General features: G+C 49.5%; 1 protein-coding gene across 1 annotated transcript; it reads left to right on the forward strand.

The window, feature by feature from the left end:
* Positions 1-10,025: 10,025 nt before the first annotated feature.
* DYNLRB1 (dynein light chain roadblock-type 1) lies at positions 10,026-117,369 on the forward strand. The gene is made up of 4 exons (XM_069652268.1): positions 10,026-10,181; positions 24,479-24,554; positions 61,281-61,448; positions 117,198-117,369. Exons 1-4 carry the CDS (start codon positions 10,179-10,181, stop codon positions 117,239-117,241), a joined length of 291 nt encoding a protein of 96 aa, XP_069508369.1. The 5' UTR covers positions 10,026-10,178; the 3' UTR covers positions 117,242-117,369.
* The last annotated feature ends 26,810 nt before the right edge of the window (positions 117,370-144,179 follow it).

A 144,179-nucleotide genomic window follows, 5' to 3' on the forward strand; every position in this document is an offset into this window, starting at 1 on the left:
CATACTTAGTGCTTCCGCACCTCTCTTCGTTCTCCACCCCTAACAATCACTCTCAACAAGTACTTAACTGAGGCCTGGGGGGGCAGATGGCACCTCCCCAGGCGATAAAACACCAGCATTGAGCGGTCGAGCTATGGTCTCACGAAGCCTGCTGAGCCACAGGAAAAGTGAAGAACGGGCAGCATCTCCTCCTCACTCCCGCTGAGCTGTCTCTCCACCGTCTTCACCACCTCAGCCTGGGTCCATACATACACTGTCCTGCTCTCCTCCGGCCCATGCCTGCATGGCCAAAATCACCAGCAAGTGGCCCGGGAGGATCTTAAATACCTCAGTCCAGCGTGCGCATGCGTGCACTCCCAAACCCCATGTAGTCATGGGTATCGTAGTTTTCTGGGTCCCATGGCCCGCCAACAGCCCTGCTGAGCTCTGACAAGCCCCTTTTTCCTCACATCCGGGTTGGGGTGGAGTACTGACCTTTCGACTGAGATAGGAGATCCGGTGGCCGAGGCAACCAGAGAGGTGGGCAGATAGCAAAGTCCAGAATTTCTGAGTACCACGTTCTCCTTGCCCAATCTGGGGCGATCAAGATCAGGGTTGCTCAGAACCTCCTAAAATCCTGAGAACCCACAGAATGAAGGTAATAGGAGGGAAGGCATAGTGGAGATCAAAGGTCCACTCCACCAAAAATGCATCCCCCAGTGCGCCTCTCGCTGAGAATTCCCTCGAACAAAACTGTCTGCACTTCCTGTTGGACTCTGTGGCAAACAGATCCACTACTGGTGTACCCCACTGAGAGAAGACCTCCTCTAGGACTTACTGGCACACTTCCCACTTGTGTTAGACCATGCTCTGTCTGCTCAGAGCATCCCTGGCGAAGATAAAGTTGCCTCAGAAAGACCAGATGACGGGATCCAAATACAGCCCACTGATAGAAGTGATGTACAAGGGCACCAACCACATATGTACCGAGGACGGGAAGAAATGGAACTTAGAACGAGTTGCCTTGTTCAAGAGACGGACACCCGATACCAGAGGATTCTCCGATGAGGAACCCCATTGAGCTGGCTCAGAGTCAGTCCCTGTGCAAGAGACGGGTGCAATTTGAACCCAGGATGAGATCAGGCTGCTGCTGGTGACAGAGACAAGAGGAGAGAAAAGCGCAATGTCACAACCTCAGCAAGGTGTGGAAGCAAGTGAGGCAAAGCCTCGCGACGCACCTCCAAGTAGGTTACGCCCACGACAAGAGAAGAAGTCCGGCAAGATACAGAGACTTTGAAATGGAGTAGCACCATGCTGCTCAGCAATGGGAGGTATGTGAAGAAGTGGCTTGCGGATTATCGGATAGCGAGATCTTGTAATAAGCTGACGGAAAGCCTGCGCATGTGCAGGGTACTGGCGCGAAGCCGTGAGCAGTGTTGCCAGGTCCACTGATTATAAGCGACTTTGGACTTCTTTTTGCCCAAAGTCACTTATAATTTTTGCTGGTCGCGGTTTTTGTCTGCTTATTACCCCTATTAACCTCTTAATGTTGCGCTTGTTCAGTTCACTAAATCAGTGAACTGAATAACCACCTAATACAGGTAATAAGCAGGCACAAACTGCAAGAAGCAGAATCACTTCACCGCCAGGGCCCTGGGTCATTAACTTGAATGAACTTCCCCGGTATCAGCACTTTTAATTCCAAACCCCTGCTGCTAAATTTCATTAGAAGCAGGGGCCCACTGTCAGTGCTGCAGCGGAGAAGTGAAGAAGCACTACAATAAGCCACGGGGAAGTTAACTCTTATTTAAATTATGTTCTAGGAGTTAACATCCCTATGGCTTACTATTGGCGTGTTCACTTTGGTTACTATGGAAATCCTGCTTTTTTGCCATCTACCCATGACTTGCACTGCATGGTACAGGTGAAGGACACACTCCTCTATCGATGCTGAACCTCATGCCCTGCCCCCCTTTTGTGCCACTTAGTCTTACAGCTCCCGACACACCGATATCACTCTTTGTGCTGCTGAATTCGATGTTGCAGATATCACTCTTTGTGCTGCTGAATTCGATGTTGCAGCTGTTCCACTCTAGATTTTGCAACAAGGCACATAATTATTCGACACTTCAATAACATCTTATAATAAGGGGAAGAAAACAAAAGCAAACTGGATGTAGTGTGGTCTTAAACTTTGAGAGTATTGTGGAGACGCTAAAGTGGGCAATTCATTGAGTCTTTGCTCATAGATCACATTCCAGCCGCCTATCAAATCCTAAACCTGAGGGCCGAACAGCTTATGAAATGTGAAAAAGGGCCTCCTGGAGAGACTGGGTTATGGTGTGAACAGCATTAGCAGAAGCTCCAGGAGAGTCAGCTCTAATAATGTGCCAATTTCATAACAAATATTATTGACAGTAAAGCACTGTGACTGCATCGACAGTATTCACTGATACGTTTGCGGAGGGCAGGCGTTTATCCCACATTAAGTCACATCTCCAGACCCTTTACCCAAAATATTTATTTTCCCTTTCGCTCCTGGCTTTTAAGTAGGGTCATAAGTCATAACACAAATACTAGACATTTTTTAAACAATGTTGGATTAATTTAGCAGCATAAGCAAATAGAAAGTAGTTTCTATTGTTCAAAGTTATCTTTTATTCTTGCCTGACAAAAAAGAACTGAGCTACACACTTCCTTTGTAGAGCCAAAGGAGCATTCGTGCATCTGCGTGGGCCATCTTGGTTCTATGCTGCTAACGTTTGATTTTTTTTTAAGTATACACATTAGGAGTGGACGAGAGTGGTACTGTATTTTTTATGTTCAAATATTTGTATTGATTTTTTTTAAACGGGTACAAATAAACATTTAACAGAAGGATGAACCAAATTGCCATTTTGGCGTTGGAGAAAAAGCCGGGTTGATACTGTATTGTTCAAGTTTGAACTAAACCAAAAAATACTGCTTCTAGAAATGTTCGCTTGCTCTTGTTATATAGGTTCACATTTTAGTTTATGAACATAAACTTTGTCTTATTGAAATAAACTCCACAAAACTTGATACAGAATCAGGAATTTGTCTTGGAATGCCAACATACCCCATTTCATTCAGGAATGAACTGTCTCTCAAAAGTTAATAAAATATATTTGAATACAAAATCAAATGCAGGATTAAATGGATCATGTGGACATGCTTGTGTTTTGACAAGTGCTAGCCAGCCTTCTTTCACATTCGATGGAGGAGGTTGATGTTTGTTTGTTTATTTATTTATATAGCGCTCCACACCCGGAGGTATCTGGGTGCATTACAGGTTATTTGCAGCTTACAAATTGCATATAGGGTCAAGTACATAGTAGAATAGTTGCAAGACATTTTACATTATTTACAGAGTGAAATTAACAATATTATACAACAGATATATACAGAACTAATTTACATATATACAAGCAGTATAGTATTCTAGCTAGTAATAATAATGGCCTGATGGTGACGGTCGTGGATCCTTTGCAAGGAGCTAACTTTTGGTATTTTTCCTAAAGCTAAAGGACTGGTCCGGTCTTAAATTTGTAGGTAAGGCATTCCATAGCTGGGCTGCCATGACAGGAAAGCTGCTACCCCCTGCTTTCTTCAGTTTATATCTAGGGACCTCAGGCAATATGAGTGCAAGGTCCTCGTAGGGCGTGTCAAAGTATTTCTGACAATTTTTTCCATTAGATATTTTGGGGCTGAATTAGTTATGCATTTATGAGTAAAGGAAACAACTTTAAACTGTATCCTAGCCTGGACTGAGAGCCAGTTATTCTTACGTCTAGCCTCTGATATGTGTTGTCTTCTTGGAATACTTGGCGCAGTTCTAGGTGCATTGTTCTGTTGTATTTGGAGTTTGTTGACAATGTATTTACTAGCACCAAGGTAGAGTGCGTTGCAATAGTCTAGTTTCGAGAGAATTAATGCTCTTGCTAAGGTAATGCAACTGGCTGTAGATAAAAATGGCTTGTAGGCATGGATCAGCTTGCAAGTGTATGCTGTCGCTGAGGCCGTTGCGTTGACTTGCTTGCGCATGTTCAGAGCTGAGTCTAAGTAGAAACCCAATGTTTTTACCTCCTTCGCCACATTGATATCAATGCTGTCGATAAATGATAGTTAATGATTGCTACATTTATTAAGACTGGCGGTGGGCCTGCAGAGACCTTCCCTGTCTTTATTGACATTAAGACTCAAGAGACTTCCATTCACTATAACATTAGGGCAACTTGTGAGAGTGTGCTACCTCACTGCAGCTTGTAACAAGCCCAGCAGGGCCTCTGTGTAATGGGAGCAGCAATTTACTTTGGTTAAATAAAGTCTCGTAAATCTCCTTATGTGCATGTAGTGTAGGAGGATGGAGAGAAGTCATCAGGATTCAGGTAAGGCACAGGAGACTTGTATATATAAAAGGAGTACGTTTATTTCTTAGTTACAGGGCTAGTTAGTTAGAAAGGCAGGGAGCTAAACAGGTGACATCCTTTCAGTAAGGTTCTCCCATCCTGTGTCCCCAACTGTAGCTCTTGGAACCCGCAGGTCCCATAACATTCTATATCACATAGTTGTATTCTACTAGCAGCACTGTGTGCACCCAGTGCAGATAGATAACTAGAATACTACAGTGCACAGCCACAACAATATTCTTTGCTGCTGGCAGGACAGTAAAGAGGTTAAGGGCACATGTGGGGACATCACGTGATCGCGGGAGCGCGGTCTCGCGAGATCTCGGCCAAACGGGATCTCGCGAGCCCGCGCTCCGCGAGAAGCGTTTGGTGCAGTAGAGAGGCTGGCACTGACAAGACCAGTCGCACTGGCGAGCGCTGCTCCTTATGAGGGGCCTGATAATAGGAAGCCAGTTAACCTGTTGAGTACCACTTCCAGGGCATAAGTCCAATGTCACAGGAGGCCTCATGGGGGCCCTGGAAGTTACAGCGTGCAGTCCATGTACACCTTGCCTCCAGTGAAGTAACTGGTGAAGCCCAGCCTGAGACTGTGAGTACATGCCCTGCCCCTTTGCATGGTCAGTTGCAGTTATTTGTTGTATCAGGCAATAAAGCCAGTTAGAACCTCTCCAAGCGTCCTGTCATCCTTTGAGGCCACAACATAACTGGCGACGAGGATATGTCAAGACCCACGGACCCACCATGCAAGGCGCCACACCGCCCCCTGCGTTCCTCCCCTCACCCGGGACCCCGGCAATTCCGTGGATGCAATGGGAGCCCCTTTTCTCCACGTATCTGGAGGCCGTAGGCGGCACAGGATATGCCCCTGCAAGGAAGAAGGCGATGCTGCTGAATGCAATGGGGGTTGAGGGACAGCGCATTTTTGCCAGTTTGACAGCCATACCAGTGGAGGATGACGACGACAACGTCTACAAAGAGGCAATCCGTCGCATTGTAAAGCGGTTCACCAATAAGGAGAACGTGGTGCTACAGAGGCTAAGGTTCTACACTCACAAACAAGAAGGGAGTGAACCCGTGGACGACTACATCACCAGGATGAGGGAGCTGGCATCCTTATGCGCTTACGGCGTCAATGCGGAACAGGTCATCTGCGACATGCTGGTCGTGCACACCAACTCTAGGAAGGTGCAGGACAAGTTCATACAAGAAAAGGAAATTACCCTCGACAAAGTCATCCAAATTGCCAGGGCGGAAGAAGAAACCTCCAGCAGGCGCAAAGAGGCGGGAAGTGATCCACCCGTACCCGAGCTTGCAGCGCTACAATGGAGAGGGCGCAGAGAGAACCAGCCCCGCAACACTCCCAGGGAATAAGGTCCCAGGCAAAGGGAGGTGCCGAAATGCTACAGATGTGCCAGCACCAAGCACATGGCGAATGATCGTGACTGCCCCGCCAGGAATAAGGAGTGCTCCAAGTGCGTCCACATCGGCCACGTGGCCCCGGCATGCACATGGCGGGAAAGAACTATCTCCCGCGTTTATGGCGACCACGCCTCAAGCGACGATGACGAGCTACAGGACAGACCCATGGTCATCATGGTAAATACCCTTCACGCCAGGAGAGAAAAGCCCCACTGCACCATCTAAGTGGACGGCATGGAAGCACATGTCATGGCAGACTCAGGATCGGACCTCACAATCCTCCCCATCGACATGTACAAGGAGATGATGGGACAAGCAAAAGTGGAAATCATGTCGACCAGGCAGAAACCGACGGTTTTCGGCGGAGCAACCGTCGACCTACTGGGGTACATCAGAGCCCAAATTGAATTCAAAGGGAGAACCACCACCACCAAGGTGTACTTCTCACCCAAAGGTCCAGCTGTGCTTGGATGGGACGATCAACACAGACTTAGCATCAAACTAGATCCCAGCACTCCGGAACAGGTACTTATGGTCTCCTCAGGAGCAGCGCAAGATTACAAGGAGATGTTCCCAGACCTGTTTTCCGAGAGACCGGGGAAAGTGAGAAACTTTGTTCACAAGATTCATTTGAAACCCAAAGCGGTACCTGTGAAACACAAAGTTAGACCAGTGCCTGCCATGGCGAGACCTGCGTTGGATGCCCATCTCCGTAAGATGGTCGAAGAAGGGACCATTGAGACAGTGGAATCCTCAGAGTGGCTGAGCCCGGTGGTTTTAGTCAAGAAGAAATCCAGCAACGACCTCAGAATATGCATCGACCTGAGAAGTCTGAATCTAGAGGTCGTTTTAGAGGTAGTCACCGACAGCTTCCCGCTCCCCAATGATGAAAGAAGCAGCAATCTTCTCGAAGTTAGACATGCGAGACGCCTATCACCAAATTCCATTACACAAGTCTTCACGCCCCCTTACGGCGTTCATCACTCCTTTCGGCACTTTTCAATACACCCGCATGCCGTTTGGGTTGTCCTCGGCAGCGTCCGCATTTCAGAGAATGATGAATTCCCTACTTAAAAGACTCACAAACGTGTCATTCTTTCAGGACGACATCCTTGTGTATGCCAAGGACAATGAGACCCATGACAGAGCACTCGGGGCTGTCCTGAGCAAGCTTCAAGAGGCAGGCGTTCATCTTCGCCACGAGAAATGTGTCTTCCGGGCGAGCATGGTAGAATACCTTGGGTACTGTATCCCAAGCGAAGGGGTGAGCCCCAAGAAGAACCTTATGGAAGCCATAGCAGACGCCCCGGCCCCGGCCCCTATGTCCAGAGATGAACTCTGCTCATTCCTGGGCCTGGCGGAGTACTACGCAAAATTTGTCCCAAGGTTCTCCGAAACCACGTCTCCCATGAGGGAACTTCTAAAGAAAGGTGCAACATACTCCTGGGGCCCAGAGCAAGACAGAGCCTTTTCAAAAATCAAAAGTAGGATTATGCACGCACCATGCCTAAAACCCTTCATCCCTGAATGGGACACCTGCATCACCACGGACGCCAGCGCGTATGGACTGGGGGCTACCCTAACCCAGAAGAGGGGCGACACTGAAAACATTGTGGTATTTGCATCTAAAGCACTATCCTCAGCGGAGAAGAATTACTCCACCGTAGAGAAAGAAATGCTGGCCTGTGCCTGGGCCGTCGACTACTTCAGATCTTACGTTTGGAGCACAAAATTTAAATTGGTCACCGACCACAAACCCCTCATCCAGATGTTAAGCCCAGGCGGCACCAAGACTACTACCCCGAGACTGGCCAGGATCCCCGCAAAACTTCAAGAGTATACATACGAGATAGCCCACATTGCCGGCTGGAAAAATGCACAAGCGGACTGCATGTCCAGGCTCCTGAACCAAAACACCCCTGGGACCACATTCCTAGAAGACGAATGTGTCGTAGCCTCCATGGTCGACTTGAGGAATGGCGAGTACATGGACCTGAGTGAGTGCCATTGGCAGGAGGAATTCGAGCAGGATGATGCCCAATGGCGCGTGGCAGCCTGGGCCCGCGAAGGTTGGCCTGATGAAAAAGCGATTCCCGAAGGCCTACGTCCCTACTGGAAGGTGAATGACGAAATCACTGCCATGAACGGTCTCGTTCTGAGAGGCGACCAAGTGATCCCGCCCAGTGGAATTTGCAAAGTAATACTGTGCAGAGCGCATTCAGGCCATCTGGGGTGCAACATGACCAGGCGCAGGATTTGCGACGCCTACTGGTGGCCAGGCATGGATCAGGACATACGACAAATGGTTGAAAGATGCCATGAATGCACAAACAGCGACAAGCGCCTGTCTGTGAGACAAGCCCCCATGTTGCCCACCGAGATCCCCAAGGGAGTTTGGCGCAAACTAGGCTTGGACTTCATCGGCCCGCTCGACAGCATGCCTCCAGAACATAAATACGGGATAGTCACAGTCAACTATTTCTCAAAATGGGTCGAAGTCGATTTCACTTCGGACATCACCACAAACACAGTCATTGAAGCACTCACCGCCATATTCCAGCGTGAAGGCCTCCCGGAGGAAATTGTGACAGACAATGGTGTCCAGTTAGTCTCTCGAGAAATGGAGAAATTCCTCAGACTCAACAATATTCAACAGCGAAGAGCAAGTCTCTACCACCCACAGGCCAACGGCCTGGTCGAGCGGGCGAACCACTTCATCAAAGGAGCGCTGAAACTAGCGCATGCCTCGGGCCTCAACCCATACAAGACTGTCAAGGAGGCCGTCGCGGCCCACCGCATCACCCCTAAAGCAGTCACTGGCGTGTCACCATTCCATCTGCTGAGGGGGAGAAGGGCAGCATCCACACTGGTACCCTCATGGCTCCATCAAGTGAGGGCTGACGAAGACGTGGACATGGGAGACGTAGTCTTTCGCATGCAGCGGAACAAGAAAGCCATGAAGGCTCAAGGAGACACGCGGCGGGCTGCTCGACACACAGCAGTCAACAGAGGCGACTTGGTCAAGATTCGTCTTCCCCACAAAGACATGGTGACCGGTTCCAGGTACAGCAGTCCCATAGAGGTCGTTGCCAAAGGGTCAAACCACATCTGCACTAGTGACAGAAGAAAATAGAATCTAGAAAGAGTGGCAATGTACCGCAGGAAGGAATCCATGGAACAGCCACACTGGGAGACCGGAGAAGATCAAAACCAACAAGAAAATTCCGAAAGCCATCGCCAGTCGGAAAGAGGTCCCTCGGAGTCAACCTGCGGCAGCAAAGTCTCCAGGAGCAACTCCCCAGCCCCACTAAGGGAGTTACAGAGCAGGGCAAAGCAAGGAGAACTTGAATCACCCGCACCTCCCCAAGAGTACTCTCGCACCCCTGCCCTGCATCCAGATCAAGGCAGACCACAAAGAGAGAAAAGGAAACCCAGCAAGTTTGTAGACTTTGTCATGGAGTGACCGTCCATCCTTTTCCCAGCAAAGGAGGTGTGTGGGGACATCACGTGATCGCGGGAGAGCGGTCTCGCGAGATCTCGGCCAAACGGGATCTTGCGAGCCCGCGCTCCGTGAGAAGCGTTTGGCGCCAGTAGAGAGGCTGGCAGTGACAAGACCAGTCACACTGGCGAGCGCTGCTCCTTATGAGGAGCCTGATAACAGGAAGCCAGTTAACCTGTTGAGTACCACTTCCAGGGCATAAGTCCAATGCCACAGGAGGCCTCATGGGTGCCCTGGAAGTTACAGTGTGCAGTCCATGCACACCATGCCTCCAGTGAAGTAACTGAGGAAGCCCAGCCTGAGACTGTGAGTACATGCCCTGCCCCTTTGCATGGTCAGTAGCAGTTAATTGTTGTATCAGGCAATAAAGCCAGTTAGAACCTCTCCAAGCGTCCTGTCATCCTTTGAGGCCACAACAGCACACTCTTATCTTCTGTTTTTTCAAAAAACACACGTTTACGTGCGGCTCTTTTATTAACTTATATGATTGTAAATGTACAAATTCAAATATCTGCAGTCCGGTTTTTCTTGGCGTTCAACCGAAATAAAACGTGTTTGTCTATTACGGTTGAAAGGGACCATATATATTTTACTCCTTCACTTCTATTGCAATTTCGACATCGTTTGTCATTCACATATGGCCGCTTTGCTTACATAGATTGCTTTCGCTCAATGTCTGTGTCCTTGCATTGCTTCCTTTCACTGTTGGGCTTCATTCCGCCCACAGTAAAAGAAAGGTCCTCATTGGCTTGCTTGGAGCTGCTGTCCGCATGCGCATAGCAGAGCTGTCCAGGTTCCCTGTCACTGTCCTCGTCGATTGAAGATATCTAGTTGTGGGAGCGATCGTCAACACAATGGTGAGTGCTGGCTTCTTCTTATGTTGTCAGATTGGTTTAGACCTGCCGTGCACCTGGTTTGTGGAAAACATCGGGTGAGATATGTCAATAATAGAGGGGCTAGGGCGTGGTTGCGATACTACTGGGTAACATTGTCCGGGATAAGGAATAACTGAAAGGAGTTCTGACAGTCCAGTACCGGGGAGGGAACACGAACAGCTAGCTCTTTCATGCTAGTAAGGATGGGGGCTGACTTCACTTATGTGCACTTTAGACTTTATTCACAAAACCAGTGATGACCGCGTCACCATTTTGATAATTGGCGCACAAAGTGCAGTGACACCGAGTGTTTTCTAGCACAAATGCACCGCTGCTCCCTGTAGGCGAGGCAACGGTTTCGAGGAGTCTTCATCATAGAAGCCCCTCGCCGAACTGATCTGTGCCTCCTATCACCGCATGTTCCGAGGTGTTTCTCTCCCTGACCCTCTCGCATAACTCCCCGCCCTGTCCTCCACTAGCACACCTAGTAGTTAAAGCCATAAAACGTTGGTGACCACTTTATATTGAAATAACGCGCTAATACCCAGAGGGTTCTAAGCGCGGACCCGGGGATCGAACCTATGTTGCTGCTTGTCGTCTTGCTTCGAAGGCGAGCACGTTGCCCCCGAGTTATCCTTTCGAGATATTGGACTGCTTCATGAAGTTGAGTATCACAGTCCTACAGCCAGAGTGTAATTTGGTTCGTGAATTAACCTTTATGAGAAACTCTTGACCCTTGATTTAAACGGCTGTGCCCACGGGTTGCTTTAGCACACGAGGTAAACTTTATTCAGATCAATGATAACATTTCGACCTAAGCGCCCGCGGGTGATCCAGCTCCCCGTGTACGCTTTACTCCATCTGTTGTTTGCTTAGCGTTTCAAACAGATGCCAGTGCTTGTAACAAAAAATCGTGCCCATTGTGCGAGGCACTAGTGTTTAACCTATGCGTCATTTGATCAACATTATCTTTTAGCAACTTAATGGTTTTTTTTTGTTAAATAAAAGGAGCTCTTAATTTTAGTGCCCACGGTAAACCATACTTTAAAACAGCTATACAACACGGTCTGGGGGCCTATCTACCATTTAAAATATCACTGGTACGTTTAATTACAATAATGGGAGCCCGTGCTATGTTGAGTGGTTGCTGTAGGAACCAGAATGTTGGCATTACTGTTTGCGTACCGTTTGCCACTCCCTTGCTACTCTGGGAAACGTTTCAGAGCTTTGTTTGCAAACTTTCCTTCCAGCGTTGTTGGAATGTAGAGACGAGAGGCGGATTAAAGCAAATTCTTTCGTAGGTTGGTATACCGCACTTTACCGGTCAAACCACACTTATGTATTTAACTCCTTGCTTTCGCTTTTCTCCTTTTTTTTTTCTTCTAATAGAATTTATCTTCGTGAATAGCCACATTCTTTATTTTTTTTTTTATCATACGGTTTATTCTTTTAGTGCGACTCTTTACTCAGGATATGTCATATCTTATTCAATTTACTTGATTTGTTTTAAAGGTAAGGTATATGGCGCAAAATACAGTAAGGCTAACTTTAAAAACGTACTACATTTTTACATTCCGATTAGTGCTGTACTGCCGTTTAATTATTGTCATTCCGAAAGCTAGGTCTCCAGTATTTTTTCTTACAGCAAGCAACCACCCAACCAGAGTTTTGTGACGACTACAAAGTAGTTATCAGGTCTAAGTTGCACCATCCCCCAACTTTCCAAATGTATAATCGGGCATGGACTGGTCTATAGGGCAATACCCGAAGTGCCAGCCCATAATTCTTGGATGGACCCTTTTTTTTGTTGTTGACAGAATGGACCACCTTTTGTTCCCCTAGAATGGGCCAGTTTCAACTACAATATGTGTAACCAATGTTACTAAGCAAATATGTTTTCAAATGCAATATTTGCTATATATTTTACCCAAAACACCCCTTGTATAGTATTCAGACTCTTTTGGGTAGTAATTCATTGTAGTGAGTTGTAATGTGTGGTTGTGGATCCATTTTTCATTGCTGCCTGGAAACATTTTATAAACCAGTAGGACTATGTGGATAATTGGGCCATGTTATAAATAATAAAACCAATTTCTGCAGCAAACAATTCTTGGAGGTTGTTCGTAATTTATATCAGAGGGCAAATAAGTGGCTACATCATGATGTTCCTTAGAACACTTTTCTCTCACTTCATGTGGGGTCCAAATTAGTGGCCTAACTTCTGCTGTCGTGTGCAGGGTAGCTCATAGGTTTTTTTCTGCAGGCATAATTTCCCTTACTCTGGGACTGCAGCAGTATGATTTGCTGGTGTCAGTGGGCCACTGTCATTGCATCATATTCAGGGTATCCCGTCTACAAACCCACAGCAGTTGTCCCTTGTTGCTGGATCTCTCTGGAAACTCTAACGTGAAAGGTAGCACATTCTCCACCCATATAAGCTGCAACACTCAAAAAGAATTGGTTCGCTCTGCTGTTCTTTGTACAGACCCAGGCTAATACTTAAACCCATATGTTGTCTCAAACCCTGATCAACCTAAGCTAAAGACACAAATTCTGTTCTTAGCAACCAGAGCATTGGTTCTGTGATTCTTTGGTTTAATCTACTAACTGGACAGTTACTTGATTTCTGGCTCAATGTAATCATTAGAATGCCTTGTGCCAAAGAATGGCATCCTTTCATCATGTACTGGAATTTCAGTCATCTGGCAAATATCAACCCTTTCCTTGCTGGTGTTATATACCTACATTCACCTTGCAAGCAATCTAATCTTGACTGGGCCACTCTTAACTATGCTTGGCAGAATGTTTTTTTTTTTTTTTCCCTGCGTGGGAATATTTAAGGTAAAGCTTGGTAAAAGTCATACTTCAAGGACTCTCCTGAGCATATCTCAAGTCCATTGCACAGCCAAACACTATTTGCTATCAATTTTATATATTGCTATTTGAAAAAAAAGTATGTACACATTCTCATTAATTACATTCACATTCAAATATTTTTATTTTCTTATCTCACAACCAATTGTCCAGGGAAGCTGGACCCTACAATCAAGCCACCCCAACATTCTCATTTCATCTTTCCCCTTATTTTTTTGGGACGTAACTGCACCTACTATCTCCAACCTCTTATTCCCTCCCTCCCAGGTGGGTGCACAATGCACTGCACGTTGGACAAGCCTCTGCGCTATAAACCATTACAGTAGTGATTGGTACAACGGGGCTAGAAATTAAGGTTCGATGAAGCAGGAGATAAACCGCCTCCTGGGTGTCAGGCCTCAGCCAGTAAGCAGGAGCTACCGCTGGGGAACCAGGAGCGAGTACACACCGCGGTTTGTTTTTAGCTATTATGTATGATCCATTATGTTTAAATTTGGCCTAGATGTGTCCTAATTCTTAACACTCAAAGTTAATGTCACATCTGCATGTTTGTAAGGCAGCAGTTGTCCTGGAGAGCCAACAGCAGCTCATGGTAGCTATTGGTTTCAAGCTAACCAGGCTCTTCTAGGGTAGAAGCAGGAGGAGAGAATGGTTACTTGTCAATTAAAGTAAGAATATTATGTTCTTTCACATTTAATATTTTAAGTTCCAGCGTTGTTCCCTACTTTTCCATTATTCTAGATTTATCAATTCTATTGGTGTCGATTGAGGTAAAATTCAGCAACCTTCTCTACAACTTGGCTTCCAGCTTGCTTAATCTTCTCAGGTTATGAAGAACTCAACCCTTGCCCCCTCATAGAATTACTGGCATTATTTTAGCCTTCACCCTTTTCAACATTGGTAATAAAGAACACCCCCTTTCCCTTCTCATTCATCATATATGATCTCATCATTTAACTGAGTGAGTTTAGTTGTTGCTTCTTCCGCGATCCCTAGGTTCTGAAACACTATTTTTGTATCTATTGATTTATTGTTCAGGTAACATTTAAATGTGGATTTTTTTGTTTTGGAAATGTCTATTATTATGGACAACAAAGGATGGAAAGGAGCTTGAGATTCTTTTTTTAAGGACCTATTTCGATTGTGTTAATCATCCTTTGTTGTACGGGTATGCCAACTAATTAATGTGAACACCCTCTTATTGTGCCATGAAGCATCCAACCTTAGCCATGACCTTTTGGTAGGACCTGCAAATACAGATTGAACAATGTTGAAACCAACACAGATCTCTGGTTAAGTGCCTGCAATGTTGAGATCTCTACAGAATAGATCCCATACTCTGCCGTCTGATTTGAACACTTGTATCCGTATCAACCTGTATGCCCCCGCTCTTTAGATTTCCCCACAACGTAATGAAGTTGACATGATCCAAAGCTGCGCAGAAGTAATTGAAAGCGACTTAAAGTGGGATGTAATTTTAGAAGTATTACCCTCTTTGCTAGAATCATCATGGCCATTGCACTAACGTTAATTGACACGCCAGCTCGAAAGCCCATGTATTTGCCCTACAGATAAAATGTGTGAACTCTCTATTTGGGTGTTAAGCAAGAGCAGTAAGGCTTTTGCAAAGAGAAGAACTGCACATTTTTGTTAAGCGGTCAATACTCTGATCTGGGCCTCACACCCAAGAAGCCCTCCTCTTCCTTATGATTTCGTTTTTATTTTTCCCATCGGTTGATATGTTATAATGCTTTTATACTTTGCCAAATCACCCCTGTAGTGCTATTGGAGTGCCTAGGCTTGTCCATGGAGTGGTGTACTGTGTCCCCACCATGGGTATCCAGACCTTTGGTCTGCTGGAAGAAAGAAAATGAACAAAGGGAAGATACAAGGATGTTTAAGTGTGCAATGGGTAATATGAACACAGGGAGGGAAGTATGCTTCAGAGGGGGAACGTTTTGTGATAGCAAAGGTGGGTATCGGTTTGTTGAGGGTGGACCTTGGTTCTGCAAAAGGGAGGAGGCAGCTATGTCCCACATCTTGTGGTAATTGGGTGGTGTTTCCAGGACGTTTTGGAGAATTTTAACTTGGTAAACAGTGTGATGTAGAATGCATAAGGGGATCAAGTGTATGCCCGTTAATCCTGGAGGTTTGGTGGCTTATTCACCTTGGTGTCTCTATACTTTGCACACCAGTTCCAACTTCAGAATGTCAATTCTCTGACGGACAAGCCTGAGCCAAGAGTGGCATAGTCAAGGACTGACTGTGAATAAAGGTGAATGTTGTTGGTAAAAGGGAGTAGTCAAACTGGTACAGTAAAACTAAAAAGGCAGGGCACCTTTTTTAAGTCAAAAAGGTTATTTTTAAGAGTTCCTAGGGGAAAGAATGGCTGAACTTTTTCTACACGTGTCTTTTTAATCACAAGAACCTCCTCTCGCCTTCAAACCAACATTTTCCTGGATGTACTATACCCAAACCACCGCTTTCATTGGGTTCATTAAATAGGCAATTGCCAAAGCTATGTTTTGAAATTTTTGGCAATTATAGAAAACATATTTCGCCAATTCACTGTTTCTTCTTTTTATGAACCACCCAGTTATGGCAATTCTGCTTTATTTATTTTAAAGGGTTTTTATTAGCATTTAATTAGTTACAGCAATGCATTTCAACGTGTCATTTTTACAATTCAGGTCATACATTTATGCCAAGTTTTAATAACCTTCAAACAAAGAAAAAAAAGAAAACAGTTTCCTACACAGTTCTTGTGGTGAATTGCATAGTTCAGTGGGATAGGCATCCTGGTGCATGGGATGTAGTTCTTACCCCTCCTTTCCTGATGTCCCTATCGGCCATTGTCAGTTGGATGTGGATGGGCGGTTGTGCAGGCATGAGATAAGCGTGTTCCACAAGGCCAGGCCCACTCAGGGTGGTTTATCGTCTGACGGGTGGAACATGTCCCACACCAGTGCCTTTCATGCGGCCCATTTGTTATTGCCGTCCTGCTCCAATCTATTGACCCCTTCCAGCCACACTTTGGTTTCCACCTCTGGAATTCCCTGTGCCATATACCATATTGTGGTCCCCCAGCCTTTTTCCAAGACATGGCAATGGTTCTTTTGGCTAAAACGCACGCTAGGTCCATGAATCTGAGCATGTGTTTGTATTTGCTTATTCTGGGGTAGGCACCGAGCAGGCACTCCTTCGGCGACTATTCAAACCTTACGACACCAGCTGCTCTGCAAGCTTGTTCTATGCGCGCCCAGACATCTCGCACCTGCCCGCACCCCAAGAACATGTGTATCATGTCGGCACCCTCTCCTCCACACCATGAACATTGTGAGTTAGCGTTCTTATTGAATGTGGCTACCCTGTGCGGAGTCATGTAGGTGGGGTATCGCATGTTCAGTTGTATCAGTTTAAAGCAATGGTTCCTTGACTCTGTTTTGGGGTAACCCAGTATCCTTTGCCATTCTTTTTCGGTTATCACAGTGCCCAGGTCTGCCTCACAATTCTCTTTTAGTGACGTGCTTTTGGGGTTGGGTGCGTCTATTAGCATGTCGTACAATCTTGAAACCGGCCACCAACTGTTGCACAGATTATACATCAGCATGAGCAATGGTTCCGCTTGCGGCTCCTCCGGCCAGCCTTCCCGTCTGCCTTTAGCCAACTTGCGGATATGTTGGTACCAGAGGAACTGCCCCCTCAAGATCCCCTCTCTCTTGCATTGAGTTGAACTCCCTGAAGGCCCCCCCTTCATATACATTGCCCCACGCGTATATCCCTTTCCCTTCCCATCTTCTCAACGCCGCCATGTCTGTGCTGTCTCGGCATATGTCTGCTGCTATTGGCACTTCTGGGGAGTAAGGGCGCTCAAGTTCCAGAAGGGCTTGTGTGCTCCTCCATATTTTCCTTCCTAGCGTTACCACCATTGGGGTGTGTTCTGTGTCTCTGTGCGTTACCCACAGTATTTCTTTCAGTTTAATGGGGGCCACTAGGTGTTGTATCAGGCCTGTTTCTGAGGTGGTCGTCTGCCAGCCATTTGACCACATGGCTGAGTTGAGCTGCTAGATAATACCTCTCCAGGTTTGGCAGTTTCCCGCCCCTCTTGTCGTACGGTAGGTGTAGTGTTGTCAGTGAAAGTTTGTGGCGGGCGCTGCCCCACAGGAATTCCCGGATCAGTGTCTCCAGGGTGCAGAAGAAAGGTGCTTTGATGTAGTGATGCACATTGTTAAAGAAATACAGAAATCTCGGCAGGATGATCATTTTAGTGGTGGCCCCCCTGCCTAGAAGAGAAAGTGGCAGCTTAGACCAGAACTTTATGGACTTCCCCAGGCCCTGCGCCCCCTTGCCATTGTTAAGACGGATTTCTGAACTTTGTCCTGGTGGCGCAGAAGTTCAGAAGGCCAACCTAATTACTTGGAACAGGGTAACTTCTGGACGAGCCAGACCAATCAAGGTAGCGATCGCGGCGGTCAAGACTAGGTCTCAAGAGGGGTGAGGGGTGACTGAAAGCCCGCAATGAGCACACAAAGCAAGTACACTTACAAACTACTCCAAACAGGTGTTATATTAAAAATATATACACATTTATTCCAAGGCCTTTAAAACAATGACCGTAGCGAGAAAATCACAATACAACTCTAGTAAACCAACACATACCATACCAATACAATATATATACAAATACAACAAGTCTCAAGCGTTAGATGCACGAAATGTGTAGTCCACCTAAAAGGGAAGGAAAACCGGCAGTGCGAAATAATGCTTAGACCCAGTCCGCCTTCAGAGGCACCAACTAAAAGGAAGTCCGAGCCCTGCGAAGAGTGGAGCTTTGTGCTCAAAAGTACCTGCACACGCTGGTGCCAACGGGCAAAAGGGGAGTCTCTTCGAGGGAAATCAGGCAGTTCAGTTTAGTGCACAAATGAAGAAGAACAAGTTCCGCGACTCAAGCGCAGCCTCCACTGTGGGCAGAAGCAGAGCGCGAGTACGGAAAAGGGTGCTGTTTTGACACGGTGGGGAAAAGCTATGGGCTCCTGCAGGAGGGCGACTAGTTCCTAGCTATGCTACTCACCGGTCCCCGATGCAAGCAGACCCAGGCTTCTCCGCTTCAGTTTCAGCAGCTGGCAGGTTCAGAAGAGCAGGGAGCGTCTCGTCGTCGTGTTGAGTCTGCAGCAGCAGAGTGGAGTAAAAGACGTCCCAATCGAAGAAACCCGCACAGTTTGTTACCACAGCAGGGCAACGGAGCGGCCGTGTGTATCTGAGCCAAATGTACACTACTCACTTCAGACCTGGGAACGCCCAGTGTACGAAGCGTGTGAGAGTGACAAGGACTCGAAATACTACACAACCTGGCGGCGGTTACAGAGCAAGACTCCGGTGTAAGCTGGTCAGTCTGCTGGATGGCCCAGAGACGCTTCCGAAGGCTTACTAGCAGGAGATGGTGAAGATGCCGAGAATAGCTGTCCCCGCTATTCCAAGGGTCGAAGTACCAGTACAGGCCTTCTGGTTCGATCAAAGGTGAAAAGGGTTTCACAAGGCGACAGCAGTGCAGAGGCGCAGTCCTTCAGCGGGTCACCAGCGATTCCTTGGTTCAGCCTCTTGGTTGCAGGATACTTGGCTCCTGTATTCCTTTGTTCGTGAGAACTCAAGAGATCGACATGGTAGTGGTGTTTCCAGCCCCCTCTTATCCACGGTTCCCTTCGCGCCAAAACGGAGGGGACCCAATGGGAGATCCACTCATCAACACTCACACCATTCGTGGACCAATCAGGGACCACGGTGGTCCCAGGAATTCACACCACCCTAGACTCTCTGGCACCCAGGATGTGTATTGGGACCAGACATCCCAGCCCACATCCTGAAGGCACACATACGACGTGTAGAAGCCCGCGAAAGCATCCGTGTTTCGCGGGAAAGTACATGCCCAAATAAGGAAGGCCCCGGGTCGGCTCGACCTGGGGAAGGTGAAGGGAGCAAGACGGTCAGCGGACAGGACAAAGGAGCCTCGTGGTCTGGCCAGTTTGGGAGCCAGGCCACCATTTTGGGTTAAGCGTGAGAAATGCTCTTAGAACGCCAAAAGGAGCTCAAAACACAAGAAACGATCGCTGCCACCATTCCCGTCCGTGAATCACTTGCACCGATCAGTTACAATCCTAAACGAGTATATAGGGCCTGTAGAAGGCTAGAGACCCAAGAGAGCTGTAACTTAGCTTACAGTGCCCTCTTGTGTCATGTTGCACGAAAGCCGCAACATGATAAAAGAAACTACTGAAAACAGCGTTTCCCGGTACTGACTGTCTTAAGGGCATGTCAGTTTCCCCGTAAGAAAGGAGCGAAAGCCCAGAGGAGTGCGGCAGAAGGCTGCACTTCTCTGGCAAAGTCGAGAACAAGGTGAAAAACAACAGCAAAAAGTTTAGGGGTTGCCACATGAAAGGAAAATTACCTACAATTACGAAATCTTTCCTAACAGCCATGTTGTGTTTATGCATCTGTTCTGGCGTGTGCTTTATGTTAATTCCCAGGTATTTGAACAAGTCTGTCTCCCAGTTGAGTCCCACTGCCGGTAATGTGCTGATGTCCCTCCCGCTTAGCCCCGCTATTGGGAATATGCATGATTTAGATCTGCTAAAGCTGATACCTGACACCTTGGCGTAGTTATCTAATATATCTAGGATGACTGGGACATTTAGATGTGGATCCCTTATGTATAGCAGCACGTAGTCTGCGTAGAGTGACAGTAGGTATCCTTCTCCCCCCCAACCCAAATGCCGGCATCTAAGTATTGTTTCCTAAGGTATATCGCTATTGGCTCGAGGCCCAGGACATCTAGCATTGGGGATAGTGGGCAGCCCTGTCTGGTCCCCCTCTTTATGTCCCAGATCGCCGAAACCGTCCTCCCAGTTTTGACCCTAGCTTTGGGGTTCGTGTATAGGATCCGAACCCAGCGAATGAAGGTGTCCCCAAATCCGAACTCCCGTAGGGTTGCCAGTAGCCACTCCCAGTAAATTGAATCGAACACTTTTATAGCGTCCAAAGAGAGTATAGCATAATCTCTTTGGGATCCCTCTGTCTGCTCCAGGATGTGTTGCAGTCTGCGTAGGTTTAATGCAGTGCTGCGCCCCGGTATGAAGCCTGTCTGATCGCTATGTATTAAGCCCCCTATTCTGTTCAGGCGCTTGGCTAGTATAGTAGTGAGGATCTTAACATCATAGTTCAGCATTGCTAGTGGGCGATATGAGTCGCATTCTTACGTTGGTTTGCCAGGCTTGGGTATCAGGACAATTAGCATTTCTCTCATGGACCCTGGCAGTTCCCCATTGGTGAATGCTTCTCAGTAAACCTCCAGAAATACCGGCGTGATGGTTGTCTCGTACGTTTTGTAGAACTCAGGTGGGAGTCCCTCACTGCCAGGTGTCTTGCTGGAGGCAAGGGATCTTATTGCCTCAGTGATATCGCCCCCCTGTTATTTCCTCATCCAGGGCTTCACGTTGTGCCGGTTCTATCTTGGGGTGACCTATTTCCTCCAGCGTATCCAGTATGTCTAACTGCGCAACTTGAGTGTTCGTGGCTGTACAGTCGGAAGTAGAAGTCCCTGAATGTGTCGTTTATTTCTTGTTGTGTGTTGTGTACTATGCCTGCTGCGTCCTTGATCTGTGACTTGGTGCCTAGGGTGTTCTCGTTTGCACAGCCATGCCAATAGCCTGCAAGGTCCGTCTCCCTCAACGTGTACCCTGGCGGGTTTCAACGCGTAATCAAACTTCGTCTTACCCATGCTTCCTGGCAATCCCCTCGCAGCTTCGCCAGTGCACCCTCCTCCTCCCGTGTCCCCTGCAGGTTAGATTCCTTGTGTTTTATCTCGTCCTCCATTTCCTCTAGGTCAGCTCTTTGTGTTTTCATTATACCTCCCGCTCCTGTGATGGCCTCGCCCCTCACCACCACCACCACCACCATTGCTTCCCAGACTTTACCCCATCGCTCAACGCTGCCCACATTCACCTCTATGTACTCCTCCAGTTTGTCTCGTAGCCCTTCTGTGAAGGCCTGGTCAGTCAAGGCATCTGATGACATGCGCCAAATCGGTATGGGTGGCCTGGCGCCCCTTGTTTTCCACAGCGAGTGATCCGAGATTGATCTGCCCAGGTACTGTGCTGAGTCTATTTGTGGCAGGTGGTGCTTGGGCACGAATAGGTAGTCTATTCTAGTGTGAAGGGTGTGTGGGGAGAAGTAAGAGTATCCCCTGTCCACTGGCTGGAGCTCTCGCCACACGTCTGCCAGGTCTAAGGCTTCGACCAACACATTTAGTGCCCCTGACACAGCATCGTTTCTGGTTGCTGCCGGTTTGGATCTGTCCAGCGACCAGTCTCTGACACAGTTAAGGTCCTCTCCCCAGGTACAGAAGCTATCTTGATGGTGGGCTAGTTTGGCCCCCAGCGCATCTGGATCCCGTGGTTGGGGAAATACTAGTTTATTATGCAGACTTCAACTTGTTCGATCCATCCCCTCACCCCCAGGTATCGGCCCTCAGGGTCCGCCTCCCAAGTTAGTGCTTTGAATGGGACCACTGGACTTATCCAAATGAGTACGCCCCTGGGCATACTTGGAGTAGGGGGCCCCGTAACACTGCCCATGGTTTGTTGCGTCAGGTGGGTCTCCTGGAGCAGTGCAATGGACACCCATTTACTATTGAGATAGGGCTTCACTCAGTTCCTGCGCATATATGTTCCCAGGCCCCGGAGATTCCATGTTAGAATTTTGATCTCATTAGCCATTCCAGTGTGTGGGTCCCCTTCCCCCCACCCTTTGATCCCCTTGATCTCAGATCCCATTCCAGTGGCCCTTTCGGACCCCCGCCCCAGGTGGCCTTGTCCCCCTTCCAAACACATGCATCAACGTACCAGCACTCCATATTGCACACCATATTTTGTGTAGGAATCGAACCGTTTACAGTTCCAGGACAAACTAAAACCAAACAAACTCTCAACAAAACCAAAACTAGGTAACTGCGCTCAGCAGCCAACTTACGTCCTTGGCGCTCGAGCGCCCCCGCAGCGGCCGGAGCTTCCTGGGTCATGGCGTGCGGGCTGTGGTGCGTCAGCAATTGACTGACGCCAACAAATCGTAGGGTGTGTTCATTCGCTCCGTCATAGATACTTGCCTCCCATCTGCCTTAAAACAGGATATGTTGCTCTTTTTAAACCTTATCTTGCACCAGCGGGACCTTCCATTACTGTGTTCTGGCCCCCGCCATTCATCCTTTGGGACCATTGCTTTTCATCTGACCGCCTCTTTGCCGTCGTCTTTGTTGTTCTGCAGCCACATGTTGGCCGCTGCCGGTGTTTCCAGAAAGACCGCTCGTCCTTTGTAGAGTATCTTAAGCCGAGATGGGTACATCAGCATGTACTTGAGGTTCAACTTCCTGAGTTTCAGCTTAATCGGGACGAAAGAGTTCTGCGCCCTCTGTACCGCCGGGGTGTAATCTGGGTATATGGCTATGTTGGCATTGTCTCGCGAATTAAGTCACCTTCTCTGGAGAGTATTTCCCAGTCGCGGAAGTTCAGTATTTTCGCTATCAAGGGGTGGGAGTGCGAGCCCGGTGATGGTCTGTTTTTGCAAGGATCTGTGGGCCCTTTCCACTGCAAATCCCTGTGACTTGCTCCCTGCTCAGACTTCCTGCAGTACCATGTTTTCGACGAAATCTGTTAGATTGGATACTTCCAATCCTTGCCGGGACTCCCAGGACCTGTATGTTGTTGCGTCAGGCCCGCCCCTCTGCGTCCTCCGCCCAGGCTTCCAGCACTGCGTTCCTCCTTTTCTAGCTCCATCAGCCTTTTTCCGAGGTCAGTGGTAATTTCTGTTGTCTCTTTCAGCGCCGTCTCGGCCGTAGTGACTCTTTCCGTGAGATTTCTCATGTCTTGTCTCATCAGTTGTACATCCGATTTGACCTCTTCAATCTTTGTGTCTATGAAGGATCGCAAGGCTGCAATGGCTTGGAGTACTAGATCCTCTTTAGCAACAGTGACCTTCTCAGGCTGCTCCGCATGTGTTTCTAGGGTTGTTTGCGGTTGCCCTTCTTTTTTTTTTTTTTTGGCAGCGTTAAAGGAATCCATGATTGTTGGGTCCTTCTTATGTTTCGTAGAGGGCATGTCTTCAGCGCTATTAAGTCACGTGTTGTGTGTGTGGTCTCTTTCTTCCCGGGTTCTCCCCGTTTTGGTGATGTATGCTTTTTCTGCTTGTGCGCTGCTCCCCCTTCCCGTGAGGGGGTCCCCAGGTCTGTCCAGCTGGGCACCACTCCTTATTGTAGTTTGAGCTCGTGGGGTTGCTGCTTCTTGAGTCACCCGCATCCTGTTGGGTTTTAGCGTTAGTGTGTGTTGCTCCAGCGGTGCATTGGCAGCGCCCCGGCACCAGGCTCGGGTTGTGTAGTGTTCGCTGCTGCGCAACGAGCCATGGGTCCCCTTGTGTTGGCCGATGCGGCATTCAGGCCAGCTTGGCGTTATTGTGTGCTGCTGTCCCTCCCGTGCAGGGGTCCCTCAGATCGGACCGGCCTGGCTGCCCACTAGATCGTGGTACGTGTCTGTAGGCGTGTGGTCTCTTATGCCTCATCGCTCTCACAATTTACCCCTCTGTGTCGTTGTCTTGTACTCTGTATTCCGTGCTCATTATCTGGGTGTGACTGAGGTTATTGGGTGCAGCCAGCTCCATAACTGCTACTTTTAACATCACACCTGGAGTCGTGAGCACCAACAATGCAGTGTGGATCTAATGCAGAGCCAAAGTACACCTCAAAACATTTTCAAACCTGTCTAACCTTGGAAGATTCATTTCTAAGATGAAGAAATTGTGGGAGAAAGGACTAAATACCACAAAGACATTCATGAAGGTAAGTAATTTGTTCATATGAATGGGTTATCTGAGAACTAGGTCCTGTTTCTGTTCTCTGAAGGCAATGGTGACCACAAGTTTGCTTTCCCTGCTAGACTCTGGATGATCTATTTATATATATTTTTAAGAACCTGCCCTTTATCAATTGGGAGCGAGCTTGGGTGAAACCTTTGCATATAAATGCTGGTCCAGCTATTGTACTGGTTGGGTCTTTTTGATTTATTTTTAAAACTTGTGCAGGCAGAGTTTGAACGGTGGCAGGAAGAATTGTTTGGGGAGGGATGTAACCTATTATCTGGAAACGAGTCCTCTGGCCGAGAAGCTGTACTGCACTACTGTGGGTATCATGTCCTTTAAGCAGGAGTCTGCGTTCACAGATTATCCTTTTAAAGATTTTACATTTTGATGCATTCTCTGGGTTCTCATCAGCCCCGCGAGGTTCTGTAAATGGCAGATTTGTGTAGCACAAATATAACTTAACCCACTGCAGCGACATAAGAGCATTGACATTTTTATTTGTTTCCTAGGCTGAAGTTGAAGAAACCCTAAAAAGAATTCAGAACCAAAAGGGAGTCCAAGGCATCATCGTTGTTAATTCAGAAGGTAACGGAATTTATCTGAATCGCATTGTTTAAATAGTCGCTTCAGGAACGTAACAAGCATGAAAGAAGAAACCCCCATCAGTCAGTGTGCAATTGGTCACAACAAAGTGGACAACAAGACACACGTTATTTTTCCCACCAAAAAATCCCAACTGTTTAGAACGTTGACTCATGTTGTAGGGCAGGAACATACATTCTTAAAAATATCAGGGAGCAACATCATTGTTTTGAACACAATGAAATGACATCAACCATGCAAATACAATAAGGCACTAAAGCAGTAGAGATGCATTCAAAAGAAAAGGTCAACAACTACATCAAAAATATACAAAGTTCAAGCCCAACCTGTTTCAATCCCTGGATGCAGGCTCTTCCTGTGAGTCTGGGGGAGGTCCAGGAAGGGGTCAAGAGACGGGGTCAAGAGACGGATTGAGGAGGGACCAGGTGGCCGTTGTTGGTAGTGAATCTATCTTGTTATACCCCACTGAGTCTAATGGATGTAGACGTGTTTTTTTTTGTGTGTATTTATTCCCAGCAACATGACCCCTTCTCATTTATATTGATGAGAAAGATACACTTGAAGGAATATTCCTTTGAAACTCCACATTTTGAAAATCATAGCCACACATGTTTATGCTCCCTAGAGAAATCTGTCTCATTTTCCAATTTGTTCCCTCAAAATGAATTGGTTTGAAAACTAGTCTATAAAGAGGTGGCATTGTGCTTCTCAACAAAGTTGACCATATTGCGGAATGTATGCGACAACTCTGTGATGCTTCAAGTTATTTATCATTAGACTCAGATCCCACCGAAGTTATTGAATATAAGAACTAACGTACAACAGTAAATTTGTCTTGGTTGACTCTCGAATCGTGAAGCTGCCCTCCTCACGCAATTGTCATCAAGAACAGCCATTTTCTACACACGTTCAAAAATCCACCAAATCCTTACACACCCCTACCTGGAGGCCCAAGGTCTCAGGAATAGGTTCCATTATCAAAAGTTAAATTTTAAACCACTATTCCAGGATGGCTTTCTTTGTCGAGGACACTACACATATTAACATGATCGGAAGAATTTCTTTTTATTTAATCCAAAAACCTACTTCTCGCGTGATATTGAATCCTTGTATACCTTTCACAACGGACCTTTGACAACATATGCAAAGTGATTATTTTTTTTTTAAATAATTTTTTTTAAAATGTGAGTTTCTTTCAACCCCATGAAAAAAATCAGGCATGAAGACAGTAGGTTGTCCTCATAAGTATGCTCGGTCCAGAAAAGGAAATAAACCGCTGGTTGTATCTTGCCAACCATGCCATTTCCCTACTGATCTTCTGAAAAAGCTTTAAATGAATACATTAAATGTGACTTCTTTTGGGTAGACTGGCACAAGAATATGCATTGTCCTTGATGGACAATTAAGCGCCCGGGACACCTTCCTGGTATGGGAACACCATACAGGTGTTAGTAATCAAGCAAACGATTATAGCTCACCCTGGTGTCTCAATTGTGTATCATTGCAGCCATTCAGTCCGTTCAGTCTGTTAATTGTATTGCAAATCTTGACGCAATGAATGTTGTGTTTCCTTGAAGTGTTGGGGATAAGGTGGTATGGTGAGCATTTTAATCTGCACATCGAAATCCTGACTCCCAACATGAAACAGAGCATCTGTACATAAGTTGGTCCCATTGAAGTCAAAACTGGGTGCTCCTAGAATAGAGAGGAGAGGACCTCGCCATGCGCACCAGTGCTCCATGCTCACATGCCAGTACCACACGCCACACACGCATGCCAGTGCCACATGCTCTTATGGTGTTCTTTCTCTGATCTTGGCTGCCTCCCGCCTTCGCCTTTATCTGGCTCTCTAACACCCCCTCCCCATGGCTCCCTCTCCAAAGTCTCTGCCTTTGATGTACCTGCCTCCAACCTCACCCAAACACCTTCCCATACCAATTGGTTCTGCTAACCTTTTTATATCCTGCCCCTTACCGCCTAGAAAGTTCTCTCCACTCCTGTTGTCTACGTAGGTCAGCTGCATCCCATGGCCGATGTCTAGCTGATCTAATACCATCCCCTCCCAACCCTCCCTCCAACCCCTTCTGGGTGGGACAGCTCCAGGTACTCTCCAAAAGAGTCCTTTGCCCCACCCCCTTTCCATTTTCCTCCTGCCTGCCATGTGGTCTTCCATTTGCTCTCTGTTGCCAGGCCCATGACCCTGTCACATTTTATATAGAATTTTTTTTGTGTGCGCTAGTTCTGGTGCCTTTCGAATATCCCAAAATCTCCCTCCTGGAATCTGCATGAGCAAAAAGCCTCCACTTCATTGTTGGTTCTTTACGGTCCGTATGAGATCCGGGTTACGAGGTGAGGCTGGATCCAGAGTACTGTCCGGGGGTGTAATAACCTGCAAAACTCCCACAACGCCCTGGCTGCTGGGCAATTCTAAAGTATTGTCGAAAACAGCATGTCCTGTTAGTCCCTCCAACATATTTGTGTAGTCTGTTTTCAATTTACACAAGTGGGAAGATACCATAAGCCCTGTGCACTATCGTATGAGATATCAGGCCAGTGTTGGCATCTGCAAGGCCCATTGACCTAAAGTTTCTAGCTATTCTTTACCTGTAAATTGTATGTCAAAAAGGTGTTTTTCCCGTGCTGCACAAGCGTGGGTTGTCTGGAGTTATCTGAAGTAAGGACTACGCAAGGAAGGTAGCTTTTCTAGTTGTCTGTGGCAAATGTGTTAACATAATTATCAAACAGTGAGGGTTCAGGCTACCTTGCAGTTCCCTTCGCAAGAGTGGATGTAAGCATTGTCGAAGTTGGACATATTTTCAAGTCATGTTTGGATAAGGTTATTTTTTTTGAGAGAGTGGTAAAGGATTCAATAACTCCATTAGCAAAACATTGGTTTGAAATCCTGATGCCCTTGAAGACCAATGCACACCAAAGGAAGCATGTCAACCAGCAGGTGTCCATTATGTCATATTAAACTTGGTAGAAGAGGCCCACCCAGGAGCCCTCACTTTTGTGATTAGTTAATCAAGATTGTTTTAGCATGGGGCAAAATGTCATGCTACTAGCCAACCATAAAAAAGCCACTTGCCACCTCAATTATCCACAGACCGCACTCCATTATCACTAGCCAGTTCCTAGAGGCGAGTGCACGTTTTGCACCCTTGCTTTAGAGTGAGATTATGGTGTTTGGCATGGGTAAGAAGTGGTGTTGATTTAAGGAATTCCATAGTCCAGGGTTTGAATAGAAGCTAATCCTGGGAGTATCAAATAGGTTTTTCCCTGCCAGTCATGCAGGTTCTGGCCAGTTTTGCTATTCTTGAGGCTCAATATAATAGCATAATATTCAGGGTTTGTAGCCCCCTCCCTGTCTTATTCTTCTCTGTAGCTGGTTTCTAACCCAATTTGTGCTTTACCAACCGGCCGCAAATGGGCCAGAAGTAAATTTGATATCAATATTCATTTAAAGTATTTCATAGGGACTGCTAAAGGAAGCATGTTGTACAGATACAGCATTTGAGAGAGGGTGGTCATTTTAAAGACCAAGATCTGACCCATCAGGAAGAGAGTAAGAGTGCCCCATTACCTCAAGTCTCTTTTCAATACCGTCCCATAATGTACCAAATATAGTCTTGACCCTGGGTGCTGGAGCAGTTTAACCCCCAAATATGTCAGGACATGGGTTAACTGTATTGAAGTAATTACCAGGAGGTCTAGGGAGAACCTCCAACCCCCCAAGTTTCTTGTACCCCGGGATCGTTTAATATCTGGTTGTACATGCTTGCATAATCCAACAAGCATATAGAAAAGTAGGATTTATAAGTCTCTCAGACGTTCGTTGGATCAGTAGCTAAGTGGCTATCCACTGACCTAACTGCTGAGAGTTTATTAGGCAGTTTAGTAGGTTTCCTGCTTTATTTCCTTGCTCATAAGGATCAACCTGGGTGTGTGTTTTTATTTTTGTGCAGGCATCTGGTCTTGGCTGAATATATCTTCAACAACAGTTTCATTCTGCTTGAACCATTAATGATACAAATAATGCAATGTAACCTATTGACAGACAACTTGCAGATGATTGGCTCTGCTTAATAGACTTATCGTCCGCTTTCGATTTGGTGGATCACCCCCAACTTCTGAAAAGATTGCAAGAAGTGGCTAATTTTAGTGACCAAGCGGTGTCCTGGTTTCAATTGTTTTTGGAAAACAGAACTAGGAGGGTGTGCGGGGGGCGCTGTTGTGCACGACGGGAATGGCCGCCTGATCAGTGCGCTCCGACCCGCGAAATATCCAACATGAAATTATTCAACCGGGGCCTGCTGTGGGGTGCTGAACACACCGAGACGTGCAATGGGTGTTGGTGCACCTATGTGAAAAATCCCAGATCGATTGATGCCCTGGATGTGGAGCAGCGTCGAGATGCGTTTTCTGCAGGGAGGAGCAGTGACGCGAGCCGATCCCCACAACCGGAAGATTGCTGCCTCGGGTCGCTGACGCTCTGGCCACCTGGAGCATAGAGTTGGCGGGCCTTGAAAAACGCATAGCGAAGCTCGGAGGGGGCAGCGGTGTGACCCGATCCGGAAGGTCTGGTTCCCCCCATCCTCATCCGTTCCCAACCAAACGAGGAGTGACCGGATTGCTGCTGTGACCGCCCGGGGAGACGGCCATCCTGTCGCGGCCTTGAGGCGAGCCGCGGGCTCAGGTGGGGCGGAGACTGCAGCGCGGACCGAGGGGGCTTCGCTCGTCCTCTGCCACCCCTCGGGTGCGTCTGCCTCCGGGCGCAGACGACTGCTGTGGGCCCCCCACCCTCATCCGTCCCCAACCAAACGAGGAGTGGCCGGATCGATGCTATGACCGCCTGGGGAGGTGGCCATCCTGATGCGGCCTTGTGGTGCGCCGCGGGCTGAGGGCTCCGGTGAGGCGGAGACTGCAGCTCGGACCAGGCGGGCTCCACTCGCCCTTTGCCGGCCCTCAGCTGCGTCTGCCTCTGGGCGTTGACGATTGCTGTGAGCCCTGTCCCAACAGGCTGGGCGGTTGCTCGTGAGTGGGAACCCCAGCGAGAACACGGCGAGAGGCACAGGTATGCTGGGGGTGGAGGGACACTGGGCTACCCACCGCCCTGTTCAATAAACACCCTGGTGAGGCAGCGGGAAGTCTCCCTGATGTATCCTGTTGTGACGGCTAACCCTAGGGCCGTGGGATACTGAGGTCTCCCTGAGTGATACGGGAGGGCCTTGCTGAGTGGCCCTGCAGCATAGTGAATGGCAAAATCTGGACGTAGCCACAACTGCACTGAACGCTGCTTGAGTGTTGGAGTCTACAGGTGAGGATATTCCAGGCTGCAGTGCCGGACTGAATAATTGTGGACACTACACTTCTCCATTAATTGTTGGGCACACGGTTGGCACATTACTGTAAGGCCTACATACTCTGAACCCAGTAACGTGGGAGAACACAACCCATTGGCAAAGGCGGGCGGACGGAACGCCCCGGCGTTGAGACATTACTTGCACTGGGCTTGTCCTGGTGGTGCTTTGTGATACGGAATAATCTCATCCCTGAGCAGCCCAAACTGACCTACGGCGGCAAATATTATCGGCTGGAGCGCCCAGCGAATCTAGGGTCATGGGGAACACAAGGAAACGGGACAAGATGGTGGAAGGAGCAAGCACCAAGAAGAAGGGGCCGATGGACTCGTACACAAGCAGTCAGGCGGGAAGTAGTGCGTCTGACCCATCAACAGCAACTAGCAACGTGCCCGACACAGAGTGGAGATAAAGTCGAGTACCTGACCAACTTAGTACAGAACGGTTTCCTAGCACTTAACATGAAGCTGGATGATATTGTAACAACGATTGGAACATTGAAGACCAAAGTCGACAAACATGATCAACGGCTGACTGAGGCGGAGAATAGAATAGGGAATACCGAAGACACGGTGACCCGTCACGACCAGGACATTGCCCAGCTCAAAGAGAGCCTGAATAAATTACAGAACAAGTGCGAGGATTTGGAATCGCACTCGAGAAGAAACAATGTGTGCATTGTAGGTGTTCCAGAGTCATTTGGCAAGGATAAAATGGAAATACAAGTAGAAACACTCCTCAAAACCCTGTTCGGAGCGAACTAATTTTCAGAACACTTCCTTATTGAACGAGCACACCGCACACTGGCTCCGGTTCCGAGACCTGGGGCACCACCCCGCACAAGAATTGCGAGAATGCTCAATTATAGGGATAGAGACATGATCCTTCGGATGGCAAGGGAACTTGGGACCTTGCACTATGAAGAGTCGCATACACATTTACCCGGATTTTGCTACTGGGGTTCAGGCAAGTCGAAGATCCTACGAACCAGTCAAAAAACTACTAAGAGCTCGACAGGTTCCATATGCTCTCATATTCCCAGCCAAGTTACGTATCCAATATGGAGGAAGGTGTAACGCTCACCTGACTCCCACGGAGGCGCTGGTCTAGTCTGGGTTGCTGTGGCCTCTTCGAGCGTGATGCGCAGAACTCGGAACACCGACTGAACAGGACCCTCAAATCTTGCTTGTCTGGCCCGTAAGAATATCCTGCAGATGAGAAAGGGGATTAACAGTCTGCAGAATAGTGTGCTTGCTCCCCACTTCCCCCCTTCGTTCTTCTCTAACTTCCTCCGAAATCCCCGGTTGAAGCTCACCTTGTGGTTTGAAAGGATGAACTCTCCATCCTGCTTCTGGTGCAGGGGCGCGTGTTTGTCCAGTTACTTCACTGGTTTTCAGAATGGCGCTGGCAAAATCCACTTGACTTTTCCGAGCGGAACGCCGTAAGTATGAAGATTACAAAAGTTCAAGTGTAGAGCCTCCTTTTCTGTTGCCTTCCTAACCTGTGATCTGTCCTTTATTTCAGGTGCAGAATGAAGGCGATGCGTTGAGGGATTGAATTGCCGATGATAAACTCAGGTGAGTTAGCGTTGGGGGTGATCCCTCTTAATGTCTTTGTATTCCTCCAGTAATGTCTTTTGTCCTTTCCCCATAGGGGCCGGGGTGCGGTACCTGCCAACGAAGCAGCGCCGACCCGAAATGAGGAATGGTCCACCAACAGAAGACCGGTAAGTGTTATGGCGGAAAATTTGGCTTTCCTCATATGTTCCTTCTGCTCACCTTTTGTCTCTTCTTCTCTCCCCTAGGCGCAGAGATGTGGCGACCGGTGCAGGCAGTCGCGGTGGAGCCAGAAGAACTCCCGAGGACAGGTGAGTGAAGCGCGGCGCTGCAGCGAGCAACGCAGTGCTTTTAAATGAGTCTTTTCTCAGGAACGCTGGCGTGAAGGTTCCGGATGCAGGTAAGAAGTTTGATAAAATTCTTGGTTTTCACCTTTCTCTTCTCTTCTTTTCTTACAGGTGTTCCAGGATCGAGGCGGGCGTGGCTGGAGACCAGATGCAGGAGCAGACACGGTGAGCGTTCAGCTGCTTGGATGCAGAACAACGTGAAGCGTGAGCTACTGTCTGGGCGTGGTTTAAATAGCCCTGAAAGTAGTTCCAGGTAAGTATCCTTCCCTGGCCACGCCCGAGTGGCAAAATAGTCCCAATGAAAAAATAGTCCCTTTCAGGTCTCAGGGAGGCCTGAATCTTGCAGCATGGTCTGCATCAGGTAAGTGCACAAAACGCCTTCCTTTATGAGCCTGGCGCCTATGGCGCCAGGACAGAGTCCAAAGAGCCCCTATAAGGGGCCGCTGGGCTTTTACCCAGGGGCATGATGCCTGCTCCCGGGGTGCTGGGCCTGGCCTGGTGCTCCGGGGGTAGGCATCATGACAGAAGGGCACACTTCTTTGAAACTCCTGCTGCGGCCCTTGCCTACGTGGAGTCCACCATTCCGCTGCCCCCCAGGGGCCGCGGGCCTGATCAGAACGGAAGAAATTTGCCTGTAGTAGAGGACTAAAATTTGACAGGGCAAATTCGTCCTAAATATGTAACCTTGAGGTCTCTGAGTGTTTTGGCCCCCATGGGGGCTCTGAGTAATGTTCAGCGGGCTGTGAGCCTGATCTGGTAGCCTTGTGACGTCAACATAGCACCCTCAGGAATGTTCCTAACAGTTATTAGGGTCCATCGTCAAGTTGGGGCAGATGATGTGGGTGGTGGGGGGGATAAGGGAAAGGGGAATGTTTTGCACCATTGCAACCACCTAGATGAGTTTGAGTCCTGGGGGGGAAAATATGCAATGTGAGAAGTTGGGAGTTAATCGAAATATGGTCTCACAGATACTGCTGTCACTCAATTGTTGGTTACTTTTACATCTATGGTCGCTTCGGCGCAGCACACTGTAAGTTTAAAGAATGTGTGACAGGTTGAAGATAAAACTAATGTCGTGGAATGTCCGGGGCCTAAACAACCCTATGAAGGTTAGGAAGGTTGGTAATTATGTAACCAGGCACGGGCCTCACATTTTAATGTTGTAAGAAACACATGCACAGGGCTCTATCAACGAGAAACTACTGGTGAAATGGGGCAAACTGCACTATTATACGGACTATTCGTCACAGTCCAGAGGGGTCTGTACTCTTATACATGACTCGCTGGGCTTTGTAGCCAAGGGCCATTTAGGGGACCCAATGGGTAGGTACGTACTGGTTTGGGGGGGAAATAGCAGGGAAACAACCCTAATGAACACTTATGGCCCCAACCTAGACGACCCTGATTTCTACTTGCAGATGTTCGAGATCCTCACTAAACATGATGCAACTACTGTATTATGGGGAGGGGATTTTAACGTGGTGGTAGACCAGACCCTGGACAGATCCCCCAAGGTAACTAGGGTGCCCTCTAAGGCGGCAACAACCTTAAAGCAAATCATCCCACAACTGTCCCTGCTGGACGCATGGAGAGTGCTCCACCCAACTGGCAAGCGGTATACATTTTACTCTTCGGTGCATGATAGTGAGTCACGTATAGACTATTGGTTTATATCTTCAGACATGGCACATGCCCTACAGAGTTGCGAAATCCTCCCTCGCACACTATCTGACCACTCCCCAGTGACATTGGAGATCAACCTGAGAGATGCCCCTAGACCGACACGGAGATGGAGAATGCCCAGAGATATTCTGAAAGATCTGAATGTCGTTGAAACCTTGCATGCTGAAATTGCTAATTTTTTCATGGATAACATTGGGTCTGTGGAACATATATCATCAGTGTGGGAAGCCTTTAAAGTCTGGGCGAGAGGGGCTCTGATATCCAAAACCACTGGGCTCCTGAGAACGGTGCGCAGTGAACTGGAGGGGGTGGAGAGGGAAATAAATGCACTGGAAGAAACCTACAGTCGCACGCACAGCGGGGATATCCTGGCTGAAATACACAAATCTCTTAGAGATTTTGATAGACTAGCTGTAAGGGAAATGCAATATATAGCAGCCCCTACCCGGGCTCGAAGATACCGAGAGGGGAATAAGGCAGGGAAAACGTTGGCTAATTTGGTTAAACAGGAAAAGCATGCGACCCCGATTACAGCGATACAAACGGATAATAACGAATGAACAGGGAATTAATGATTTGTTAACTTTTACAAAAATCTCTATGCGAACAGGGATAGGAAATCCCCTGATGAGATCAAAAGCTACCTCGCCACACTAAATCTCCCTAAACTCTCAGAGGAAAGCAAATTAATGTTGGAGCAACCTGTAACGGCAGAGGAGCTCACTGAGGCAATCAAAGGGCTCACGTCTGGTAAAGCACTGGGCTCGGATGGGCTGGGTGCCGAATTTTATAAAGAGTTTCGGGAGGAATTGGTCCCTGTGCTGCTGGAGGTGTGGGGGGAGGCCCTGGGAAAACGAATATTGCCCACAATGCGTGAGGCTATAATCGCTGTGTTACCCAAGCCTCGACGTCTGCCACAAGATATGTCATCCTATAGGCCCCTATCCCTGATAAATGTGGATGCTAAGATCTTTGCGAAGGTGCTGGCAAACCGCATGCTACCCATCACGCACACGCTGGTGCATGCGGACCAAAGCGGGTTCATTCCCCAAAGATCCACGTCCCTAAATTTGTGCAGATTGTTTGGCATAATGGTACAAATTGACCAGAAAAGGCAAGCAGTCGCGGTGTCCCTTGACGCTGAGAAAGCGACTCTGTCTCCTGGGAGTACCTCTTTCTAGTGCTTGAGGCGTTTGGGGTGGGCACCTACTTCATCAAATATGTCAAACTGCTATACACCAACCCAGGTGCAAGAGTATGCACGAACAGAACTATATTTGAGCTGTTTGTACTAGGCAGGGGCACCAGGCGGGGATGCCCCTTCTCCCCTATCCTTTTCGCCTTGAAAATAGAACCCATGTGGCAGCAGCGATCCGTTTGAGGCATAGCAACAGGGGCATAACACTGAAAGGAGCCACCCAAATAATATCACTATATGCGGACGATACATTGCTGTATGTCCGCGAACCAGATAAAAATATTGGCCCTATCATGTTGGACATCAACAAATTTGCAGAGTACTCTGGATACACGGTGAACAACGCCAAGTCAGAAATGTTCCCACTCACCCCCTCCACAAAATGCCCTGCTCTGATGTGCGGCCTCAAGTGGTCGGAACGCCATATCAGATACCTGGGAGTACTGGTCTCTAGTAACAGACAGACTCTGTATACTGATAATCACGAGCAGGCCCTGCAAACACTTAATACCAAACTACAGGTCTGGGGACACCTCCCGATTTCATTACATGGCAGAATTGCCATCCTTAAAATGATAGCACTCCCTAAACTACTATATTTATTTGTAAACATCCCTATATGGCCGGGAAGGGAATTTTTCTATAAGCTCCGATCCATGGCAATATCATTTGTGTGGAACGGAAAGGTGGCTAGGATCAGCTGGGAAAAAATGACAGAACCATATGAGACTGGGGGGATAGCAGCGCCAGACTTTGAGCTTTACTACATGGTGGCGCAAGCACAGTTCGCGAAATATTGGTATGACGAAACAGATAACTCGCCACACACGTGGATAGAAGAATATACCACTGTACCCACAGATGTTAGATCAGTCATCTTTGATACAAGACACAAGGATTCATGTGATTTTGACCCTGTGAGCTGCACCGTGAAAGCCTGGGGAGCTATATATAAAAAATTGAAAATAGAGATCCCATATAACCCCGAGATCCCTTTATGGAAATATTCAAACATTCCCCCCACATTTGATACCAGTATACAGGGGGCCTGGGACCCTGCTACAGAGATGAAGGTGGGAGACATGTATATAGACGGGAACTTTGTAACCCTTGCGGTATTTACGAAAGGAATGGGAGGAGGTCCACTCCGAACGTTACAATATTATCGAATGAGATCGGCATATCAAGCACATTGGCCATCCTTCCCTGACGAACCCCCCTCCCACCCATGCATACAACTGATTACAACACAGGGTGGGCTGGGAATATCCAAATTGTATAGGACAATACAGGCCCATACTGTCACGGGCAACCAAATGAAAGAGAAATGGGAGGCGGATATGGAAATGCCAATACCTGATGATAAGTGGGTAAGATACTGTGCGCTTACAAAAAGGGTGTCCCTCAATGCGGGTTTGCGCCTAATACAGTTTAAAATCCTTAATAGATTGCACTACACCCCAGCCAAAATTGCTAAATTCACACCTGATGATTCGGGTAACTGCCCCAAATGTGGGTCTCTGCAAGCGGGATCCTATCATATGTACTGGGCATGCCCAGTCGTTGTACGGTTCTGGGAGAGGGTCGCAGCTATGTTGATGGATGTTACACAGATTCCCCCGCACTTGACCCCCCAAAAATATCTGTTTGGGGATATTGGAAAATGCTCCGAAAAGATTAGAAGACTGTTTAATGTGTCATGTGTCATTGCCAAGAAATGTATATTACAAGAATGGAAAAGTCCGAACCCCCCCACCATGGACACTTTCTTGCGTGCACTGACGTATATTAATGAATGCGAGGAACAGTACGAGCTGGCGCAGCCAACCACAAGTCGACCAAAGGACATCTGGGGGCGCCTTCAGGGCGTATCTATGCGACATGCTCTCGGACACTGAAACAGCCGAATGAAATGTGCACTGTTCTATATTTTTTGTAGATATTGCTGTATTATAAGACCATACGTTGTGTTGTCTGGGTGTTGCTGTAACCGCTGAGACCATCAATAAAAAAAATGTTAAAAAAAAAAGAACTAGGAGGGTGTGCAGTAACACTGAAGGGGCCATGCCAGTCTCGTTGAGGTATGGGATGCCTCGGGGTACGTGCATATTGCTGGTCCTGTATACAATATTTACAACTCCACTGTTTCAGTTGTTAGAGGAGAATAAGATTTGTTTCGAGGGGATTGGGTCCTCCGACGTATTCCATATCTATGACAGTAATCACCACAGCTGTGCTGCTTCGGAAAATCTTTCTGCGTCCTGCGTCATTGACGTCGAAACGCCGCCCTCAAGGACCGCCTCCGATGGCCGGCGTCACTGGATGTTATAAGTAGGACGCGCGACGCCCCTAGCCTCAGTTCCATTTTTTCCCCGAACGTGTTCGCTTCGGGAATCTCGGCGCACCTCGACTCTTTGGAGTTTGTTGTTTCTCGGTTCTTCGAACCTGTTCTTTTTTTAAAGTTTCTTCTTCGTGAAGGATGTCTACCTCATCTTCCACCCCGCGTCCGGGATTTAAGAAGTGCGGGGACTGTGGGTCCAAGATGTCGGTTACAGACTCGCACAACGCCTGCCTCTGGTGCCTCGGGGAGGCCCATGACACGGATGACTGTCGACTGCCAGTCGCTCACGTCTAAAGCCTTGCGGGAGCGCAAGAAGTTATCGGTAGGTAAAGTGTCTAAGCCACGGAAGTCGAGGTCTGTGGGGCTTTCGACGGACGATTCGAGAGGCGACTCTCCTCGTCGTCGGAAGTCCAGTGGGTCTCGTTCCCGGAGTCTGTCCCGCCACTCCCCTGCCTCTTCGAGGCACTCCCGGAAGCGCCGTCATCGGTGGCCTTCCCCGTCCTCTTCCGAGGACTTTGCCCGTTGGCGGGTCACTTACCCTACCAAGCAGGCGACGCCAGAGGAAATGGGCTTCCTTCGGGAAGAAAATGTTAGCGATTCTCAAATCGCAGGGCACCGGTCCGTCCGTGCCTCCGAATGGGGTCGGTTGTGATCGGTCGAGAGACACTGCTCGCACGCCTTCGGGCTCGGGTGGTCGGCACGATTCGCGGGAGAGGTCCCGCTCGGACAAGGGGAATCTTCCTCATCATGCCTGGTCCAGGTCCCGGTCCTCGACGCGCTCAAGACCGCGTGAACCTGTGTTGTCTTCGAGGAAGACGTCGACGCCGGGGTCGTCGACGGACTCTTTCGAGGCCCTGCCTCCGAAGTGTCGTCAGCGCCATCAGCGCCCATGCTGTCGAAGGACACGCTCGGGGCTCCGGCCTCGAGGCCTGTGTCGACGCCATCGATGCTGTCGGCGCCGCGTTCGGCGACGCTGATTCACTCGATGCCTTTGAGGCTGTGTCGACGGGGGTACCCCGAGGCTCGGTGCAACCCCTTAGGCTCTGGCCAAGGTCAAGCATGGCTTTGGTTCACATTCTGTGACTTCTTACCGCCATCTTGAGTTTATTTCAGAGGTGGATGAGGGCTCTGATGATGGCATGGTTCCTAATACGGTGCCAGACGAGATTCTCTCGGGCCATAGCCAATTTGAGGACCTGAGGCAGTCCCTGCACAATGCTAGTAGGCTGGACACCTCTCCGGAGGTGGAGTTTTGTAGGCCAGAGCCTGGCACTCATGCTGACTCCTTGTACTGGCGCCTTATGTCGAGGGTCACAGAGTACTTAGGATGGTCTGCTCCCCCGGGGGAGTTACTTCAGGATGACCTTATGGATATCCTCGACCTTGGTCCACCAACTGACCTGGTACTGCTGTTTCATATGGCTCTACAGAGGAGGGTGGCGGCGGCGGCGGCTTGGACTGCTCCGGAGCGTCTCCCGGCAGTGGGCAAGTCTTTTCCGCGAAAATACCGCCCAGCCAGTAGCGACCCTTGCTACTTGTCCAAGCACCCCACTCCGGAGAGTTTGGTGGTGCAGGCGTCTACGGCCCCAGCAAAGCAGGCGTCATATACTACCATCCCTCCTGATAGGGACGACAAGCGTTTTGACGGCTGGGCGAAGAGTGTTTTCTTCAGTGGGTATGGCGCTTCAGGCGGCCAACTCGGAATGTGCCTTGTCACGTTTCACACACACTCTGTGGAACTGTGTTTCCTTAGCGGCTGAACATATTCCCGAAGGGACTGAACGGGATGGTTTCCTTGCCATGGTTCAGGATGGCAAGGGTGCCATGTGTGAGGCCGTTCAGTCGGGTTTGGACATGGTAGATTGCGTCAGCCGGTCCATGGCGGCGAGCACCGTGATACGCAGGTTTGCGTGGTTGTGGAAGTCGGGGTTTGCTCCTGATGTGCAGGCCTGGCTCCTCAACATGCCCTTTGACGGGGAACATCTTTTTGGCAGCAAGGCTGACGAGAGCCTTGAGAGGTTGCAGACCTCAAGCTAAAGCGAAGTCGTTGGGCGCTGCAGTTCGACAACCTCCAACTTTTCGTCCTAGGGGACAGCAATGGAGGGGAGGTTCCTTTCATTATTACTCATCCTTTGGTAAAGCGAGAGGAGCTGCCAGTCAAAGGGGTCACCGTAGGAGTGCCAGAGGTGTAAAACAAGGTACTCGAGGTGCCAAGGCCACTCGGGCAGTTGCCTCTTTGCCCTCAGGCAACGCCGCAGCCGCTTCAGCTCAGTCATGAGGCCATGTCCCATGGTTCGCCGGTTGGGGGAAGGCTGGCGCAGCATCTTGCAGAGTGGCGCGCCATTACTTCAGATGTGTGGGTTCTGGAGATCATAACCCACGGCTACTGTCTTCCTTTCCGGCAAAGGCCTCGAGACAATCCACCGGGGAATCTCTCTTTGAAGAGTCCGGATCCGCTCCTTGCTGTAACGCTCACCTGATTCCCGTAGAGGCGCCGGTCTTGACTGGGCGTATACCGTATCTTCAAAGGGGATGTGTAACACACGGCTGGCTCTTTGGGCTGGACCTCTGTGCACTGTATGTCTGACTCGAAGGGTAAGATGTCTTAGGTAAGTGAACGCCGTGCTCTCCATCTGCCTCGGGGCAGGGTGCTGTAACCAGTTTCTTCACTGGATAAGGGGAGCAGGCCTCTTGACTTCAGAGGACTGCTGTCCGTCGTTTACTGCACGAACGGTAAGTTTCGAGTAATTCTAATGTCTTTAAAGTCTTTAGTAATGATGTCTCTTGTTTTGCAGGGTTCCGGCGATGACGGGCTGAAGTGAGTTGAAGATGGAGCCCGTGTGATGAATAGAAGCGCCTGGAAGCACGTAAGTAAGCGCTTGTTGCCTGCTTCACGATGCGCTCTAACTGTCTTTTTATTTTGCAGGTACAAGTTCGGAGCGGCTGCAGGGTGCCGGAATACCCACTGGGTTAGATGTGGAAAGGAGTAATGGCACGTGAGTATTAAAGTTCCCCAATGTCTTTAAACGCACCTTGTTTTGTCTTTCAGATGCGGGATGCAGCGCCGAAGGCCTCCGGAGCGTGCGAAGAGTTGGTAAGCTTTTGTCTTTCAGATGCCGGAATGCAGTGTGAAGACCTCCGGAGCGCACGAAGAGTAGGTAAGCCTTTGTCTTTCAGATGCCGGAATGCAGCGCGAGGCGTTGGTGACAGCCGATGGACCAGGTAAGTGAAGAGCTGTCACTGAAGACCGTAATGCTAACCTGTTCTTTCTTGTCTTTATAGGTGTTGCTGAAGACTGGATTCAGGATGGTAAGCCTTTTTCCTTAGGCCTAGGATCAGATGCAGAAGACACGATGAGCGTTCTGCTGCTGAGGATGCAGAATAACGCAAAGCAAGATTCATCCATCGGGTGTGGTTTAAATAGCCTCCACAGCCACGCCTAGGTAAGAAAAGAGTTCCTGCTTTTCAGAAGAGTTCCAGTGTTCTGAATCTAGGGAGCGGCTCCTGCCCCACCCAACAGGAAAAGTAGTTCCAAACAGAAGAGGATCAGAGGCTCAACTGGCAGGCAAGTAAGCAGCATGGTCTGCTGCAGGTAAGTCCACCCAAGCATTATGAGCCCGGCGCTTCCAGCGCTGGGACTGGGCATATTTATGAGCCTGGTGCCACTGGCGCCAGGACTGGGTCCAAAAGGTCCCAATTGGGACTGGTTGGCACTCGGAACCTGGGTTATGGATCTGCTTCCAAGGGAGTTGGGAAAACCCTGACCTTTTGGAAGCAGAGATCATGACACTTGCGCAGGAAATTCAATCCCTGCTGGAGAAAGGCGCCATAGAACTGGTGCCTGCATCGGAGAGGAACAAGGGATGGTATTCCCCTTATTTTTTGATTTCCAAGAAAGACGGGGGTTTGAGACCCATCATGGACTTGCACGGTTTAAACAAACTCCTCAGGAAGGACAATTTCAAGATGGTTACTCTCTCTCTCAAGTTCTCCAGGCCCTTCAACTTCGGGACTGGTTGGTGTCTCTCGAACTCAAGGACGCTTATTTTCATGTGCCGATAAATCCAAAGCACAAGAAGTACCTGAGGTTCGCGGTTGGCGACTCGCACTTTCAGTTTCGGTTCCTGCCGTTCAGATTGACCTCCACCTCAAGGGTCTTCACCAAGGTCATGGTAGTGGTGGCAGCGCACCTCAGGAAAGGGGGGGATTCACATCTACCCTTACCTGGACGATTGGTTGATCAGGGCGCGCTCTCCTCAGCAAGTCCTGGATCATCTGTCAGTCACCTGCCACTCCCTCCACAAGCTGGGCTTCTCCCTCAACTTAAAGAAGTCCCATTTGACACCGAAGAGGCTCCAGTACATCGGAGCAGTGCTCGACACGTCCCTGGGTCAATGTTTTTCTCCCCAGGTGAGGGCTCATCACATTCAGCAGATGGTGCACAAGTTTCAGCTTGCCCAGAGTCTCCCAGCGTTCAAGTTCTTCAGATTGCTCGGCCTCATGTCATCCTGCATTCTTCTGGTGCCAGAGTCCAGGTTGCGGATGAGATCTTTGCAATGGGCACTCAAGCTCCAGTGGTCTCAGTCCTCCGGCAGGATGTCGGACCCTGTTCAGGTGCCGTCCTCAGTCGCCCAGGACCTTCTGTGGTGGGCTGTCGGAAGACAATCTGAGGAAGGGGGCTCCATTTTGGCTACCATGGCCCGAGGTGACGATCGTGATTGACGCATCCCTCACAGGATGGGGAGCTCATGCCAACAAGTTGACAGTCAGCGGTCGTTGGTCTCTGTGGGAGTCCAGACTCCATATCAATCTGTTGGAGCTGAGGGCCGACAGGCTAGCCCTGTAGGCTTTTCTGCCGACTGTGCGTGGGAAGAATGTCCTGATCCTGACGGACAACATGGTGGCCATGCACTACCTCAACAAACAGGGGGGCAGGGTCACTTCCTCTGTGAAGGGAGGCGATGCAGCTCTGGTTCTGGGCAATCCAGCAGGAAGTTTCGATCTCAGCAGTTCATCTGGCCGGAGACTAAAACGAGATGGCGGATGCTCTGAGCAGGCAGAGCGCGATCTCTCACGAGTGGGAATTGGCTCAGTAGATTCTCCTGGAGATCTTTGCCCTTTGGGGGACCCCTCAAGTGGATCTCTTCGCCTCCAGTGTCAACCGGAAGTGCGAGAGGTTCTGCTCACAGGAATTTCCTCCAAAAGGAGCCTTGGGAGATGCGTTCGTGGTGGAGTGGTCATTCCCCCTGCTGTAAGCGTTTCCTCCAGTCCCCGTCATCCCGCAAGTACTGCAGAGGTTACGGAGGTTCGGTTCCCGGATGATCCTCATTGCTCCGGCGTGGGCCCGGAAGACATGGTACCCGGACCTTCTTGACTTGTCCATCTGTCCTCCACGTCGTCTTCCCTACCGAGACGATCTGCTCTCACGTGAGGGGCGTCAGGTTCTCCATCCAGAGGTCAGATCCCTCAACCTTCACGCTTGGTTTCTGAAAGGTTGAGGTATAAGGATTGGGACCTCCCTGAAGATGTGATGGAGGTGTTGCTCTCGGCAAGACGGCCCGCAACAAAGTCCTTGTACCGTTGGCATAAGTTCTGCGACTGGTGCTGGGTTATGAATGTGGATCCTTTTGCATGTGACATTCACATGGTTCTGTCTTTTTTGCTTTCTTTGGCCCACAGGGGCCTTCAAATGGGTACCATTAATGGTTACCTGGCGCGCTGTCCATATTTAAGTGCTCGTCTGAAGAGTGTTCCTATTTTAAAATTACTTTCATTTCTCAGTTTCTGAACGGGCTCACTAATGTGTTCCCTCCGTCACCTTTCCAGGTGCCAGTTTGGGATTTGAACCTCAAGTTTCTGATGGGTCCTCCTTTTGAGCCTTTGCATTCATGCCCTTTGAGAATGTTAACTCTTAAAACTGTATTTTTGGTTGCGGTCACTTCCACTCGCAGAGTGAGTGAGTTACAGGCACTTTCAGTTAAGCCACCCTTCACTGTGTTTCATAAGGACAGGGTTGTCCTTCGAGTTCGTCCTTCCTTTCTTCCGAAGGTGGTGTCGGAATTTCATTTAGGCCAGAAGGTTGTTCTTCCGGCGTTTTATCCTCCTCCACATCCTGGTAAGGAAGAGGAGAGGCTCCATAGGCTTGATCCTAGGAGAGCGTTAAACTTTTATATTTCACGCATGTCCCGGGTCAGAGTGGACGATCAACTCTTCATTGGTTACGCTGGAAGGCGTTTGGGACAAGTTGTGACGAAACAGACTTTGTCTCGCTGGATTATTTTGGCTATCTCTGAGTGTTACCGCTTGGCGGGTAAGGATCCACCGGTCGGCTTACGGGCCCATTCTACCAGGGGTATGGCTGCCTCTACTGCCCTACAGAGGGGTGTTCCTATTCGTAACATCTGTGATGCAGCCACCTGGGCTTCGGTACATACTTTTGTACGTCACTACACCCTCGATTCCATCCGGGGGCAGGATCTGGCCTTTGGCAAGGCGGTCCTTTACTTCGCAATTTGATTGGGCATTCTAAATTTCTGTTGTCTAAATTCTTTTTGCACCTCCTTGCATTGGTACTGCTTTGGGAGTCTGTGATAGATATGGAATACGTCGGAGGACCCAATCCCCTCGAAGAACAAGTTACTCTCTTACCTGGTAACGTTCTTTCGATGGGATGGTCCGATGACGTATTCCATATCGCTCCCTCCCTGCCTTCCCCGCCGAATTTCTTATGCGATTGCAGCTTACGTGTCCGCAAGGCTTTGTGTGGTCAGACTGGCAGAAGACTGGTGCCACACGTTCTGGGAAACTACAACTGAGGCTACGGGCGTCGTGTGTCCTACTTGTAACATCCAGTGCCGTCAGCCGTCGGAGGAGGTCCTCGAGGGCGGCGAATCGATGTCATCGACGCAGGACGCAGATGCCGAAAGATTTTCCGAAGCAGCACAGCTGTCGTGATTACTGTCATAGATATGGAATACGTCGTCGGACCATCCCATCGAAAGAACGTTATCATGTAAGAGAGTAACTTGTTCTTCTCCAATCAAGCTGATGATACCCAATGTCTAATTACACTGACCAGGAATTATCAGGAAGATGCTGGAGTGGTTATTGTGTTCTACAGTCTCACTTAGGACTGAATGTGCTCGGGTGGGCTGGCGCTTAATAGGTTCTATGTGATATTACCACATTTTTAAACTTGAACACCAAAAAGGATTTTTTTTTATTTTGGTTGTTTTTGGTGTCTTTTTCAAAATGCTGTATTCTCCAGCATGGGGTCTGGCATGGATTCACATGCTCATGAATATTCCCCGTCGTCCTTGGTAAAGAGAAACTCGGTATCAGTTTCGTTTCTGATCTGTCTTTCTTAGTAGTAACCAATCACTGGTCTCTGGGTCATACTGTCCCCAGCCAATGACTGCCCTCTCCCTAAGCCCCGCCCCTGGTAGCCATCCTCAGATTTTTACCGCACGTTCAAGTGTTGGGAGTCCTCGTGTTATAGCTCTCGAGCTTTTACTGCGTTTTGTGTTTTTTCAAGAGATTTATCTCATTTTGTCGGTCAGTCGAGCCTCAAGCTCCACCGTTTATACTTCCGATCAAAGGGGACCCGTTTCGGAATTTTCTACGCCCCTCCGGGGAAAAGTTTTCATCGAGTTAACGCTTCTTGGGGGATTCCAGAAGTTTGAGGCCTACCTCGTGGACATGGCCCAGGAGAAAGGAAGCTAGACTCCCGGATCCAAGCTGTTTAGGAACTGCCCTGGATGCGAATTACAGAATGTGTTCAAGGAGGACGAACATATGAAATGCCTCTACTGCCTTCATGGAGACAAAACGCACGTGGAGAAGGACTGTGCGTTTTGCATGAACATGACGGTTCGGACCATGAGGGATCGTCTGACCCGTCTCGTCAACTGGCTGGAAGAAGAGCCTAGCAGGTGAGAAAAAGTAGTCTGAGCGGTCTTCTAAGTCCCGTGAAGGCGCTCAGGCGACGGGGGCCCAACAGCAGGCAATGCACCGCAAGTCCGCGGGCACTGGGAGCGCCGAACGGTCAGGCTCCTTGGCTGCCAGGAAGGGCGCACCTTCACCGGCGCCATAAACCATGAGCCAACGCTCTGGCTCGGGGAAGAGAAAGTCGGAGAACCCGGCTAAGCTTCTGGAGAGGCCCCGGTCGAACTAAGGAACCAGCCGAGGGGGAGCGAGGCGGCGACCCCCCCCCCCCCCCCCCCCAACATGAAGGCCTCAACCGCGAAGGGGGTGAAGGCCTTGATTCACTCGGCTAAGGCCTCTGTCAAGGTAGTTGCGACTGCCCTGGCGAAGCCTATGGAGGCTACCCCAGTGGAGGCGACCTCGGGGCCCAGAGTTTCCGTGCCACCGCGTAGGTAATCCTCTTTTCAGCCCATTGAGAAGACCCCCATGAAGACCCCTGTGGAAAAAGAGGGGTGGGGCCCTGTGGCCGTTACGGACATGGACACCGCCTCCAAGGAGGAACTAGTGGAAATCGTGGAGGGCCCCAACAGGAAGTTTGTGGGGGCCCCGTCCCACGGGAGGAATCCCGATGAGGAGGACGAAGAAAGTGACGGTGGCGCCGACGAGGCTCCCGTGGAGGAGGAGCAACCATTGCAGCTGTCGCAACCCGAGCCGCAGGACAACTCGGTGGCCATTTTGATGGCAATCCAAACCTTATGCACGGAGATAAGGACGAGATTGCCCCTACCCCCAACGGACGACCCAGCAGAACCGGGCCTGTCGGCAAGCCCTCCAAACAAGAGGAGAGTTCATCCACCCCCGCCCTTCCAGCCCTCACGGCCTTCTCAGCCTTTGTCTCCTTCCCCTATCCCTGGGGATGACACGAAAACAGATACAGCCACGACGGGGACGGATGACTACGATGGAGACGACGGGACAGACCTCCCATCACCACCACCTCGGGCCTCCCCGCCCGACGAAATTGGCTCCTTCCATGCCATGATTGCCAGGGCATCCGAGCTTCTCCAGCTCTGCCCCGAAGAACAGAAGAAGGAAGGTTTCCTCTACCAACAGCGCGAGGCCAAGAGGAAGACGGTCCTCGCGGTGCCGTTGCTGGATGACATCTCGGACGAGGGACTTGTTCTTCTGAAGAACCTGTCCACGCCACCTGCCAAGAGGGACCGGTACGGGGTCCCAGAGGCCGCCCCTTTGTGCCTTAGGGCACAGCCGACCCCGGATTCGGTCGTCTCAGCGGCAGCCAAGAAGAAAGCGAGGGGGGGGGGGCATCGGCCTCAACTTCGACCTCCCCAACGGACAGCGAGGGGAAAGAAACTGGACGCCATGGGACGACGAGTCATCTCATCGGCGGTGACGACTATTGAGGCGACTAACGCCCTAGCGATTGTGGCCCACTACGACAGGGAGTTGTGGTACAAGATCGCCCCCCTGTTGGACTTCTATCGGACGACAAGAGGGCAGAGGCCCTGGCGATTCTACAAGAAGGTGAGGTGGTGTCGTACCACGCCATAACGGTAGCCACGGACATTGCCGACTCCGGTTTCCACCAGTTGGGCAACTGCATTTGCCTTCGGCGGGGGTGGCTCAAGGCGACGGATTTCCGCCAAGACGTGCAGGCAAGGTTTTGGACATGCCCTTCGACGGGAACAATCTGTTTGGGAAGACAGTGGATGAGTCGCTGCAGGCCATCAAGACCGACACAGACACGGCTCTGGCCTTGGGAGTTCTGCAGCAACGACGGCTCCCCTTTCGGAACTCCGGAGGCAAGCAAGGTGCCTCCAAAGGATTCGGCGGTGGCTCCTCGAAATACCGTCAGGCGGCACGCTCCTCGTCGTAAGGAGCCTACAGGGGACGAGGCAAGCCAGTTGGATCTCGCCGTCGTCGCCAGGGAGGCCAAGGCGGCAAGGCCACTGCCAGGCAAGACTGAACTGGCCATTGCATCAGGCCCCCACTGGAGCACCCTGGTGGGAGGCTGGCTGACGAAGTTCGTCAGCATGTGGGATTCCATCTCCACCGACAGTTGGGTGCTGGATGCCCTGGCCCACGGGCACACTCTCGAACTTCTAATGAAGTGCCCCCGCATGCCTCCCGTGGCCAGGAAGGAAAACCACGTCCCTCAACTGCTGTTGGAGGTAATGGCGATGCTCAAAGGAGCCATCGAGCTAGTCCCAAAGAGGCTCCGGGGTATATTCAAGATACTTCCTCGTCGGAAAGAATACAGAAGGATGGCGTCCCATCCTGGACCTGCGTCGACTAAACACATACATCAAGGCACAGAAGTTCCGGATGGTCAACCTCCAGTACGTGCTGGAGGAAGGCGACTTCCTATCGGCGTCGGATTTGGAGGATGCATACGTTCACATCCCCGTTCTAATAGGTCACCAAAAGTTTCTCAGGTTCGTAGTCCAAGGACGGCACTATCAGTTCAAGGCCCTCCCATTCGGATTGAAGTCGGCGCCCAGTGTATTCATCAAGTGCCTCGCACCAGTGGTGGCGCGGCTGCGCCTGCAGGGGATCCACGTGTACCCCTACCTGGACGATTGTCTCATCTGAGCAAGGACAAGGGATCTCACCGTCGAACACACAGCGAAGACCGTCCGGCGGCTCACGGACCTGGGATACTCCATCAACTTCCCCAAATCCCACCTGGTTCCGTCGCAGGTCTCACTGTTTCTGGGAGCCAAGCTCGACACAGTAGCGCGATTGGCCTCGCCGTCGGAGGAAAGGACGAAGGCCATCCTGGGCAAGGCGCAGTCTGCTGGCCACGGACGTGGCCAGGGTGAGGTCCATCAAGTCCCTTCTCGGTATGATGTCCTCATGCATCTATCTGGTGCGCCTGTGCAGGCTTCGGATGCGTCCTCTACAGGAGTTCCTCGACACCTGTTGGATGCAAGCAGCAGGCAGTTTCGAGGACAAGATCTAGCTCAATGAGGTTTTCCGCCAAGCAATTCGGTGGTGGGGCACCCGCGCACATCTCGCGGCAGGCACAGACTTTCAGACCCCAGCACACCAAGTGACGGGGATGACGGATGCCTCCCTGGAGGGGTGGGGAGCGTGAACCAGAGATCTTCACGCGAGAGGCCTTTGGCTCCCGGAGGAGAGGCCGCTCCACATCAACATACTGGAGCTCCGAGCAGTGTTCCGGGTCCTCAGGTCGTTCCTCCCGTCCCTCAAGGGCAAGGTGGTGAAGATCTTCACCGACAACACCACAACGATGTTCTAAATTGGGAAGCAGGGAGGAACCAGATCCCCAGCCCCATCCAAGGAAGCCCAGGATCTGTGGCATTGGTCCGTTGCCCAGGGGATTTTTCTGGTACCCTTTCATCTAGTAGGGATAAAAACCATCGCCGACTCGCTCAGCAGGGAGCTGCGCTCGTGCCACGAGTGGGAACTACGTCAGGATCAAGTGGATTGACTCTTCCAGCGATGGGGCAAACCCCAGATCGACCTGTGCGCGACGGAGACGAACTCCAAGTGCCAGAGGTTCGCCAACAGGTTTCCACAGCCGAGGAGCATGGGTGATGCTTTCTCGTTCCCTTGGGACGGCCTGTTCCTGCATGCGTTCCCTCCGTTGCCGTTGCTGCTCCGACTCATCAACCAACTCAAGAGGTCCCGGTGCAGGATGATCCTCTTTGCACCGGCGTGGCCGAGGCAGATCTGGTTCCCAGACCTTCGGGACTTGTCAGTGTCCCCACCAGTCAAACTGTCTACGGACCCAGATCTTCTCTCCAGAGAGGGAGGCGCCATCCTTCATCACGACCCGGAGTCGCTGAACTTGCAGGCCTGGCTCCTGCAGCACTAGAGTTTGGAGGGTACGATATCCCGGCGGACTGCAAAGAGGTTCTTGCAAAGGCCAGGGCGTCCTCAACTCTCAAGTGCTACGGACACAAGTGGAAGAGGTGCTCTGTCTGGTGCCGTGCACAGAAGATTAACCCTCTACGGATTACGGCCCCTCAAGTGCTACCGTACCTACTGTCGCTGCCCAAGGTGGGACTAGCTCATGCTTCCATCAAGATACACCTGGCAGCGATTTCCCGATACACCAGAACTATAGGACGGCCATCCCTGTGGTCTCATCGCCTGGTGAAGGAATTTATGAAAGGACTGTTCTGTTCGTTCCCGCCGGTGAAGGCTCCAGCCCCGGCGTGGGAGCTCAACGTGGTGCTGACCAGGCTCATGGGGCCGCCATTCGAGCCTCTGCATTCGGCACCGTTGAAGTTCCTGTCGTGGAAGACAGCATTTCTTGTGGCCATCACCTCCGCACGATGAGTGGGAGAGATCCAGGCCCTATCCTGCAAGCCTCCATACTTGACTTTTCACGAGACGAGGGTGGTGCTGAGGACGCACCCTTCTTTTATGCCGAAGGTGCCATCGGACTTCCATCTCAACGAGCCCTTGGTGTTACCAGTTTTCTTCCCGTCACTTTGTCGCCGGCCGAGAGGACTTTGCACTCGCAGGATGTAGCTTGAGCGCTGAAGCTCTACGTGGACAGCACGAAGACTTTTCGGAAGACATCGCAGCTTTTTGTGAACTTTGGACCTGTGAACCAAGGGAAGGCCCTCTCGAAGGCTTCCATTTCCAGATGGCTCTCCGGCTGCATCATGCACTGTCACCGGTTTGCAAACCGACCGTTGCCCGGCGGTCCGAGAGCCCATTCGACCAGAGCGATTGCTGCTACCACGGCGTTCTTGTCTGGTGTGCCCCTGCTGGACATCTGCAGGGCTGCTACGTGGAGGTCGACGCACACCTTCACAAGATTCTACTGCGTCGACCTGGATTCCAGGGAGGAGTCCAGAGTCAGCCAAGCAGTGCTGCGCAACCTATTCGCCTGAAGGTGGGCCTGGTGAGGAGGTAAGAGTTGCTTAATGTTGAGTTTATGTGATGCTTAATATTGATCCTTTGCCACCTTCCGTGGTGGTGCATGTGTGTACTGCTATGTATTATATTCGTGAGCATGTGAATCCATGCCAGACCCCATGCTGGAGAAGGAACAAATTACTTACCTGTAACTGTTCTCCAGCATGGGTCTGGCATGGATTCACAATACAAACCCTCCCTCCTACCCCTCTGCGGCTCTTCACTTAGTCATACTGCCACTTTACGTGCTACCAAATCTGAGGATGGCTGCCAGGGGCGGGGTTTAGGGAGAGGGCAGTCATTGGCTGGGGGGCAGTATGACCCAGAGACCAGTGATTGGTTACTACTAAGAAAGACAGATCAGAAACAAAACTGATACTGATTTTTTTTTTTTCTTTACCGAGGATTCCCAGCCTGACGGGGAATATTCATGAGCATGTGAATCCATGCCAGACCCATGCTGGAGAACAGGTAAGTAACTTGTTCCGTATGTTGGCCCGACCCTTAAGGTATTTTCACCCCCTGATTTTCCCCTCCTTTCATTCCCCCTCATGTCCCACACCACACCTCCCATCAAACTTGCACCATTCATTACATTTATTTTTATTTATACTTTTTTTCAAACTCGTGCCTGCACCCCACTTACATTCCCACTACATACATTCACACACCTCTCCCTCACATACATGTACACATATGCACACACGCAAACACTTACCTTGCTTCCACAACATCCCTCGCACTTGTTTGTCTCTCATGCAGCTGCCGTCATTCCCAAAAGGCCTGTGCACCGAGAGGACAGCGTTGACGGAGCAAGTTAAGTGCCTGTGGGAGGTTGTAGGGGGTGAGCAGAGAGAGAGTTTTAGGTGGGTAAGAGGGGTTTTAGGATAGATTTAGAAAGACTGAATAATCTTTATTTTCTTTTTTTTTTGTTCTTTCTAAATTGATCTTTTTTTTGTTTCGGTCTTCACATAAAACCGCTTAATCATGATAAAACAGAACTCGCAGTGATGGGCTCCAGCCCGAGACTGAACAATCTCTGTACAGACTACCTGCAGCTTCCTGATTGCAGATTGTAAAATACTTATCAAAGATAAGATAAAGACACTGGGTGTCATATTGGACCAAAATCTGACCATGAAGGCTCAAGTGAGTAGTTTGGTTGCCTCATCTGCTTATCACATAAGACTTTTCGCCCATATCTGTCCCAAAAAAAGTTGCAAGATACTGGCTAGAGCGATTAATGGATCCAATATGGATTATTGTAGTAGCTTATTGGTGGGGATTGGGAAGGGAGAAGTGGCAAGATTGCAGGTGGTTCAAAATAGAACGATCAGAGGCCTAATGGGATTGAAGAAATGTGATCATGTGTCCAATGTTAGGAGAAGCCTTCATTGGTTACCTATGGAGGCAAGGATTGAGTTCTGCCTACTTACTATTACCCATAAATGCTTGATAGGGCGGTATCCATCGTATCTGGCGGATAGGCTTAATAAGAAAAAAGAAATCGAGAACCTGAGATCTAATAATTGTACGTTTTTAGAGGTGCTGACAACTAATTTGGCCTTCATTAAAAGAAGTGCATTCTAGGCGGCAGCACCTGTGAGCTGGAATGCAATGCTGCTTGACCTCGGAAGATGTGAGTCGGGAGTTAAAAAAAAAAAAAAAAAAATAATGTTTAGATTTTACGTTCAGTGGTTCAGATGGCTTGTGTTGGCCTTTCTTTTTGTACTGTTTAACCATCTCTGTTGGACTCTAGTCCTGGGTCGCTGTATGCCTCTGTGCCACTTTGATAGCGTGTGATTATATTAATAATAGAATTCTATAAAATCTCCAGCCAAATCTCAATAGCATTGCTTCATTAATAAAACATGCTGGATCCTAGTTCAGCTGTGTATCTTGAACATTCGGAATTACGTTTAAAACTTTCCTTCAAGATTTGATTCCAAGTCTCATAAAGGTTTTCCTTACATTAAGTTCAAGACAGCAAAAAGCGTGATAAGTTGTGAATTCCCCTGATTTCACAGCCTCCTAGGTAGCCAGAGGCGCCAAAGTTTGTCACCATTCAATCTGTATCTTGCTTTTTTTGAGGGGTGAAGGTACTTGGTGAGTATAGTTCTCTCTGTAATGTCTTTCTAGATTTTCTTTTTTAAGCGCTCCCTTTTTTTTATTAACCCATTGGAGAATCAACGCAGTTATTTGGGCGGTGGGATAGGGGAAGAAATGGAAGGGTACCCTGGATTTCAGACTCAACGCAGACACATGCTTTTATGAAAAGCCCAACAAGCACAGATAAGTCCTAGGAACTACATCTTTCAGCAACCTGTAGGGCTTCCTGGTTCTCAGTCTGCATGCTGAGACCCGTCCTGAAAGCTTAATACCAAATTACTTCTGGGTGTACCTCTTTGCGAGGGCTTCAGATGCACAACTCGCTGCAGCACCTCAGCATTAAAATCGACATAGAAAACAAAACTATCTTTGCTAGTTGCGGAGCAACCTTCAGCGCAATATATTAATCAATGGGGGAAAAGGATTGTGGTTGTTTAGGTAGTAAGGTGTGCAAGCATCTCAGTGGCCTAAGGCATGGGCCCACATGGCGTTTCTGTAGGGCATGGTTGTATTGATGCAGCTTTTTGAACTGTAACCTTATTTTGCCTGCAAAGAGTTTGAAGGCAAACCCAAGACTGCATGTAAGAAGTATATGAAAGGCCAAACTAAGAAAAACAGAATTCCTTATTGTGATGCTGGAAATGCATCGGAGAGACAGGGCCTCCGTATCTTTGTCCTTTACTGCTTTTTATCATGTGTTCTGTCGTGATTTCCACGCAGGAGTTCATGTGGGACTCCTGGCGGTGCATCTCTTTTGGTTTGGTGAACAGACCCAAGGGATACCCTTCTGGCACCCATGGGTGGGGGTACAACACTGTGCCCCTAGTGGATGTTTTTGGGCACCTGTGTGTGGCCCACAGAGCAAGGTGTGGGCTGGTGGCAGTTCCATGCTGAAGTTGACAGGTGCTCTGAGTAGTCTCCATTTTGGGGTACCCAGGCCCTGCCATTGGAATCAGTTGATTCCTGATAGGAAACTAGATGGCCCCTGTGGCCTCTTGCTTTCTATTGCCTGTTACCTTGTTTTCCCAAAAGTCCTGGGAAGCCCTGACTCTGTCCCTTCCCCCTGACCGGCTGTTGGGTGGATGTTCCATATATGGAGTTGTTGTGAAGTTCAGGCCAGACTGGCTGGAGCCTTCCCAGTGACTGTATGTTGTGGGTACGCCCTGTGGGTGGGACCTGGGTGAATGGAGTGTGTTACGAATACGCATTCTTGTTGTGGGTGTCTAGTTTCTGGTGTTTGACACAATGACTGAGACAGCCCTGCCCGAAACTGGTATGAATGCAGTGTGGAGTGTTGAATGGCTGGGTACTTGTCCCAATAAACATAACTTGTTGTGCGTGTCTGGAGAGAAGTGAATGGCCTGAATGCACTATGCACCTGATTGGCTGCCTGCCCGCATGAATGCCGTTCTGACCGATTGGTTGCCTGAGTGTGACCCAGCAGAATGAATGAGAGATCAACTAGTATATCTGAGGGTCTCTCACTGCTAGAATTCGTGTTCAGAAGCTGAAGTCCACTACGAAGAGTAACTGGAGTAAACCAGAATCTTAACCTTGAAGCCGTGCTGGAAGAGAAGTCTTGCTGCTGCTGCTCTACTTCGTCGATCTGAAAGCTGCTCTGTCTCCAAGGATTGACCCAGAGAGGACCTGGTAAGGCGCCCTCTTCCCGAGCTACGAAGGACCAACGTGCACCAGCTGATCTTTGTCAAAGCTCCCTGGTAGGCAGACCTACGACAGGCTGCAGACCGGAGACGGGGACTGCTGTGGAATCCCAAAGAGAAGTGCCCGGACTGTTGTCCGCCTCTGTCGATGACCGCCGTCGCCTGCTGGAGCCGCCGTGCTCCCGTTTGCCTACAAACTCGCCGCCCGCTTTATCCCACTGAAGAAGGCCCGACTGTCGACGCGCCGAGGAACATCCACCGGTGGGTTTCCCACCACCTAAAGACCACAGACGCCGACGACTCGATACCCTTGCTGGGCCACAGTTCTTCATCTCTTTTGTGGTCCAGAACTATCGTCACCGAGGTGCCCCGCACGCCTCTTCCTTGCAGGACGCCAATGCTCCGTCGTCGACGAGCACCGCTAGGAACAAAGCTGCCACTTCACCGCCGTAGTTCACCCTGTTTTCCGTCGGACGTTCGACCCGTGACTCCTGCCTTAAAGGGAGGGCACTCACGAAGGGCCGTCGATTTCCCGTCGACGAACGCTACAATTCCAGGTACATTGGGGCTGTAGAACTATTGTAGAAGGAAATAAGACTCATAGAACAATATATGGACTGGGCTTGTGTTATCTTTATCTTACAGGTTGCTCAGGTGCGGGGGAATCTCCACACGGAACTGTGCTTAAGGCTAGAGGCCAGTATTCTGCAGTTTCAACCATCTTGCTTTCCTTCCTATTTCTACTGCTGGTTTCCTCTTTATTGATCTGTGTGACATTTTGACAGTATAGTTGATGCACTTGAATGAGATCTGATATTTGTGGTACCACTGTAGAACTGTATATATTTACCATTGTTGATTTTCTGAGCACAAAGTGAGTTATTGTAATGGTGTACATAACCTTGAATATTAATTATATAAAGACTGTGTTTTAACCAATACAGTGTGTGGACATTCCTTTGTGGGGGCTTGGGGACTACACTGTACTTAAGAATCAGCCTGCATCATCACCTGAGAAGCTAGGCCTTGATTGCTTGACTACGTTACCAATAATAGAGAATCTTGGCTGGGGTCCTCTGTGCCTCTCCTCTGCCATAGACCCCCACCCCCTCCAGTCTTTACACTTATTCTGTAAGCTACACCTTTTTTTTCAAAGGAGCAGGCATGCCTCATGTGCTAGGTGCTGTTATCTCCGAGTAGAAATGGGCTTCCACACATTTTCCTCAAGGCAGTACATAGTAGTGCAAGAAGAAATGGGAAAATAATTTGCCCCGGGGAAGAGTAAAGGATGTGTACAGTTTGGTTTAGTCCCTTGTCCGCTAGGGTGCAGTTGTCACTTCAACAGGGAACCTGCAGAGTAGCAGGCCTCGCCAATTGGATTAGTGTCTCTTTATATCTGCGGTGGGTGTAAGAGGGAGTTTGCTGTTGGACACGGCAAGCGTGATTGGCACAGAAGGCTCCTCATTTCTTCCTCTTGGAACCTGCACAACTACCAACCAACCAGCATTTCCCCTTACCAACTCATAGCGCACATCCTTTACAATAAACCACTGATTGACCACCAACTGACCTCAACACTTCTGCAAATCAAGCCTCCCAACTGTCCAACAAAACCATCAGCACAGAATTGCTTCAAACCAAGACGAGCTCTGCATGCCACAAACACATGAACCACACTGACACTCTGTTGTTTCAGTATACTCACTTGAACATGGCTCCCAGGTACAACATAAGTCCTCAAAGCCTGGCCACTCACAAGCAAAATAAATACCTGCTTCACATTCTAAACTGTCGGATGTAGCACAGCTGCAACCCACCCCTGCTGAGAAATCTTCTTACCTTTGTGTCGGCGCCAAGAAGCCATGGTAATAGTGAAAGATGGGCCTTGCTAATGCATCATAGCATACCTGAGAGCAAGAGCTTCACTTTTGGCGAAGTTACAGGGCTGGCATGGTTGTTTGTGCCCAGGGCACGGCTTACTTCAGTTGGGTAAGGACAGTGACTGGGTAATCTATGTGGGGAACAGAAGAAACCTAAATGCTTGCTATCTGCAAAAGGTGGGTGGCATATTGATGAAGGTGCATGAATGAAGACCGAAGGTCAGAAATGCAGAGTGGTGGAGTATTGGAGGATGCATCTATTCAAATAGGTACAACAGAATCCCTATTCAAATATGCACATCTTACTCCACCAATAGGAATATCGATATATATCGTAAAATAAAGAGTAAGATGATAGAATTCCACTACTCAGACCCCTACCCCTCAAATAGGACCCTCTGGTAGATTTTCCGGCACTACAGGTCTTGACAACATAGACTGCAATCAACACTTTAACTTTCAAAAAACATTTTGTTTATTCAAAATTTTTCTAGTAAAACATAAAACACTACCCTCACCTAACACAGTGTAGTTACTAACACTAAAACCACAGTATCTAAAACTTAGGCCTCAAATTATACACATACCCAAGACACAAACGATAACACATAACAAAATACAAAAAAAACTCAATGTGTCATTAATAAACATATAATCCCAACATGTTTCTGTTCTTCAGAGCCCTTTTCGGGCGAACATTCTTCAGGGGATAATTTAAAACATCCACTATTCTCCTCAACACCGTGTTGAATGGGTAGTATCAGGCAAACAGAGCCTGTAAAGGAAAAAACAATTGAAGGTGAGCATGTTTGTGGCAGGGAGACGCACGCATTGTATTTACACACCATTTCCCACTGCATGGTACCATTTGGTCTGTGACTGGGGTGTAGCCTCAGTGTGATTGCACCTATATAGACACAGGACACAGCTGACTAGCGGCTGCTTTTATTGTACGGCATGAGAGTGTTTAACAGTGACACCGGATTTATACTTCATTTCTTGCTGCATGCTACCATTTGGTTGGTGATTGGGGTGGTGCCCCTTTAAAACTGCTCCGATACAGACACGGTACACAGCTGACTAGCGTTTTTTTCACTGCACGGCATAAGAGTGTTTGTGACGGCTCTAAGTTGGAGGAAGGGGCCGTGGGGAAGGAGGAGGTGGACTCCGAGGTGGAGACGTGGTGAGGTGCCGACTGCGGCCGGCTCGCTTCCCAGTTCGAACCAAAGCCGGCTGCGGGTGACTGCACAGTCGGTTGTGCACAGAGGAGGGAGGTGATTGGAATCAAGAGCGTGGCTGTGGTCAGGACCCAGGCGAACAAGGAGGGAGAAAGCCAGAGCCTGGCCTGTGCTTCACGACAAGAGACACACGTTTCGTGATGTCGGCATGCAGCCCCTGTGAGGAATATGACCACCGGCTCCGCACGCGGTAGAGAAAGGAAGGTCTGGGTGCTATCAAGACGGCACGCCGACACACAACCATGGCTCGGGAAAGGGCGGAGAACCCATATGAATTGCCACAAAGACAATTAAAAGTCAAGTATAACACTGCCCAAAACAAGGAACAACGAAGCCCCAATACACACCAGAATCCTTACCTCATGGGGTGGAGTGCATCATGGCGAACGGCCTCAAGGAAGGGGGCGGGGCTTGGGGGGGTTTATCAAGACTTAGCTGGGTAAAGGACTCTGATTGGACCAGAAGTATCCAGCCCCTATATAAACCAGAGAGAGATGAAGGACTAATGGTGAATTCTCCACTTCTTTGCAGAACCGACTGGAAAGCGAAGCAGCAGGAGCCTCTTACCGTTGGGCTTACGAGGACTAAGGACAGATATAGTCCATATTCCATATTCCAGAAGGAAGATTACAAGGACTGCCTCCCAGGCACTAAGAAGGAATACTTGGAAGCCTGACAGAAAAGACTAATTTCTTTTATTATTTTTTCTTTTTACCTGCTATAACTTGAAGCTGTTCAAAAGTCAATAAAGACTAGCATTTTGGTTGTAACAGCTGCCTTGTCGGAGTGATCCTTTACAGAGTGATATACATTATGATGCACCCCCGTTTCTGCTAATGCATGGGAAAAAGGTGGAGAACCTGACTTATAGAGGCATTATAGGTTGTTCATTTTTGCTTTACAGATTGGTACTGTGAAATGCCATAGCATTTTGTGGATCTGGTCCTTTTTGCGCTGCCAGGGATGTTTTTCCTTTGTTCCCTGTAGTGGGCAGTGTGGAGGTAAATATCACTATATTTAGCATGAATGAGCTACAGCTGAAGTCTTTTAGTGATTTTTGGCTGACATAGAGTGCATGGTTTCTAAAAGTTGGTTTGTCCTTAGGTGTTGCGATATCTCGGCGGACTGTGACGCCCTGTGAAGTTTTGGTTTCTGATTTGCGAGAGATTAGCATACTGGTCACTTGCAGACGTGCTTTGGAGGTTCGCCAATTTGTAACGCTCACCTGATTCCCACAGAGGCGCAGGTCTGGCTTCGAGTGCTGGTGCTTCTTCAATGGTGAAGCGCAGGACTCTGAAGATGGACAGGAAGGGCCCTCTACTCTGGTTTCTCCGGCTCGCAGGAATATTCCCCTGTGCGTGAAAAGGGAGTATTACCTACTAACTGAGTTATGCTCAAGCCTCCCACTCTCTTCCAACCCTCCACGATACCCTTCCACGATTCCCCGTGAAGTCTCACCTTGGGGTCTGAAAGGACGAGCTCTCCATCCTGCTTCTGACGTAGGGGCGCGTTGAACCCAGTTACTTCACTGGATTGAGGTTGGATGGGAGTTCAGGTAAGCTTGATTATACTGGTAAGGCGCTGTAAAAGTTCTGTTGCAAGTTCAAAAGTTCAAGCTTTAAATAATAATGTTCATTGTCTTTTTTTTAGGTGATGAATGAAGATTCCTTTGGAGACTTCTTGCAACAAAGCGCGGATGTTGATGTCTTTTCCCCATAGGGGCCGGGGTTCGGTTTGCCGGAGGTATGGCGCCGACCCGAAGTGAAACGTGCAGTTCCAGTAAAGATCTGGTAAGTCCTAGATGAGCGCTCAGGTAATGTTTTTGCATTCGCTCATCTAATGTCTTTGTCTTTTTTCCCCATAGGGACCGGGGTCCTGCTTGGAAGCAGCAAGACCCGAAATGAAATGGGAATGACCCAACAGGTAAGTCTTAGAAGGAAACTGAGCTTTTCCTATTCCCTTCCTTCTCTCACCTCTTATTCTTGTCTTTTTCTCTAGGCTCTGGGAAGTGGCTGTGTATCCGGATGATCGCTGCTGAAGATGGAGGAACCCAGGAAAGGTGAGTGAAATGCAGCGCTGCAGCGATCGTAACGAAATGCTTTTAAAAATGATGTCTTCCCTTTCAGGATCGTCGGTGATGTCTCCGTGGTGCAGTTTAGCTGGTAGGTCTCTTGTCTCCCTTTGCAGGTGACCCAGGATGCTGACAGGCGTGGCTGAAGTCTAGATGCAGGAGCTGACACGGTGAGCGTCCAGCTGCGAGGAGCAAAACAACGCGAAGCGTGAGTTGCTGATCGGGTGTGGTTTAAATAGCTTTGGAAGAAGTTCCAAGTGTGTATCCTTCCTCCGATCAGGTATGTATCCTTCCCCGACCACACCCGGATGGAAAGTAGTCCCACAGGTAAAGTAGTTCCTATTCAGGCCTCAAGAGGGCCTGGATGTGGCAGCATGGTCTGCATCAGGTAAGTGCACGTTAAAACACTTGAACACATGTCTAGCTTTATGAGCCTGGCGCCTAAGGCGCCAGGACAGAGGTCCAACATGAGCCTGGCGCCTAAGGCGCCAGGACTGCGTCCAAAGGGCCCCAGCTTGGGCCCGCTGGCACTCCCCTAGGGGAAATTATGCCTGCCTCTGGGGTTGCTGGATCGGACCTAGCTCCTTGGAGGTAGGCATCATGACACAATTGAAGGTAAATCTTAGGGGTCCATTTGTTCTAGACCCATGTGAGGTTGGCATCATGGCTTGAGACGACGTCCCATTTACATTTTGTAATATCCCCCCCCCCCCCCCCCCCCCTTTGGAACTTATTAGTGTCCTCTGTTTTTTCCTTTACAGGCTCTGTTTGCCTGATACTATCCATTCAACACGGTGTTGAGGAGAATAGTGGATGTTTTAAATTATCCCCTGAAGAATGTTCCCCCGAAAAGGGCTCTGAAGAACAGAAACATGTTGGGATTATATGTTTTTTAATGACACATTGAGGTTTTTTGTTTGTTTGTTTTATTCACTTTTTATGCGCGCCAGACCCAGGGGTAACAGGGCGCAGTGGCAAGGAAATACGAAACTTACAGGTTACATCATGGCAAAATGTACATTAAAATTACATTGGGTTAGACAGATCAGGCATACAGTAATTACAGCAAGTATACAAGTTCAAGGGGGTCAAGATGCTCGTAGGAAGTAGGAGCCCCCGGTCAGCAAAGGTCAGTCGAGGTGAGGAGTTGAATAACTTTTTTCCTGAAGCAACGGTAGGGCATGTCTGCTCTCAGGTCTTGTGGTAGAGAATTCCAAGTTTTAGCCGCCTTTACTGGGAAACTGTTTCCTCCGATAGTGTTCAGTCTAAAGTTCGGTATTGTCAAACAGTTGAAGTTACCAGCTCTGGTGGGTCTGGAAGATGTTCTCCTATGGAGTTTGTCAGACAAGTAACTAGGGGCAGAGTTATTGAGGGCTTTGTGGGTCAAGGATAGCATCTTGAGTTTTATTTTGTTCTCTGTAGACAGCCAGTTGTGATGTCGTCTGGTGGACGAGATATGGGACTGTTTGTTAATGCCTAGTGCCGCTCTCAAGGCATTATTTTGTAATGTTTGTAGTCTCTGGGTTATTTTTTTATTAGCTCCAGAGTATAGGGCATTACAATGATCTACTCTGGAAAGAATTAAGGCTCTGTATTTTGTATTTTGTTATGCGTTATCGTTTGTGTCTTGGGTATGTGTATAATTTGAGGCCTAAGTTTTAGATACTGTGGTTTTAGTGTTAGTAACTACACTGTGTTAGGTGAGGGTAGTGTTTTATGTTTTACTTGAAAAATTTTGAATAAACAAAATGTTTTTTGAAAGTTAAAGTGTTGATTGCAGTCTATGTTGTCAAGACCTGTAGTGCCGGAAAATCTACCAGAGGGTCCTATTTGAGGGGTAGGGGTCTGAGTAGTGGAATTCTATCATCTTACTCTTTATTTTACAATATAAGTATTGGAGGATACACCATGGCAGAGTGGGGTTGAGTAAATAAATGGAGGACTGGTACAGATCTGATTGTGGATCATTAAGTGGGGAGCCTTGGGATGGACTGTATAGAGCTTGATCAACCAGAAAGCCATAGGTACTCTTAAGGAAGGGGGAGGCAGTTGGTTTTGGAACCTAGCAGAATGCAATTAAATATAGTTTAAACAAATAGAAAGGTGTGGAGTAGGAAGAGAAAACTGCTAAACTAAAAGGCTAGAAGACCTTTTAGGGGATGATGGAGAAGTTTGACTGCTTAACTAGAGAGCAACTCAAATTATGACGAGGGATGGAACAAGTGCAAATTAGATGCAGTATTTGTCACACAGCAGCTACTTTGACCCTTTCTTTTTTTTTTCTTTCTTTCTTTATCAATGGGAGCTGGAGGGAATTCCTAAGAGTTGTGTGCCAATGACTTGCTGCAGTGCTTGTTGCTCGGCCCGACATTTTGAAGGCTGTTCTCTTGTAAAATGATGAAACCAGTAATTTATTTCCACTTGCAGGCATTCCAATCAAAACCACCATGGACAATTCAACCACTGTACAGTATGCTGGACAAATGCACAATCTCATCATGAAGGCTCGTGGCACAGTGCGTGACATCGACCCTCAGAACGATCTAACATTCCTGCGAATCCGGTCCAAGAAAAATGAGATCATGGTCGCTCCAGGTAATGCTTTTGACCATTGTAGTGAAAGACTGGGTTGGCTGGTTAGCTGTTTGCCTTTTACCTATGCATGCAGGTTCTTCAGTTGTAGTGTAGCAGTCCTTTGTTTTGCTGTACTTGGCAGGGAAATGGATTCTCTCTGAGAATGCATGTAAAGCTTTTCTTTGTGTAAGAGCATGAGTGAGCGCTTGCATTTTTGTAAATAAGTCAATGATATTAATTTCTTCCTTCTGATTAATGATTTTCACCATGCAATCCCAGTATCGTACGCTATTTACAGGAAAGTAGATTTTAAGTTCACATCTTTCACTATATACTTCCCCAATAGTTAAAATCAACCTGGGACGTTGTTAATAAAAAGCAAATCAAAAGACCCCTTGTCCTTATGTGTTTGGACAGTTTTTCTGAAGTCCAACTACGGGCTTAGTAAAACCATTCAACTGAGGCAGTACAAGACTCCTCTCTTAGTATAAGGCTATACCACTAGCGTTCATGGTAGCATAGACAGAGCAGCCAGGCTTATTTTAGGAGGGAGAGAGGGCTGTAGAATCGGTACAAATGAAACTGTAATACAAATGGTCCAAAGAAACACTGAAACACCGTGTATTGTAAAAATAAATGATTTATTAAATACAGCTAGGCCCCGGATAAATCTAGGGGTAAATAAGTACCATCACAAAATTATATGTAATCCCAATTATCAAAACACAACACAATGCTTGAAGATGCACAGACCAAAGCATAAACCTTATTTGGAACACCTAACAGTAGTTCTAGGGAAGTCAAAACCTTTTCATACACATTCAGTATAGGTCGCACCTATTCTTGGGGAGTAAAAAACAATGGTTATTTTCACAATTGCATTCAGTAATGCAAGGGCAGTAGACCCTGCCAGTTGTACAGTGACTCTCAGTAACAAATCACACAATCATTCAACTGGACAGTATACATTTTGTGAATAGTGGAACACTTCCATGTACAGTAAAAACCTATAACTAGGTTTGTGATAACACACAGTTGTACTAGGTGAGTAAAACCTAAGGATGTATTCCTTTGCAGGTGTTTTTGAGAACAGTGTAACACAGATTGAGATATGCAGTAACTCTTGTAACTTAATTTTGGATGGCACACAGCTAACTCAAGGTAAGTAAAACCCATATACTTTAACCTCACAATGAAGTCCAGGTTAGATATTTCCCTGCTATACAAGTACCTTTATGTATGACTTATGAGGTACAGTTGGAACCAAAGACTCTTTTTGTGTCTGTCTACAACAGCACAGGGAAAGCAAAAACCTAATGTTACACTTTGCTGAATGACTAAATGTTATTCTAGGTAGGTAAAACCTAAGGCAGGCTTATTCGGGACAGGCTAACAGCAAGTCAGGGGAAGCAAGACTCAGTTGGGGGGCACTCATACAATTATCCTAACTGGCATGATCTGGTGATCCCAACAGTTGGGCAACATTCATACAATTATCCTAGCAGGAATAATCTGGTGAAACCAACATATTACTTTTGGGAAGAGGCACAACCTAATCACAGGTGAGTAATATACCTTCACATCTACTTTCTATTAGAATGGCAAAGCGGTTTCTAAGGAAAGAAAGATGTTAACCATACTTTTAAGAATAGTGCATCACACATAAGTAAGAACTTTTGTAACTGCTCACTCTTAGAGTTACAGTTAGCAACCAACTATTTTACAAGTAATTCACTTTTAAACACTTATTTTCTTTTCTAGGCAAAAGGCCCAATCCCTTAAGTCGTTCCCTTATTCTTGGAGCATGAGTGTTTTCAGTGGCAGAATGGGAGGTCATTAGGATCTAGTGACCAACAGACAGTGTCAGAATAGGTTCTTAAGTAGCAAACGTCAGAGTTCCTTCAGAAGACTGTTCAAACATGTGAGTACTTTACTTCTAGAGTTGTAAGGGGGTCCAGGGGCTTCACAGAAGACACCATAGCAGGATTCTAGCAGTGGGGCTGGGTGCACTGGACGAGAGGCCTCCCAATCACAGAAAACGCCCCACAGCTATGCAGAAATCCTAACGGACTTAAGGTAAGTACATACCCAAGTCAACACAGTACCTCAGCATTGAAGAAGATTTTGCAGCAGGACTTCTTCAGGATTTGCAGCCAAATACCCGGTCAGTGGATTCCTTGTCATGGTGACCTCAGAAGGAACTTTGTGGTTGGGATCAATGGAGAAGGCTCTAGGCAAGGTTTTCCTTGCGGCTGAATGCGGTTCTGCAGATTTGGCGCCTTTTCAAGGAGCACAGAAGAAGACAGAAAATTGCGGTTGAATTCTCGTCGTTACAAAGGTCCAGCACTCTGGTGAGGCGACTTTTTGGACTCGATTTGTGTCTCTCGAGATGCACCAGGATGCCCACAAAGTTTCAGCGCAATTCGGAAGCCTGTGCACCGCACAATGGCTCGAGGTCCCAGGGTATTGCAGCCCCGCAAGGTCGCAGCAACGTGTGGGATGGCTCAAAATGCAGGTGGTCTTGAGTCTAGTGGGTCTCAACAGGCTCTGCGTCTGGGTCGTCCTTTTCGAACTCACCAGGTCGATTGGAAGGAAGGGCTACAGCAGGCTCCAGTTACACAGCAGGCTCTCTGGTCTATGGAAATCGTTTCAGCTGCTTTTTCTTCATCCTATTCGGTTTCGGTTCCAGTGGTCGACTTGTCTTCAGCTTCCAGGTTTGCAGTATTTAACAGGAACTACAGCACATCCTCTGCATTCTCTCCCTGCATTTTACAACAAGGGGCGGTCTGGTTGTCCAATCAGGACAGCCAGCCCCCCAAAGGGATTTGTCCCTATTCAGGCAAGGAGGAACACTAAGGGCTGTGGAGTTTTGGACTCCTCCCTTGCCTCCTGCCTTGACAGACACACTGGAGCCTGGGCGGGGAGTCTGGGGGACTTCCGCCGAAGATCTAAATCACACAAGGGAATTTCCTGCGCTGAATGTCAGGGGAAGGAACAAGAAACGCTAAAATGGTGAAAAAAGAAGACTGGCATTTTGATAAAATGAACACCCTTAGGTGCCTTTACTGCAGATGTAACTACAGCACGCGGTAAAGGTTCACCAAATTAATACAAGGTATCACTGCCGCCAGCTATTGAAGGTAAGCTTGTCCCTGTAGCAGAATTATTACAGTTTTAGTGTGAAAGGGGATACATTGTATCGCCCCTGCACCCCACATAAGGCGGGGTGTGCTGGTTTCACAAAATAAAATGTAAAAGGGATCCAAAGATAATTTCTACCCTTGGGAACTGTAGTTCTTTCCAGGTTAGCCAGAGAAAGTTAAGAGGATCCCCTAGGGCAGCCCAGCAACGGGCACTTCTGATGCTTGTTAATCTGCTTAGAATCACATGCTGTGCATATGGTCTGACATCCAGTGGTAACCACAGAGTATTGCATCTTTTCTTTCGGGACCGAAAGGGGACATCGGCATAGGCGTGTCTGTAACACTATCCCTACCGTGACGTGTAGTGTACCCAAAATCCCTCACGCGACGAGGTCCCTCAGATTGTTTTTTTCTGCCCAATAATTGTTTGCCCTATAGCGGAGCTCTTAAATAAGAGACATTGTTTATCCTAAACCGACTTGTCGGTTATTCCCCCCCTTAAGTCATTTCGACGCCAAGAACAACTTCAACGAAGACTACGGGGGACTTCTCGCCTTCTGGCCGGCCTTTACAGTATGGAGCGTGGGGTCAGGGTGGCCATATTTCTGGTATGTCTTTCCTCTTTCCCCCTCTTTACCTTCTAGGTCTGGTCATCTTCCCCTTTTGCTATGTAAAGGACTCCTTTTAGGTTCTGCCCTAAGTGTAGGGTCAGATATCCTTGGAAGGACGAACACAGGACGTGCAACTCCTGTCTCCCCTTAGATCACGACGAGAAGCGATGTGCGGCTTGTAAACTGCTTCGGCCTAAGACCCTTAAGGAGCGCCATGTAAAGCGCCGGGCCGCGTACGGTATGTCCCGGGTGGAACCCCCTTCCCCCACTGCCACATATGCCGAAAGTGACGGGGGTACCTCCAATGTCCAAACATCCGTTGTGGATGTGATAGACCTCGAGGCGGACACTTCTAGGACCGCCATGCCCGTCCCAGACCCTTTAAGGCCTGACACTAGTCTCGCTTCAGGGACAACACCCGGCGACAGGGGCGTACAATTGCATTTCACTAAGCACACAACCCCTACACCTATTTCGTCGTGTACGTCGAAAAAGGTGAAAGCGCCAGCAGGGGCGTTGAAAATTTCAGCAGATTCCTCAGATCGTACAGATCCAAAGCCTTCCCCGCATCCGCAGCAGCGTCTTGTGACTGGGCATTCCAAAACAAACAAGGGCGCTACCCCTAAATCAGGTTTACACGTCGAAGTGCTGAAATCCAACGCTACGACTGTCCCGAAGGCCCCGATAGGCCCCGATAGGCCCAAAAATCACAAGTAGGCCTCAAGGCGAAAAACCGACCGCTAGGCCCTCTAACGCTGCGGAAGGCAATAAGTCTACCGATAGTCCTTCGGACCCACTAACTTGCACTGATTCAGCGATAATCGAACACAGCATCGCGAGAATTACTTCGGCGGTTGGGCGCGCCGAAAAACATGGGGCAGGCCACAGACAAATCTTTGGATACGCCATGGTGCCCCGATTCTCACGATACCTATGAGGACAGTCAAGAGCCTCTTTCCAAAACCCTGAGACACAATTTTTGGCGCTGAAGGGCGGAAGACGCTTTTCCACCCATAGGCCCTTCTGGGTCCTCTAAATGGACAAGGGAGACATTTGAAGGGTGTATGGACAGTCTTGAAAGAATTATCAGTTTTTCTGAGATTCCTGCCCAGAAAAGAGAGCCTAATCTTCAATCTGCTTTATAGCTCAACGTTCTGTCCCCGTTCAGCATGAAGACATTGTACAGATGGATACTTATAGGGACATTTACAGTAAAGATGAAGAACCTTCCTTCCTGCAGAATTACGATGAGGACCAGGCTGATGCCACAGACAATTGGGAAGAAACCAGCGACTAGGGACGGGACCCATGGATGCTTCCCCCATCAAGATCAGGACACTGATGTATTGTGCCTGGATTCCCCTCCGTCGACCCAGGCTCGCCAGGCCTCGTCTGTAGACGACCAGATGGTCTTCAATGCCATGTTAAAGAAGGCAGCTGAGCATTTTCAAATCTCTACTCAAGAGGCAGTGCCTGAGCAGGACTTCGTAGAGGGTATTCTTAAGGCGAAACCTCCAGGCCATTCCCCTCCTTAATTATATTAAGAGAAGATTGGCTCCCTCCCTGGTGTCACCAGCTCAAACCCGGGCAGTGAACCCAAGAAAGTTATTTCGGCCAGCTCCTTCGGACCCTCAATACATTAAAGGGCACGCCACCCCCGATTCCCTGGTAGTGACTACTACCCAGAAATGGGCAGGAGTACCCCTTGCTACGGGGGAGGCGCCTCCGGATAGGGAATCCAAGAGGCTATATGCCCTAGGTAAACGGGTTACCTCAAATGCCGCATATACCACGTGCATAGCAAATAACACTACGCTATTGGTGAATTATGCGGACGCTCAATGGAACCTAGTACAGGAAGGTCTCCAAGAGGTCCCAGAGCCCGTCTGGTCCAAGCTTCTCACTATTGTGGCCGAAGGCAGGTGAACCAGAATGTAATAAAGAACACTCTGGACACGGCTGAAACAGCAGGCAGGTCTCTGGCCCAAGGAACCTTACTCAAAAGGTACGCTTGGCTGCGTACCTCAGGGTTTAAGCCTGAAACGCAGGTCTCGCTCATCAAACCAATTGAAGCTAACCTCTTCGGAAAGACAGTCGATGAGGCCCTAGAAACAGCCAAAAAAGAGCATGAGACTCTTAAGTCTCTGCAACAAATCACTCAAAGACCCCCCCCCCCCCCCCAGAGAGGAAGTAATTCTCGGCGGTCCTTTCAAGGGCAGTCCCGTGCAAGTCAGAACAACTATGGCACGGGAAACTTCAATGCCGGACAAACATCAGGAAGCCCCGCATACTACCCTACCTCTGGCTTTGCCACGTCGCTGACCCCTTGGAGAGGCCCCAATCCTAGAGGAGCTGCAGCCACCAGTCAGAAATGACCATCAGAGCCAGGTGCCCTCCCATGTCACCCCGGTCGGGGGGGGCGCTTAACATTTGCCTCACGGCATGGGAGGGGATAACTTCAGACCAGTGGGTCATAAAGACGGTCACCCATGGGTACTGCGTGGAATTCTCCCGACCTCCACAATTCAGACCACCGCGCTCACGGCGCCTTTCACCGGACCATCTGGAGATCCTGAATCAAGAGGTGGAAGCGCTGCTGGGAAAGGACGCCATAAAAGCCGTCCCTATTCAGGTAAACAAGGGTATTTATTCAGTGTACTTGCTTGTACCCAAAAAGGACCTCACTGTGCGCCCTGTTCTAGACCTGCGCCCAACGAAGTTTTGCATGGTAACGCTACAGGAAGTGATCCCATTGCTGAAACAGGGGGGACTACATGGCAACATTGAACATGAAAGATGCATACTTTCATATTTCAATATTGCCAGCGCACAGTAAATATCTAAGGTTCATGATAGAGGACCAGCATTACCAATTCAAGGTACTCCCCTTCGGCATCGCCTCGGAGCCAAGGGTGTTTACGAAGGTCCTGGCAGTAGCTGCAGCACACCTGCGCAGGCTATCCGTCCCGATTTACCCTTACCTCGACGACTGGCTCATAACAGGGGACTCATACGACACGTGTTTTTTGAACACCCAAAAGACCGTAGACCTTCTGCTCAGTCTTGGGTTCTCTATCAACGAGAAGAAATCCAGTCTAGTCCCCAGTCAAATAAAAAAAATTCTGGGAGCTCTAATCCGGACGAAAGACTGCCTCATCTTCCCCTCCAACGAGAGGGTTCCGAACATGCTTTTTCAGATCCCTCAATATGTAGCCAGTCGGGAGGTGACTGTGCGCAAAGCCATGCATTTGCTAGGAATGATGGCGTTGTGCATATACTTGGTTCCCCACGCGCGGCTGAGCCTGCATCCCATGCAAGAGTGGCTCAACAGCCAGTGGTGTCAGGCCAGCGGGCAATGGGAAGATCTGATCGTTGTCTCGCCAACCCTCGTTCTCTCTCTGCAGTGGTGGTCAAGAGAAAACCTGTTGAAGGGGAAGACCTTCACCACCCCTGCAGTGGAAGCCACTCTCACGACAGACTCATCTCTCACAGGGTTGGGGGGGGGGGGTGGCTCACCTGCTTCAGCAGACAGCACATGGAGTGTGGTCCCCTCAAGTAGCGTCCAACCATATAAACTGGAGCCATTAGCGGTGTTCAAGGCATTAAAGGCCTTTCAGATGCAACTACAAGGGAAGACAGTGCTGATTCTCACGGACAGCACTACAGCCATGTATTACCTGAACAAACAGGGGGGCACTCACTCTCCAGGGCTATCCAAGCTGTATATCGCCCTGAGGAATGCAACTATCAACTATGTTATGAACTTATGGCCAGACAGGTGGCATCTTTGCCGAAACGTTGTTTTGATGATGTCAACTTGAACTTTTTCAGTCCATTATATTTTTTTGACACTTACACGTAGGCAGACCTGTCAGTGGAATACAGGAAACGGAGCATATTTGGACTTGACTGCTTTCAGAAAAGGAAATTTCAAAAACTCAATTGGTTGGCTTACAATAAGGCAATTTTTCTCACTATTTGCAGTCCATGTATCTAGTTTCCACGAGTATTCCCCTTTTCTTTTGCAATTAAAACTGACAATTGCTTTTTTTGTTTGTTCTTTCTTTAAAACCAAAACAAATTAATAATTGTACTTTTGTGTGCTTTTTCTCGTGTCTTCTTGATTTACTTTTCCAAACTTTGAAACCACTTATGTTTGCAGCTATTTGTTTTTTGCACCATGTTTTTCATGTTATTGATAAAACATTGACTTAGTCTATTCAAATTTCTCTTTGTGAAATAAACATCAAAAACTTCTTTTACAAACTTGCCCTCCTTGTTTCCAGAGAACTTCAAAAAATTGTATACCATTTTTGGTACATTTTTTAAAACATTACTACTTATAAGAATCATTGCAACTTTAGTTTACAGCAGTAGGGACTTCCTTGTTATAAGTGGGTCTTACTGTAGGTAGATTCAAGCGATTGCAGGGTTGATTCTGTGTTGCCCAAGTCGGTTCTAACGGTTCTGAGGAGACCAGACGTCTTGGACATAAGGTTGCCTCGTACCCACACCTTAAATGTTTCCTAGATGGAAGCCCAGCTGCCCACAGAGCCCTTATTCAGTTGGAAGAACTCCTCCGTCTCGGTGTATAGAGCCTCCACCACATTCGGGTCTTTCAGTATATTTGGGGGCATCCTCCATCGTTGCACAGGGCGACGGATGTCGGGGAGCAATATACTAAGACTGATGGGGGAATGGTCCGAAAGGGTGCGCGGGAGAATGTCACAGCATTCGATGGAGTTGATGAGGGGAAGGAGATGAGCCAGTAATCTATTCTGGATTCAGAGTCATGGACCGAGGAATAGAAGGTGTATTTTCTGTCTGTAGGGTGGGTCCCTCTCCATGCATCGGACAAGGCTAATTCCTCCTGGGCTTGGTGAATAATGTTGGCTGTTTTAGTGAGAGCCCTAGGCTTAGTTGAGGACCTATCTAGCGTAGTATCAAGGATAGTGTTAAGATCGCCTCCCCACAACACCCAGGCTTCCGTTGTAGGACCAATTTTTGCAAGGAGGTGTGTGTAGAATTCTGGCTCATCCAGGTTCGGTCCGTATGTATTGATCAAAATAAAGTTTTTGCCAGCCACGGTGCCCCAGACCACAACCATGTGGATCAATTATAGTTTTCTCGGTGGAGAACCCTAGGGATTGGTGTATTAGCGTGATGACGCCTCTGTTTTGGGAGGAGTATTCCGTGTAATACCTATTGTTTCCCCACTGTCGTAGGATACTGTCGTTGGTGGGTTTTAATGTATGAGTCTCTTGGAGCATAGCTATATGTGGATGGTGCCTGTTAATGTAGGCTCCTAATTTGCTGGCTTTCTCCCTGTTTAATCCCCGGATATTCCAGGTGAGCAATTTTAGTTTAAGCCCCCCGAGTGCGTTAGTTTTTTGCGCCATTTCCGTGTGTCATACAAGAGCGTGGGGAAGTAAATTGTCTCGTAGTGGAGGACAGCAAGTGAAACTGCGAGTGCAATTTTACCTATGGTTAAGCCAACCAAACATTGTGCCAGGTGCCCAACAGGGGTCACCTGCAGCGTTAACGCAGTGTTCGAACAATGAAACGGTCCCCTGTTGCCCGTACCCACCCCCACCCCCACCCACACCATCGTACCCAACTTGATGATGAACCCTTTAACTAACTTGTGGACGTTCCCAAAGAAGGGGACGAGTGCAGCAACTCTGCTTCGAGGACGAGCGCATCTCATCCGGCGTTGCTAAAAGGCAGGGGGATTCTCTCTGCTGCATCCTGTTTCCAGCGTTCACAGTAGAAAATACAGATCAGTCCTGGCTGCGGCTGGGATCAATGTGGAGGAACGCAGGTTACACGGCTTGTTGCAAGTTGTTCTGATCAAGATCCTGTCTCCCAGGCGTAAGGGGTATCGAGGCCTCCATAAAGGCCAAAGCTGAGACGGGAGATTCGAAGAAGTGTGCTCTACCAGCATGTTGTATACGAAGTTTCGCTGGAAAGAGAAGGGCGTAGGGGACCTGTCTCAGACGTAGCTGGCGCTTGACAGTTTCGTAGGATCGTCTTTGAGTCTGGACCCCTGCGGAGAAGTCCGGATATTTATGGATGTTGTCGTTGCCGAGCAAAAGGGGTCCTTTCTCTCTCGCCAGTCTGAGGATGGCTAACCTGTCCCTGTAGTTCAACAGTTTGGCAATCACCGTGCGGGGAGGAGCCCCTGGTCTGGTTGGTGGAGCGAGGGTACGATGTGCCCGCTCGATGAGGAACTGGGATGAGAGTGTCTCCTCCCCGAGGAGAGATTTCAACAGATCTTCGATGCAGGACTCCATTGGGCCTTTGCAGAAGTTCTCTCCGAGGCCGACTATGCGGATGTTCCGTCTGGATCGGGATTCCAAATCGTCGCACTTATCACGGAGTTTATTCATTTCCCCTCTGAGGAGTGTGATATCGTGGGTGTTCTGCCGAGTAGAGTCCTCATTCGAGCCAATTCTGTTTTCAGCCTCTGTGATTCTGGCACTTTCCTTGTCTAATCGAGTTTTTAGGGAGCCAATCGTGGAAACAATATCATCAAGTTTGACGTTGATGGCCAGGAAACCATTCTGAACTGTTGTCAGCAAGTGATCAAATTTCATATCTTCAGCATTAAGGGGTGAGGCCAGGGACTGCGGGTCCGGGCGTTCAGGAGACGATTGTGAGCTAGTAAAGGAGTCCATCGGTCCCGTCTTCCTGGACTTGGGCGCGTTCTTACCAGGCATCGTGGAAGTGTAGAGACGGCCTGTGCCCGGCCGGGTGGGAGGGCTGCGTGTTAAAGGAGAGCTCAGGAGAGCAAAGGTGTGAATTTTCCCGGTGTAGTTTGTTGGTAGAAGCACCGAGCCAGCCGTGCGGGGGGGGGGGGGGAACAGGATATGTTCGATTCGGGTCAGAGAGTCCCACACGTGCCCCGCATCCAGCCGCCGTGTCAGCCCAATCTCACGTAGCTCTCACCTCGGGGAACAAGGGTCGGGGACGTCCGGTCCGGCAACGATGGCCCGGGAGGCTCCGGTGCGAGCGCTTTCCACCCAGGGAGGGAAGGGCACAGTATGTCCAGAGCACGTGTGGCGCGAAATGTCGTGGCCACAGTTCGCTGGTCCCGTCCCGTCCACAGCGAGGCCCAGCGTAAGAGGGAGGCGCGGCGCTCTCATGGATTCTCGTGGAACTACGAATCGGCACGAGTCTGCACGAGCCTGCGGTCACAAGGTCCACCAGGGTTCCCAGGCCGGGGAAGTCCGATTTCGGTCGGGATTTCGCCTGCAAGGTCAGGATGTTCTGCGGGAACGGCGCAGGTAGCTTAGGAGGGTCGATGCGATCTGGAAATGGGGGATAATTCAATCCGTATTCATGCCGGAGAGGAGCTCCTCGTTCAAGCGGCCATCTTGTTGCGCAGCAGCGCCCCCTCCTTCCACCGTTATAGCATTTCTGATTATTGTATCTGCTTAGATTTACATGCGCCCTCCCTACCTCCCCGCTCGGGGTGGAAGGAACATAGGCGTCTTACTACTTCTCTCTTCATGTACTCACTCACAATAGCCTTGGGCTCCCTCAGGGCAGAAAAAATACAATCGGAGGGACCTCGGCGCATGAGGGATTTTGGGTACACTACACGTCACCATGGGGATAGTGTTACAGACACGCCTATGCCGACGTCCCCTTTCGGTCCCCGAAAGACAAGATGCAATACTCCGCGGTTACCACTGGATGTCGGACCATATGCACAGCACGTGAATCTAAGCAGATACAATCATCAGAAATGCTACTACGATAAGTAATGCCTGTCTTATTGCCAAAAAGATGTTAAAGAGGATAACTTTAAAAAGACACTATGGGGAGTCTAAAAAATTGACACCCATAAAAAGAGTAAAAGATTCTGAGAGTGTGGAAAAAGGTTCCTACTCCCAGAGGTATGAAAGCAAAAAGTTCTGGGGTTGACCCAGGCCAGGAAAATTTACCATTTCTATGAAAATCTTAACCAACACTTATGAAACTTCACGTTCTAATAGTTTGTTAGCAACGGCATTGCCGACATCCAGTCCTCAACCATAGACTTGATTTTAGAATTCCAGACTTTTAACACTTACTTTAGTGTCACAAGAGGTTTGTACAAATCCTACGTCGTCTTTAATAAGTGGTGACCAATTCCATTATGCTTGTGTGGAACCTTACGTCTCTTGGAAGTGCTTGTTGTTAGCCAAAGGTTGTATGCAGTACCCTTTGGGGTGCACTACACACAACTCTGGCTACAAGTATAGTAAACCCAACCTTTAGTATAAGCTTGTACTATACAGTTTTGGTAGCGTGTTGAGCAGCCAGGCTTATCTCAGGAGGTGTCAATGTGAGCTGTAGTGGAGTTACAGAGATTCACAGTGGCAAGTATTCAAATAAACTCTTATACACAAGGTTTCTTGAATAAACTATTTTTAATGTATTTATCAGTCAGTTAGAATAAGCCTTCTTCAGAAGGGAGCAATATAATGGGAACACACAAATACAATTCAATACTGTACACTTTTAGTTTCTAAATCAGTATAGACCCTTTTGGGATGGCCCACAGACACTACCTACACCCTCAGGTGACATCAATAGTTAGGGTGCTGGGGACATTAATATCTTACTGTTGGCATTTACAATACTGTTATAAGTTGGTAAAAGGAAAAGATGATTATTAGAACAAAAAATATTCTTAAGCAGGCAAATACTTTTGGGTCCCCCAAGAAGAGTCATTCAGTACAATAGGCTAAGCCAAAATCAATTGGCAAAAGTCTTATAGGATGCAGCACTTCTGGCAGGTAAGTAGAAAAGTCTTTGCACAATGTTTTAGAAGTCTTTGTTTAAACTTTTTATTATTCAGCGTGGCAGCAAAACACAGGCGAACAGCGACGGGCAATTACAGTATAAATACAGTGTACATAATGTAGGTGCGCAGAGGTTACTACACATAACACAATCAGTGGGCACAGTCACAGCATGGAAAGGGCAACAGAGGACTATGGTAGGGTTGAGGACCCAAGCCGGTGGGGGGAGGTGGGTGAGGAGGAGGCATCCGGTGTCGCAATAAGGTCGGACATGTAAGAGCGGAACCTGAGCCAGATATTCCTAGGCCTGGAGTGGGTAGGTTGTATATGGGACCAGGCTTCCTCAGAGTCCGAGGCCCACGTGACCGCCCTCAGCCATTGGACGTGTGTGGGAGGTGAGGGGCGAAGCCAGCAGAGCAGGATGGAGTGCACCGCGAGAAGTAGGCAGAGGCCAGCTAGTTTTTTGGAATCACGGGAGAGGCCTGGGAGGTCATGAAAGAGGCATAATACCGGGGAAGGGGCAATGGGATGGTCGAGCACAGCAGACACTGTCGAGCAAACTGCTTCCTAAAACTGTGAGAGGCGGGGGCAGGACCAAATCATGTGAATGTTGTCGGCATCGTCCTAGCCGCATCTGGGGCAGCTGGCAGGGTGATCACTGGACATGCAATGTAGTCTGACCGGGGTGTAGTGAAACCTATGTAGTACTTTGAACTGAATGAGTTTAAATCGGGAGTTGATGGACACTGTGTGTGCGCTCGCATAGGTGTGCCCAGCGCTCATCCGACATATCAACACCAAGGTCTGCCTCCCAAGCACGCTTCAGTTTGGCAAAATCTGGGACAGATCTGGATTGTAACATGGTGTATAACCTGGAAATTGTATCCCTCGTGGGCCCGGGGGAGGTGAGCTCCTCAATGGCAGGGTCGTCCGGTGGCAACGCGGGGAACGTTTGGTAATTACGCTTGAGGGTCCTGCGAAGGGATGTATATTGGAGCCATGAACTCTGGCCGCTCCTCAAGGGCAAAGGGAGATCGGGCCATTCAACAAATATACCCTTGTCAAACACATCACGTAACAACTCGTAGCCCGCGTCAGCCCAGCGACGAACCGTGCCTGGTGGAACCCGTGGGACCCCCGGGAGGAAGTTCCAAAGAGGGAGGCTGCCGTGGAAGGCGTAAGTCGTTCCGGCCAGCCTCCACATTTTCGCTAATGCGATGGACGTGCAGGCGACCGGGCTCTGTGAGTCCAGTGCCAAGGGGGCAGGTTGTATCACCAAGGAGCGGATGTCCCGGTCACAGACCGCAAGCTTCTCAAGTCGGACATGCGGGGGAGGGTCCGTTGTATTAAACCAGTAGGAAGTGTATTGGATTTGGGATACCAGCCAGTATTTAAGAAAGTCAGGGGCACCGAAGCCCCCGTTAGACATGGGGGTAGACCGGGTATCGATTTTTAGGCGGACCGCACCCGAGTGCCAAAGAAAGGAATTCACAGTACGGGTCAGGTCATGGAAGAAGCCTCCCCCTGGCCACAAGGGTACGTTAGTGAACCTGTAAAGCAACTGGGGCAACACCACCATCTTCAACAGCCCTATCCTGCCTGCCAGGGAAATCAGGAGTTTGTCCCAGACCCGGACCTTAGCCATCAGGTGTGTGAGGTACTTCTGATAGTTTTCCTGGAAGGTCAGCGCCTGCTGGCACGTTACCACTATCCCCAAGTAGGTAAATGTGGATTGAGCCCATGTGAAACCAAGGGTGTCAGGTGGAGGGAGAGTGCATTCCGTGAATGGGAAAAGAGTGCATTTCGAGCAATTCACTTAAAGGCCCGAGATCCGACCAAACTGAATAATGTCCTCCAGTATTGGGGGTAAGTTGATGGAGGGAGAACGCACAAACAACAACGCGTCATCCGCATAAGGGACACTAGGTCTGTCTGGCCCGCAGTGCGGAGGCCTCTATGAGCGTGAAATTGGTGGAGCATACAGCGAAGGGCTCTATTGCTATAGCGGAGATCAAGGCAGAGAAGGGGCACCCCTGTCTCGTCCCCCTGGTGATCTCAAAGAGGGGGGAGCAACGGTCGTCGGTGCGGACCCTGGCCACAGGAGAAGAGTAAAGCAATCTAACCCAGGAGAGAAAGGAGGGGCAGAATTTGCAATTCTCGAGAACCTGCCACAGATACCTCCATGAAACCGAGTCACCTTTGAGACACCTTTGCATGTCAAGAGTGATGGCCACTGCGTGCGTCTCGGGACTGATTCTGTTAATTATGTTAAATAGGCGCCTCAGGTTCAGGGAGGTAGAGCGACCTGGGATGAAACCCGCCTGATCCGGATGGATGATAGATGGCAGGAAGGGAGCAAACCGGAGCGCCAGAGCCTTGGCGTAAATTTTGACATCACAATTTGAGTGAGAGCGGGCGATATGAACCACATTGCGAAGGGGGTTTACCAGATTTAAGTAGTACTGTGATTGTGGCCTCACAGAGTGAAGGGGGAGTACACCGGCCTCCACAGACTCCTCCCAAAGAGCCAGCAAGTGAGGGAGCAGCTGTGACTTAAAATGCTTGTAAAATTCGACTGGGATACCGTCCGAGCCAGGGGCTCGCCCCGAGGATAAGGAGTCGATAGCGTCTGACAGCTCCTCCAGTGTGAGTGGGGAGTCAAGGGAACCCGCGGTCTCCGGAGACAGGGTTGACAGAGGAAGGGCATCGAGAAAGGAGTCGATCTCCGCCACTGATACCTCATCTGAGTTAGAGTATAGGGTTTCGTAGAATGTGAAGAATTCCCTGTTGATGTCTTGCGAAGAGACCGCCATGGAGCCGTCAGGTCTCTCAACTCCAAGTATGTGTGGGGACCCCGTCTAGTGACGGATCAGTCGTGCCAGAAAACGACCGGGGCGCTCACCCTCCACGTATCTCCTCGCCATGCCAGGACTATCCAAAAACCTTTGTTCACGATCCGCAAGGGATCGGAACGTGTCCAACTCCCTGCCGATGTCAGCCAGGTTACCCGGGGGTAGAGTGAAGTGAGCATGTAGCTTCCAGGGTCGAGAGTCTAGATTCACTAGTGGCAAGATCTCTTCGGATCGACTTAAGGAGCCCATTCTCCTTGGACAACGCAATCCCTCTAATATTAACCTTAAAGGACTCCCATAAAGTGGCCTGAGACGTTACCGAGCCCGTATTAGTCTCGAAGACCTCTTCAATCGACAGCTCGAGCTCGGAACAGAACTCCGGATCCAGTAAGGAGAGCGGTTTCAACCTCCAGTTGCGAGTCCGGCCGGGATCAGGACCCCAACCAATGGTAACAGTGACTGGAGAATGGTCGGACAGGGTTCTGGGAAGGATCATTAACTGTATAACATTCTTAACCAATTCGTTGGAGATCACCCATCTGTCAATGCGAGAATAGGAATCGTGGACTGAGGAGTAGAAAGAGTAGATGCGGGTATCCGGGTAGAAGAACCTCCATGCATCCACCATGGCCAGACGGGGTAGGGATGATAGTGCAGCGTAAGCTGCCCTGGAAAGGTGACGGGGCTTGGAGCCAGACCTATCGAGAGCTACATCGAAGATTGTGTTGAAGTCACCCCCCCCCAAAGAATAGGAACAAGGGGGAAGCCATCGAGAAGGGAGGTGACCTGCACATAAAAATCCGGGTCATCTAGATTAGGGCCATAGATGTTCAGCAGAACCACTTCCTTGTGATGAAGCATGGCGTGGAGCAGTTACATATCTGCCTTGGGGGTCGATTAACGAGGAAATGAGGGTAAACTTGAGAGTCTTATGGATGAGGGTCATGACCCCGCGGCTTTGAGTGGAGAAGTCAGTGAAAAACCTATGGGGGCCCCAGGTTTTAGCGAAGCGCATGCACTGTTCCGAGCGGGCATGTGTCTCTTGTAAAAAGAGAATCTTTGATCCTTCGAGTTCGGCCTGCAACTGGAGCTGCCTCATCTTTTTATAATTACCCAACCCCCGTACGTTCCAGCTCATAAAGGTCAGGTCACTCTTGATCACAGATGCGGTGGCGTTTGAAACAGAGAAGATGTCAATAACCAATGGGCCAGATTCGCAGCCCTACGGCAACAGTTCCTGAGTGCCACACCACAGTCCGCCTTTGCTGCCAGCGCCAACTTTTTAATAACAAAATCCCCAACATGTCCCACCCCCACCCACATCCCCCCCCGCCCCCAAACAGAGGGATGACAATCCCAACTCCCCTCAGCAAAAACCAAACCAGAGGCATCAGCGCCTGGGGGCCTGTAGGCCAGACTGGCCGCGTCGCTCCGGGCCGCTGCAGATCCAGTAGAACAAAAGGCACCCACAATTGGAGTCCCATGTAACTTGAGCAAAGTACTTGTACATGGTGATATGGCACGTCTATGTAAATTGAGCAGAACAAGTAGATTACGGGATAGAGGATCAGCGTGGCCCCGATGCGGGAAGGTGGCAGGGCCTGACCACTCTCCGTCGGGAGCCTAGGGTAGCTGCAGACCCGTGGTCAGAGGAGGGGGATCAGCCGGGGAAATGTTCGTCCATGAACTTGGAGGCCTCCTCCGTGATCGTAAAGAACACCACCTGGTTAGCGTGTTCTATGCGAAGTTTAGCGGGATAGAGCATAGCGTATTTGATTGAGTGGTCTTGTAGCCTTCGCTTCACCGCTTGGAAAGTCTTGCGTTCCCGTTGGACGGTTGTCGAGAAATCCGGGTAAAGGTGAATCCTTGCGCCGCCCAGTAGTAGCTCACCTTTGAGCCTTGCGGCCCTGAGGAGGGCGTCACGGTCACGGTAGTTTAGCACACGAGCTATGATGGGCCGAGGCGGAGCACCGGGCCTAGGTTTAGCCGTCAGAGCGCGGTGTTCCCGCTCAATTGCGAAGTGTGGAGAAAGCTTAGGCTCGTCGAGGAGCAACATCAGTGTGCGCTGAACAAAATCTTCCGTTGGCTCGTGGACTTCATCCTCGGGAACCCCGATGATGCGGAGGTTGTTGCGCCTTGAGCGGGATTCCAAGTCCTCGTTTTTCTTTTCCACCTCGAGGACTCGGTTGGAGAGGGCGACGACTTCAGAGCGCAGGGCACCCAACGCATCCTCAGCGGAGCCGACCCGCGTTTCGACCTCCGACACCCGGCTATCAGTCCTCTCAATGTGGGCCTTAATAGAGGATATAGTGCCGTTCATGTCGTCTAATTTTGAGTGAAGTGCGGTGAAGCCCTCCCGAATAAAGTCCATCATATTTTGGGATTCCGGGGCTGCGTCAGACAAGGCAGCAGGGGTCTGCTCGGCAGTCTCCTCCGGCGATCTCACCGCCGCCTTCGCAAACATGTTGATGGAGCTCTGTTTCCTCGTGCCCCCCTTGGTCATCCTGGCTATATCGGACGTCGAGGAGAAGGCAGGGGGGGCACGGACCCCACACCTCGTAACACAGTGTACAAAATATGGTTAGGAACAGGGAGCAACCAGAGGCCGTGGATCAATGAGTATATGGTATTGCGGCAGCCAGGGCAAAGTATGGAAGCTTAGCTGGCCCAGGGAGACCTGGGGGATAACGCCAGGGGAGCACAGATGTCGGAGACCACGGTGGCGGGAGGTGAGTAGGGGGGAGCGCTCCCCGGCTCAATGACCTGGTAGTAGGGCGGGCCGATCTCGGGCTCAAAGTCAGCAGTGTGGGGAATGGCGGATCCAGCAAGAAGTAGTAGCAACAGGAGCACCGCCGCCCACTCGGGAGATAAGGGGCCCCCCAGTGCAGGGACGAGGGCGGCCAGCGAAGATTAGGGCTCCCGTAGTAGGGTGGGCAGGTGAGGATGGAACCCCAAAGCAAGAGGGCCTGCAGCCCGAGCACAGCCAGCACAGGAGGGGATCAGCGTCCGTGGTTGCCCAAGAGGCACAGAATCAAGCAGGGGGGGGGGGTTGCAGCTCCCCCCCCTTGACGTACCTTTAATACTCCCTGCTCCGCGTCCAAGGGCGCCGGGGTCTGCCAAGGGGGGGGGGGGGCAACAGCAGGGTGCAGGCCAAGAGCAGAGAAGGCCCGGCCGCGGCAACGCTGAGGAAGACCCTCCGGGGTCCACGCGCAGCCGAAGACAGTCCAGGGGGCCAGCGCGGGGCCGCGGCTCCAGGCGGTCGGCAGTCGATGGGGGGAGGAACTCCAGTCCAGGGGAGGCGAGGAGCCGCCCAGTAGCAGCGGCCGCAGCCGCGGGGCCTCCGCAGCGGTAGGAGGCGGCCCCGGGGCAACGAGGGGTCCGCAGCCCCGGGAGACACAATCCCACACGGTGGGACCAAGCAGGAGCAGGCGATGAGGGACAGGGCCTCGGGGCACCCCGCGGGCCCTCTCCAGAGCAGCCAGAAGTCCCTGGAATGCAGGACAGTAGGCACGTCTTCCACAGGTCGGGTATTGGCGCGAAGCCGCGCCGACGGAGGGGGAAGGGCGAAGGGGCACCCGGATCTCAGGATCCCCAGCTCCGATTCGAACAGGAGTAAGACCAAGTGGTGCCAGGTCCACTCAGAGGATCAGTTGTGCCCTCCAGGGCAGGGTGCCAGATCGGGAAGGTGCCCAAAAAAGGATTGTGGGATCTGCGGACCACGGAGAGCAACGCTCAGGCGGCCATCTTGTTCGGCGCTCAACAACGCCCCCATGTTTTAGAAGTCTTTGAAGAAAAGAAGAATCAAATGTAGGGCCACAAGCTGATTAGACTTAAGTAGAAGATGCAAGCAAGAGGTAAGTTCTCTGACTTTACAGTACCTTTTGTATTGGAGAAAGTGTAGAAGATGACTTCTGTTCCTGAGCAGCTCTGCAGATCTCACTGTTCCTGGGCCTCAGCCGTGGGGACAAGAGGGAGGACATCTGGGGACTCCTGCACTGCAATGGGACGGTCACCGCTCGCAACCGGCAAACTTCAAATCAGTGGCTGTTCAGTGTTGCAGCTCCTTGCGTCTACCGCAAATAGCAACACCGCGGTTCCTGGCTGTTGAGATGGACTTTCCTTGCTTCTGGGGTCCCGCACTCTGTTGAGGGGGCTCAGGCTCGGTCAGTCCTGTTTCCTGGGAGACCAGAGGATCTTCCTGGAGCTCTAGGCCAGCTTAAAAGCAACGCACACAATCTGGTGTTCCTCTCCCTGGCTATACAGTTTCCAGCAGCAACTCTGTGGAAATGTAACCAGCTCTGAGATGGATGTCCAGGTGGCTTACTTTGGAGCTGATTGGTCACACCAATTCAAGGCGAGAAGTCGTCCTTGCCGGGGCTTCTCTGTCGATACCAACTTGGAGTTTCACACAGCAGCAGAGCTTCTCCTGGCAAACCAACGATTCAGGAGTTGCAGCATGCATCCTCTTAAAGTTCTTCTTCGGTTCCTTCGTCTAGTGGTTGAGTCTGCCTTCCAAGCAAAGAGCCTCACCTTAGTCAACCGGCCAATCACCACAGAGTGCATTTGGGTCTCCTAGGAGACTAAGCACAAAGAGTTTCGGGCACCTCCCTTACTTCCTGCCTAACCCTGCCTAACTTGGAGCCAGAGGCGGGCTTCACTTGTGAATCCTGGCAAAGGCAAAGCAAACAATGGGACCAAACCTGGTTTGGCGCGCAGAGTACATCTCAAGAAGAACCTTTCCACAAAGAAATGGTGAAAAAAGAAGACGGGGCCATTTTGACAAAAATGGCACCCTTGGGTGCTTTACTGCAGCTGCGAATGCAGCCCGCGGTAAATGCACACCACAGTAGTTAAAACGAAACCACTGCCACCAGCCCTTCAGTGAGGAAGGGGCAACATAAAAATGTTACATGAGAAGCTAGACCAAGGGCATACTAGGTAACCCCTCCGGGACCCTATTGTAAAATAGTGTGTGCTGGGTCTAGAAAAGTTACAAATGTAAGCAAAGTCAATTTCACTTTACTGCTCTGGGAAACAGTAGTTTATCCCAGAAAAGGTATTTAAACCTTTGGGAAATCTGAAAGACTTCCCTGTGCCACTGCAGTGAAGGTGTTGTGTTACACAATGTAAAAGATGATGCCCATGGAGTTTTTTCAGACTCCACAACCAAAAGAAACAGAGTTCAAAATCACATTAAAATACATGAGAGAGTGGGAAAAGGGTCTCAGCCTCTCCAGGTTAAAGAAATCAAGTCCTAAAAATCCAGCAAGTTGCTGGGGGTCTCTAAGGTGGAGGGAATTGGCACATTTATGAGAATTTTCCTTAACACTTGTATTACAAACTGGATCATTCCAAGACTTCAAACGTGTTATCCTTCAACAGTCCCGGAACATGTGAGGCAGCATACCTTTAAATGTTTCACAAGACCAGTTAGACCAAGGCAGCACATTTGAACTATAGCAAAACACAAGAGGTGATGGCTGTAATGTTTAGATTTAATCTTTACCTATGGCATTGCTCTGGGCAACCCTCCTGACCATCATTCCTTCCCTGCCAAGCCATTACAGAAGGGGAAAGACCATTTTCAGTCTTGGTCCCACCCCAAAGGGTTGCCCACAGCAATGTCAGAGGTTAAGATTAATTCTAAACATTCCAGCCATCACCTCTTTTGTTTTGCTGTAGCACATTTTAACTGGCAACCAGTGTGACGTAAAACAAGCTTGTGTTGCATACATCAATTGAAATGCATCTTACTGGAGAAGATGCTACTTCACATGCTTCCCCATAGAATTATGCCAATTTACACACTCAGATCAGGGACTTGGGCCATCCTCGATATATGAGCCCATCTCTGTGCCTGTCACCCGTCCCCCCTCTTACCTGGGTGGTCCAGGGTTGGGGGGTTGCTTTTTTTCCCACCCAGGCTGCAGTCTGTCTCTGTGCTTCCTGTTGTTGCCCTTCTCTTTACCTGACATTTATTATTCTGATGAAGACCCTGGCCTTTAGTAAGTGACAAAGGAGTTCTGGCCCCTAAATGTCTGTTGCTCTGAGGCCATGTGTGATTTTTATTATTATTTTCTCATGCCTTTTTACTAGCCACGTCTTTCCCTTGAAGGCCACGCATTCTCTCCCCTATCACACTCTCTACGCGCATTGTCACCCAGGGATCTAACATATCCCCCTGGTTTTTCAAAGGCTACATGCCCCCCCCCCCCCCCGACCCGTTTGATAGCCAACTTCACATCCAACGTCCAGTGTTACACGAATGACGCGCAGCTCTTCTTCAGGCTACCCTCAGCCTCTTCTTCCTCCTCCTCACTCATACCTGACTGTCCGCAATTCAGTCGTGGTGCGCTGCAAACAACCTCTTGTCTCAATGCCAGTAAGACAGAGATGGTCCTCATCGGGACACCTGCTCACACCTTCCCTCTTTCTCTATTGCCGGCCTCCCTTGGCCCTGCGTCCCTACCTAACAATGAGGCAACAAATATGATCTTCGACTCCACTCTCTCATTCTCTTCCCACATTGTGGACATCTCTAAAAAAATCCTACGATCAACTGCACCTTCTCAGAGGTTTTCTTACTTTCCCCCAGAGGCTCACCGTCTCCAGAGCCCTGGTCCTCTAGTCTGGACTAGTGCAACAGCCTGTTTCTCAACCTTCCCTCTTCTACCCTCCGCTCTCTTCAACTCATACAGAAAAGAACCGCAATACTTATGCTTGGCTTGAAGCCCAGGGACCGCATCTCTCCGGCGTTGAAATCCCTTCACTGGCTCCCCGTGGCTGCAAGGATTAAGTTCAAGACCCTTTGCTTTGTCCACACGGATTTCTGGGGCCTGGGTCCACTCTATCTGCAGCGCTCTTCCTAAATACTCTCCTTCCCGAGCCCTCTGCTTGGGGGTGAGGGAGGTGGGGATCTTTATCCACTGCAGGTGCCTACCTCTGGAACAGCCTCCCTGCCTCTCTCCGTCTTGAGCCGGATCTCCTTAAGTTCCGGAAACTCCTCAAGACTTTCCTCTTCACCTCCTCCTTCTCTTTCCCTCTCCCCTGCTAACCAACTCCTTCTTCTCTCTTGCTCTCTCTCCTTTTACTTCTGCTCAGTCTTCGCTGACTGGCTGCCTTGGGTACCTTCAGAGCCTCACAGGTCACAAGCCTCCCTCACCAGTCTCCTGCACTTGCTCTTGAGCCTAGCACTTGCCGCATCACTACTGCACTTGGTTACGACCTATGAGTGGTATCTTTCTGCACTTAACGCATGTTCTGTGTGGACTGGGCGCACTTGGTCCTCCCCCCCCACACCCCTGCACTTCCTGCTCTGTTCATCCGCATTATCTGAATGTACCATGCCTAGTAACATTGTCTGTCTTGTCTTCCCTCTGTCTTCCACTCCCATGCATGGTTGCGCTTTGAAACACTTATGTTTAAGCGCATAATAAACAATCAATAGTGCCACATACTAACAGAAATATTCTTCACACTGCAGGCAAATTGGCTCTTTTGGTCCCATAGCCCTTTTTATGGGCCCGAGTAAAACATTTGGCTTGCATGCTGAAAAAAACCCTGTATTTGCCTTCAGCTCCGATCGATATTACATGGTCATCAACATCGCACAATTATGATTACTCAATTGGCCATGTAACTGGCTCATCAAATATCGACAGACATCATACTCTGTGCTTGCTCCAACAAATACTTATTCTACTCGGATGTTCCAAGCTTTCTGTAGCCAATCTAAGTTTGTGGGCATTGTTTTTGTTTCCATTTATGGGCGACTACTAGCCACGCGGCCATACGTAAAAGCATGAAACTGCGTAACTGTTTTTGGAGAGTATTTTCTGTTTTGGATCCCACAGTCCTCAGACAAACCCCATAATCCTTGGATCCAGTATTCTGGAATATCTTATCTGTGTGTTCTTGGATCTCTTCCCCAAAACAGTCTAATTATGGGGCAGTCACACCATATGTGTCTCCATTCTCCTTTACCTTCACAACCCATCCAACAAAGAATTGACTCTGTCGGGTACATTGAATCAAGGAATGTAATGCCATTGAAACATCTTGTACAACATATCCCTGGTCTGAATGAAGCGGGTGAGTTTGGGTATTGCCCTCTAAAAAAGTTCCCAGTGTTCCCTTGATATGGTGTTATTTAATGTAGATTCCCATTTTCCAACATATTTCCATTGTACTACTCTTGTACCCTCCTGTAGTAATCTATATAGAGCATGTTTGGATAGTAATATATTTCTCGAAAGAGGTAAGTTCTCACGTAGCCGCCGCCTTTATCTCCAGGCTAATCAACCAGTGTCGCATTTGGTGATAACGATACCTGTCTCCCTCTCCCAATCCCAGGTCACTTTTACATTCTTCGAATGTTTTACAAGTGTGGCCCTGAAACATGTCTCTTATTTTCAAGCACCCCGCCTCCCTTCAGATTTTAAAGGCTCTGAGTTCCAGCCCCAGGGGAAATTCCGGGTTTTTAGATATCTGGAGAAATGGGGAGGGGGTATGTAGATAAAACTGCTTTTTTTATTTTTTTTTTTTTATTGTGCTTTTTAGTTGAAAAAAAAACATTTGACACATTTTTACATTTACATATCAATGAGTTACTTCCGTAATATTTCACAGATTTTTTCCAACTGTTTCTAAAATATCAATCTTATACATAAACCAAAGACTCTTTAAAAACCAGAAGAATTATTCCACAAAACAAAAAACATACAACACCCCTGATCACTCTTTGGCAACATGTAAAATCTACAAAACATATAACATTATCGAGTCTTAATAAAACAACCAAAGATCTTTAAAAATATACACTGTGAGTTTTACAAAACATATTATTCGATGCACTGGACCTCATTTTCTGCCACCTTTTTTGCAGAATGCCGGCCGATAACAAAGATCATCCTTCATGATCCCAATATTCAAAAGTATCTTCTCCATTCTTTTTTGATAAAGGACCACCCAGCTTGGATTAGAGATGACAACCATGCTTGCAAATTCTTTTTTTTTTTAATAACTGTTTATTGAATTTAAACAGCACAACAATAACATAAAAAATAAACCTAGGCATTCATCAGAAAGACGAGGCAATATCAACAGCGGCAATGGCAATACTGGGCCGAAGGGCCATGAGACGGTTGTGAGACAAATAAATGCTGGCAGTACTGGTTTCGTCTTACATCTTCGAGTTGAGGGAAGGGTGGAGGGGGAAGAGCGAAAAAAGGGGTGTGGGGGGAAGGGAAGAGGGGGAGGAAGGGGGAATGGGGAGGGGTGGTTTTCATTGAGCATCAAGCCATTTACCCCATATATTTTCAAATTTACGGGGGCAGCCCCGCGCTTTTTAGATTCGGCGCTCCGAAGCTGCACATCTGTTTAGTTCATTGCTCCAGCGGTTCGGTGCAGTGGGTCTGCAGAGCCCCAGTCGGCAGCGATGAGCCTTTTGCCTGCCCCCAGCGCGACCGCCAAAAACATTTTTTCGTACTTTGTCAGGTCCACTTCTCCCCAGATGCCCAGAAGTGTCATTTTGGGATCTCTAGGGATTGGCGTCGCCAGGACCGGAGAGATAGTGTTGATGCAGTCCCCCCAGAAGACTTGTAGCACCTACAGTCCCAGATCATATGGTAGAAGGTGGCCGATTCACTCCTGCATCTGATGCATGTCCCATCCTCGGTTCCCCCCCACCTGGCCATAGCAGTGCGAGAGTAGTAAGAGCGGTGAAGGATTCAAAGTTGTATTAGTCTAAGCTTAGCTTCTATCCCAATTTCTCTGGGGGACATTAGTGTGTCTCTCCGGTCTTCTGGTTCCAGTTCACCCAAATCTCTCTCCCACCTTTCTTTGAGCCTATCGAGTTGTGTGGCCCCAAAGGAGTTGAGGGCCTGATGGAGGGTAGAGCTGACCCTGGAGGGGATTTGTTGCGGGAGGACACTGGTCTCAATGGGAGAGCAGGGGGATATAGTGGTTATGTCTGGGAACTGGGTGCGAAATGGGGTGGGCCAGTTGCGCATGTCGAAACTGGTCCATAGGTGCCAAGCTGAATTGCTCTTGCATGGCCTCAAAGCTTAGGAGGCGACCCCCCCCCCCCCCCCCCCCCCCTTGGATCACGTGCGCTAGTGTGTTTATCCCTTTTTCCCCACAGTGTTCAAAAGAGCCTATTTTCATTATTTCCGGGAGGTATGCATTATGCCATATGGGTTGGGATAGTGTAGGCTTTCCTTTCCAGCCAACCAGTTTGTGTGCATCTCGCCAGGCACGACGGATATGGTGTGTTGTTTTTGGCAGCGTCGGGAGTTGATTGTTGGTGGCATACAGGACCTGTAGTGGGGGGACTAGGGACATGGTCTCCATTTCAATACGGATGTGTGGCAGTGTGGGGTCTGCGTGTAACCAATCATTCACCACCCCTATCTGCGCCGCTAGATAATGCGTGCGTATGTAGGGTAGATCGATCCATACCGATCTTTGGAGCGTGTTAAGGGCATTTCTGGGTTGCTTCCCTCCCCATCGCAGTGTGCGGAGGTTCCTATCAATGAGTGTGAAAGTTTCCTGGGGGATAGTGAGCGGGGCATTTTGGAGAACATATAGGAGTCTGGGAGGGTCATCCTCTTGAACAGTGCTGCCCTACCTATTAGCGATAGGGGGAGTGATTGCCAGTGGGAGACAGCTCTATTAAACCGTTCTAATACGGGTTGAAGGTTGAGTTGGAGGAACCCCTCTAGTGTCGGGGGTCAAGCCGTATGCCCAGATATTTAAATTCCCTGATACAGACCTGGTAGGGGCAAGTCTCTGGATGCGCAGACTCGCCTCCTTGGATCGGGAAGTAAATGGTTTTGGCCTCATTCACCTTTAGGCCTGCAAAGTTTTGGTATTCCTTAAGGATAAGATAAGGGAGACGGTCGGGCATGAGGTACTCGGGTTGCTGAGGTATATAAGTAGGTCATCCGCGTAGAGCGAAAGTCGGTCCTCCCCTCCCCCTGGCCAGGCGAATCCGGACCAGTTTTTGTTTGATCTGAGTTCGATTGCAAGTGGTTCGATGGCAAGGAGGAAGAGAAGTAGAGATAGGGGGCACCCCTGTCTACTACCTCGGCCCAGAGGGAATGGTTCAGAGGACTGGCCGTTCACCCTCACAGTGGCCTCCGGGAGTGCGTAGAGGAGTTTGACTCATGATATGAATGTTTGCCCCAGGTTAATTCTGGCCGTGATTGCCCATAAGGCGTCCCACCCCACAGAGTCAAATGCCTTTTCAAAGTCCACCACCAGGAGGGCCAGCGGTGGTGGTATTTCTGCGGCTCTGCTCAGAGCAAGTTGAATTCTTCGTAAGTTCATGCGGGTGGATTTATTGGGCATAAATCCTCATTGATCTGGCTGGACGAGTGTCTGGCGAGGAGCTTGGCTTCTCCGTTGATCAGTGAAATGGGACGGTAGGAGGCGCATTCCTCCAGGGGTTTTCCGGTTTTATGTATGACGATTATGCCCGCCCTCCTGAGGTCTGGGGGGTGTGCACCTTGTTCTTTACTACGTAGGAACATGTGGTGCATATGAGTCGACAGTGTGCCGCCAAGGCATTTCCAGGTCTCTGTCGGGAAGCCATTGGGGCCCGGAGTTTTCCCGGGTTGGAGCTGTGTCTTGTATTTCATTCTCTGTGATTTCAGTGTTCAGGAGGTCTGTTTGCCGTTGTGAGAGTTTCGGGACCTCAATCCAGTCAAGTTAGCAAGAGGGCTCGAGTGTGGGGCGTCCGGTGGGTGGAGTGTAGAGTTTCTTATAGTAGGCAGCAAATGTTTCAACTATGTCAGTCTTCCGTCAGCGACGCTACCTCCGGAGATCTGATAGCTCGCACCTGTCCTCTGCTTAGTTCACGTTTCTCCAACTAGGCCAGGGTTTTGTTAGCTTTAGCACCTCATTCGTAAATTTGACTTCCGGACCAGCTGATGTGCCATTCGTGCGTTGTCCAGGTCTATGTTGCTGAGGGCTTCCTGTGCTGTGATCGGGGCTTCCTTAGCTTCTTGAGTGTTATGTGCTAGGATTTGCCGTTCGCATCCTAGTACTTGCGCCTCTGCCTTCCTGACCTTTTGGGCATGTCGTTTCCGGTGGGCGGATATCACCGTTTTGTATGCCTCCCAAATCGAGATTGGGAATTCCACTGAGCCTTAGTTTATTTCAAAGTATTCTGCAGTCTTTTTCTCAAGTTTTTCCGCAATTTCGGGGAGCCGCAAGTGGTATGTGTTCAGACACCAGTTGCTATCCGGATGTTGACGGGCATTCTTCATGGTTATAAGGAGCGGAGAGTGGTCCGAAATTCCTCTTGCAAGGAATTCAGCTGATAGAAGTCAATGGGTTGTGCTACAGGGGATGAAGGCGTAATCAATTCTTGAGTGATTTATGTATGCTGGAGAAAAAGGAAAAGCCGGCCTCGTCGCTATGAAGTGAGCACCATGTGTCTATTAGCCCCAGCGCTTCGGCAAACGCAGCGAGCGATGTCGGGGCAGGTCGGGTTCCAGGTCTCCTATAAGACCTATCGACTGTGACATCCATCACTTCATTGAAGTCTCCTCCTATTACCCATAGGCTGACTTCCTCTTCCAGGAGCAAGTTCCGCAGTTCTTTCGTGATCGTAGGGGGGGCGTAGATTGCAGCAAGGCCCCATTTCTCACCCCAGATGTCAGCGAGCAGTATCACATAGCAGCCCCGAGGATCGGTTATTACTTTTCTGACCTGTAGGGGAACTAGTTTATGGACGAGTATCATTGTACCCCCGGCACCTTTTGTGAATCCAGCTTGGTAGGTGTGCGGGTAATTGGAACGTTTGAAGAAGTTGATGTTCGTGCCAATCAGATGTGTTTCATTGAGGAGAACTATGTCTGGTGAATATCGGTTGAGATACTGAAGCTCCAATTCCCGTTTCACGCTGGAGCCGAGGCCTTTAACATTCCAGGACAATAAGGATAGCGCGTTGGTGCTTACTTTATCTGCGTGGGTCGCGTAGTGGGGCATCTGGGAGGATCAATGGTGGTCTTGTGTATTTCTGAGGTGTGCGGAGGTATTCACCAGAGGGAGACGTCCAGAGGTTGCCATGTGATTGTGTGACTGATAACTGGATAGCTCGGGTATCATTGGCCCGCCTGTAAACAGTGTTTGATTTCCATGCCAGTATGTGTCAGTGTCATGCCTTCTCATCCTATGATTCAGGTTACGTGCACCCCTAAAACTCCCCCCACCCTGCGTCCCCCCCTCCCCCCGCCCAACAGGGAGGACCTGTCACCCAAACATTAATCTTATAACTAAAGAACCTCTTCGGGATGACCCGGACTGGGGTAGTGCCTACACCGCATGATGAGTGGCGGCCGCTAGGTTAGAGTTCCCGCGTTGCTGCACTGAAGGTTAGCCCCCGTATTGCGGAGGCCTCATCCATTCTCTGTGGGGCTGTCGGTCAGATGCTGCGTGGTGTCACCATCCGCACTTGTCTGGGATAGAGGGGCCGAGGGCCGCCCAGACTGTGGTTTTTGCGCTGGCGGGTCAGGCGGTGCACGTCTTGCTCTAGAGTCAGTGAGGACTCACGTTTCAAGTCAATCCCATGCGTCTTTGTGGTTGTAGAACAGATGAGTGGTGCCCTCGTAATGGACTTTAAGTAGTGCCGGGAAGAACAGGGCGTACTTGACAGATAGCGACTGGAGTTTCCTCTTGAATGAGTCGAACGACTGGCGGGCCTTTTGAACTTCCTTGGTGTAGTGGTCAGGGTAGAACCCGACCCTGTAGCCGTTGTATGTGATCGGGCCGGAGGCCCTTGCCATTTGCAGGATTGCATCGCGGTCTCAATAATTAAACGGGCGTGCAATTATTGTTCTAGGCGGGGCTCCAGGGGTAGGTCGACCAGTGGGCACCCTGTATGCTCTTTCTATGGAGAAGAATTTGGATAATTTTTTGGGAGCGAAGACGTGAGCCAGCCAGTCTTCCAGGAAAAGTTCAGTGCTGGGGCCTTCCTCCTCTGGTATCCCAAGGATCCTGAGATTGTTGCGTCGCGCCCTCCCCTCGCTGTCCTCACCGCGATATTCGAGCTGGGTGACTTTTTGGGTGATTGCGGCGAGTTGTTCCAGCCGGTGGACGGTGCCTTCTGTGGCTGACACCCTCTGTTCTGCTTCCCCGACCCTAGCCGACAGGTTGTGTAAATCCTGGCGAATGAGGGACACCTCTGTGGATAGGCCTCCCATTTTGAGTTCCAGTGATGTTCTCGAGTCCCCAATCGCTTTCATGAGGTCTGTCGGAGAGATTGGAGGGTCGTGGGGCTCTTCGCTGGCACTTTCCTCTTCTGGAGTCTGAGTCCCTCGGCGGGGAGGGCCCCCCGTTGTGTAGAGGTCCATTTTACTTTGAAGAGTTTGCCTTTTGGACTTTTCTTTTCCCATGTCGCGGTTGGCACGCCCGGTATGGCAGCAGGTCCGGGTATTCCACGTTGTCGGACAGGGAGGGTGGATGTTGAGGCCTGGAGGGACCTTGCATGGGTTGATTGCTATGTTGCAGCAACACGGGGTGCCCACGGTGTGTCCACGCAAGGGCGGCGCCGAAGACAGTAGAGCGTGTTCCCCATGGATGTGGGCCCCTCTTCCAGGGCTGCCAGGCGCGTGGGGATGGTGCAGTGTGTAGGGGAGAGTTCGCCCTTGCGGTAATGGTGCCCCGTAGGAGCTGTTCTGAGGGTTGTCTCCCCCCGCTGCACCCCCACCGCAGAACGATTATGCGTAGGCCTTGTGGAGGGGGAGGGGAAATATGATCTTCCCAACAAATGCGGGACCGTGCCACTGTACTGTTCACTGGCGTAGCACTGGCCAGTGCTTAACCCCGCCACATGTAGTTCCGTTCACGGGCTTCGTGGGCCCTGTCGCCGGTCCGGGTATATGAGGAGCCGTGGGGGACGGGGGAAGACAGGGCAAGCCCACCACCCCACACACACTCCTACCTTGCTGTTGTTGGGTCCATTGCCGACGTGTTGTCCACCAGCAGGGGAGCGCAGCACTCAGCCCTTCTTGTCGTGCTACGACTCGACCCCGGGCGATGCAGTCTTGCTGACAGGGGTGTGGGGGGGCAGGGGAGATCACCAGGGGAAGGCTGGGGATGTGGGTCCGGGCCTGGGGCAAGCGCTCAGGGTGGCTCTCAGGTCTGTGCGTAGGGTATGGTGGAGTCTTTCCCTCATGGTCCTCCGCTGCTTCAGAAAGGAGGGGGGGCTTCGCATGTCTGTTGCACTGCCAGGGACGAGAGGGATGCAGTGTGTAGATGGCTACGGCCGTTCCGGTCCCAGCCCCCTGCGATGTCCCCAGGATCGGGCGGGCGGGAGGGACCACAGTTGATAGTCGGTGCCCGTCGGCGTGTCTCCGGTGCGTCTCCTCTCCTGGGATCTTCAGTGTTCGGAGTGCCTCGGAGGGGAGAGGTGGGCGGTCGCTTACGCCCGCGCCACAATGGCCACGGATCGCCTGCCAGCAGTCGGGCTGGTACTGGAGTCCCCCGGTCCGATTCGTCCCCAGAATGCAGTGACGGCTGCTCTAGTGTGTCTGCTTTTGCTCGTGAACAGATGGGGTGGTTTTGAATAGCAGAAAGGGATTGTAGTTTAGGATAAAAGTAGCGGCCGCCGGGAGCCGATGTGTTTAGCTCTGCATGCGTTGCGCGCGCATGCGCAGTCTTCTTGCAAATTCTTGATATACAGAATTCTGTGGAGAATCGACCATTTTGGTACTGCCTCTTTTGATAACGGTGTCCCACACGTCCGTCACTAGACCCACAACTTCACTAAATCTTAACAATGCGGAGTCTATGATCCCTATCGGCCACTGTAATCCTGAGAGGGGTGTACCTGCAACTACTCTATCTTGACAAACTCATATGTTCCGACCCTCACCTGCAAACCACAACTTAATGACCCGCAGTTCTACTGCTTCGTAATATTTATGGAAATGAGGGAGGCCCATACTGCCCCGATCTCTTGGCGCCGTGAGGTTGGCCATAGCTGTTCTAGCAGTTTTTTTGGCAGATGTAAACCAATATCAGTTTTGTGAGTGAGCTAACGAATGATTTAGGGACACGAGGCGGAAGGGCTTGAAAATAGTACAATATTCTGTGAAGATGCACCATCTTAATAACAGCCATTCTCCCCAACCAGGCTATTGCAAGTGGATTCCATTTAAGCAGGTCCAATTTTACCTTTGCTAGTAAGTGCGGATAGGTTGCCCCGTACAATGTTCTGGCATTTTTGTGAGAAGAATTCAAATATTATTGTATGCCCTTCTCCGCCAGTGGTAGTTGGGTTGGAGCCTGTATACGTTCCACTACTTCAGGGTTGGCCGACAAATTCAGAATTTTTGACTTTTACTTGTTAATATTTAGCCCGGAAACCGCACCAAAATCATCCAGTTCGATCATCAGTGCTGGCATAGATGTTTCCAGATCAGTAATTGCTATAAGCATATCGTCTCCAAATGCAATCGTCTTGTGCTCCAACCCAGCCATATCAATGCCCTGGATCTGTTCTGAGTCTCGAAGTCTAGCCAACCAAGTATGTGGCGTAAAGTAATGGGCACCCATGCTAAGTCCCCCGTTTGTTTTGCTATGCTGTCCGAGAGTGTACCATTTACTGCTATTCTCATCTTCGCAGAAAAATAGTAGGCCTGCACAATACGGAGAAACCCCCTTACAAATCCCATATATTCTATGGTTCTAAACAGGAAGGGCCATTCAACCCTCTCAAACGGCTTCTCGGGATCTGATACCAAGAACGCTGGTGTGTGGGTTATTGCTGTCTTTTCCAGCAGATGCCATACCCTACGAGAGTTGTCATGTGTCTGCCTTTGTAAGATAAATCAATCAACTTTGGTAAGAGGTCCGCGATTCTGGCAGCTATGATTTTGGTGTATATTTTGGCATCGGTGTTGATCAGCGCTATTGGTCTATAGCAACTCTGGCATGACGGGTCTTTACCGGTTTTAGGGAACACCACCAATTTTGATTCATTCATTGAGTCGGTAAGATTTCACAATATCGTTTGTTAAAACGTGCAGGGTATCCATCTGGCCCAGGAGCTTTGTTTTGTGGGAGGGACTGTATCGCCTCAATCACTTCTTGTATTTCCTCTTCCAGCCTATCCCTCTACCCAGACACTCGGGCGCCAGAGGCAGTCTTCATTCGTGAAGCCCGCCAAAGGCGAATGTACAAAGGAACCAAACCTGGTTTGGCGCGCATAGCAAAACTCTAGAAGGACCTTACCTCAATGAAATGGCGCAAAAAGAAGACCAGGACTATTTTTTTTATTTTTTATTTATTTTTTTTTTCCCCGGAGGGGGCTCAGACGCCATCTTGAAAAACATAGCTCCCGCGATTTAACGCTACCGGTGTTTGCGGTCGGGGAAAAATCATGGCAGTTTGTTTTAAAACCACTGCCACCAGCCATTTCGAGAGGAAAGGGTAGAATCTGACTGCTACATGAGTTTCTAGGCACAGGGGATACTAATTAACCCCTCCAGGACCCTATTGTAAGATAAGGCGTCCTGAGTCTAGGAATTTCACTTTACTTACTCTGGGAAACAGTATTTTATCCCAGAGAAGGTATTAAACCTTTGGAAAGCCTGAAAAGGTTTCCCTGTGCCACTGCACTGAGGGTGCTGTGTGACACAAAAGAAAAAAATATACAAAAATTCTGCACTCCGCCTCACTGGATGTTATTGAGTTGTTATTGACTAAACGGAGTTCCGGCATGACACCCAATTCTTTTATCTTGTGGTGCACTGAGTTGGCTCTCACCGAGAATTATTTCCAATTTGATGGCCACTTCTACCAACAGGCCCACGGTACCGCTATGGGGTCTGCCGTGGCACCCTCGTTGGCCAATCTTTGTGGATTATGTAGAACACATGAGTGTTTACAGTGACAACAATGCTTTCAGAGGACATATCTCACTGTGGCGAAGGTACATTGATGATGTGCTGTTGATTTGGCATGGTGACGAAATAACTTTATTAGCCTTTTTTCAATGGTTAAATGGGATTAATCCCTTGAAGTTCACTATGAAATTTCACAGGGAACAGATAGACTTTTTGGATTTGACTATCTTTTCCAATCCATCTACCAATTTGTTGGGATTAAAACCATTCCATAAAATAACTGACAGGAACTCCCTCCTCAGATATGATAGCTTCCATTTTAAGGCCCTGAGTGTTACGCCTCGGCAGGCCCGGAGGAAGGTTATTGCCCTCTGTAAGGGTATGCGTCATATTGCAAACCTATTCTACGCCCACTGGCAACTGCCCTGGAAAATTGTGGCTTTGGCTCACTCCGCAGCACTCTGCGGCAAGTTGGACTACGATTCCCAGCCTTCCGCCTCCTGCTGTCAGCTGAGAGGCGATGATGCGTGAACCTCGGTTTCGTCCAGTTCTGCCTTCTCCTTCCTGATTTAAACCTCGAAACCGGGCGAAACTCTGCTTCTGATTAAAGTTGCATCCCGGTATTTAGAAGTTCCGTCTTCAATCCTACTTTACTTACCTGTGTACCAGACCTGTTTCCTTCTTCACGGACTGCTTTTGCCTGCCGCTTTTTGGAAAACTACTTACCCGTGTACCAGACCTGTTTCCTCCTTCACGGACTGCTTTTGCCTGCCGCTTTTTGGGAAACTACTTACCCGTGTATCAGACCTGTTGCCTCCTTCACGGACTGCTTTTGCCTGCCGCTTTTTGGAAAACTACTTACCCGTGTACCAGACCTGTTTCCTCCTTCACGGATTGCTTTTGCCTGCCGCTTTTGGAAACTTGTGATCACGGCATCGGTAACAAGCATATCTCCTGTACTCATTGTACCTTGCCGCTGAACTATATCACCTGCAATACTCCAACTCAATTGTGTCCCTTATTGTTGCTGTTACCATCCTCTCCACAATCAGACTTCATTGGACATTCTTCAGTAGTGCACAGGGACGCTTTGCGGATAGTGCACCTACCCGACTCTAGTGCAGCCCTCGTTCCGCCCGGGTTCAGTTCCCTAACTAACCTACCCATTTGTTATTTTGCACTTCCCTTTTATGAACTCTTTGGGACAACACAGACTCAACAGCACATCAGTGGTAAGGGTTTTCTGTTGTATGATTATCCATATTCCTTAGCTAATCGACCACTATAGTCAGGATAGGTTACATTCTCCTCTCTTACTTGTAGGTGGTTCCGGTTGCCTTGAAACAAGGGGAGGTATAGCTCAGGTACTACTAGAAAGAAGTATTGAGGGAAAGGGATCTTTCTTAAATTTCCAATTGCTCACCTCTTGTTTTTCCTTTACAGCTGGGTTCTTGGCGGCGTGTCCTCCCCGCCCTTTTGAGCGATCAGTCCCTCTGCCTGGTCCTACCCAGCAGAGGGTCATATCGTTAAAAAGGTCTTGTGCCCTCACAGAGAGGAGGCTAGGTTGGAGGCCCCGACCTAGCTCTTCAATCAATAGTTCAATCCTGTGTCTTCCGGCCACCGATTTGGTATACTTCCCGTCCGGTGAGTAACACTGAGGGACAATTTACCGCTCGGCAAGTTTTGTGGCTCAAACGGAATAGCAGTGAGAAGGATATGTTTGAGTCTGAAGCCTCCGCCCTGAGTTATAATTTGACCCAACGAGGCTATCCCAATAAGATTGTTAAAAGATCTTTTAAGAGAGCCTCAAACAACCACCGTGAGGCCCTGTTGGAATACAGACCCAAACCTAGTCCATCCAAATCCGACTCGTTAGTTTTTGTCAGTACATTTACCCACCTTTCCAACCATGTGGTTGATTGTTAAGAAACATTGGCATCTTTTAGCACAAGCGAAGATACCTGTTGAGAGCCCACGATGTGCTTTCAAACGTGTGCGTAATATCAAGGAATTGGTTAGCAGGAACGACATCAGTAACAAGGCCGACCTGCAGGCCACCATAACACAACAGTGGGGGTTACCTAAACTGAGAGGACACGCCCCGTGTGGGGCCATGTGTATGTTGTCCACTAACTAGACGAACTACTGAGGTAGACATTGGTCTATCGAGACCATGGGAACAAGGAGTGTTCTCGAATTGTAACTCCAGTTTTGTTGTATATGCGATTTGGTGCCCTTGCCATAAAATGTACATCGGGAAAACTGAACGTAAAATTAAGACCCGTATCAGCGAACATAGAAGTTGCATCAGATTGAGGAACATGACTGCCCCGATGGTAGGGCACTTTTTAATGCGTGATCATGGATGCGGCTATCTAAGATGGACAGTACTGAAAAAGATTTTGGTCACTAACAACCTCTCTGGATAAACAGACCCTGTCCAGGGAAGAAACCAAACTTATCTTTTTGAATAGGAGTCACCTGGTTGGTTTAAATGAAGCAATAGATTGGAACTTGTAAACAGTCTGGATTTCGTTACAATCCATGTAATATATTTTTCTTGAAATATTTGTTCAGAAAAATGCTTCTTCATGGTTCTGTCTATGGAATTCAGACACAAGATTTAGTGTCGAGCACAGTGTACATCTTTGTTAGTATGATAATCTTGCTGAGCAAGTGCAGAGTACACTCTACCAGTTCTCAATGGCTGACGCGATTCCCTACATTGATGGTCACTGTGACGTACCTTTTGTATAACTGTGGGTAATCTGATCACAGTATTGAGCATGACGACGCCAGTTTGTGGCGGTGTGATCCACGCACATGATGATGGTAATTTATTTGAATGAATCCTCGGAATATCTGATTCAAGGATACCAACTTGACTTTGAACACCCAATGAGGATGCACCTCTAAGATCAGAGCATGTTATATTTTACGTTAAGTGTATGTCACGTGACTATACAAACGCGTACATTACCGGGATGCGTGGAGCATTGATGGTTGTCGCATCGGCTCACGCGAACATCACGGCTAAGATCGAAGGACGATCCTCGGAATACAGGTAAGCTGCGCTTCTCGTCTCCCGTCCGCATTTATGGGCCATGTCAGTCGAGTTTTTGATGTCTCCCGTATATTTAATGGCAGGGTAATTGGCTCGCTCTCCTTGAGGCTTGTCGATTACAACATTACCTCAATGGTAGCAGCATTAGTAGTTGCCTATGTTATATGGAACTCATGCTACAGAGTGTTAATGTGGCTCCTTGGTTTTGTATCGTTACAGAATCGTGAACTGTTCGGACTTGAACCGGACGACACTGATTCGGATTACGTTTGTTTCTCATTTTGTGAAGAGACTCTATTTAAAACAGTCCACCCAGACACATTCATGCAGATGGGTTAGACCATTGTGAAGAAGGTAAACCGGGTCTGTGTGTGATTTGTTAGTCTTGCCACATTGACTTAGCGTTATGATACTCTGAGTACATTATGTACACAGTGGCTTTTTTAGATACACCAATCGTTAATGTTGATGACATGGTGGGTGGATTTTGGAGGTTCGTCCTGACTGTCATGTCCCCTTCTTCCATTTTTTTGTGTGATTTCAGGTGATCGAGGATGCGCCCTCTTGAAAATATGTGCTCTATATAGTTGTGCCTGCCCCATGAGTGTTGGGCACTTCTTTCTTATCGGTAATTGTGTACCTTCGTGATTGGCGAAAACGAGTACAACCAGTGAAGACTTTACCAGAGATATACTGGGAGTGTCCGCTGGATTTTGATCTTGTTCACAACCCCCCTTGTTTTATGAAATACCACCGGGTTGTGGTTGGTCATATTACATTTTTGAGGGATGGTGCTAATAGTCCTGGAGGTCCTGATGTGTCACGTGGTGTTGGTGGTGTTCTGTGAAATACACCAATTTATATGGTGTTCCAGTCATGGTTACGTGTTTCGGTTCACATTATCCCTGTAGTGGTGAAGGAAGTTTAGGGGTATTAATAACCCCTTCTACTCCCTTTCAGATTGTTGGTGCAGTGGTAGTAATGATCAATCTAGAGATTAAAGCATTGAGCTCGATTGATGGTGTTTTTATGTTTATATTCAGGTGATCTTTTGGTGTAGTCTACGCGTTCCTATTTCCATCGACTTTCCATTTGACAACGCCGGACCTTTGTGCCCTTGAGGAATTTCTGTTGAACAAGATTTGCACAGAAAGAAACATGTCGGGTCGGGGAGTGTATTGTTAGTTGTAAACAGCTTTGTAAAAGAAGAGCTTGAGCCCTTTTTTTGCCATAATAGACTGTAGAATTAACGGTGGCTCAGCTGTGACAAATTCATTTTTCATATTGGTAATGGACACAAAGTTGTATTGTCGTATTTTAGCATGATTGTTTTAGATTAATTAAATGTTGTAAGTGAATGAATTGATGAATTGGTTGAATATGAATGAAGTATGGTTGGCGTGTGGTTTGTTGTGGTTTTAGATGGGAATGATGTATCTGACCAGTCGAACTATTAACTCATTGGATTGGCTGATGATTATATTGTTACTGATATTTGTGATTGTTTTTTTATAATAATGAGAACAGTCTTTTATAATGTTTTTCCTACCTGTTAATAAAAATGTTGAAATAATGAGAAAGTGTCCATTGGGTTGAATTGAATGAATGTTTTTCATCTCATTACATGGTTAGTGAAGGACACTATTGTTTACAAGTGTTGAGTCACGATGATATGGTGACTTTTTAGATAGGTAGACTATTCCTGAACTCACCACATAAATACACCAGTACTATGACCTTTGATGTTGATATAAATATGTGTGCTCTATCCAGGCCAGATCATAGTACATAGATATTCCTGGTATCCCTTGTTGCTCCTGTTTGTGACAAAAGAAAAGATGCCTATGGAGTTGTCTAAAACTCCATAACCAAAGAAAACACAAGAGTAAAACACATGAGCGAGGGGGGGGGGGGGGGGAAGGGTCACACTCTACAGGTAAAAAAATCAAGTCCTCAAAATCCAGCAAAGTTGCTATGGGTTTCTAGGTGAAGGGAATTGGCACATTTTTGAGAATTCTCCCTAACACCTGCCCTCCCGCAGGCTTTGATGGAACATTTGCAGCAGGTAGGCAGCAAGCTTTGTGGCATAGTATTTATAGAACTGTGCTGTAAACCCGACTGGCCCGGGAGACTTCCCAGATGGGAGAGACCTAATAGCCTGAAGCACTTCCTCTAGGGACACCAGGCGGCCCAGCCACTCCCTTTCCTCGTCCGTGCACCAATGTAAAGCAACCTGGTCCAAATAGTTATTCACCTCGTGCTGGGAGACCCGTTTCAGAATTCTTGTACGATTTCATGGTCTGCAAACCTCTCCACTCCTTGTATATCTGTTATGGACAGGACCCGATCCCTGTGGCTGTCTAACCTTGATGCCCTTGCCAGCAGCCTACCCGGCTTCTGCCCCACTGAATAAGTTTAGCTACTCTACGTGCTAGTTCATTAAATGTTTGCAAGTGTTTCATGATCTCCGCTTGTTCTAGGGGTGTCAGTGTGGTTGTAGCCGAATGCAGTGCACGTATGTGGGCCTCAGTGTTAGCTAGTTCCTTCCTGATTTGTTTTAGCATCCCAGTCTCTCTCAATATGCACTCCCCTCTTATTACGCATTTAAATCTCTCCCAGAGGACCCCGACCGAGCCCCACCAATCCTACATTATCGCTCCTGTTAGGCCTTCTCGCAACAATGCATATAGGGTTAGTCTTCCTAGCTGCTCCTGCGGTGATCGGGCAAGATCCTGTCCAATATAGCAGACTCCGATAACCACATGAAAAGAAAGTGGGCTGAGGATCTCGTGAATAGTGAGGCACATGCAGACGGAATCCTGGTGAAAATTGGAAAAGGGGTCGATAGAAATGTGGCTGCCGCAAAGCATGTCGGGACAAGAAAGCAATTACCTGTCATGGTGGCGGCTTAGGGATTGCAGCTCAGCCTGCCCTGCTGGCAGAGACACAATACCGTTCTGGATGTCGGGCGGCCACGGAGAAGACGACCGGTGCAGAAGGGCCCTGTCACAGCGGGTGAACAGCGGAGGGACAGAAGCACAAGCTGCGCTTCGTGCACTGCTGTGCGTAACAACAAAGCGGACGGACATCACTGCAGGACTGGCAGCTATGTGCAAAATACCCCGAAGGTACAGGAATTTGGGCTGCACTCAAACGTTAAGAGGGTATGCAGTGGACTGAGGGCCCCGGACAAAACGACCTGCCCAGTCCCGGGGCACAGGGATGCAAACTACAGACTGTGGAAGAAGGTAAACGTGGGCCGGGAAGGCGCAGTGTAACAAGCACATGACTGCTGCGCCACTCAAACCAACAACTGGTCAACAAAGCCATAAGCGGAGGAAGCCGAAACAAACTAGACCTCTTGAGAACAGGGGCGCAGCGCATGTAAGTAAGTGTGAGCAAGTGCGAAAGCAGAACAGCGCCCAGACTACACTAATCGCACGTGCACTTTCCGGAAAAGACACAAACACATAATAGATTATAATGGACTGCAGACCCCGTCATCGCGATATGCTAACAAAGCCTGTGGTGGCGCAGGATACAAGAGCTGAGTCCCGGGCAGCCCCAGAAGCAGCAGAGCGGAGTGCACAGGGAGCTCCACAAGATATGAAGGACCGGCTTAGGCCTGAGCGCCACTTGTAAAGGACAGGCGCAATACTAGTAGGCAACAGATGCAAGGCCCAACAGGGAGCGAGGCTCCACGAGAAATAGCCTGGCGAGAGCAGTGCCGCGGCAGGCGGAGCTCATTTGATGCGCAGAGCCCCTACCGAGCCACAAGATAACGGGAGTGAAGATTGTGCTGGGAGTGTGGGAACAGTGCAACAGAAATGCAAACCAGGGGTTGCGAACGGATCGGAGGCTTGCAGTGAGACGGACTGACCCCGAGCTTGAAGTATGCACAGTCTGGTGGAGTCGCCAGGGGCCAACCCAGACTTAAAGACAACGGCAAGTTCACCTGCCACAGGAAGGACAGCTGAACATGAGTGGCAAAGCAAGCAGCAGGAGCGGGCCCGCACGCCTGTGGGACAACACAAAGGGCCCAAGCACCCTGCAAGACAATCGAGCACAACGGTGGCCCACCTCAACCGGGGGTGAAAGCCATCGCTGTTGAGGCGCACCCCAACTGCCGAAATAACCAGAGCCTGGTCGTAGGTAATGGGTGGGGGAGAGCATAGCTGGAGCCCTAAGAAAATACAGAGGCACATCTAATAACGACAGGGACACAAGATCAGTCAGGGCTGACGGCAGGCAAGCAACAACCGGTCTACACATGCCTTCTAAGGCATCCAAGCACAAGAACAAGCAACCAACACTAGACGCATTTGCAAAAACAGCGCCCACAAGAGAAACTGCCCAATGCAGCTCAACAAGAAGCACCTTTGTTGAAAATGTGCTGCTGCAGGCGATCGGCCCAGGTGCTCACCCAAGGATTTACAGTGGAGCGGGCGCACATGTCTCTGGCCCAAAAACCACAGCTGGAGCCCTACTGCGGCCCATTATAGCCTGCATACTGAACTATAAGGACAGGCAGAGAATCTTGGAATACTTTAGAAAAGGTGGCATGATACAAAGGGCATCGGCGCAAATTACAGCATACCCTGAATACACCGTACAGGTGCAGAAAGAGAGAATGCAATTTGCCTCAGTAAAGAGAAGACTGAGACTCTGACTTCAGATGCATGCTGTTATATCCAGAGAGACTCAAGGTCATACGTAATGGCCGATCTGTGTTTTTCGACATGTCCGAAGAGGCGCACAAATGGATGGATTCTGAGAACCTGCCATCAGTGACGGGGAGACAGGCGAAAGACAAAGCAGAGCAATCAAGAGCACATCACAGGAGGCTGACAAGACGAGACTGAGCTGCACCAAAGGAGATAATGGAAATAACTGAGCTTTTTTTCTAGTCTCATTGCTGGATTCAATCGCTGCTATACTTGGCTACAGATCCGAAGGGACAGCAGGAAAGACAACAACGTGGGCTATGGAAGAGGAACACACGTTGCGGGAGGCATCCCTCACCCATCAAGGTTTATTTCCTAGGATACTAGTAGTTCTGGATCCGTCCGCTGCACACCCGAGGCCAATGGATGGAATTAGTTGGGTCTGGAGTGAGAAGTGGGAACGCCTGAGCACGAGTTACCGAGCTAGGCAATCGTTGGGAGAGAGGTGGGGAGTTGGAAGAGTAGTTGGGAAACAGCCTACACACCCACACGACGCACATGGGAAGTGTAGATGAAGACCACAAAGGGGCAAGGGAGATAGAAAACGTGGCCTGGGAACTTAAAATAGCCACCATGTCAGGGGGCTTAGCAGTTACATCCAAAGGAACAGGATTATGACGTATTTGCGCCAGCAAAAAGTAGATAATAGCGCTCCTACAGGAAACGCACCTTACCCGGGAGAAACAAGCTGCCCTTATTAATTGGAGTGGGACCACATTGGGCTCGGCGTACGCCAGAGGAGTATTGATATGGATTGCACCGATGGTACCTTTCCGGGTGCTGAAAATGGTAGCCGACAAGGAAGGCAGGATGATTATAGTGCAAGGTCAGCTAGAAAAAAGGGAAGTATGTATAGTTAACACAAATGCCCCTAACCACCATGCCGCAACCTTCTTCCGATCGCTATATACCCAAATTGGACCCTCTAGAAACTGCACACTATTATGGGGGGGTTACTTCAACTGCACACTAGATCCCTGCCTTGACGGGTCGGATGGGAAATGCACACATCCATCCCTCCAGCCAAAGCCTTGCATACCCTGTTACAAGCCTTTTAATCTCAGATATCTGGAGAACCCTACACCCACAGGCACAAGGGTACTCGCACTACACAGCCCCGCTATATCTATACACTAGGTTAGACTATGTCTTTACAGGAGCAGAAACACTAGGCAAATGTACAACTGCAGATTATAAAGCGCGGGTACTGTCCGACCATGCGCTGCTACTAGTCCTATGGTGAGCCTTCCCTCCCAGAGCATGCATCCTGACGTGAAAGCTCGGAGGAGAAGCTCTGAAAGATGCAATGCTCCGGCTCCGTGAACACCTGAGGGCTGTCATTAGACTATTTTGAATATAACACTGGCAGTGTAGCATCAGCCCGGACCTTGTGGGAGGCTTTCAAGGCAGTCATCAGAGGGGTCGCTATAGCCAAGGCAGGCGCCATTCAGGCCACGATAGAAGGGGAGTTATCTAGAGCAGATGCTTTGTTAGAAGAAATGGACCAAACAGGCATGACCGCAGACAATGCCCGTGAAATAACTCATCTGCGGCAGGATTGTCTGAAACATGGGGACATGTTGGGTGCCATGAATTATGCAATATATGTTGAAAAACAACATGCAGAAGCAGACAAGCCGGATGCTTGGTAGCCTGGCTGTGTAAAAGCGAAACAAAGCGAGATATGATGAAGTCCATTGAAAGAGAAGATGGAACAGTGTGCAGGACACAGGAAGGAATAAACAAATGTTTTCTCGAATATTGTAAAGAGCTGTATAAGGATAGATCCGAAAACGCAGCCCTCCGAGATAGAGGAGGCTCTGGCACAAATTAACCTCCCAGGCCTGGATGTGGAGACCACTGCACACACCTGAAACGGGGGAAGCATCTGAATAAACTGAAAGACTTAGTATATGTGCTAGCGAAACATAGGATAGCGATGGGTTGAAAGGCACACAAATTCCCGGATACAGTTGTGGTGGAAAGACCTCCAGAAATGGTTGCATCTTGAGACTGCAGTTTGGCAGGAGGTGGCCCGATTGGGGAGAAGCGAAGGCAACACTGACATAGAAGCCTGGAGACTATTATTGCAAGACCTGTTTGCCTCTTAACAGAAGGGTCCTGAAAAGGCGAAAGAAGCTCAGCCATCAGCGGCAGAGCACGAAAACCAGGTGTAAACATCAGAAAGGGACATCACAACAAACCTAGTAGTGTGAAATGTGTGGGATAGGCTGTAGGGGTCAGGGGGGGAACGACACGGAAGAAAACACTGGTCAGAGTTTGTGTGTACTCTAAAGTAAAATAAAGTTTTAAAATAAATTAAATAAAATCTGAAACCCAACAGAGCTGTGAATGAGAATACACAAATTTCTCCAGCATGGATTCACATGCTCATGAATATTCCCCGTCGTCAGGCTGGGAATCCTCGGTAAAGAAAAAACCAGTATCAGTTTCGTTTCTGATCTGTCTTTCGTAGTAACAACCAATCACTGGTCTCTGCGTCATACTGACCACAGCCAATGACTGCCCTCTACCTAAGCACCGCCTCTGGCAGCCATCTTCAGATTTTTACCGCACGTTCATGTGTTGGGATCCTCGTGCTATTGCTCTCGAGCGTTAGTGCTATTTTTCGCGCTTTTTCACAAAAAACTTCGATTCTTTCGGTCAAAAGAGCCTCAAGCTCCACCGATCCTACATCCGATCAACGGGGACCCGTGTCGGATTCGTCTGTGCCCCTCAAGGGTGAAGATTTCGTCGAGCTACACTTCGGAGGACTCCAGAAGCTTCTCAGGCCCGGTCTCGGAGATGGCCCAGGAGAAGGGAAGCTCGACGCCCGGAAAGCTGTTCAGGGTCTGCCCTGGATGCCAGCTGCAGAACGTCTTTAAGGAGGACGAACACTCTTTCTGCCTTTACTGCCTTCATGAGGACAAGACGCACGTGGAGAAGGACTGTGCGTTTTGCGGCAACATGTCGGAACGGACCATGAAGGACCGCCATCAACGTCTCGCCAACTGGCTGGAGGGTAAGAGCCCGTCTGGCGAGAAGAAGAAGAAATCCGAGCGGTCTTCTAAGACCTTTGAGGGCGCCCCGGCGACGGGGGCCCAACATAAGGCTAAGCACCGCGAGTCCGCTGGCACCGGGAGCGCCGAACGGTCGGGCTCTACGGGTGCCAGGCAGGGCGCACCCTCCCCGGCACCATCAACCACGAGCCAACGCTCTGGGTCGGGTAAGAGGAAGGCCGAGCACCCGGCGAAGCTCCTGGAGAGGCCCCGGTCGAGCTCTAAGGCAGAGGAGGAGCGTGGCAGTGCCCCCTCCCTCAAGGATAAGGCGGTGAGCGCACCTAAGGTGGTGAAGGCCTTGATCCATCCGACCAAGCCCTCTATCGAAACGGTCGCGGCGGCCCTGGCTCAGCCTGTGGAGGCTGCACCAGTGGTGGCGACCTCGGGGCCCAGAATCTCCCTGCCTCCTCGGAGGGAGTCTTCTTTTGTGCCCATCGATAGGACCCCCGTGAAACCCTCCGTGGGGAAGAAGGGGGGGCAGGGCGTCGTCGTAGATTCGGCCTCAACCTCAGAAGAGGAGCTGATCGAGGTCTTAAGCCACGGCCTAGGCGTGGAAGAAGGCCAGCCCGTCGGAATGGACCCCGACGCAGGTGACGACGACGACATCGTCGAGGATACCGACGGGGCCCCTGCTCGCCCGTCGGACTCCCCTCTGCCAGCGCCGCAAGACAACTCGGCGGCCATTTTGTTGGCCATACAGTCCTTATGCTCCGAGATAAGGACGAGGCTACCGTTACCGACGGAGGAACCTCTCCCGTCGGGGGATCCAGAACCGGGACCTTCTGGTGTTCCCCCTACCAAGAAAAGAAGGATCCATCCACCACCTCCTTTTCAACCGTCGCGCCCCATCCAGCCCTCCTCCCCGTCCACCCGAGGGGATGATACGGGGACTGACACGGCAGCGACGGGTACGGACGACGAGGCATACGACGAGGATTTTCCGTCGTCGCCTCCCGCCAGGGCTTCTCCGCCCGACGAGATCGGATCTTTCCACTCCATGATCTCCAGGGCTTCCGAGCTTTTCCAACTCTGCCCTGAGGAGAAGAAAAAGGAAGGCTTCCTTTATCAGCAGCGCGAGGCCAAGAGGAAGACGGTCCTCGCAGTGCCTCTGTTGGACGACATTTGGGATGAGGGCCTTTCCCTCCTCAAGAACCCTTCCACGACGCCAGCTAGAAGAGACCGGTACGAGAAAAAGTACCGGGTCCCGGACACGGCCCCCCTGTGCCTCCGGGCGCAGCCTACCCCGGATTCCGTCGTCTCCGCGGCAGCCAGGAAGAAAGCGGGGGGGGGGTGCGGCCTCCACATCGACTTCCCCGCCGGACGGCGAGGGAAGGAAATTGGATGCTTTGGGACGTAGAGTCATCTCGTCGGCAGCGACGACGATTAAAGCGGCCAACGCCTTGGCTATCGTGGCTCGCTACGACAGGGAGCTCTGGTACAAGATAGCTCCCCTGCTGGATTTTCTGCCGGACGACAAGAGGGCGGAGGCCCTGGAGATCCTGCAGGAAGGTGAGGTGGCCTCGGACCACGCCATCACCGTGGCGACGGACATCGCCGACACTGGGTTCCGCCAGCTGGGCAACGGCGTTTGCCTTCGACGTCGTGGATGGCTCAAAGCTACGGACTTCCGGCAGGACGTCCAGACCAGAGTCCTGGACATGCCCTTCGACGGGAACAATCTGTTTGGGAAGACAGTGGACGATTCCCTTCAGGCCATCAAGGCGGATACTGAGACGGCCCGGGCCCTTGGAGTTCTGCAGCAACGACGGACGCCCTTTCGGAGCAGCGGAGGCAAGGGCGCCTCCAAAGGTTCCGGCGGCGGTTTCGCTTCCTACCGTCAAGCGGCCCGCTCGACGTCGCAAGAGGCCTACAGAGGACGAGGCAAGTCTAGCGGACCCCGCCGTCGTCGCCAAGGAGGTCAAGGCGGCAAGGCCGCGTCCAAGCAGGATTGAACCGGCCGTGGGGTCGGGCCCCCACCGAAGCACCCCGGTGGGAGGCCGGCTGGCGGGCTTCGTCAGCGTGTGGGAGTCCATCTCCACCGACCGTTGGGTGCTGGACGCCCTGGCCCGGGGCCACGCGCTCGAGTTTCAAAGAAGGTGCCCGCGCGTCCCCCCCGTGGCCAGGAAAGAACTTCACGCCCCTCAACTTCTCCTGGAGGTAAAGGCGATGCTCAGGAAGGCCGCCATCGAACTCGTCCCAAAGGGGCTTCGGGGCTCCGGAGTCTACTCGAGATACTTCCTCGTGAAGAAGAAGACGGGAGGATGGCGCCCCATCCTAGACCTGCGACGTCTGAACAAGTTCATCAAGGCGCAGAAGTTCCGGATGGTCACCCTCCAGCACGTCCTGGGTCAGCTGGAGGAAGGAGACTTCCTATCGTCGTTGGATTTGGAGGATGCCTACTTCCACATTCCCATCCTAAAGGGGCACCGGAAATTCCTCAGGTTCGTGGTCCAAGGGCGTCATTACCAGTTCAAAGCCCTTCCCTTCGGACTACGGTCGGCACCCAGGGTATTCACCAAGTGCCTCGCACCGGTGGCGGCGCAGCTGCGCCGCGAGGGGATTCACGTCTACCCCTACCTGGACGACTGGCTCATCCGCGCCAAGACGAGGGAGCTCGCCGTGGTCCACACGGCAAGGACCGTCCAACTCCTCACGGACCTGGGATTCTCCGTGAACTACGCCAAATCCCACCTGGTGCCCGCGCAAGTCGCACTGTTTCTGGGAGCGAGGCTCGACACAGTGTCCCTTCTGGCCTCCCCGTCGGAGGAGAGGACCAGGACCATCTTGGGCAAGGTGCAACGGATGTTGGTGGCCGACGCGGCCAAAGTGAGGTCCATCAAGTCCCTCCTCGGGATGATGTCTTCCTGCATCTACCTCATTCCCATGTGCAGGCTCCGGATGCGCCCGTTGCAAGAATTCCTGGATGCGCGCTGGATCCAGACGACGGGCAGCTTCGAGGAAAGGATCAAGCTCGACGAGAGCTTCCGACGAGCGATACGGTGGTGGGGCACCCGCGCGCATCTGACGGCGGGCATGGACTTCCAGGCCCCAGCCCACCAGGAGACTGTGACCACGGATGCCTCCCTGGAAGGGTGGGGAGCGCACACCGAAAATCTGCACGCAAGGGGACTCTGGCTCCCGACGGAGAAGTCCCTGCATATCAACGTCCTGGAGCTCCGTGCAGTGTTTTGGGCCCTCAGGTCCTTCCTTCCGTCCCTCAAGGGCAAGGTGGTGAGGATCTTCACCGACACCACCACCATGTTTTACATCAGGAAACAGGGCGGAACCAGGTCCCCAGCGCTGTCCAAGGAGGCGCAGGACCTGTGGCATTGGGCCGTCGCCCAAGGGATTTTTCTGGTGCCGTTTCATCTGGCAGGGATAAAAAACACCATCGCCGACTCACTCAGCAGGGAGCTGCGCTCGTGCCACGAGTGGGAACTACGGCAGGATCTGGTGGATCGCCTCTTCCGACGGTGGGGCACACCCCAGATCGACCTGTTCGCGACGGCGACGAACACCAAGTGCCGGAGGTTCGCCAGCAGGTTTCCCCAGACGAGGAGCATGGGCGATGCTTTCTCGTTCCCCTGGGAGGGCCTGTTCCTCTACGCGTTCCCTCCTTTGCCTCTGCTAATCCGGCTCATCAACCAGCTCAAGAGGTCACGGTGCAGGATGATCCTCGTCGCACCTGCGTGGCCGAGGCAGATATGGTTCCCGGACTTGCTGGACTTGTCAGCGTCCCCGCCGATCAAGCTGCCGGCGGACGCGGATCTACTCTCCAGGGAAGGAGGCGCCATCCTCCACCACGACCCGAAGTCGCTGAACTTGCAGGCCTGGCTCCTGCAGCGCTAGAGTTTGGAGGATACGACATACCGGCCGATTGCAGAGAGGTTCTTGCAAAGGCCAGGGCGTCCTCGACTCTTAAATGCTACGGACACAAATGGAAGAGGTTCTCTGTCTGGTGCCGCGCACAGAAGATTAACCCTCTACGGATTACGGCTCCCCAAGTACTGCCGTACCTGCTGACGCTGGCCAAAGCTGGTCTGGCACACGCGTCCATCAAGATTCATCTTGCTGCGATCTCCCGATACACCAGAACCACGGGGCGGACGTCCTTGTGGTCTCATCGTCTGGTGAAAGAGTTCATGAAGGGGACTGTTCAGATCGTTCCCGCCGGTGAAGGCTCCGGCCCCGGCGTGGGAGCTCAACGTGGTGCTGACCAAGCTCATGGGACCTCCGTTCGAGCCTCTGCACTCGGCCCCGTTGAAGTTTCTATCGTGGAAAACAGCTTTTCTTGTGGCCATCACCTCCGCACGACGAGTGGGAGAGATCCAGGCCCTTTCCTGCAAGGCCCCGTACTTGACTTTCCACGACACGAGGGTAGTGCTCAGGACGCACCCCTCCTTCATGCCCAAGGTACCGTCGGACTTCCATCTCAACGAACCCTTGGTGTTACCTGTGTTCTTCCCGTCGCCTTCGTCGCCGGCTGAGAGGACTTTGCACTCGCTGGATGTAGCTAGAGCGCTGAAGTTCTACGTGGACCGCACGAAGGGTTTTCGGAAGACGTCACAACTCTTTGTGAACTTTGGACCTGTCAATCAGGGGAAGGCTCTCTCGAAGGCTTCCATCTCCAGATGGCTCTCCGGCTGTATCATGTGCTGTCACCGGTTGGCAAACCGACCGCTGCCTGGCCGTCCGAGAGCCCATTCCACCAGAGCGATCGCAGCTACCACGGCGTTCCTATCTGGTGTGCCCCTGCTGGACATATGCAGGGCTGCTACGTGGAGGTCGACGCACACCTTCACGAAATTCTACTGCGTCGACCGGGATTCCAGGGAGGAGTCCAGGGTCGGCCAAGCAGTGCTGCGCAACCTGTTCGCCTGAGGTGAGCCTGGTGAGGAGGTAAGATGCTTAATGTTGAGTTGATGTGATGCTTGATGTTGAGCCTTTGCCACCTCCCGTGGTTGTGCATGTGTGTACTGCTATGTATTCTTTATTCATGAGCATGTGAATCCATGCCAGACCCCATGCTGGAGAAGGAACAAGTTACTTACCTGTAACTGTTGTTCTCCAGCATGGGTCTGGCATGGATTCACATGCGAACCCTCCCGCCTACCCCTCTGCGGCTCTTCACTTGGTCATACTGCCACTTCACGTGCTTCCAAATCTGAAGATGGCTGCCAGAGGCGGTGCTTAGGTAGAGGGCAGTCATTGGCTGTGGTCAGTATGACGCAGAGACCAGTGATTGGTTGTTACTACGAAAGACAGATCAGAAACGAAACTGATACTGGTTTTTTCTTTACCGAGGATTCCCAGCCTGACGACGGGGAATATTCATGAGCATGTGAATCCATGCCAGACCCATGCTGGAGAACAACAGTTACAGGTAAGTAACTTGTTCCTTCTCGCATATGAGGAGTAACATGAGATGTAACGGTGGCATCTCCAGTTTTTCCCAAATTTCAACTCCACCTCCGGTGTTAGATGCGTCTCTTGTAAGAACGCAATTCCCACCTGATGTCGCTGCATGTATAGTAGGACCTTACGACACTTACTGACCATTTAGCCCCCTTGCATTCCATGTGATACTCCGAAGTGGCCCAGTCGTTGCATGTCCATGGTAACATTCCTATTCCGGATTTATTATTCGGCTCCATCCATTCCCATGTGATACTATGCAGCTCATCACAGTTGTGTGACCCTTGACTCCTCTGAATCTGTGTTCCACCCCCCCTTAGTCCTCTCCATCCCCTCCCACACCGACAACCCGAACCGGTCAGACTTCTGAGCCCCCACGCTAACAACCCCAACAGATAATCCCCCCCCCCTCCATTAACAAACTTGAGCTTCTCCATGAGGTACAGCTTGGGGCCCAGCCATCCACTGCAACCCCACTACATTAACACTTGTGCCACGGCTACCTTCAGGACTGATATCCCTCCTTGTCGCCCGTGGCTATAGGTATGGATATGTTATATTAGGTACAGTGGCGCCCATTATTTTCCCTATGTCTGGGGTTCTGTGGCAACTGTTAGAGGAAAGCCTCGTCCGGAGTGTGAAAGAAAAAAAAAGAAAAGTGCTTGCCCCCCGTGTTCTATTCGTACCTTTGCAGGGAACATCATGGCATAGTGTATGCCTCTCTCCGCAGTCTTCTTCACGTCCATGTATGTTCTCCAGGAAAAATCCGGGATGAGTTTAATGGTGTCTCCCTTGTATGTCAAGGTTCCTTTTTCCCTAGCTTTCCAAATTTCCAGATCTGTTCCGGTAGTTCAGCATTCAGGCTATGATCGGACACCGAGGAGCCCCGGTTATCAGTTTCTCCCTACTTGATATCACGTGTGCCCTTTCCACTATGACTACCGCTGAAAATTCCTCTGCTCCCAGTGCTTCCTTCAGCATCTCTTCAACTAAAGGTTCTATAAATCTCTGCTCCACCACTTCAGGCACTCCTACTATTCTCAGATTGTTCCTCCTGGATCTAGATTCAAGATCCTCTTGTTTATCGGCCAGTTTTTTTAGAGCCTGCTTCACTTGTGCTTCACTTGTGTAACTTCCCTGGACGTGGATCAGGATTCATCTTCAACCGTGGAGACTCGTCCCTCTCCCTCTCTCCCCATGCTTATCAACGCAGACCTGCATGTGGTCCACTTTACATGTTAGGGTGTCCATCTTCCCATCAAGTGATTGTATGCTTTTCTGCAGCTGATTGAACATCTCTGTGATGTCTCGAAAACGCCACATCTCTGTGATGTCTCGAAACGCCACAGAAGTGTCTTCAGTCATGGATTGAGCGCTCGCACCCAGCGAATAGTGAATGGGCTTGTGGGTTTTGGCCTGGGAGGGAGAGTTGCATTGTAGTTTGGACTGCTGTTTCCCCCCTTTGCCCACCTTTGACATCTTGCCAGGCATCTGGGAGAACCATGTGGTCACTCTGCAGGTTCCTCTGGGCAACCGACTGATCAGTTTCCCAATGTGGTCTATGGTCATCCTTCTTGGTGGGCTCCCTACACGCCCGCATCGCTGGGCTACAGCCGTTCAACCTGCTAGCCACCATTCAACAGTGTCTAGGTGTCACTGCATGTGTTGTCCCGGTCCCCCCCCCCCCGCCTCCACCGCAAACTGTCAAGCTCTGTGTTGTTTCACTTGCCCCATTTTCTGTTGTAATAGACTGCAGTTCAGTGTTCAATCCACTGCTCATGAAGGGTTTTACCTCCTCGTTGCTAACTTGTCACAGGTCCATAGAGGGGAGGAGACTGTATGTAGACCAGCGTGTCCGTCTTGGATTCTCTTCTGTCAAAGGTGGGCCTCGCCTTCAAAGTTTCTGATGTGCCTAGGGGGCTGGCAGTCAGTGGATTGTTAATGTGCTGCTATTTAATTGCCCCTCTGTGTGGTCCAGCAGCGGTGCTCCTCTCAAGTGGCCTTCAGTAGCCAGTGCCCAAATTTAGAAGGTGAGAGGGGAGAAAGTTCAGAGCGCACTCCCTGGGGCATAGCCAGTGTTCAGTGCAGTTGTCATTTCTCGGCCCAGGCAACTTATCTTTTAGATGCCTTGCATTCTCCCAGAGAGCTGTACCCAATGCGTCCCGGTCGCCGTGGTCTCCTTCCCTGCCGAGTATGGCTTGTGAATTGGCTGTAGTGCGCAGGGCGGTCGTCGGTCTGTTCCGGGGTTTCGCTCCTCTGATTCTTCTGATGGGCGCCACCAAGCTGACTGAGGCCCGCTCTAGCACTACTCCCCCAGCCTGGGTCCACAAACATCACGCGGCCTGCAGCTTCCACTATGATCCGGCAGCAAGCCCAGCAACGCTCTGGGCAATGGTGCCCCAGGCTGTGGGGTCTTGGCTCTCCTCACTCGTCCGGCTGAGCGGCTCTCTCGGGAGCCGTGCCGCAGCTCCCACCAGTGCAGCAAACCCCTCCGCTCTTGGCCCTCACCTCTCAGCCGGACTCACAGCAGTGTGTAGGCGTCGCGCTCCCCCCAGGACCGCCTCCTTCTTACGACAGTATCGAGCCCAATGCAGAGGTCACTGTGTGTAGGAACCTCTGGTAGTGATGGCCGTATCTTTGCTCCTCGGGGCACAACGGATTTAAAATTTCACCTGATTGCGGTGGGTCACTCACATTGCTTGACATCACGTATAGAGGCTCGAGCTGGCTGGGGGACGACGGGATCAGATCCAGATCTAATGAGGTGCTTAGGAGCTCACAGGCTTGCTGCCATCTTGGCTGGGCACTCTAGCGCCCTCCTGAAATGTACTTTTTTATTGACTGGTAGTCGGTGGATCATTAGTAATGCTGGTGTGATGTGGTCTGTTCGGTCGAGTCTTGGTAGCAGTTTTGCAGACTGGTTGCAGTATCTTTATAGACTATCCAGAATGCAAAGGTAAATGATATTACTATAGGTGTCTCTTGATAGAGCCATTGATGGCAGTAAGGGTTCTGTGTGGGATGATGAGGAGGGCACTCTCTGCCTAATTGAGCAGAGGTGGAAGAAATGCATCCTGTCTAATTTTTTAGTTCCATCATTACAATGCTGTCCATTAGGAGTCCTATGTTCTTGACCCCCTGTTTTTTTAAATTAAAATACATGTTTGTATTGCTTTTTCCAAAGTAACATCATTTAGTATACATCTGTCACCACTGTTTATATCAGACGTCTGCTTTGACCCCTCACTACTAAAATAAACCAACTTAAATAGTGATCTTATTCTCTCGTTCAGTATGTCTCTTCTCCACCACCTTGGTGACATCTCTTTCCATTCACATCCCTTAACCCCGATGTCCTCCCCGTACACCAACTCCATAGAAGCAAGCAAGCTCAATAGTGCCTCCTATGCTGAATATGGCCCTCTTATACCCCTCTAGCCTACTGCGTGTGGATTCTGTTTGGTTCTACATCTCCCAGATGTCTTCCCTGAAATGCTTACCAGTCCTGCCCTAAAAGTTTAGCCGTTCCTGTAATAATGCCGTGATAGGACTCTCCATACGTGGGCATGCTAGGTATTTTCCAATGTATCGTAAGACATGCTCTTGTTGCCAGCAATAAATTCCTCATCCTGAGTGTGGTGATTTCCATTGACTCGTCCCTCTTCTTCCATTCCAAATAACACCAGCATCGGCTTTAACGGTCTGTCTGCTCCATCTGATACTTTTATCCAACCCAGGATTCCTTCCAATATGTCTGGACATCGGGGAACCCCCACCACATGTGCCGGTATGTTGCTGTGTCAACTAGGAATTCCTGTCCCTAGAAAGCTGTAAATTGGGACGCGCACAGCCGAAACTCAAGTAGCTTGAATCAACGTTTTATATTTGGGTTGTTCTTGTCTTATTGCTGGTTGGTTTGTCCATTCTATTTTCTGATCTATTCCTTCCTTTCATCACACATTGAGTGTTATTCGATTGTTGCCAAATACTTTTGTTTCACAAATGGGTTGCTTTCTAATCGAGGCTTAAATAACAAAATACGTTCAACATACATCCAAGCTATAGCCTAGAAATTATTTGTTTGAAGTCTCACTGTGTGACATTAGGAAGTACTGCGACATTTGTGTTTCAATTGTTTGTCAGATAGTCTGGCAACAGCTCATGCGGTCAGTGGTTATGCATTAATGAATTGTTGATATTAAACACTATGTACGAAGTATGGCTTTTTCTTAACTGTTTTGTGTCATTAACCTGTTTTTGTTTTCTCGCTGACTCAGGGAATTCCCATAAATTATGGCAGTTTATCAGCTCCACATCTCCCACTTCGCATGCCCCTGAATTTGCCTTTTTGAGAGGCCAAGCACATGCACTTTTTGTAGGCTGGTTTTCCTTCCATTGCTTATTCCCTTTCACCTATTGTGATTCTGAGCATTTACATTTTTACACTGCCAATTGGCTCTGCCACTTATGACAGTTTGCCTGGCCTTCCAGATTATATGCACCTGAGGTTTACAACAGGAGCCTGAAGAACGCTACCAGACCAATCGGGCCTCCACACTTGAAGGTCTCCCAAGCACATTTCTGGCCATCTCTCAACGATGTTTCCCTTAATTCTAGTACTGCTTCTAGAAACCACAATTACTAGAAAATGTTTCTTACCACAAGTCCTCTCATTTACCCCCTTTCTATATAATTATTCTGTCTGATCCATTTGCATGCACCACTACTCATACAAGTATATTCCCTCTACCTCAATTCCATTCTATATATTCACAATTTCTTAGTTTTTCGTGTGCCTGTTCTGTTGCTGCTTCTCCTAGCACCCACATTTTGCCTAATTTTCCTTTATTTTTCTTCCACTGACTGATGGCCAGGTTATCCTGTGCTGAGGCACAATACACCATTTTCTCAGGAAAGGTACTATGGTGGCGCTTGCAGTCGTATAAAAGCTGTATTAGGCTACATCGATGTTGCTCCATCTTGTCCAGGAAATGTCTTCTTTGCCTAATTGACAATACGATCAGGTGAATAAAGTTCATGCGTTCCACATTTACCCATGTGGGAGCAATCCCGCCATGCCGTAGTACACAGTATAAAATAGAGCTCTGTGTTAAAATTCAATAGAGAAACCGCTGGGGCACAGACTGTAATCAAACTAATCTGCCACCAGCCAGTGGTGCGCTGCCAGGTGTAAGTGTATTTACATTGAAACAGTGTACATGGTGGATCCTGAGTGACCTCTGGTCTCTCAATGGCACATAGTCTGGTCTGTTTTCCGAGTCCCCAGAGTAGAGCTCCAAGAAGTCCAGAAAGCCAGTATAGACAAATAGAAAAATCACAAAAGCACCTTCTCTAAACTCCAACTTTGAACTTTATCCCTAACTGACACAATGCGCAGATTGAGTATCCAATTTCACCACTGTACAAGTAGCAGTGAGGTATTGCATTTGTGGACTGTTTGTCGTACTTATGGTGTCCTGCTGTCCTGCTTTTTGATTCCATAAAGGGAAGGCCTCGAAATGTTCACTTGTCGCTAGCTATTGGCTAGTGATAATTGAGCTTTGTCAAGTACAAAATGGTGTGCAGTGTGCATGAGGGGCATTGAGGGGGTGAGCGACTTTTTATACGTAGCTTGAAACTCCATTCTTTAAAAAAAAAAAATCTTCACCCCCGATTAGTATCGCCACCTTTATTGTATTTCTTTTTTGTATTGCTCCAATTTTGACATAACTTGTCTCCCTTTTAAGTCTATCATTCATGTCACTGAAAGATAGTATAGGGTGCAGAGAAAACCTCAGGGACTGGATTGGGTGTGGACTTAATTGTTTGCAATATCTATGAATCAAGGCCTCTCTTATTGCTCCCCTGACACTGTTGACTATCGAACGGCTCGGAGTTCTGTACTTGATCCCTAAACTGGAGAATCATTGAGGACAACTTGACATGAAAAGCAACCAAATTTAGAAATATGTAGAAATGAATATTCTAGACCGTGAACTTGAATTGTTTTCCTTTAAGGTAGGGAGGTAGCAGTTGGCAGGGTGCCAGAAAATGCAAAATTGCATACACCGTTTCATAAGTGCCTGCATGGGTCCACTCACAGTTCAACAAATTAATTAGAACAATAATCCAAAACCTAAATCGATTGGTCGGACATATTAGTCCGACAATTAAGAGCTTGTTATGAACAACTGAATTGCTGGGTGAGTTGGAAGATGAAAAGTTTTACAATTGTTTTTTGCTTTTCTTTTTCAGATAAAGATTACTTCCTGATTGTCATCCAGAATCCTTGTGAATAAACTTGGACCTTTCCTGTCATCTGGGATTTCAAAACGTTTTATTTAATTTCCAAAAATCCAACACTTGCATTGCTGCCGCTTTGTTCCCTGATATACAGTTAGTGAATAAACTTGGACCTTTCCTGTCATCTGGGATTTCAAAACGTTTTATTTAATTTCCAAAAATCCAACACTTGCATTGCTGCCGCTTTGTTCCCTGATATCCAGTGTGGGAGTGGGACTTGATGCTCCTCATCTGTTTTTATTTTATATTTTTTATACCTAAAAATCTTAAAACCAATAATTTCACCTCCTAGCAAAGAAACCCTCAAATTCAAGGCAGGAGAACCATCTTTCAGAAGTGCAAATGGACAAACGAGCCAATTTTGCTTTTCCATAAAATGTATATGTAAAGTTAATTCCAAGTGATCTGCCCTCATTATTTGTGGGACAACTGTTGGTGTTCTATAGGGTTTGCTCTGACGTGGCAGTTGACATTTCAAATGTACTGTTATTGCTGTAATTGTAGGGGCTTCATCAAAGCAGATGGCTCCCCAAGAAGCAGCACTGTAGAATTTGAAGTTATTCCACTTCTTATCAGGTCTCATGACAGTGAGCGCTATTGAGGCATAGCATATGTTTGTTAAGGGTGGCGCATAGAAAGCAGCTAAACGTGAGCGCTACAAACAATAATTACACTGGGCCATGTATTCCCACATGCATTCTAGAACCATGTTTGCAGTCCAATTTTGGTCTCTTTTGGGCTGAAATGGTTGTTTCCAGTAGTCACTTTTTCAGCATAAGTTTGTCCTTGCAACTGTGTTACAGGATTGGGGATATTGTAGTCTAGGATGTTGAGAGTTTTGAGATGTAGTGCCAAGAATCAATGGGCGTGCTCTAATCATTGGAGGACGCTATCTGGCTTTGTTAAATTATGTTAAACATGTTAAAATTATAACCAGTGTTACATGATCTGTCAAATTGACTAATAAGTGTTCCCCGATTCTTGTACAACTCTCGTGAAGTTGTGTATTTTTATTTCATAAAGGTGCATGGTTTTAATACATGTGTAGAACATTAAGAAAAAATGATGTTTTTATATTGTGGTTCAGTTTTAGGCCGCAATGTACTTTAATACTGGATTTCTCAGAAATCCTTCCAAATGGAATTATCATTACCGCCACACGGAATTATCATTACCGCCACTTGGTCCTGGGGGTTTACCACGGGATTGCAAGTGGTGGTAGGTGGTGCAAGTCCCCATTTTTTTGAGTCTATAGGACTTCATGGGGATTTCAGCGGCATTATGAAATATCCTCCACCTAACCACCAATGTTGTAGTACGGTTGTGCAGTAATGGGGTGGTAACATAATTACCATTGCAATACCACAGTTATTTCCCGTAGCGCTGTACTCTTAATGAAGCCTTTCGTATTCAGTGTGCCATTGATTTGCTTCTCAAACTTGCTGGTCGTTCTAAATTTCTTACATTTGGTAGGAAGAAAACACAAATGAAATGGCCTCTTCAAGGAACCAGCGGAACTAGTTGTTTCTATGGCTGTGTTTTCTATCTGCAATTTACACTAATGTGAAAGCCTCCGTCATTGTTGCAAGAACTGTGTCTGAATAATTGCATGAAGGAAGTCCATCAGTTGACATTTTTTTCATGTATGCACATTAGTCTTGCAATGATTTGTTCAATTGTTCTTTTGTTTAAAGCTTGCGTAAGCAGCCATCCATACCACCTTGCCATTACAGTCTGAACTTCAGCACTGCAGTTCCTAGAAGTCTGTCCTCCGTGGTATATAACATTGTGTTGACTCACAATGCTGAGATGGGCTGCAGCCCTGAAAACACATAAAACATAGCTCATAGTCCCCTAAAATCTTAACTGGTGGAGTAGATTAGTGATTCTTGTGTGTTTTTGTCATTGCAGTGTTACATTTCTTTTTACATAGCCTTAACTTTCTAGCAATTGTTTAAGTTGGATGAAAAGACCAGTGAGGAAGACATGCACACATGGGCGCAATATATTTGTCCAAATATCACTTTTTCACTAGGAAATTGGCGCTTCTGATTCAATTGGATCAAATATTAGTTTGCTTTTCAGTAAGTGGGTGACACTTGGGGGAGAGGAGGGATAAAGTGATGGAGCCAATCCATGGAGGCTTCTTGCTCTTCCCAAAGTAGACTGTCTACTAGCTCAAGTTATGGCTTTATTCATGACTTCAGCTACTGACATGCCAACAAGATTCAAAATTAAGATTCGATTAGCATAAGCTAAAACCAGCTCCTGGGTGTCAGGCATCACCCAGTAGGTGGAGCTACAGCTGGGGAACCAGCAGAGAACCTGTCTCACTACGTTTCTACCTTCCAAATGAGAGGCACACTTTCACTTATTGCCCAATATGTATGATCAATTATGTTCAAATGTGTATTAGATATGTCCTCCTTCATTAACATTCTCAAATGCTCACAATGCATGTTTGTAAGGCACCAGTTCTGGGGAGCCTGGATTTGCTCCTGATAGCTGTTGGTTTGAAGTTATCCAGGCTCGCTTAGGCTAGAAACTGGAGCTTAATAGAGAAATGTTTGCACTATGTGTTATGCAATTTCAAATGATGATGCACTGCTACAGTGGGGTCCAGATGAAGCAAGATAAGATCTGTGGGAAGCTAACTTAGCATTGATGACTGGTCCAGACTTTCAGGACTGAAACGAGATATAGAGACCAGAGTAGAGGTACCGCAACGCCAGAGTCTATACTATTACTATTTCAATCCCACGTCGACCACAACAAATTTGAAAGCTGTAGCTAAGAAAATGGTGGTAATTGATGCATTAATCTGGAGGTCATTCTGGATACCGATGGCCCCAATCGTCCCAAGGTGCACACAAATAGAACTGAGGGTCATCTGTCTAGCTTTACATTATATTCTTCGAACTACATTAGGCAAAAATACCCTGATCCTAAAGGACACCACCAGTATTTTACTGCATGAGTAAAAGAAAGTTGGGGAAATGCATTTATCTAATTAAGCTTACATGTTGTGAGAAGTGCTCTTAAGAACCAGTTCTCACTACTAGTCAAACATCTCCTAAGCGTGCAGAATTTCGATGCTGTTGTCCTGCTCAGGCAATCTGCAGAACAACACAAGTGGCAGGAGACGATGTACGTATTTGAACTATCCAGTTTGCTTACTGTTAGGAAAGATTGCTTAATTGTGGGTAATTTTCCTTCCATGTGGCAACCCCTAAACTTTTTGCTGTTTTCACCAGGATCTAGACTTTGCCAGAGAAGTGCAACCTTCTGCCGCACTCCTCTGGGCTTTCGCTCCATTTCGTATGGGGAAACTGACATGCCCTTAAGACAGTCAGCACCGGGAAACGTTGTTTTCCGTAGTTTCTTTATCATGTTGCAGCTTTCGCGCAACATGACACAAGAGGGCACTGTAAGCTAAGTTACTGCTCTCTTGGGTCTCTAGTCTTCTACAGGCCCTAGATACACTCTTTGGATTGATAATGAACGGTGCAAGTGAATCACGGACGGGACTGGTGGCATTAATCGTTTCTTTGTGTTTTTGAGCTCCTTTTGGCGTTTAAGCGCGTTTCTCACGCTTAGCCCAAAATGGTGGCCTGGCTCCCAAAATGGCCAGACCACGAGGCTCTTTGTCCTGTCCGCTGACCGTCTTGCCCCCCTTCACCTCCCCCCAGGTCGAGCCGACCCGTGGCCTTCCTTATTTGGGCATGTACTTTCCCGCGAAACACAGATGCTTTCGCGGGCTTCTACATGCCTTGTGTGTGCCTCCTGGATGTGGGCTGGGATGTCTGGTCCCAATACACATCCTGGGTGCCAGAGAGTCTAGGGTGGTGTGAAGGCCTGGGACCTCTGTGGTCCGTGATAGGTCCACGTATGGTGTGAGTGTTTTGTGAGCAGATCTCCCATTGGGTCCCTCTGTTTTGGCGCGAAGGGAACCGTGGATAAGAGGGGGCTGGAACCACCACCACCATGTCGATCTCCTGAGTTCTCATGAACAAAGGAATACAGGAGCCAAGTATCCTGCAACTACGATGCTGAACCGAGGAATCGCTGGTGACCCGCTGAAGGACTGCTCCTCTGCACTGCTGTCGCTTTGTGAAACCCTTTCTACCACTGATCGAACGAGAAGGCCTGTACTGGTACTTCGACCCCTTGGAATAGTGGGAACAACTATTCTCGGCATCTTCACCATCTCCTGCATGTAAGCCTTCGGAAGTGTCTCTGGGCCATCCAGCAGACTGACCAGCCTACCCAGGAGCCTTGCTCTGTAACCGCCGTCAGGTTGTGTTGTATTACGAGTCCTTGTCACTCTCACACGATTCGTACACTTGGCATTCCCAGGTCTGAAGTGAGTAGTGTACATTTGGCTGAAATACACACGGCCGCTCAGTTGCCCTGCTGTGGTAACAAACTGCGGGTTCACTGCGTTTGGGACGTCCTCAACTCGACTTCTGCTGCTGCGGAATCTACACGACTCCAAGACGTCCCCTGTTCGTATCTGAACCTGCCAGCACCGAAACTGACTCGGAGAAGCCTGGGTCTGCCTGCATCGGGGACCGGTGAGTAGCATCGCTAGGAACTGGTCACCCTCCTGCAGTAACCCATAGCTTTTCCCCGCTGTGTCTAACAGCACGCCTTTCCGTACTCGCGCTCTGCTTCTGCCCCCAGTGGAGGCTGCGCTTGAGTCGCGGAGCTCTGTTCATCTTCATTTGTTCATCGAACTAAACTGCCTGATTCCCTCAAAGAGACTCCTCATTGGCACCAGCGTGTGCAGGTACTTTTGAGCACAAGGCTCCACTCTTCGTAGGCCTTGGACTTCCTTTTAGTTAGGTGCCTCTGAAGGCAGACTGGGTCTAATTATTATTTGCACTGCCTGTTTTCCTCCCCATCTAGGTGGTCTACACATTTCGTGCGTCTAACTCGTTAGACTTGTTTGTATTTGTATATATATTGTATTAGATTTGTATGTGTTGGTTTACTTGAGTTTTATTGTGATTTCTCGCTACGGTCAATGTTACAACGACCTTGTAATGCGTCTATATTTTTAATATAACGCCTGCTTGGATTAATTTGTAAGTGTCCTTGCTTTGTGTGCTCATTGCGGGCTTTCAGTCACCCTCACCCCTCTTGAGACCTAGTCTTGACCGCCGCGATCGCTACCCTGATTGGTCTGGCTTGTCCAGAGGTTACCCTGTTCCAAGAAACTAGGCTGGCCTTCTGAACCTCTGCCCCTCCAGGACAGAGTTCAGAAATCCATCTTAACACTTACCTTAGAATGTATTTGACCTTTTAGATGAGATGATATGGTAATCATGTATTTATTTATTTCTATACTTTTAATTTTTTTTTTTAGATTTGACTCCTCGATTTGAAGTACGAAATGCTGCAATGGTCTTAACAGATCTAGCTCTCGGATCAGCTGCTCGATTGTAGCACTGCTGGGCAGACATTTTTGTTGCGAGACAATAGCAGGATTCCTCATCCCTCCCACAACTTAAGTGGGGCTACTAAAGCCAGAAGCATGGACATTGCTCAAAATCTGCATTACAACAAAGGCAGATTTCAATGTTCATGTTAAAGGATATTTGTACTGTGCACTATCACCACCGGAGTGGTCCGCAAAAAATCTACTTACCCTTGCTTGCTGTTGATTAACATGGAAGGTTTGCACACTCCTACCTTGATGTCCAATCACCCGCACAACCCCCCCCCAGTTCCCCTGCCACGGCCACTGTGGTTTTACTTCTTCCTTAGGTGAACCTTTAATTGCACTTCTGGCCAAGAATGTTCCTGTTCTATCCCATTCTCTTGCAAACTGTGAAACTGTTCTTAATGTGCTGCATTGTGAGAGCTAAGGAACTTAAAATCCTGAATCCCAACTATGCACATTCTACATTACACACCCATGTACCTACACTTCCTGCTAAGAATTCCCTGCGCCCCAACCACCAATTACTGTTTTTTACCTTGGCTATTCAGGTCGGTTGGTAATTGGTCTTTGCCATCCTTTTGGGTGTGTTCCTTTTAACAATTTTAGTTGTTTTTAAACAAATGAAAGTCTTTGTTTTTTGTTCTTCTTTTTACTGTCGGAAGAGGCCCTTTTCTCTTGCAGTGTATTTTATAAAAAGAATCCAATTGGGCTTTTCACGACTTTTTAAAAAAATTAAAACATTTTGTTGAAAACGTTTTACAAATGCTTCCTTACTACCAGTCAAGGCATGTGTTGTGTGCCTTGGGAATTTGTACCCAGTACAGTCATGCAACTTCCATCATAAAATCGCACAGAGCTGTCTATACCATATGAAGGACAAGGGAATAATTCCACCGTTGGAGCCCACTCTTGAGTTCATCCTGAACTGATGCCATGCTGACGTGGGTTTGGGTGATGTTTGCACTAGCAGTGGTGTGAGAGGTGCGGCCTGTAACTTGGAGGAAGTTGCTCCACCAGCACTTGGGATTCCTGGTGACGCTTCTGGATTGTCAGCACAGGCCCTTCAAGCACTCTGGCAATCTCTGTGCTTACCAATTTGTGCTGTGTGTCCTTCACCATATGGCCTTGCTTTTCTCCACCTGGGCAAGCTATCTGGGTACCAAGGAAGGGGCACCAGGATTTGAAATGTGCCCTGCTCTGGTCAAGCCGTTTCTGGGACTGATCTGGCTTTGGCTGAATCCCCATTTTGACAGAGAGGTACCTCTGGTCCATCCTTTGGTAAAAGAACAAGTTACTTACTCCTGTAACGTTCTTTCAATTGGAGGTTCCTCCCATGTATTCCTCATCTATGATCTCATCATTTCCAGCTTTAGCTGCTTCGCAAAATGTTTGCTCTCTCGGCAGAGGGCGCTGTGTATCGAGATGGTCGATTCGATGTCCCTCCAGTGCTTCCATCTCGGCTGACGTCATCTTCGAGTACATATTCCATGCGCAGCGCCCGTTGGCTTCAGGTCTGTTTTTTGTCCGCCACCATATGCAGAATTAACGGGCTTGATAAGTTCCTTTAAATTATCAGACATTAAGAGTGCAAGTTCCAAAGCTCGGAAATTCTACAGTGGGGTAGGTTGGGAGGGTGATGAGGAATACGTGGGAGGAACATACAGTTGAAAGAACGTTACCACGGGTAAGTAACTTGTTCTTCGAATGGAGTGTGTCCTCCCACGTATTCCTCATCTATGATAGACTCCCAAAGCAGCATTGGGTTCTTTTGGAGGAGGGAGTAAGAATTGAGTTATCGTTTGTCCAGAATGGAGCATAGTACTGTCTTCCCAAATCTTCCTTCATTATTAGAAGTATCCGTGTTTTGTGAACGTGTGGAAGATGGACCAGGTAGCTGCCTTGCAGATGACCTTTATCGGAACTCCCCTCTGAACGGCAGAGGAAGTTGCCATTGCCCTAGTGGAATGAGCCCTTAACCCTTTTGGGGGATCTTTCCCGGCTAGCCCGTAGCACTCCGAAATAGCGAGTATGATCCATCTGGATAGGGTCTGTTCGGTGACTGACAGACCTAGTTTGTGTCCTGTATATGAAATGAAAGTTGGTTGTGCTATCGCAACATTGCCATCCTCGAAATATAAAAGCTTAGAGCTCTTCTCGGATTGAGTCTATGGAATCTTTCCTCTTCCTTGTCAATATGAGGTGGACGATAGAAAGCCTGAAGCACCATTTTCTGTGCTTAATGCTAATCTGACACTATCTTCGGTGGAAGAGGGTTTGACCTTGAGGAAAACCTTATCCTTGTAAAAAGTGGTAAACTGAGGTTTACAGGATAATGCCTGCAACTCACTCACCCTGCGGGCTGATGTTATCGCTACTAACCAAATAATTTTGTAAGTTAGCAGTCTTAAAGGGCAGGAATGGAGTGGCTCAGAAGGAGCGCACGTCAAAAAGTTTAAAACCAATTTAAGGTCCCAAGTTGGTTCTTGGAATGGTGTAGGAGGAAACACGTTTGTGAGTCCTTTAAGAAACTGAATTATTAAGGGTATTTTTAAATAGGATACCTCTTTTCGGAGGTGTGCTTGAATTTGAAAATTCCAGATAACCCTTGATCCAATCGGGAGCCCCAGATTTGCCAAATGTAGTAGAAAACACCATAGGTGTATCGCATTGAAAAGGGCCCACATTGTTTTCCCTACACCAGCTGAAGAACTTGTTCCAACGGTAGCAGTATAGGGATTTTGTTGCTGGTCTTCTGTCTGAAAGTAAAATCTCCATTACGTCATCCGGGAGGTCCCAATCCTTGGACCTCAGCCTCTCAGAAACCATGCGTGAAGGCTAAGTGTCTTGGAACTCTGGATGGAGAACTCGACCCTCTTGCGAGAAAAGGTCCTCTCTTTTATCAGAGGGCAGATGGACATGTCCAGAAGTTCTGGGTATCACGTCGTCCTGGCCCAATCCGGGGCTATTGGGATCATGGATTTTCTGAACTTGATTGCTCAACCTCCTGATTGACGTGAGGAATGACAGGGACTGGAGGAAATGCATACAGGAGTGGACATTCCCAGTCCACTACGAACGCATCCCATAGAGCTCCTCTTGGAGGACATTCACTGGATCAAAACCGTTTGCACTTCAGGTTGACACTGGTCACAAATAGATCCACTTGAGGGGTTCCCCAAAGGGGGAAGATCTCTTGAAGGACTTCTGAGCTAGTTCTCACTCGTTGGAGACTTTGCTCTGCCTGCTAAGAGCGTCTGCTGCCGTGTTCTTCTCCGGCTAGGTGAACTGCTGATAGAGAGGCTCCTTCTTGAATTGCCCAGAACCAGAGCTGCATTGCTTCTCTGCACAGTGGTAGTGAGCCTACGCCTCCTCTCTTGTTGAGCTAGTACATGGCCACTGTGTTGTCCGTCATTATCAGGACATTCTTTCCCCGTACAGAGGGCAGAAAGGCATTTAGCGCTAGTCTGATTGTCCTTGTCTCCAAAAGGTTGATGTGTAGTTTGGACACCGATGGAGACCAACGACCGCTGATTGATACATCGTTGGCGTGGGCTCCCCACCCTGTGAGTAAGGTGTCCATCACTATTGTTCTCCAGCATGGGGTCTGGCATGGATTCACATGCTCATTCCCCGTCGTCAGGCTGGGAATCCTCGGTAAAGAAAAAATCAGTTTGTTTCGTTTCTGAACTGTCTTTCTACTAGTAACCAATCACTGGTCTCTGGGTCATACTGCCCCCAGCCAATAACTTCCCTCAACCTAAGCCCCTCCTCTGGCAGCCATCTTCAGATTTTCACCGCACGTTCAAGTGTTGGGAGTCCTCGTGCTTTAGCTCTTGAGCTTCTACTGCGTTTTGCGTTTATTCGAAGAGTTTACTCTTATATTTTCGGTCAATCGAGCCTCGAGCTCCACCGACGATCAACAGGGACCCGTGTTCGGAACTTTCTACGCCCTTCAAGGGCATCTTTTGATCGAGTTTCCGCTTCTTGGAGGATCCCAGAAGATGTTTGAGGCCTACCCCGCGTGGTCCTGGCCCAGGACAAAGGAAGCATGACACCTGTTGGACCCAAGCTGTTCAGGAGCTGCCTTGGATGCGGGCTACAGAACGTCTTTAAGGAGGATGAGCACTCTCGGTGCCTCTACTGCCTTCACGACGACAAATCGCACGTGGGAAAGGACTGTGCATTTTGTAAGAACATGTCCGAACGGACAAATGGGGACCGTCGTACTCGACTCGCCAACTGGCTGGAAGGAAAGAGCCCGGTGTTAGGAAAGATTTAGTAATTATAGGTAATTTTCCTTCCATGTGGCAACCCCTAAACTTTTTGCTGTTGTTTTTCACCTTGTTCTCGACTTTGCCAGAGAAGTGCAGCCTTCTGCCGCACTCCTCTGGGCTTTCGCTCCATTCTTATGGGGAAACTGACATGCCCTTAAGACAGTCAGTACCGGGAAACGCTGTTTTTCGTAGTTTCTTTTATCATGTTGCGGCTTTCGTGCAACATGACACAAGAGGGCACTGTAAGCAAAGTTACTACTCTCTTGGGTCTCTAGCCTTCTACAGGCCCTAGATACTCTTTTTGGATTGTAACTGATCGGTGCAAGTGATTCACGGACGGGAATGGTGGCAGCGATCGTTTCTTGTGTTTTGAGCTCCTTTTGGTGTTTTAAGCGTGTTTCTCGCACTTAGCCCAAAATGGTGGCCTGGCTCCCAAAATGGCCAGACCACGAGGCTCCCTTGTCCTGTCCGCTGACCGTCTTGCTCCCTTCACCTTCCCCAGGTCGAGCCGACCCGGGGCCTTCCTTATTTGGGCATGTACTTTCCCGCGAAACACGGATGCTTTCGCGGGCTTCTACAGGCCTTGTGTGTGCCTCCAGGATGTGGGCTGGGATGTCTGGTCCCAATACACATCCTGGGTGCCAGAGAGACTAGGGTGGTGTGAATGCCTGGGACCACCGTGGTCCGTGATAGGTCCACGTATGGTGTGAGTGTTGATGAGCGGCTTTCCCATTGGGTCCCCTCCCTTTTGGCGCAAAGGGAACCGTGGATAAGAGGGGGCTGGAAACGCCACTACCATGTCGATCTCCTGAGTTCTCACGAACGAAGGAATACAGGAGCCAAGTATCCTGCAACCACGAGGCTGAACCGAGGAATCGCTGGTGACCCGCTGAAGGACTGCTCCTCTGCACTGCTGTTGCCTTGTGAAACCCTTTTTACCTCTGATCGAACCAGAAGGCCTGTACTGGTACTTCGACCCTTGGAATAGCAGGGACAGCTATTCTCGGCATCTTCACCATCTCCTGCTCGTAATCCTTCGGAAGTGTCTCTGGGCCATCCAGCAGACTGACCAGCCTACACAGGAGTCTTGCTCTGTAACCGCCGCCAGGTTGTGTAGTATTTCGAGTCCTTGTCACTCTCACACAATTCGTACACTTGGCGTTCCCAGGTCTGAAGTGAGTAGTGTACATTTGGCTCAGATACACACGGCCGCTCCGTTGCCCTGCTGTGGTAACAAACTGTGCGGGTTCACTTAGTTTGGGACATCTTTAACTCAACTCTGCTGCTGCAGAAACTACACGACGACGAGACGTCCCCTGCTCTCCTGAACCTGCCAGCGACTGAAACTGACGCGGAGAAGCCTGGGTCTGCTTGCATCGGGGACCGGTGAGTAGCATAGCTAGGAACTGGTCACCCTCCTGCAGGAGCCCATAGCTTTTCCCCGCTGTGTCAAAACAGCACGCCTTTCCGTACTCGCGCTCTGCTTCTGCCCACAGTGGAGGCTGCGCTTGAGTCGCGGAACTCTGTTCTTCTTCATTTGTGCACTAAACTTAACTGCCTGATTCCCTCGAAGAGACTCCCCCTTTTGCCCGTTGGCATCAGCGTGTGCAGGTACTTTTGAGCACAAGGCTCCACTCTTCGTAGGGCTCGGACTTCCTTTTAGTTAGGTGCCTCTGAAGGCGGACTGGGTCTAAGCATTATTTCGCACTGCCTGTTTTCCTCCCCTTTTAGGTGGACTACACATTTCGTGCATCTAACGCTTGAGACTTGTTTGTATTTGTATATATATTGTATTGGTATGGTATGTGTTGGTTTACTAGAGTTGTATTGTGATTTCTCGCTACGGTCATTGTTTTAAAGGCCTTGGAATAAATGTGTATATATTTTTAATATAACACCTGTTTGGAGTAGTTTGTAAGTGTCCTTGCTTTGTGTGCTCATTGCGGGCTTTCAGTCACCCTCACCCCTCTTGAGACCTAGTCTTGACCGCCGCGATCGCTACCCTGATTGGTCTGGCTTGTCCAGAGGTTACGCTGTTCCAAGTAATTAGGTTGGCCTTCTGAACTTCTGCGCCGCCAGGACAGAGTTCAGAAATCCGTCTTAACACCCGGCAGCAGGTGAGAAGAAGTCCGAGCTGTCTTCTAAGAGCTTTGAGGGCGCTCCAGCGAGGGGGCCCAACAAAAGGCAAAGCACTGCAAGTCCGCTGGCACTGGGAGCGCCGATCGGTCGGGCTCCTCGGCTGCCAGGCAGGGCGCATTATCACCAATGCCATCAACCACGAGTCAACGCTCTGGTTCGGGAAGAGGAAATCGGAGAACCCGGGTAAGCTTCGGGAGAAGTCCCGGTCGATCCCGACGGAGACATCCGAGGGGGAGCGAGGCGGTGACCCTCCCCCCAAGGTGAAGGCCTTAGGCACGCCCAATCTGGTGAAGGCCCTGATTCACCCGGCTAAGGCCTCGATCAAGGGAGTCGTGGCAGCCCTGGCGAAGCCTGCGGAGGCTACCCCAGTGGAGATGACCTCTGGGCCTAGAGTTTCCCTGCCACCGTGGAGGGAATCCTCTTTTCAGCCCATCGATGAGACCCCCCGTGAAACCCCAGGCGGAGAAAGAGGGAGGGGGGGCCAGTGGCCATTACGGACACAGATACCTCCTCTGAAGAAGAGCTGGCTGGTGTCGCAAAGATCCTGAACAAGAAGTTTGAGGAGGTCCGGTCCTACGGGAGGGATTCTGACGAGGCGGACGAAGAAAGCGACGGCGGGGCCGACAATTAACTGCGGGCCGTGTAGGGGACGGAGGATCCTACTCCATAACCGTTGCAACCGGTGCCTATGCCACAAGACCACTCGGGAGCAATCTTGATGACTATTCAGGCCTTGTGTACAGATGAGGACAAGGTTGCCCTTACCCCCCCCAGCGGACGATCCAGCGGAGCCTGGACCGTCGGGAAGCCCACCGAGCAAGCAGAGGAGAACTCATTCCCCTCCTCCTTTCCAGCCTTTGCAGCCTTCACCTCATTCCCCTCTTCCGAGGAATGAGACTGGAACGGAGACAGTGACGGATGATGACGGTGGTGACAACAGAATGGACCTTCACCACCACCCGCTCGGGCCTCCCCTCCCGACGAAATTGGCTCCTTCCACACCATGATCGTCAGGGCATCTGAGCTCTTCCAGCTCTGCCCCGAAGAGCAGAAGGAAGGTTTCCTCTACCAACGGCGGGAGGCCAAGAGGAAGACTGTCCTCTCCGTTCCATTACTGGACGACATCTGGGACAAGGGGCTGTTGCTCCTGAAGAACCCGTCCACAGCTCCTGCTAAGAGGGACTGGTACGAGAAGTACTGGGTCCCGGACTCCGCCCCCATGTGCCTTAGGGCACAGCCGTCCCCGGATTCGGTCGTCTCCGCGGCGGCCAAGAAGAAAGCGGCAGGGGCGACGGCTTCAACCTCGACTTCCCCGCCGGACGGCGAGGGGAAGAAACTGGACGCCACGGGACGACGGGTCATCTAGTCGGCGGTGACGACTATTAAAGCGGCCAACGCCCTCGCGATTGTGGCTCGCTACGACAGGGAGCTGTGGTTTAAGATCGCTCCCCTGCTGGACTTCCCTCCCAGACAAGAGGGCTGAGGCCCTGAAATCCTACAGGAAGGCGAGGTGGCTTCGGACCACGCCATTACGGTGGCCACGGACATTGCTAACACCGGCTTTAGCCAGATGGGCAATGACGTTTGCCTTCGACGCGGCTGGCTCAAGGCAACCGACTTCCGCCAGGACGTCCAGACCAGGGTTCTGGACGTGCCCTTCGACGGGAACAACCTGTTCGGCAAGACAGTGGACGAGTCACTGCAGGCCTTCAAGGCGTACAGAGAGACGGCTCGGGCCTTTTGTTCTTCAACGACAGCGGTCCTTTCGGAATTCCGGAGGCAAGCAAGGTACCTCCGAAGGATTCCTCCAAGCGACCTGGTCCTCATTGCAGGAAGCCTACAGGGGACGCGGCAAGACAGGAGGATATTGTTGCCAAGGCGAAATTCATCAGCGTGTGGGAGTCCATCTCCACCAACCGTTGGGTGCTAGATGCTCTGGCCCGCAGGCACACCCTGGAATTTTAGAGGTGTCCCCGTATACCACCCGTGGCCAGGAAGGAAAACCACATCCCACAACTTCTTCTGGAGGTACGAGCGATGCTCAGGAAGGGAGCCATAGAACTCGTCCCAAAAAGGCTCCGGAGTGTACTCGCGGTGCTTCCTTGTCCGGAAGAAGACCGGCGGTTGGCGACCCATCCTGGATCTTCGTCGTCTAAACAAATACATCAAGTCTCAGAAATTCCGGATGGTCACCCTCCAACAAGTGCTGGGACAGCTGGAGGGAGGCGATTTCCTATCGTCGCTGGACTTGGAGGATGCCTACTTCCACATCCCCAATGTAAAGGGACATCGCAAATTCCTACGATTTGTGGTCCAGGGGCGGCACTACCAGTTCAAAGCCCTCCCCTTCGGATTGAAGTCGGCGCACAGGGTATTCAAGTGCCTGGCACCAGTGGTGGCACGGCTGCTCCTGCAGGGGATTCACGTCTACGCCTACCTGGATGACTGGCTCATCCGAGCAAAGTCAAAGGAACTTGCCGTTGATCACAAAGCAAAGACCGTCCAACTGCTCACGGATCTGGGATTCTTGATCAACTTTGCGAAATCCCACTTGGTACCGTCGCAAGTCGCCCTGTTCCTGGGAGCCATACTGGACACAGTGGCGCGATTGGCCTCCCCGTCGGAGGAAAGGATGAAGGCCATCCTGGGCAAGGTGCAACGGCTGTCGACCATGGAGGTGGCCAGGGTGAGGGCCATCAAGTCCCTACTCGGCATGATGTCGTGCATCTATCTCATGCGCCTATGCAGGCTGCGGATGCGACCACTGCAGGAGTTCCTTGACGCCCGTTGGATGCAAGCGGCGGGCAGTTTCGAGGACAGGATCTCACTTGCCAAGCGATCCGGTGGTGGGGCACCCCCGTGCTTCTGGCGGCAGGCAAGGACTTCCGGACCCCGGCACATCAGGAAACGGTGATGACAGATGCTTCCCTGGAGGGATGGGGAGCGCACACCGGAGATTTCCACGTAAGAGGCCTTTTGGCTCCCGGAGGAGAGGTCCCTGCACATCAATGTCCTGGAGCTCAGAGCCGTGTTCTGGGCCCTCAGGTCGTTCCTTCCGTCCCTCAAGGGCAAGGTGATAAGGATCTTCACTGACAACACCACCACAATGTTTTACATACGGAAGCAGGGGGGCACCAGATCCCCCAGCCCTATCCAAGGAATCTGTGGCACTGGGCCATAGCCCAGGGGATGTTTCTGGTGCCCTTCAGTCTGGCAGGAATAAAGAACACCGTCGCCGACTCACTCAGCAGGGAGCTTCGCTCGTGCCACGAGTGGGAGCTGCGCCAGGATCAAGTGGATCTCCTATTTCGACGATGAGGTAATCCCCAGATCGACCTATTCGCAACGGCGACGAACGCCAAGTGCGGGAGGTTCGCCAGCAGGTTTCCCCAGCCAGGGAGCATGGGCAATGCCTTCTCTTTCCCCTGGGACGGCCTATTCCTGTATGCGTTCCCGCCATTGCTGCTGCGACTCATCAGTCAACTCAGACGGTCCCGGTGCAGGATGATCCTCGACACACCACGTGGCCGAGGCAGATTTGGTTCCCGGACCTTCTGGACATGTCAGCTCCCCCCCCAGTTAAACTGCCAACGGATGTTGATCTTCTTGCCAGACAAGTAGGCGCCATCCTCCACCACGACCCGGGGTCACTGAACCTGCAGGCCTGGCTCCTGCAGCACTAGAGTTCGGATGGTACGATATCCCGGTGGGCTGCAAGGAGGTGCTTGCAAAGGCCAGGGCATCCTCAACTCTCAAGTGCTATGGACACAAATGGAAGAGGTTCGCTGTCTGGTGCCTTGCACAGATTAACCCTCTGCGGATTACGGTCCCTCAAGTGCTGCCGTACTTGCTATCGCTGGCCAAGGCGGGGCTGGCGCATGCCTCCATCAAGATCCATCTGGCGACTATCTCCCGCTACACCAGAACTCCGGGACGCTTGTCGCTATGGTCCCATCGCCTGGTGAAGGAGTTCATGAAAGGACTGTTCCGATCGTTTCTGCCGGTGAAGGCTCCGGCCCCGGCGTGGGAGCTCAACGTGGTGCTGACCAGGCTCATGGGGCCACCATACTAGCCGCTGCATTCGGCACCGTTGAAGTTCCTGTCGTTGAAGACAGTGTTTCTTGTGGCCATCATCTCCGCACGACGAGTGGGAGAAATCCAGGCCCTCTCCTGTAAACCCCCATACCTGACTCCACGAGACGAGGGTGGTGCTGAGGACGCACCCCTCCTTCATGCCCAAGGTGCCGTCGGACTTCCATCTCAACGAGCCCTTTTTGTTACCTGTTTTCTTCCCGTCACCTTCATTGCCGGCTGAGAGAACTTTGCACTCGCTGGATGTAGCTAGAGCGCTGAATTTCTACGTGGACTGCACGAAGAGCCTTCTGAAGACATCACAACTGTTTGTGAACTTTGGACCTGTGAACCAAGGGAAGGCCCTCTCGAAGGCTTCCATTTTCAGAAGGCTGTACGGCTGCATCATGCACTGTCACCGGTTGGCAAACCGACCGTTGCCCGGACGTCCGAGAGCCCATTCGACCAGAGTGATCGCGGCTTCCACGGCTTTCTTGTCTGGTGTACCCCTGCTGGACATCTGCAGGGCTGCTACGAGGAGGTCTACGCACACCATCACGAGATTATACTGCGTCGACTGGGATTCCAGGGAGGAGAGTCCAGGGTCGGCCAGGCAGTGCTGCGCAACCTGTTTGCCTGAAGGTGTGCCTGGTGAGGAGGTAAGAGTTGCTTAATGTTGAGTTGATGAAATGCTTAATATTGAGCCTTGTCACCTCCCGTGGTTGTGCATGTGTGTACTGCTATGTATTCTTAAATTCATGAGCATGTGAATCCATGCCAGACCCCATGCTGGAGAAGGAACAAGTTACTTACCTGTAACTTTTGTTCTCCAGCATGGGTCTGGCATGAATTCACATGCGAACCCTCCCTCCTACCCCGCTGCGGCTCTTCTCTTGGTGTCATAATGCCTAACCCCGGGCATCCGGACCAAGCCCATCATCCCCGGGAGCAGGCATCCAGGTGCTTACAAAAAAACCCAGCAGCTCCGGCTAGGGGCTGTCTGGGTACAGTCCTGGCGCCATTGGCACCAGGCTCATAGAGGAAATCGGTCCTGGCGCCAGAGGCGCCAGGCTCATGTACATTACTTACCTCATGCAGACCATGCTGCATAGAAGTCAAGCCATCGTGAGGCCTGAATGGGACTACTTTACTTCAGGGACTATTTTTTTTACTCGGGTGTGGTTCTGGGGGAACTTCTTAGCTGGGACTACTTTGAAGGCTATTTAAAACACGCCCGAACAGCAGCACATGCTTTGCGTTATTCTGCATCCAGCAGCGTAACGCTCACCGTGCCTGCAGTCAGCATCCAGTCTTCTGCCACGCCCTCCTCGAATCCTGAGCTCCTAGAAAAGAGGAAAGAAGAAGGAAAGGATAGAACACGGACTTTATTTTAATTCCTTACCTGATTCCGGATCCATCACGTCTTTGATCTTGGAAAAGACATTATTTCCGCACGCGTCGCATCGCAAGCTGCAGCGCCGCGCCATACTCGCCAGTCCTCACAGCATTTTTCGATTCGGCGCTGCCTCCATCATTTTCCTCGCCAAACTCCAGCATCTAGGGGACAAAGAAATATAAGGTGAGCCGAGAGAGCCAACAAATACAATCTCTTTTTACCACCATAGACTTACCTGATTTACCACCGGAGGCATTATTCTTTAACATCCCGCAACTTCTTACGCCGCACCTGTAAGGAAAGAGAAAACAAGTTAAATACATGCATCTTTTACCGACAGTGTTGGGTAATACAGACTCTTACCTGAAAACCATCAGCTGCCACAAGACAATCTTCTCTTGGACCCAGCTGCAACATATGAAGGGAATGGGACAAGAGTGAACATCGGACATATTGAACTCTTTGGCCTTTATACTTACGGGTTCTCGCCAGGAACCTCGCAGTCAATATTCATCCGGAACTCTTCCAACGCCTTCGAACCAGTGAAGTAACTGGTATCTACGCGCCCCTGCATTCCATGCAGGATGGAGAGCTCATCCTTCAAAAATATAAGGAGAATACTTCTACGGGTCAAGCAGACGAGATTAGGCGGGCCAGTCCAGTCTGTCATCTCTGCACTATGCATCACTTTGGAGGAGACCGCAGCTGTCCGTGTCCGATCAACGCCCCTGTGGGAGCCAGGTGAGCGTAACACTTGGTCCTACTGCCACTTTACGTGCTACCAAATCTGAAGATGGCTGCCAGAGGCGGGGCTTAGGTAGAGGGCAGTCATTGGCTGGGGGCAGTATGACCCAGAGACCAGTGATTGGTTACTAGTATAAAGACAGTTCAGAAACGAAACTGAAACTGATTTTTTTCTTTACCGAGGGTTCCCAGCCTGACGACAGGGAATGAGCATGTGAATCCATGCCAGACCCATGCTGGAGAGCAACACTTAAAGGTAAGTAACTTGTTCCTTATCTCCGGCAATTGTTGCCAAAAAGGTTCTCCTTTCAGAATGTTGTCCTTGCAGGCCCACCACAGAAGGTCCCGTGAGACTCTACTCGGAATCTGAAGGAGGTCTGACATCCATCCTGAGAATTGGGACCACTTTGTCCTGAAAGCCCATAGAAGGAATCTCATTCTCAGGCGAGCCTCTGGCAGCAGAAAAATGCAAATGCCATGAGGCAGCGCAACCTCAAAGTCGAAGGCTGGAAGACGCTGGGCACTCAAACTTGATGACCATCTGCAAAATGTCTTGAGCCCTCATCTTGGGTGGTGTAGCATTTATAGTATCTATCTGTGCTGGATGCACACTGTGCAGATAGTGGAATACTGTGATGTCATTTAGAATTATATGAGACATTATTGTTCCAATAGCTACAGTTGAGAGAACAGGATGGGAGAACCTAACTGAAAGGATGTTACCTATTTAGCTCCTGCCTTTTCTACTTAACTTGCCCTGTAACTTATGAATAAAAGTACTCATTTTTATATACTTATGTCTCTGGTGAAATACCTGCTACCTGATGATTTCCTCCATCCTCCAATACTGCAAGTGGCGACGAGGATGGGATCAGCAGGTGTTGCTGATCCCAGATAAATTGTTAAAAAAAGCCTGCTGATCCCAAGATAATGGACCCACTGGAGAAGTGTTCATGGTTCCATAAATATACTTAAAAGCGTGATGGAGAGAATCTGCTGAAGATGCCTTTTGATCCCTGCCATGATGGCCCCAGCAGTGATGAAGCCCAGCGCCAGTTTCCTGTGAGAGGACTTCATTAAAACCTCTGCAAGGTATAAGCCCTGACATTAAGGGCAGGCAGCCAAACCGCAGTTATGAGCCTAGGAGTGCTGCTGACTGCCCATTATAAGGTACTGTCCATGCGAGTTGGGGGTGCTGCAGTGTCACGGCTGTTGACCGCTGGCGGTTGTGGAGGAGGTGGAGGTTGGGCCGCCATTAGACCGTACCGCCACGTATTTCGTTACGTGTAGGCAGCGGTCTAGTGTTGCTTCCAAGATTACCGCCGCTGGATAGTATTTACTATACGGCGGTAGGGCGGTTCGGCGCGTTGCAACAAATTGTTTTCCTCTCCGTTGCTTGCGCTCCTTAGTGCTTTCTCTGGGCGTCTGTTTTCGCCTGTTTGCTTTCTTGCCTTCCTTTTGTTCCTCCCCGTTGGATTCTTTTTCTTCCATTTTTTCCCCGCTTGCCCTTTCATTTTTTGGGGTATTTTTGTTTCTGCTCCTATTCCCACCTTCCTTGCTCCTCCTCCTTTCATTCTGCCTTTTTCGGCTCCCGAGGGGTTATTTTCACTGTTTGTCCTTGCCTGGGTTCTGTGTCTGCTCTCAGCTGCACACAGAATATCTTGGAGTCTTTCGACGCTATTTCCTTCCGGTCCTGACCAGCCAGCATTTCTCATCGGTCATCGGTCTCTGCAGCAGTGGCTTCTGCGACCATCTCCATTCCAACCAGGGTTTTTTTCTGCCAAAGGCTTTTTACCCTTCTGGCTGTCACGAAGGGGGGGGGGGGTCTTGTGAGTCCCAGACTCTGGGTCACGGTGGCTTCTTTCCGAGGCAGACCGTATCTGTATGAAAAGAAAAAGCCCACCTCCCAAAAACTTCGAAGAAGGAAGTCGGACATACCCACGTCACTAGGTGAGGAGGAGGTGGTGAAGGAAAGGTAGGGGGAATTGCTACATTCTAGCATTGAAGACGGTAGCACTGAAAGCCAGCTACCTAGCATTGATATGCAGTAAAAGATTAAAATATGGGCTGCACCGGAGCTGTATACACAGTGTTTGTAACAGGGCAAGTTTGAGTTGGTCAACTTTCAGGGCACCCATTGCAGCGTTTAAGGTACTGTAAAATATGTTGTGCGAGTGCTGCAGCATAGTAAAATTGAAGGCTGCGTATGGGGAACGAGATGCAGCATTGTTTAATGACTTGGAACTGTTTGTGCTGTGCACTGCCCATTGCGAGCATAATTGGACTTCTTTGATACAGCGTGCAGTTGAGACTACCGTTGCTGTAAATGTTGTGCTAGAGATCCGTACAGCCTGGTGGCTGTATTATGAATGATGACGTCATGGAACTCTTAGGCAGCATGGTGAAGAATGGAGTTTGGTGGGTCAGAGCGTTCTGATCCCGTTGAGAAGTGCTCCGTAATATTTCCCTTCCTTCGTGTCATGAGAAACATTAGAAGACTGGCCCTAGGAGCGAGGGCAAACGTAAAAACGTATGCGGAAGGACTGCAGGTTCTCTGAGGAAGAGTCTAATATGAAGACCGCGTTTCAATGGAAGTTGCGTCAGTCAGTGAAGATGTGTTTCCGACAATCTAAGATTTGTAATGCAGCCGCGGTGCGGCTACTGGAGCAGAATATAAGGAGATTCTGTTTTTTTTAGCCCCTGTGCTGCTGGTGAATGGAGTTCACTAGCAATGAATAATGGAACGTGAGGGGCACAAGCAATGCCTTTCATGTTCGCTGACATTCTGACCAGAGTTACTGCATGCTTATGTTCGGACGGCTGGGTGAACAATAGGTACTGTTTTCCTTCAGCATTCATGTAATACCGTTGTCATGATTCCTGCCCCTCATGTCCCCAGCCCTCCAAGATGTCAGGCTGGAGCCAGGCCACAATCACCTACATGGCCCTCAATGGCCTCTCCATCCCTCCAAAGACCCACTTGGAGTCGGACTTGGCGCTTGTGGCACCAGACTCACTCACTCCCATAGGATAACATTGGGAATTGGACTTGTAGTGCATTGATGGGGACAAGATGGATGCCCCCACATATTTTGGTTCCCAGAACTGCATGTGCAGTCTAGTCTTTTGAGTGTGGTTCAGCCCAGAGACACCTGGGATACCCAGAGACTATTTAAGCCACGCCCAGGCTGAGAAACATGCTTTGCGTTTTCTGCACCTGCAGCGTGACGCTCACCGTGTTCGGATCGGTCTCCGGTAGGCCTGCATCTTTCTTCTGCACTCAGCTCCTACAAGAACACCGTTAGGAACAGCCTTACCTTGCAGCGCTTCTGCCCATCATTCATCGCTCCTTCTGTTCTGCTGGCATCTTCAGCGGTGTCATTCCCATCCCGGCACGCCGCTTCCTAAGGAAAAGGGCAAAGAACAGAAAAAAGGCATTAGTAAGCATTCTGCAAATCTTAGCTTATTTTTAAATACTGTTCGAGCTTCAAAAGTTTACCTGAATCCCAGCCGCTCTGGGGGAACTCTGTCTCCGGAACTTCCCATCCATCTGCAAGAGGGAATAGACACTCCAGGTTAGCATGGAAACATCTAGAGGCGCTGCATACCGCGCTTACTCGCTGCATTTGTTCTTCATAACTGGCATCCACGCTGAAAACGTCATGACACCTAAAAGACACAGAAAAAGAACTCGGTTCAATACAAATACGAAAGGAGTGCATCGCGCTCTCACTCACCTTGAGCGCTACTCATCTCAGCAGCACACCGCCATCCCTGGACGCCGGCCATCATCTAAGGAAGGAAAGGAACGAAGTTAGAGAACTGTTCAAAAGACTTATTATACTTAACTGTCGGACTCTTGCCAGTGAAGTAACTAGGCAGCAATGAGTCTGCATCAATCCACGCGCCCCTGCGCTGAGAGCAGGATGGAGAGCACACTATCCAAGAAAACAAGGTGAGCTTTGGATCAAAGGGAAGGGTTGGACCCTGGGGAAGAAGGGATTCAAGCACACAGACAATAGGGAATTACACTTTACCAATCGTGTGTTTCAGGCCTAGTCTCCAGTCGAATAGCCTTCAGGGAAGGGTTTGAGGTTGTAAGAGGTCAGAACAGGCTGAGTGACGTCCCCGTGGATATCAGTTGAGCGTTACAACCGTTTATGACGTGTTCATTACAGGAATATCCATTAGTTCGGAAGGGAATTTCAGTGATTCCCAATAAATGCACTCACTGTGAAATGGTGTTTAGATTGAAATGCTGTGTACTATGAAATTAAATATTTTAATCTCCAGTCTGAAGGGAAAGCTAGTATTATGACCGAGCTGGTGAGGGACTTCCACGAGAAGAGAACTCTGGACTGGGTCATAGAGCAGGCGACCCGCATTTATGAGGTCCAAAAAACCTGCAGAAAATATAAATCTGAACAAAAACCCCAAACCAGACAGCACCCCTGCTGCTGCTAAGGTGGCAGAGGTGAAGGTTGCCCCCATTTTAGACCCAGAGATGGGGGAGCCTAAAAAATACACCTGCACAAAGCCAGCAGAAGCAAAGAACCAGAAGGCCTGGCCATTCACAAACAGGTGGCAGTCAGGGAGGTAATCCCACTAATGGGACCCCTAACTCCCCTGATTATATCAGCCCCCGATACAAGGGCAACAGACCAATCCTCCTTTCATTCCCCGCTTTCAGGAACGCAGACAACCCAATCCGGGATAGGGGAGGCCAAGGGTGGAGGGTTACCAAAATTCGCCATTTCCAGGGTACTATGGGAGAAGGGATAGTTACCCTTCCCATGATCCACCTAGGGTTGACCAGAGACCCCCGTACCAGCCAGAATGGGTATCCCAACTGAAGCACCAGTTCCAGAACCTAACCCAGCATCTGAGTTGCATGTTGAGGGCTCAACAGAACCCTCAGACAAACATGGCGGCTCAGAACCCCACAAACCAAGGATCTGACACCCCAGAACAATGATGGGGCGAGAACCCCGACAACTCACTGGTTACAGAGGAGGAGGCACAGGGGTAAGGGGGGGTGTAAAGCCCTAGAGGAAGCTTCCTTCCTCGTGAAAAACCCCTGTACACTCAGGAACCGGAACCAAAATCTCTTGCCCCTGAAAACCTGCCACCCAAGGAACAGAGGGGGGTAGGAGAAATAAAGAACTCAAAAGGCCCCAGTTTGTGGAGGAGGTTAGTGTCCTCCAATATTAAGGGGAAGAATCCTTAGAGGAGCCTGAGAAAAAGATTTTTTCCTTCAGGGACGGGGGGGACTCCTCCCAAAGAAAAATAGGTCCCAAGAGATCTAGATGAAGACTGGGTGGGTTGGGGACTGATTCCGAATAGTATCCAAAGAAACTGGCCAATGTTACAAATGGACTGTCATGATGCCTACCCCCGGGCATCCGGATCGTGTCCATCAGCCCCGGGAGCAGGCATCCAGATACTCATTAAAACCCCAACAGCCCCGGCTGGGGGCTGTTTGGATTCAGTCCTGGCGCCTTAGGTGCCAGGCTCATAGACTTTACTTACCTTATGCAGACCATGCTGCAAATGAGTCCAAGCCAACGTGAGGCCTGGATGGGACTATTTTATTACAGGGACTATTTTTCACTCTGGTGTGGTTCTGGGGAACTTCTTACCTGGGACTACTTTGCAGGCTATTCAAACCCCGCCCGAACAGCAGCCCATGCTTCACGTTATTCTGCATCCAGCAGCGTGACGCTCACCGTGTCTGCAAGTCAGAATCCAGTCTTCTGCCACGCCCGCCTCGATTCCGGAGCTCCTAGATAAAAGGAGAAGAGGTTAGATCACGGACATTATTTGATTCCTTACCTGATTCCGGACCCAGCACATCGCCGAGCCTGGAAAGGACATTATTTCAGCACGCGTCGCTTCGCCAGCAGCAGCGCCGCGTTATACTCACCAGTCCACCGCATCTTTCGACTCGGCGCTGCCTCCATCATTTTCTTCGTCAAAATCCAGCACCTGGGGGGAAAACAAAAGGAATAACCAGGTGAGCCGAGAAAACCGACAAAGACAATCTCTTTGCCACCATAGGCTTACCTGCTTTACCACCGGAGGTGGTATTCTTTAATTCGCTGCATCTTCCTATGCCGCACCTATAAAGGGAGAGAAAACAGCAAGTTAAACTCATGCAACTTTTACCGGACAGTGTTTGGTAATACAGACTCTTACCTGAACGCCATCCGCTGCCTCCAGGCAATATTCTTCTGGACCCAGCTGCAACCTAACGAGGGAATGGAAAGGACATATTGAACTCTTTGAACTTTATAGACACTGGAGTTAATATTCCTCCGGAACTCCTCCAGTACCTTCAACCCAGTGAAGTAACTGGTATCTACGCGCCCCTGCATGCCATGCAGGATGGAGAGCTCATCATTTAAAAACATAAGGTGAGATTACCAAAAGGGGATATCGGAGGGGATTAGTGGGGCGAACGAGAACTGTTGGGGGGCCATCACTAAAGTCCACAGTGGCTAAATCCCTTTCTCCACTTGCAGGAGAATACTTCTATGAGTCCAGCAGACAAGATTAGGCGGGCCAGTCCAGACTTTCATCTCTTCACTACGCATCACGTTGGTGGAGACCGCAGTTGTCTTGGTCCGATCGACGCCCCTGTGGGAACCAGGTGAGCGTAACATGGACCCCCATTGAATTCGATCTAATGTGCTTTCTATAGTGTTGGTTCTAGTGTTTTTGTTGTAGTGCTTTTAACAGTGCACCCCATAGCACCGATCACAGTGTGCTTGAGGTTAGATCTTGAGCAAGAGTTGTTAAAATTTGGTAGAATATATGTTTGCCAACACTTGATTTTATTGTAACCTAGCTAAACATGATCTAGCGGTCAGGCTTCACTGTGGTATTTCAGATTTTGAATGGCTTTGGCACTGGGAGGTCCCATGATGGTTTCTAAAAACAGCTCTTAAGTTTGGAGATCAGTATTTGCTAAATTTACAAATTGTTCAGAGTGTGAACGGCTTTAACACCGGGAGATTGAGGAACTCTAAATGAAACGGTTTGGTGTGTATAGGAGTTCTAGGGAGATCCAAAAGCCTTGAGGTGTTTTTGATCAATTCTAGGAATATGGTTTCTTTTTTCATTAAGCCACTCATATTGGTGACCCACAGGGAGAAGGAGGAGCTGGCTGATTGCCAATCTATGCCCCTTTTCTCGCTACATAGTCACCCTAATCACAGCGGGAGGTAGGGGCACCGCACAGTAGGACTACTGCTGCGGTGCCCCTCCTCCCGCCCTTAATCTTCTAGTATTATAACAATCCCATTCATTGGTTATGTCTATTATTAGAGTTCTACATATCTGGCTACCCACTTTGGCCACTATGTCTATTATTAGTGCTCTACACATCTGGCTACTCACTTAGGCCATTTGATTTCCATAATAGTGAGCAGAAGCTAGGGGCACCGCGCAGTGTTTTACTGTTTTGATGCCCCTCCTCCCGCCTCTTAATCTTCCCTAAGTGAGATTATTACCTTCTCTATTACGTGTGTTACACACAGCAATTCTCTTACTATGACACGAGCTATGACTCAGTTAAATAGGTCTCTATTTCGTCTCATCACTCCCTATTGGTTTGATGTACACAGCTTTCTCTCCCTCTGTAGAAGTTTACGCGAGGTATGAACAGCGCCCCACGGGACGCTGTATCAATATTTTTGCTCCATATTGTGCAAATTCTGGGACATACACAAAACTTTCGTGCGTGTCGCAACCATTTTTTATATCCACGTCATGTAAAAACAAAATGTCCCATACAAAGGTGGTGCCGCGGGCTGACATGCGCATGCACGCCGCCACCATGGTAACCATATGAATAAACCAGAAGCAAGCAACGCGTCCTAACGACGAGCTGCGCGTCCTCTGCTGGATGAGGTTCGTGAAGGTAAACGCCCGTAACGAGAAACATCGAGCCCTGAGTCAGCCGCTCTTATACGGACGGCATTATAGTATGGAAGCGCATGTGTTCTTCTGAAGACGAGTGAATACTCGTCGAGGGGAGCAACGCGTTATGATTTAACTTAGCGTTACATCATTGACTATGTATACTATTATGGAATTCAGTTATTTACCATAGTTACCTAAGTCTACACCTATCTGGTTCCTACCAGAGCCTAATTCAGTCAGACATGTTTTGATTTATAGATTTATCTACGAACTATGGTGTACTTTTCCTAGACATGACCTTCCACATCTCTCCTTGCCTTTAGCCCCTTACACTGGAAACCACAGCCTGCCATCCTCACATTACCCGGGAAGAGGATTTGATCTTCCTACCGGGTAAGTAGAATAGACAACATATGTATCTCTTTAGAACAAGACTCTTGTTTTATAATGGACATTAACAACTTGTGTTTTACTTTTATTACACAGATAACTGCCAGTATTCCCTACTTTCACAATAATTCAGGTTAGTGGACCTCTACGTTATCAGTTACTTGACAAATCTCCCTGTTGCCCCAGAGGTTTAATTAGTCTATCTTTATCCGTTTTAGGAATCCAAACTGAACACTGTTGAAACTAAAACACGCCTTGCCTTGAAGATGGATTTTCATTAATCCGAAACGCGTTGGCATACATGTTTGACAGTGTCTTTAGGAAGCTCTGAGCAGAATGAATTATACTGCCCAGAAGGACTAACCTGCTAATGTGATTCCTTAGCTACAAATGAATTCCTTGTTTTTGATTACCTATACCAATGAGTTGTTTTGTGCACAAGCTGCATTATTCTTTACACTTCATGGTTTTTGCAAGCGCTGCTTTCAACTTAATTGTATTACTATCATTGTTTTTTTTAATTGTATGACTATATATGTTTGATGAAACGG

This window comes from Ambystoma mexicanum, chromosome 3p (assembly GCF_040938575.1).
Source record: "Ambystoma mexicanum isolate Mex_15411 chromosome 3p, UKY_AmexF1_1, whole genome shotgun sequence".
Lineage (NCBI taxonomy): Eukaryota > Metazoa > Chordata > Amphibia > Caudata > Ambystomatidae > Ambystoma > Ambystoma mexicanum.

Coding starts and splice junctions, on each gene's coding strand:
- DYNLRB1 (XM_069652268.1), top strand. Junction 24,555..61,280: donor CATCGTTGTTAATTCAGAAG/GTAACGGAATTT, acceptor TTCCACTTGCAG/GCATTCCAATCAAAACCACC. Junction 61,449..117,197: donor TGAGATCATGGTCGCTCCAG/GTAATGCTTTTG, acceptor TTTCTTTTTCAG/ATAAAGATTACTTCCTGATT.